This window comes from Octopus sinensis, linkage group LG1 (assembly GCF_006345805.1).
Source record: "Octopus sinensis linkage group LG1, ASM634580v1, whole genome shotgun sequence".
NCBI lineage: Eukaryota > Metazoa > Mollusca > Cephalopoda > Octopoda > Octopodidae > Octopus > Octopus sinensis.
Window position 1 is genome coordinate 139,724,152 of NC_042997.1, and position 116,894 is coordinate 139,841,045.

Consider the following 116,894-nt stretch of genomic DNA (forward strand, 5'->3'; position numbering starts at 1 on the left):
CCACCGTAAGTGGTTGACACTTCTTTATGCAGCTGTCCTCATCCATATGCATCACATGACCAAACTAGTGCAGTCTTCTCTCTTGAACAGATCTGATTCCTCTTATGCATAGTTTCTCTCTCAGCACATTAGCACTGTCATACACGCACATAGATATTACACATTCAACAGTCTCTAGTCTTCACATGTCCTCAAGACCCATGTCTCACTACCATGTAGTTTTTTTTTGCTTGTACACATGCATCATACAATTTGCCTTTCACTCAGATACATTTATATGATGTACTTTCATGCAGTTTCCATCAACCAAATTCACTCCCAAAGCATTGGTTGACCTAAGGCTATAAAAGAAGACACTTGCCCAAGGAACTGTGCAGTAGAACTGAACCTGAATAAAATGGTTGCAAAGCAAACTTCTTAACCACACAACCATGTCTGCATTGAAATATTTTTGGATAATTTTGTTTAATTGGATGACAGAACCATGTAACTAGTTCATTTTTTTATATATGTAAGTAAAATCAAAGGATAAAAATAAAGATATTTATAATTCAAAAATTTGATTTATCAAATTATATACATGTGAAATAAATAAAAAGTTATGTAACTGTTTTCTTCACCATTCATAATAATGGTTTCATATTTTGGCACAAGGCCAGCAGTTTTGGGGAAAGGGGTACATCAGTTACATTGACCCCAGAGCTGAGTACTTAGATGTGTGAGAATAGATACATGTGAATCTTCTCAACATATATGTACACACACACACAAACATGTATACACACACATGTACACAAACATACATATATGTAGGCACGTGTATATCATAGTTCTCAATAGAGTGGTTATATCAATCAAAGTATACAGTATTATAGATCCATTTCAGACAAGCTAACCAGTAGGTTTTTCACTGGCAATAAATAACCAGATAAGTAACACCACATACTGTTATCTAATATCTGATTATTTAATACCCAGTGCAAAACTAATTATTTGTTAGATCAACTCACAAGTATCTTTTGTTCAGTCTGTCTCATTCTCCTCACTATGTTCCCTCATGTACTGATCAACAGTATATTCTGAATGTTTTTTGTCACTAGTATTTTTTTGCCTGAGGAGGTCCTTTAGAAATTTTTCATCTGGAATCTTAGCCTTTTTGATGTCATTTTCAACAAAAGCAAATTTTGAAGGTTCAGTTTGACCTTTCACCTTGTTGATGAGTCTAGTATAATTCAAGTCATAGACTTGATATGTAAATTGAGTTGTAATGCTAGAAGAAATTTCATCAGAGTCTTCACTGGAATCTGACACAGGAGTCTTTTCTGTAGTAGCTGTATTTGAGTCATATTTAACTTCTAAATCATTGTCATCAATTTGATTTTGCAAAGGCTTCTGTGTATCTTTGAGTATCACTTTTGGTTCAGACTTGAGGAAATCACAGTCTGAAGTTGATTTAAAATCAGTACCCATATCGGCCTCTTTTAACAGTTTCAGTATCTTTTCGTAGTTTACACTGGACGTATCAGGCACAAATACAATTGGTGGGACGGTACCAACTAAATGGTAATCAATCAGACGTTGTCTGTAATAATACAAAGAGTTTTGGAATTGTTATATGATATGAAACCAAACATTCAAATTGTTTTAAAGAAAAGCATGGGAAAATGTCTTTTACTCTAGCTTTGTGGGTGAAATTGGAGAGAGAGCAACATATTACAAAATATAGCCAATGAAATGTACCAGTTCTTAGATGAACATCACTACCTGGCTCTTAGGTGCCACTATGTTCAAAGCATTCATACTAAGTCCCTGTTTTGAGGATAATCATCATCATCATCATCGTTTAGCATCCGCTTTCCATGCTAGCATGGGTTGGACGATTTTGACTGAGGGCTGGCAAACCAGATGGCTGCACCAGGCTCCAATCTTGATCTGGCAGAGTTTCTACAGCTGGATGCCCTTCCTAACGCCAACCACTCCGAGAGTGTAGTGGGTGCTTTTTACGTACCACTGGCACGGGGGCCAGTCAGGCGGTACTGGCAATGACCGCACTCGAATCTTTTTGTAGGTGCAGTTTTTTTTACTTGCTTCAATCATTGGACAATGTCCATGCTGTAACACTCCTTCATGAATTTAGTTAAACAAATTGACTCCAGTACTTATATTTTTTTAAAGCCTGGTACCTGTTTTGACGGCCTTTTTTGCTGAAACGTTATGTTACAGGGATGTAAGCAAACCAACAAAGATTGTCAAGTCATGATGGGAGACACACACAAAGGCATACATGTGTGTGTGTGTGTGTGTGTATATATATATAAATATACACATGCACACACATGTAATGGGCTTCCACACATTCCCCATCTGCTAAATTCACTCACAAGACACTTACTCGAAGTGCTGTAACTTAAAACTACATGGTTGCAAAGTGAGTTTCTTAAACACATAGCAACACCTGCACCTTAAAGTGTATTTTTTCCCCCCACTTCTTCCAATAGTCTCAAAGGCCCTGCCAAAAGGTACGACTACTATCCTTTCCTTCTCTAAGACAAAAAAAATATCCCTAAAAATCAACCATCCAGAACCTATGTCCAGATAGCGAAACACATCTACATATCTCTTATGACAAAGAATGTGGAAGAAATGAGAGAGAAGAACTCAGTGATGGAGCAGGGAACTATATTTTGAGTGATGTCAACCATTTAAGATTTTGATTTTATTGACTCAATAAAAGAATCATGACTCATTTAAATGAATCTATGTGGCTCAGATATTTTCAATATTTCTTTCACTAACCTCTAGCTGCCAAACTTGCATTTTAATGTCTTAAAGGTTATAAAGAATGGCTTTGAATTTCAGGGAAGAAGTTTAATATAATAAACTAAACTCATACTTGAATCTGTCTATCTTTCAACTTCTCAAAGATAAAAGGGAAATTTATCAGTATTTGAAGTTTCATTGTTAAAAACTTTGACTTAGAGAAATTCAACTATTTAGATAATGATTATTTTCTCCTCACAAAGGGTGTAATTTTAATTAATTAAAATTTGTTGCCTCACTACATTAAGTGTGTTAGCAACCATTTTACTATCTAACTCCTTTCATCCAATTACAATTGGAAAAACATTTCACTGGTTAAGTACCTTCCACTGTCAGTTGGTATAACTTTTATACCAAAGATACATACATACTATCACCACCACTCTTACTCCCAGCAGCAGCAGTAGCTGGTCTGCTTTGGTAAAACATCATAAACAATAAAAGAGCAGTAAAAGGTTACATGTTTTGCTTACCTTATGGAATAAGATTTCTTGGTCAGCATATCCTGAATAATATCATCTTTTTCTGTTCCTGTTGCCACCCAGTAAACAGTCACAGCTGTAAAGTCATTATCAATCTTCACCTGTAAACAAATATTGATTTATTATTATTATTTTTTTTTTGATTTGGCATAAGGTTATGTTTTCTAAGGTTCTAAGTCAATTTAATAAAATCAATGGTAATTATTCTTACTTATTTTACTGTAATTTCTAGCATACATAGCAACATGATATATAGTGTAAGCATTCAAACTTCATCACTATCTTACCAAATCTTGCTGCATTTCACATGGAATTTTTGGTCCTGCAAATTCTTCCTGATGTATAAATAGACCTACCTTTTATTAGCTGTAAATTTTGACATGTTACCAGAAAATACAATTTTAACTTGGAGGAAGACCTATGTAGAACTATGCCAGTAAAAGAACAATATCCTCAGCCTTGTCTGAAAATCAATATCAAATCTTTACTTTGAACATGATATATTTGCCATGTGTTGCAAGAAGAAACTATCAACACTTTTACAAAGCATAAGAGATTATTTTCTTGTTTTTCCACCTGAGCTAAGTAACCAGTTAAAAAATCTCACAGATTCATAAGGCTAATATTGACATCCAGTTCCTGGAGCATAAAGTAAAATAAGACAAATTTCCTATTGGGTAGGAACAAACTACATTGCAGGAAATTTTCCCAAAGCAGACATAATTAAATGTGCTCTTTTTACAATGACACAGTAAAAAAATGATTCTGAATGATCTTTGTTGTTTGCTTCCAGGCTTTTTGAAAAATATTACCTTGCTTGGAAACAAGAGATAGTTGGCAACAGAAAGGGCATCTAGCCATAAAACAAATCTGCCTCAACAAATTCTGGCTGACCCATGCAAGCATGTAAAAGTAGGCATTAAATGATGATGATAAATTTTAAGTTTTACACTTCAGTAAAACACACCCTATTTAACAAATGACATTGAAAAAGTTATTCAGTGCATTTCAGTAATAAAGAAAAGAATTTAGTTAAGAAAAATGAACTAACTTTAGAGATTTCAACATTTTCATTGATATTTTCATGGTCAAATTCAATAAGATCTGAAATATAGTGATAAAACACTTTGCTGATCTGTTCCAATCGTTTCTGCCTGACAGGATTAATTTTTTTCTTAGCAGGCCCAAAAACGTTTGGAATGTTCTGGAATGAAGAAAAAGCAAACATGTTTATATATATATAAAACGGAGTTTGTGTGTGTGTGTATGTTCCTTATGGATTTGAAAACTGGGTTGCTAATTTTGTCGTATGTGGTATCAAAGATTCAGTAAACTTTTGGCTACCAAATAAAGTATGTTTTTTGCACAACCACTCTTTTTTACTACAAAAATAACCTCGGAAACGAGATTGGGTCACAAAATTTTGAGGTCTTTAGCTAAGGGAAGCAACTCTGCCTGAACAATCTTTACATCTTAGAGTATGATGAGAAAATGTTTAAAATACATGGAGTTTTAGCAGGGAATGAAACTTTAAAGATATACAATCAACTTTATTAGTATTATTTAGTAGATAATCTTTTAATGTGAAGTATGTTTGTCTGTGTTTTGTTTAGCCTAGAGTTGCCTCTGATGTAGCAGACCCATCGCATAGTCTTTTTTTTTTGTTTTGTTTCTTCCTGAAATACTGTAAATCTACGTTTTTCTTTTCATGGAAGGGTATTGTTTTAAGAGAGATTTGGCTGCTATTTGTAGTAGCTCAAGTTACTGTAGAGACACCTGTGTGTGTGAGTGTGTATGTGAGTGTGTGTGTGTGTGTGTGTATGTGTTTTGTTGTGAAAAAAATACTTTTTCTCAGAATGTTTTGCACAATAATTTAAGAAATTTAGACATCTTTCTTACTGCTAACCACTCAACTTCAAATTACAATTGTTAATTGTTAGAAATCAAGTAGACTGAGATGTACATAGAGTGTTATTGTATAGATTGGAAGTTCAATAAGAAGTTTTGAACTCATTATCTTGTGGTTAGTAATCCATTGCCTTAAATTTGAAGCCATTAAGTCTTTAAAACATTATTTTACTGGGTTTAGTCTTTCGACTGTCACCATGACGAGTATCACCTTCAAAAATTTAATTGATCATACTGACCTCAGTACATATTTCATTCTGGCATTTATTTTATAGATCTCTGTTTGATGAACTGCTAACTTTGAGACATAGTGGGACACAATACTCGATTTAACAACAAATGTAAATACATACACACACACATATTAGGTGCAAGAATGACTGTGTGGTTGAGAAGTTTGCTTCCCAACCACATGGTTCCACATTCAGTCTCTCTGCATGGTATCTTGGGCAAGTGTTGTCTACTATAGCCCTAGGCCAACAACAGACTTGTGATTGAATTTGGTAGATGGAAACTACAGTGCTGTTCATCAGAAAATGACCAAAAAACATTCTTTGCTTCATACTCCTTGTGTGCCAATTCTGCCCATAAGAAAGGAACAGATAATACAATGTGGCTGTAAGTCATAACACCTAGGTAATGTCGGGATGCATTACTAGTAGAATATATTCCAATATTCAAAACTTTTATTTAGTAAACACCAAGTATTTTATTATATTTGAAAATTCAAACTAACAGTGGTCAAAAATAGATCATTAAGTTTGTTCATATTTTTTATTTCAATCTCTGAAGAGATAAAATTATTTGCTTTCAATCAGAATAGATACCACTAACCCTAATCCAATCTTTGGGAACATGCTACAGTATATGATTCATGCCACAAAAGAGTAATCCATCTGACCCTGTCAGCTAAGTCCTTATCACTCAAAATCTAAGACATGGAAACAATTGTTCAATCCGGTCAGAGCCAATCTCTAACACCTGCCAAACAATATCATTCTAAAAATAAATAGTCACATCATTGAAATTTGAAAGCTGAGACAATGCATGATTAATTCAAAACAATCTTCTATGTTCAATCTGGTACTTATTTTATCAACCCCAAAAGGAGATGAAAAGCAAAGTCAACCTCGGTGGAATTTAAATTCAGAACATAAAGACAGGCAAGATGCCACTAAGCATTTCACTTGACTTGCTAACAATTCAGCCAACTTGCTGCCTTGATCCAGTCAAATAAGAACCCAATAAATTTCAGTTAGGATTCAGGACTGAGTAAAGTATATCTATAACTTTAGTAGGGATGGTAAATAGTAATAATCAACAGAAACTTACCATTGAATAATGAATGGTTTTCTTTCTGAAATTAAAAGGAAAATCATATTTGTAAGAAGAAATAAAATATGAAAGCAGAAAAAAACGAAAATACACCTGTTTGATAGTCAAACTAAACAGCTATCTATACAAGCTGTTTCATGTCATGAAGTATTCTGTCAAGGTTTGTTGTTCCTCTTGGTATATATTTTGGCAATTGAGCCCATTGCTGTGGAGATTGGACATGTTCAATACCACCTAGAGACATACTTTAACAAAAACTGAGGGATGCCTCACTCCCAGTGGTCTTCCAACACTGAAGACATGAACCTAGAATTTCTGAAGGCCTGTGCTATTACTAGATAGTAGTTGACCCTACACTAGGTTCATCTGTCCCTTTGATAGGTCTTGTTTTTTTGTCCTGTTTGGTTTCTAGCAACCCTCCTCACCAGGCAATCCTAGTGGGGGTGCCAATTGTGTGTGTGAGCTACACACTTTGTCCATTCATAATAGAATGCACATTCTTTTGAGAAATCAAAGTGGGGCTTAGGACAAAAAATGGTCGGCATGTATTGCTCTCCAGCAAAGATCACAGTGAGTACCAGCAGTAACCATCACAGACCTTGACTTCACAGATGATATAGTACTCATATCTAATGAAACAGATCAAGTACAACAGCTGCTCAGCAGAGTAGAAACATCAGCTGTTAAAACAGAAATATACACAAATGTCAAGAAAATGGAATACATGTCTTTCAACCAACAAGTGATGCTGAACTGTTTGCTTTGAGTGGTTCCAAATTGAATATTGCTGAAGATTTCAAGTACTTAGGTGGTTGGGTGAGCAGTTTGTAAGCAGACATCAAGATCAGAAAGACACAAGCATGGACAGCCTGTTACAAACTAAAGAAGGTCTGGAACTCCAAATTGCCCAGGTAAATCATAATCAAGCTGTTTATTGCAACTGTCAAACCAGTGCTATTATATGGCTGTGAAACATGGACACTGTCAAAGAAATTATCAAACAGGCTAAAAGGATGCTATGAATTGCCCTAAATATGAAATGGCAGCAACATATGACAAATGAATGCCTTTATGGACACTTGTCAAAAGTTAGTAAGAAAATCAGGCAATGATGGCTGTGACTATCTGATTACTGCATGTGCAACCCTGAATTAGAGACATCCAAATTAGTCTTGTGGAACCCACTTCATGGTGATATAAGAAGAGGAAAACATTGTCACATTTACATTGACAACTTAATTACAGACACTGGCCTGGAATGTATCTAGGACTTCAAGGCAGTGAAAATGGACTGAAAAGTGTGGCAGGTAGACTTTGTTGCTGCAGCCCATGTTGGAACCTGGCCATAATAAACAAGATATCACTACCCAATCTTCCTCAAATGCTACACTGCTGCATCTTAAAAATCCTTTATAGGAGCAGAACCAGAGAGATGATATGTTAGAATCTTTCCCAGGGTTATTAGAGAAAATAAAAGTTGGAACTACCTGGAGTCGAAACATGTTTGGTTCCTCCAGCAGCATTACAGGTGCATCTTTTTCTAGCGAATAAAGTGCTGCTGGCCTTAACTCATAAGAGAGTATGATATGGTAACATATATCATACTTTCGTTAATTGTGCTGGGTGCATATGTGGTCGTGTGCAGATATAGACAACCCACTCTCCATTGTCACAGGGGTACATCCAGCAAGTGACAGCTGGAAGGAGGGTGAGCTGCACCAGCACACATCTAGTATTCATTTACAAGTGAGTAAACTGGAGCAATGTGAAACGAAGTGCTTTGCACAGGGACACAACACGCCACCTCATGCGGGAATTGAATTTACGACTTTCCCGAACACCTTTACCACAAGGCAGTGCGCTTTCACTGTTGAATTAAGGAGTCTAGTCTTTAATTCGTGATTCTAGAAGTCTTTTTGATGTCTACGGCAGTACTAAAATAGTTTAAGGTCCCTGAAAATAAATTACTTAAAATATAGATTTTTCAAATAACTAGATTTGTCTGACAGTTTTATATTGGGAATAAAAGTATTCTTTTTATGAGAAACAACAATTTTTGTTATATTTTAGTGAGTTATATATTACATTTTAGTTCGTATTCCAAACGAACAAAATTATAAGAGGAGTATAGTAAAAGAGCCATTACAATTCGCGTGGTACATTTTTACGGATGGCTATCTCTATCCCGGTCAAAGTGAGTAGGGAAAGGGTTCACAGCCAAGGTCGCAGAAAGCTTACATTTTAATTGGTTTGAAAAGAAACACCTTGTAGTTTGTTAGCCTGCAATTCTACTCCTGTTAGCATACAAAGCCTAGATCTGATAACAATTCCACCAAGTTGCCATTGGAAAAGTACCGCTGTAGTTCTCAGTCCAGATAAGGGAACTACCACCTCGGAATGAAAAGACTGGGATACCGTTCTCTAGGTCTAAGGTCGACACTTCATTCAATGCGGTAACCAACTGCTGTTGATCAGTCGTCTACAGCAACAAAGATATAACGATGTAACTTTCCTTACCGTTTCCCTCCTTTGTTAATCATCTTCTGCAGGGTTTTTGATTTCATTAAATCTCTGTGGACACAAGAAAAATGAATTCCTTTGGATGTTTGAACTGAAATTCTCCTTATACAACTACGGACGAAGAAAGACATGCTTACAGTTGGTAGTAAGTCGCTTAAGCCCTTACATCAAACTGCAAAAGGAAATTATGGATTCGTTTCAACAATAAAAACAAACAAAGAAATAAAATCAATAATTAAAATATATACAGTAAAAACAAATTATTTCATTTCAGTATATTTTTATATGATATATTCAGAAAAATAAGGCCCCTACCCTCACTTCAATTTAGACTATTTTACAGGAATAAGGTTTAATGAGTAAGAATTAGTGATATTTTGGTCCTATAAACAGTTGACTCAATCAGTAATATTTAGAACTTATTCTAATGAAGAAATCCTGGGAAGGCATGGATAGTTGTGGTCAGGTGGGAAGGAAAAGCATAGTATTTTTTTAGCTTATGTTTACAATCTAAGCGAAGACTAATTTTTGAAGAGACGTATGTCAATGGGGAACACCGTTAGGTAATTGAGAGTTACCTCCCTTCATTAGTAAGTGCCAACAAACTTATTACGTTCGAAACAGGACAGTGTGATGTCTAGTCGTGCTCTTCGTCGACTTCAAAAGGACAATATCCCTGTTCTTATCAATGACAGTGGCGACGAGAACAATTACAGTAACAGTGAGAAGGAGTTAAACAATGAGGATTATCTTCTGAAACCACGCGCACGCAATAAAAACAAGAAAAAGAAAGAATTCGTTGGTAATCGTTTCGATTTGGTAAAGTATCCAATATGTTGACTTTAATTTTGCTCTTTGATGATAACTAGAATACTGTAGATTTTCTTTTTTGTGGAGAATAAGGAAGTTGTACCAGGCTACACGAAGTTTATTTTCTTATACTATCCTTTTTTTTTAATAAGGTTATGCATCGTTAAATAAAAACCTGCAAACTCTTCATATCTATGAAGAAACGTATGATCGTTGTTCTATGGCTTGCTTGAGAAAAAAATTTAATTGTTTACAAAACTGGTTTTTGCCGAGATTAGGAGTAAGACCTTCTTGAACATTTCGCGTCAACCAGTTGCATTGATTTACATTTTTTTAAACCAGCGGTTCTCAAACGGTACGCTGTAGTTTTTTTTTTTTTTTTTTTTCTAGTTATAATTTAAGCCTTCAGAAAATCTATACTAATGCTTGAATGTCTTGAAAAACGTATTATTTGTAATTTTGACAGCTACTACTAGTGAACAGTGGTCCCGGTGCGCGCATCCGCTCTAGCTAGTCGTAAGTAGTCGATCCGACAACGACTTGCACGTATATTTGTATTTCAAGGCTGAATACATATCAAGGAAAATTAAATAGTATTTTTCGAAAAAAGTAAATAAAACGCAAAGTAAATAATTTTTTAAACTAAGTAAATAAATTATTTTTTAAAACAATGTATATATTTTTCAAACAAAGTAAATAAAACGCAAAGTAAATAATTTTTTAAACTAAGTAAATAAATTATTTTTATAAACAAACTAAGGTTAGGGTTAGGGTTAAAAACTCGTAGGATCGACTACTTACGAGTAGCTAGCGTGGATGCGCGAGTGCGCGCACCGGGACCACTGTTCGCTAGTAGTACCATTTTGACATACATGGTATGCTAAATGAAACAAAATAAGTAGTAAATGGATGCCGGAAATTTATTTTAAATTTTTATGACGTGCGCCAGTAATTTTATATTTGAGCTCCATGATGTTATGAAGTTAAAAGGATTGATTACACTAATTAAAAAAGTATATCTGCCAGATAATTTTTTCAATTTATTTCGTCCAGATTAAAATATCTTTAACTTACATGATTCAATAAATTTTATAATTTTTATTGTTAAATAATAACAATACCATCATCCGATTTTAGCGTAGTTTCTGTATTCTTTTATACAATATAGTTACTTGATATGGTGCAATTGTTTGATAAAAGTTATAGTGATATAATAGCTGATTGCTTCTCATCAGAAGCTCTGGGAACACAAAGTCTATTTCCTCCATACGTTGCTTTTAGGGTTTAAAGTTGTTGATCGTTAAATTAAAACTTGTAAAATCTGTTTATATATCTGGGTTGACTGTGAAAAAATGAAATTGTGAATTCTATGAAGCAATTTTTATTTTATTTTAATGCCTAGAAACAGTATGTTCCCTTTTCTGTTTTCTAGAAGATTAACTTCATTACAATTGATAAAAGTAACAAAAGAATGGATAGATGATGTGAATGAAGAAATAAGAATAGATTGCATTTTCCCCGACTCAGCTAAAAACATGTGGTTGTAATGTTTAAGCATATCAACTTGGATTGAAGGCTTTTTCAGTGACAGAAAACAAGTGATTGTGACAAATTAATCAACATGACACTCCATGACATCAGGAATACTTCAAGGATTCCAATCCTTTTTGTAATACAAATGAAAGACTTACTAGAAATGTTAACGCAAATCTATACTTTTTGGGGTATGGTGCCAAAGTTACCCACACAAAACAATTCAAGAGGAATGATTTCCTAAACTGTAAGAAGATATCCAGGGAATAGAAAACTAGGTGTTAGCTTCCCATCTAGATATGAACATCTTCACATAGGAAGAAAGATTTATGAACAAGAGAAATATAAGTTCTGCCAGACTGTAATCAGAAAGAGGGGGAGAGAAAAAAAATATAGGAAAAAGCTTATTGTGATAAGAGATAAAAAATAAGCAATAATAAATCTCTGAACGAGATGTAAACAGTAACTGCACAACAATGTAAGGTATACTAGCCATCTCAGCTGGAGACGATGATCTCCTGGGGCTACAAGCTACAGTAACACCCACCCTTAGTGGTTAGCCATATTGAGATGGCTCTTATACTTTACATAGATAAAAAATAGTAATTTTTAAATGCTTATCATAGAAATATATCCCTTTACAAATGTATTGTGAGATCCTATTGAGATTATGCTGATCCAGTCGGGAGTTCCTTCAATAAAGAACACAGGCAAAATTTGATTTGTATGAAAAAAGAGCTACTGAACGACTACTTTGATGAATAATCTGTTCTAACCATAGAGGTCAAAAAAATTCAAACAACCGAGAAGGTATTTTGGAAATATAGAAAATAGTAGTATGAAAAAAGAGCTACTGAACGACTACTTTAATGAATAATCTGTTCTAACCATAGAGGTCAAAAAAATTCAAACAACCGAGAAGGTATTTTTGAAATATAGAAAATAGTAAATGAATATTATGAATTAGATTTATATAACTTTTTACCCCTGACGTGAATGTAAAACAAAAAAAAAATATACTAGAGAACATAAAACAGAAACAAGAGGAAAGTGACATTCAGTTTGAGAACAGTAAAAATTTGGAAAAGTTTGATGAAAGGAGTGGTAGCAGTGAAAACAATAAATAAAATTGATTGAAAAAATATTGTGGACAAATCGAAATAAAATATGATAATTATAAAGACATACTTTGGGATACCTGGGGGAACAATCACTCCACCCATCTAACACCCGTGGACATATTTACAAAGTAAGAAAACAGCACAGCTCCCATGACTTCAGGAAACATTTTTTCACGCTGAGAGTTGCTGAAGCGTGGAACAAACTGCCGGCATCGGTTGTTAGTTGTCAGAGCACTGCATCCTTCAAAACTTCCATGCTTCCTGAGATTCGCCAACACTACACTTGATACACACACAAGCATGTTCACTTTCCAGACATTTCTACATTACTGCATGTACTTTATATGCACTTTCTGACAAGTTGTGGTGCACCTGAGCACTATACAATAATTTCATTATTAAAAAAAATATATCAATATAGTACTGGATAGCTACTTATTTTACTGAACATAGAAGGATGAAAAATAATAGCTTCAACATAGTTCAAATTTAGAGTATAAAAATGCCATTACTAGATACTGTAAAGCCCCTTCTTCAAAGCTCTAAAGATTCTACCAATTAACCCCGCTTCAGAAGAAACCTTTATGACACCGGCACATCATTTTGCTCCTGTTTATCTCCTTATTAAGATGTATATTGTTATATTTACAGTATTCTAAGTAATTAAGTATTTTGTTCTCTATTAATATATATGCATGCACTGTAAATAATGGCAATGAATAAAATGTGCTTGCTAATTCTATCTGAAAATAGTTTTGGCATACTATTTGGATAATGTTGGTGACCAATACACAGGCATTTAAGGATTTGAATGAACTTCTAATATTGGGTAGCCTACTCAGTGAAGATTTTAAATTTTAATAACCAGCTAACAAGATTTAATCTAATAAACACTTAAATATTGATAATGTTGATGAAATGGATGCATAAACCAACAGTTTAACTTGAAACTATTTATAGGTAACATTAAACTGGAACTAGTTAAGCTAAAATTCTTTGCATTATGTTGCATCAATGCAATCATTAAACTGAAAGATGTCTTATGTCTGACAACAATTCAAAATGACTTCATTGATGTTTTAAAGTGTGCTGTTAAGAAAGTAAAGAAAGACCTCTCTCAGATATTAAAATTTTTGGATATAAAACAAACCAAGAAGAACTTGCTAAGGCTCAATGTATATGTTTCTTTCTGTAAATTTTCTGCAATCGGAGATGACCATGGAGCTAAGCTTATAACATTGTTTTGTTTTGTTTTTTTTCATTTTAAAATCAGTTATGTTCAGACAAAAGTAAAGATTGTCAATTATCTAAGAACATAATCCTTTTGGTAGTAACCTGCTTAAGACTTCATTTGGTTTTATGATACAAACTTCTTATTTTAAAGTGATCTAAATAAAAGTCTTCCATTAAAATTTTCTTATTAATGTCCCAAATGTCAGCTTCCTTCTGACAAAGTTATTTTACTAAATTCTTTATTATTTTCAAAATTTACTGACAGAAAAGCAATGCATTTCAGCAATGCTAACAAAAGTGTTAACTATCTCTGACCTGGTTGTTATGCAGTCTGAACATTTGCTCTTAGATCAATAATGCAGACAAATTTTAACACAGAAGCATTTTACACCACATAAATGTTTTGGTACAATTTCCTCTACTTGGTTTTTTTTTTTTTTACATATATTCTCATATCTTTTGTGTCTTACATCTTGAACTTAGAATAGTATTTTTGTTACAATGTTGTCTACAACCAATATTAGACATTGTTCATATTTAGATATATGTTCAATGGTTTGTAGTAAGTTATATCTTAAGAGTGTTCAATGTCATCTGGCTAATTTAACAAGTCTACCCTGGTCTTATATATATGTGAGTATGTACAATAGTGTTATGTAAAAGATTGTCTTACACTGACTTTCTAACTGGAAGGTTTCTTTTTCCACTGATCACAATCTAAGTTGAGGAGTAATTTTTTCTTCAGGACTTATTTGTCTCAAATGTGACAAAATAAATTGAATCTGATTATCAGTCATTGTTCTTCCTTATAGCTGGAAAATGGGAACAAAGAAGATGAGTGTGATGAAGAGGAAAAAGAAAAGGATGATACTCAAGCAGAATTAACAGAAGAGTCAAATGAAGTTGTTCAGAAAGAAAGCAAAATTGTACCACAAAAAAAGAAAAAAAAGAAGAAATCTAAAGCTACTCATGGATTCTGTAAAAATGAAACAACTATTGCACAAAATGTAAGGAAGCTCTGATTTCAAATTGGTAAAAATTCTTTGCTATTAATATAGCTGAGTTGCCTTTAAAATTATGTTCTCTAAAACATACAAAGGCAATATGACAGTATATCTTTATTCATTGCTTTATTTATTTATTTATTTTTTTTTTTTTTTTTCAGAATAATGATGACATTGATGCAGAAATAGAAGAAGCAAATGCTATTTTGGGAGAATTTCCTGTTCAGGAAAGTAAGGTCTCAGATAAAGAAATAGCAGCAAGCAGCACACGTTCAATTTTTAATGTTGAGCACAGGTGATAAGCAGTGTTTCATTAACTTTATTCCTTTCAATTTTTGTGATAGAAAATATTTCATATTTCAATTGAATATTATTTAAAATACATTTGTTTTTTCTTTCTCTCTAGGCATTTAAACCCTGAGTATGAACTGAAAAGATTATTTGGCTCCCGAGTTATAAAAAGTGAACTAACGTAAGTTTTTATTTCTGCTGGCATGAAACTAAGGTTTTTTAATTAACTAATTAATTAATTCATTTATTCATCAGGGTACATATTACTCCAGCTGGAGAAACTCTCTCTCTCTCTCTCTCTCAATTACACCCAGCACCATCTATTAGGTTCTGATTTTTGTTATGAGAACTTACCTTATTTGGCCTGCTGGGCCTGTGGATTGGTGAGGGTGCTTTTTAGATACCTAGGTAGAATTCATCTCAAAATGCAGAGAGCTGGAACAAATACGATAAGACATTTTGCTCACTATCTTAAAGATCTGGCTAACCACTGCCCTAGATTGATACTGTTGAGTTCACTCCAAAAGGATGAAAGACAAAGTTGACCTCGACTTTTAATGCATATTAATACTTAATCATCATCATGGCAGCAAACTGGCAGAATCATTAGTACACCGGGAAGGATGTTTAGCGGCATTTCGTCTGTCTTTACATTCTGAGTACAAATTCCACTGAGGTCAACTTTGCTTTTCATCCTTTCAGGAACACTAGGGTTCATGTAGTTGACTTAATCCCTCCCCCAAAATTGCTGGCTTTGTGCCAAAATTTGAAGCCATTATTTCATTATCATCATCCTTTTAACGTCCATTTCTCCATGCTTGCATTGAGACACATTTTCTATGGTTCAATGCTTCTCTGTTGCTACCCCCTCTCCATCTATTTCCAAGCAAGGTAATATTTCTCCATGTTCAGATATGCTTTCACTGAGGACTGGAAATAAGGGATATCACTTATATGATGGCAATACTTGTTTGTCTCAACATTGCACCGTTGTATAATGTTGAGAATAGGAAACCCAAAAAACACACATCATCATCATCATTGTTGTTTAACGTCCGCTTTCCATGTTGGCGTGGGTTGGACAGTTTGACTGAGAGGTGGCAAGCCAGAAGGCTGCACCAGGCTCCAACCAATCTGATCTGGCAAAGTTTCTACAGCTGTATGCACTTCCTAACACCAACCACTCCGAGAGTGTAGTGGGTGCTTCTTACATGCCACCAGCATCAAGGCCAGTCAGGCAGTACTGGCATTGACCACTCTTGAATGGTGCTTTTTACATGCCACCAGCATGGGAGCCAGTCAGGCAGTACTGACATCAACCACACTCAATTGGTGCTCCTGCATGGGTCCAGTCAGCCAGCACTTGCATTGACCATGCTCAAATGGTGCTTTTTAGATGCCACCAGTCAGATGGTACTGACATCAACCACACTCAAATGGTGCTTTTTATGTGCCACCAGCACAGGTGCCGATCAGGCGGTACTGTCATCGGTCATGACAATGACTTCACTTGACTCAACAGTTCTTCCACGTGGGTCCCGCAGAAGGTAGTGGCGAACTTCTGCTGACTCTTTCGCCACAACTTTCTCTCACTCTTTCCTACTGCATCTTGCAGCTCACCTGTGATGGACCGGCGTCCCGTCCAGGTGGGAAACCTATACACCAAGGAAACCAGGAAACCGGCCCTTATGAGCCAGGCATGGCACGAGAAGGAACAAACAACAATATATATATATATAAGACCCACCTACCACAATAAAATTGAGATCCTAAAACCAAGGTACCATGTAAAAGCATTGGTGAGGGTGCCACAAACAAAGCACCCAGTATAATCTGTGGAGTAGTTTGTAATAAGAAGAGCATTCAGTCATATAGACCAAACCGAAACAGACTGTAGAAGCTGGTGGCCCCTCACCTTACTAGTTCCTGTCAAGCTATCCAGCCCATGCCAGCATGAAAAACATGTTCAGAGGGATCAGCTATATGAATTGACAGTACCTTGGTAGATAATGCAATTAAGGGTATGAAGACAGGGAAAGCCCCCAACCCATCAGGAGTCACTGCTGAGATGCTTAAAATATCTGACGGTGTTGGCTATAGTCTAGTCACCCATATAGTCAACTAGGTGATACATGAAGGAGTCATACCCAATGACTGGTGTAGCAGCACCATAGTCAACTGCTACAAAGTATATACATTAGATAGGAATAATTACAGAGGTATCAAATTGTTGGATCAGGTGATGAAAGTCACGGAGAGGGTCATAGCCCAACTAATTAGGGAGAGAGTTAGTTTAGACGAGATGCAATTTGGGTTTGTGCCAGGGAGAAGCACTATTGATGCTATATTTCTAGTAAGGCAGCTGCAGGAGAAATTCCTAGCCAAAGATAAACCTCTTTACTTGGCTTTCGTTGACATAGAGAAAGCCTTTGACAGGGTCCTCCGATCCCTTATCTGGTGGTCAGTGTGGAAACTAGGGATAGATGAGTGGTTGCTGTGAGCTGTATAAACATATACAGGAATGTTGTCAGTAAGATGAGGGTCGACAACAAGTATAGTGAAAAGTTCCTGGTAGAAGTAGGGGTTCACCAAGGATCAATCTAGCAAACACAAAAGTCTTTGTAAGTAGGAAGATGGACAAATCACAAATCCCTTCAGGTAGATAGCCCTGATTGATCGGTAGAAAAGGCGTAGGTAGAAACTCCATAAGATGTACCCAGTGTAAGCTATGGACACATAAGAGATACAGCAATATCAAAGGAAGGTTAACTGGGAAGATAGGTTTTGTGCATGTTAGATGCACAGGAGCAATAAACCCCAAAGATGTATAGAAAACAGATTCCATCATATGCCAGGGGGAAAACTAGAAGTAGTAGATAGCTTCCGTTACCTAGATGACCAAGTTAGTAGTGGAGGTGGGTGCTCTGAGAGTGTAGCTGCTAGAATAAGAATAGCCTGGGCAAAGTTCACAGAGCTCCTACCTCTGCTGGTAACAAAGGGCCTCTCACTCAGAGTGAAAGGTAGACTGTATGATGCATATGTACAAACAGCCATGCTACACAACAGTGAAACATGGGCTGAGGACATGCGTAGGCTTGAAAGAAATGAAGCTAGTATGCTCTGCTGGATGTGTGATGTCTGTGCATACCTGACAGAGTCTAAGTGCCCTGAGAGAAAAGTTGGACATAAGCAGCAGATGTGGTGTGCAAGAGAGACGACTGCACTGGTATGGTCATGTGTTGTGTATGGATGAGGATAGCTGTGTGAAGAAGTGTCACACCCTAACAGTGGAAGGAACCTGTGGAGAGGCAGACCCAAGAAGCCAAATGAGATCGTAGCTGTGGCCAATGCCAATGCATAACTGGCCTGTTTAAAAGTACCCTTCAATTGTCGGGCAATATGCTGTGCTTAAGAAAACCTGTTGAATCAAGTGAAATCATAGTTGTACCCAATGTTAGTGCTGCCTGACTGGCACCCGTGTCAGTGGCATGTAAAAAACACCATTCGAGTGTGTTCAATGCCAGTACTGCCTGTGTAGCCCCCTTGCTAATGGCACAGAATGGTTGATGTTAGGAAGGACATCCAGCTGTAGAAACCTTGCCAGATCAGACTGGAGCCTGGTGCAGCCTCCTGACTTGCCATCAAGGAAAGTGGATGTTAAACGACAATGATGATGATGATGATGAAAAGGTGCAAGCTTTTTATATATAAATTAGAATGCTGAACAAAATACTTAGCAGTATTTTGTCCATCTTTATGATAACTTGGCTTTTCATCCTTTTGGGGGAGTCAATGTAATTGACTGACCCTACTCCCCAAAAATTTCAAGCCTTTTACCTTTCATAGAAAGGAATCTTAATGTAAAAGTTCTTCATATAAAAAAATATTCAGTTTATAAAATGATTCAAGGTTCAAGACTTTGGTCTCTCCTTTTCACATAAATAAAATGCTTACAGACCCAAATTTGGATCAACAATTTAATATAACTGTATCCTCAGTGAAAGTGATAGTCAAAAACTGTTTGGAAAACTGAACAATGAATTAACCCTTTAACATTTTATCCAGCCCAAATATTTTACCTGGTTTATGTTAAAAACTGACCAGATCCAGTCTCTTGCACCTTCCCTACAATGTTATTCTAAAAATATACAAACACGCCATTGAAACCTTGAAGCTACGAGATATAATGCGTGATTAGCTCAAACCAATGTGAATAAATAAGCATTACATTTAACAGAGAAATCTGAATGCTAAAGAGTTAATCACTGAAGCAGACTAGCTTAATTCAAACACCAGCTAAAATATTACAAAACCAAATATTGCTTGCTTGACTCAAGCAGTAGTACTACTGATTCTACGTCATCATCAAGCATATAGAAAGAACAGTCTGTAAAATGTTTGTTTTCGAAAATTATAGAAAATAACTGAAATATAGATTGTGCAACATCAGTTCCATAATGTTTTATCAATGATAAGATGAAAAAATTTATTGTACACTGACTTTCTTCTCTTATTGTACAGATCAAGAAGAAACAGAAAAGGTCGACCAACACCATGGCTTAGCACACCTAAAGATAATTGGTCACCTTACGTAAAGACAGGTATATAATTCAGTATTTCTCTAATTATAAAACAGATGGGTATATGGGTATTTTGAAAATACCTCATGGAGTGACAATCATGCTCTGCATAGTTACGGGTTGCCCTTTGGCAAGACATAGCACCGTTTCAGCCACCCTGCCAGGGTACAGCGAAGTCATGGGACTGCAGCATGGCAGATTGTGAAGAGGTAGTGGAAAAGCTCAACTGAGCCAATGGTGCTACTTACATTGATGCTGAGTGGAGGAACCCTAGAAGGTCAATGTTCAGGATCACCAGGTTTTATCAAGAGAGTAACTGCAATGCATCCATAGGAGTGACATTCATGCTTGTGTATTCAGCTAATGAATGATTCACTCTGACTCAAGCTCCAGATTCAAATTCATAATAATAGAGTTCGATGGTGACTGAGAGTAAGGAATCTATAAAAGCAGCTTGACTGAATAAAATAGATACAGTCATAACATCAGTTTTTCAGAACCTTTGGTTCCAAAGCCTTTCTGAATTATTGATTTTTTTCCAAAGCAGGTGTGGTCACTTTGGTCAACACACTCTAAACTAAACAAATATTAAATAATTAAATAAAATACAGGTACCTGTATGTTAGTATAAATGATACATGTTTATTATTACTGTACTGTGCATGATACCAGTAAACTAGTTTGGTGGTTGTGGTAATTTGAAGTTCTTGCTCATAAATTAGTGCAGATTATAAGAGGTCTTGGATGACCAGTGTTTGGACGGCGATGTTGTAACTGTTTTTCAATCCTGTGATTGTAGTTCTTGATTAAAAAAACGATTTCTATAGTTCCAATGCTATATTTACAAAAATTAGTATACTAATAGATCTGACAAATTTTTTATAAAAAAGAAATGGGACACTATCTGTTCTAACATATTTTTGACAGCAAAATATGTTACCAGGAATCCTAACAATCTGATTATAGAAATATTAATACTTTTAATTCTATTAATCTGGGGTACTTGCAGCAATCCATTGCCAGGAAAACAAGATGGATTAAAAAGTCATTGAATCTATCAAAGAGTACTTTGAATTTATTTGGAATGTTCAGAAATAAATAGCCAAATTTTTTCTAATGCAATTTCTTGTAGAACCAAAAATGATTCTTGCACAATAGAGAAACTAGATGAAAGTAGATGAAACATCATCATAGATAGAGGAAATTTCCCAAATCAGTCTTTGCAGATCCACTTAACATTAGCTCCAAATGTAATTCAGAAGAAATTTTTTTGCAATGACTACGTTTTCTGATGCAAAATCATAAAATATATTGCATCAGAAAATGTACTTATTTTATATTTTATGCTTCATGCAAAACTAAACTTATGAGGAGTTACCTTTTTTCCTATATATTAATGTCCTCATAAATATTTTATGTAAAAACAAATATGTGCCCAAGAAATATGTTGATAAAAAATTTTAATTTGAAATTTCTTATTTTGCCTTATTAATTAAATAGTTTTGTGGTTAGAGTATTGTGCTATTAACCATGTATTTACAAATTCCAGCCTTGCTGCAACAGTCATTGTAAAAGTACTTTCTGATATTTAGTTACCTTCTGCATTAAAATTTTTATGCAGCTAAAATATGATTTCATCTTGTTGACATCAATAAAGCAAGTACTAGTCAATTCCTGGACTTGATAGACTCTTATCTGATAGACTCTTCAAGTGTGCTAGCATGGCTGCAGTCAATATCTGAAAGTAGTAAAAGAATATAATATTTAAAACTTGATGTACACATTAAATTAAAATTGCCACCTGAGTGTCATATTAAATGTATACAGACTGTTAGAAGACATGATGCTGTAGAATTGTCTGAGATAAAATCTCTTCAAACAATTTCACAGCATCATGATGTGTGTTCATTTAGTATGATGAGGTACAGATGACAATTTTAATTTAATGCTGTTTCAATTTTTTTACTACCATGCAAGCTTCTGCAGTACCAGTGAATGTTTTATTCAGGTTTTATTCCTATATATCAAGGCACAAATATTTTTTAAACAGATGACAAGTGCACAGCATATCAAACCTTGTGAGAGGCAAATGCATCTGTTATTGTCATTAATCACTACAGTGACAAAGTTTGTCTCATTGCAATATATATTGTATTTTTAACACAGCAAATCTATGAAGATGTTTTTATCTCAGACCAATCCACAGTATCATACCATCTAATGGTATATATACATTTTGTATGATAAGTAAATTTTAATTTTTAAACTCTCTTTTGTTTACTGTAACATTTTATTTTTATTCCTGGTGATGATACTTTTCTTATATACGGTATACAGGTTTATCAATGTCTTTGGTGAAGACAGCTGATGATGGTAGCCAGCAGATGTTTACATTTGAGCACAATCATCAATATCAAGAAATTCAGTTCAAATTCTATGATGCTGTTGAATCATTAAACACAAACACTATTGCTGTATGTATACCATTGTGTGTTTATATTTGTTTGTTTGATTAGCCCTGATTAAGGAGACCAAAATTGAAAGACATTCTAGTTAGTCTGTTTTGTCTTTTCAGACACAATCTATCTTATACTAAGGTGCTGAGTTCACTTAACTGTATAAGCTATTTATGTACTTTTTTTGTTCCTTTAAATGTTTTTCCATACTTGCATGAGTTGGATGAATATGTTTGTTGAAGCCTAGGTAATTTTTTTTTACAGCTGGATGCCTTGTATGAATAAGAAGGGAATTCCTGAAGGCTGATGTTCTGGAGGAATAATTTGGCATAGAGTATAGAAGTTAATATGGGTAACAAAAGGAGTAGAGTTGAATGAGCCTAGATAGTAGTTGTACAAAACTCATCAGATCTAAGGAGCAGTGGCTATTGTAGTTGCAGACCAGATGTTGGACTCTGTTGGAGAGCAATTCCTTGCCAATCAGTCAGATTTTTTTTATGCAGTCTACAATACTTGTATGTACAATAGCAACATGTTTTCAGTTGTGGCAGAATCTTTCACTTTGGGCTTAACTTGAGCTCTGTAGAGATTAACTGTTGAGAGTTGATGCATTTTCTAACTATAAAGTGGAAAGCCAGTCTTTGGGTTGCAGGATTTCTTTTGCAATACTGTTTATGTGAAATCACCAGAGAGCTCATGAATAATTGCAAGGTCTAGCAGTTTAGTTGCATATGTTTCTGATATATTTAGTACATGAGATGTGAGATAAATAGTATCACTGCTTGAACCAAGTAAGTGATGTTTATTTGAATCAAGATAGTCTGCTACATTCATTAATTCACTGTTCAGTTTTCTTTCAAAAAGTGTTTTATCATCCTTTTCACTGAGAATACATTTAGTTGTTGTGTTATCATTAAAGTGAAGTCGATGTACATTTGTAGTTGTATGCATTTCATCATCATTTTAATGCCTACTTTTCCATATTTGCATGGGTCAGCCAGACGGAATTTGTTGAGACAGGTTTTCTTTTGTCGGGTGCCCTTCTTGTTGCCAACCCTTACCTGTTTCCAAGTAGGGTAATATTTCCTTATGACCGGTCATGTTTTCATGGAATATTGAACATGAAGGACATCTTATTTACAACTATCACATATTGTCCAAGCAAAGAGACAGTAGTATACATACACACACACACAATGAGATTCTTTCAGTTACTGCTTACCAAATCCACTCATAAAGGTTTGGTTGGCCTGGGACCATAATAGAAGACACTTGTCCAAGGGACTTGCCCTTGGGACTGAACCTATAGTTGGGAAGCAAACTTCAACCAGCTAGCCACCCTTGCGCCTACCCACACAGCCATGCTGTACCTACTTTGTTTCTACAAATTGTAAATATGAACAACTTCATTATTGAAACCTGAAGGATACGTATTAGTTTCTAGATCTCTAACATTAACCAATTCTAGACACTGCATCTTATTCATTAATCAACTTTAAAATTACATACATACTTTGTATACTGGGGGGTCTAATTGTTATTTGATATCAAAAGCTTCTTTGTAGATCTAGAAATAAATATTGCAGAAGTAATTTGGGGTGGTGTTCTACTCCAATATTAATGGTTAGCTAGTAAAAGTATCTTTCCATGTCTTTAAAAACATTATGGTGTGGTTTGAGAGCGATTTCAGTGATATTTTGGAGCTTTGTTTTTGTGTATCTATGTATGTGTATGAGAGTTTCTCATATCCCATTTGTTTAAGGTTTGACTATATTATTCTAAGAATAATTTCATATAGAATGTATATACATACCTGTCTGTGTGCACACACATATCAGCCATTTTATCACTTAAAATATTGTATAAATTCTTTCCTTTATACCCTTTTGAAAACAATTTTTTTCCAAGTTGTGCAATATTATTTATTTAAACTAAGAAATAATCTTTTAAGGTTTGTGCTTGATTTGTTTAATAAAATTCAAGTAATGGCTCTTTTATGATATTAGCTTTTCCTTAACTGGTGGTATTTTTTTACCTAGTTAAGAATATTTTGCCTAAGTTTTTAGACTTGGACTTTCCAGTTTATCTTTAGATTGTGGTGGGACAACATTTAGAGTCCTTATTTCACATCAGGATGTATGGATATATAGATTCTAGATTCTTCTACCTATGCATGTAATATAAATGGATTGTGTCTATCTTCAATTTCACAAATTAAAGTTTTCAAATTTTGTTTTGATCTCAGGATATTCTCCAAGACCATCCGTATCATATTGACAGTCTTATTCAATTCAGTGAAATCTGTAAAAATGGAGAGGACCTCAACAGAGCTAAAGAATTAATAGGTATTTATTGATAAATTCTTTTTTTTTCCATTCTGTCAAATTCAACATAATTTTTAATTTTGCATTGAATTCCTTTCCATCTTGTTTTGAAACATTTAGAATTTTAATAAAACTTAAGTAAATTATATAATATTTACATACCAATTCTAGAAATGCATTTAATGTGTAAATTGGTATATCCAATAAATTAATACCTATTTCTTTACTACCCACAATGGGCTAAACACAGAGAGGACAAACAAGGACAGACAAGTGGATTAAGTCGATTATATCGACCCCAGTGCGTAACTGGTACTTAATTTATCGACCCCGAAAGGATGAAAGGCAAAGTCGACCTTGGCGGAATTTGAACTCAGAACGTAACGGCAGATGAAATACGGTTACGCATTTCGCCCGGCATGCTAACAATTCTGCCAGCTGTGTGCAGTGACTATATAAGAGATGTATTCGGAGGCGAAAATGGGTTAGATGGGTGCTGATGGAGGGGCAAAAACCCTGAAACATGGCATATACACTCATTACCAATTTTTGTCTTTGACCTCATTGTTTGTTTACATCTGACATCTCAGTATGAAACATTGTAGAAAAAAAATCAGTGCTGGCTATAATTTCTACCAAACATCTGTAGAAATAACCTTGACAAATTATATAAGATATATGCATGTGTGTGGTTATGTAGTCAAGTAATTCACTTCACAACCACATATGGTACTGGTTTTGATATAACTATAGAGCCTTAAGTAAGTTGCTTCTAAAATAGACCCAAGTAAACCAAGACTTGACAGTAAAAGCTGAAATTGTTTAGAAACATCAGATGTCTTGACATATCTGTGTGTGTGTGTGTATTATATGTTAAATAGATGTACAATTGCTACTGTTATGTTTAGAATTCCACAGAAATTTTCAAAATCCAGTTTGTGTTCTGTATAGTTGTTATAAACTGAAGAGAAAATATTGGTAAAATAGGGATAAACGCAAGTTTACATTAATGTTCCATTAAGTATATGAGTGCATGTATGTATATTCTTTTACTTGTTTCAGTCATTTGACTGTGGCCATGCTGGACCACTGCTTTTAGTCAAAGAAGTCGACCCCAGGACTTATTCTTTGTAAGCCTAGTACTTATTCTATTGGGCTCCTTTGCCGAACTGCTAAGTTTCAGGGAAGTGAAGACACCAACATCAGTTGTCAAGCAATGGTTGGGGGACAAACACAAATACACACACACAGATGTATGTATATATATATATATGTATATATATATATATATATATATTATATATGATGAGCTTCTTTCAGTTTCTGTCCACCAAATCCACTCACAAGGCTTTGGTCAGCCTGAGGCTATTGTAGAAGACACTGGTCCAAGGTGCCATGCAGTGGGACTGAACCCAGAACCATGTGGTTGGGAAGCAAGCTTCTTACCACATGGCCACACCTGCACCTATATATGTATTCAAATATATGTATATATTTTTCAAACCCTTTTAGAATAGGTTATTTATGATCATAAAAATATTTTCCAGTCTATATTTAATTTGGCTTCATAATTGTTTTCTTTTTACTTATTTTTCAGAAAGAGCTCTCTTTTCTTTTGAGATGTCATTTCACCCACTGTTCAGCCTAACTAAAGGAAATTGCTTACTGGATTTTCGGCGCCAAGAGAACAGAGCATTTTATACTGCTCTTTTCAAGCACATTTTTTATCTTGGCAGTAAAGGTTGCAACAGAACTGCACTTGAATACTGTAAACTTCTACTTAGGTATAAAGATTCACTGTTATGTTTTTGGTACTTATTTACCAAAAAGATGAACATTCATCACTTACATGTTCATCTTATTTTGGTAGAAAAATAATTCAAATACCCAGTTTCATACAAGTAAATTCAAAGACTGAGTTTTGGAATTTACTTTTTTATTAGTATTGCTAGCTTGAGAATTTCCTATATTGGCACAAGTCCACTCATTTTTAATTAACTGAACATGGCTCAGAAGGTAGAGCATCAGACTCACAATCATGCAGTAGTGAGTTCAGTTCCTGGACTGGGCTGTGTGTCGTATTCTTAAGCAAGACACTTTATTTCATGTTGCTCCAGTTCACTCAGCTGTAGAAATGAGTTGCAACATCACTGGTGCCAAGCTGTATCGGCCTTTGCCTTTACCATGGATAACATCAGTAACATGGAGAGGGGCAGCTGTTATGGATGGGCAACTGCTGGTCTTCTATAAACAACCTTACCCAGACTTGTGCCTTGGAGGGAAAATTCTAAGTGCAATCCCATGGTCATGACTGAATGGGGTCTTTTTTTTTTTTTTTTTTTTTTGCTCCATTATATGTTTGGTATTTACTTTATCATCTATGGAAGGATGGAAAAAAATTGATCTCAGAGAGCTTTGAACTTAATGCAGAGGCTGAAACTAAATGCTTCATTCTTAATGATCTACTAGAGCTGGTTTTAGCAACTAGATCAGTGGTTCTTAACTGGGATCCATAAGACTCCTTGTGGTCCAAAGAAATTTATAAACAAGGGATGGCTATGCTGTCGTGTAAAGTAAAATAAGAATCAAAGGGGTCTATAGAACAAAAATGATTGAAAACCACTGAACTAGATCTACAACTGAGAGAGATTTAATCTTTTGCTTAATCAAAAGAAATCAATATTACTTTGTATTTAGCTTTGTCTGTACTGCAAGAAGTAAACCCCTAACTAATTGAGGCTACATCTCTGCCTCCAATATATAAATTCTTTGTGCCTTGTCAAAAAGAAATTTATATGTTTAATTAAACATCTCCGATGACAAAGACATCAAAATAATTACAACTGTAGCTGTAACTGTCACATGGCCAATAGACAGTGTTGTTTGAATGATAGATATAGTGGTTTGTGGATTATATTCCAAGTTAACCATTTCAAGTGTACAAGGATATAGGTCACAGCAGTGTCCTATATTTGAACATTTTGTTCAAATTTTTGTAGCTTTCTTTACCTATGGTTTGGTAAAATATATTACTCAACTAAACTAATCTATTCTCTTTCTCTCACTCACACTTGCACACACACACACACATCTATTCAAGTATACACATTTATTCTTATTTTAGAAGTAAATATTTACACTCCAAAAGATACACTCATATGTGCAGCTACAAAAGCCTATAAGAAGTACACTCATTTATATTGTATGAAAACTATATATAATGGACTCACTCGTTGGCGGTGTTGTATGAGTGTTCAGCTTTTACTGAATGACCTACACAAATGATTTGTTTATAGTGATCAAACATATGTGCCATACATTAGCTCATTCTCTCCATCAAATCGACATTGCCTGAGCAGGTGCACAGTGTACTATGCATCAGGTGTCAAAGTGATTGCAGAGCAACATGAAATGAAGTGGTGTTGTTCAAAAAGAAAATGCAACACCTGGCCTAGGAATTGAAACCATGATCTCGCAGTTGTGAGTGCAAAACCCTAACCACTAGGCCATATGTCCTCATGATACACACACACACACACACACATATGATGCACACACAATGCATGCACTCTCATATTAACATTTATATACACTCAGTAACACATAGACACATGCTCAAGATGATACATACGTACACATGGAGCCTGATCTATGTACACTCTTACAGGTGAATATATAAACAACAACACATCCTAGTCAAATCAAACTAAGCATTCTATATCTGCCCTAAATTTAAGCAGGTTTTGTCATAGTCTTGACATTCTTTTTTTCTATGTATTTTATTTCAGCCTTGACCCTGACAATGACCCTCTCTGTGTTTTACTCTTCATTGACTACTATGCACTCAGAGCTGAAGAGTTCTCATTTCTGATAAGGTTCTATGAAGAGCAAGAGGTCAGTTGGAATAAAATATTTTTTCTAGAAAACAAAAGAAAATTTTTAATAAACAAGATCTCAAAATTTTCTTCCCTGAAGTTAAAATGTTAAATGGATTTGCTCTTTTCATTGAAAACTTTTTATTGCTGTTTAGTTTTTTGTCTGTCGCACTGGGTTCCTTTAGTGGAGTAAATAAGTTTCTATGAAGAGCAAGAGCCTCTTCAGGTTTAATGCTAAATAGTACACAAGTCCAAATTCATAAATTATACCTCAAATCTAACAGAGTTATATTGTGCCTCTAAGCAAGGCATGTTACTCAGTTTTTTATATTTTCTATTTAATAACAATGTATCTATTTCGTTTTTGGATTTAGTTTGCAAGATTCTTTATATGAGTTCGTGGGTTGAAGCATATTCTGTTGTGTCTGGGGAGAGTCATTCTCTTTTAGTGCCTTATTATTTAACACACTCACTGGTAAAATTTTAGAAAATAAAAATAAGAAATAAGTGGAAATTTTACCAGTGAGTGTGTTAAATAATAAGGCACTAAAAGAGAATGACTCTCCCCAGAAACAATGTATCTACTTTACAGATAAATAATTGATATTAGAAAAGTCATCCAAGTGATATAAATGTTCTAAAATTGTACAACTCTGTGAAAACATATCTCATGTTATCATTGAGAAAAAAAACATGATTTGGCCTGTGTTGCACTGGTTATTCACTTAAATATTTTGTGCTAGGTGTTGCCTTTAATGACTGGCATAATTGTACCATCAGCTGTTATTTTTTTTTTTTTGTAATATGAGAGAGGAAAATTGTAAGAGTTTCAAGTTACGAAGGTTGTAGAAATAATTGTTATTTACATTTCTGTTATAAAGATGATTTTTAAAAAATTTTCTCTTTGAAATTTCAGCCTCACAAAAATTTGTCACAATTACCAAATTTTGCATTCTCAGTTCCACTAGCTATGTATCATCTGGCAATTCAAAATAATGAAAGTACAGAGAAAGCTGACAAAAGGGTTTGTTATAACCTTTTATTTAATTAGATTTTTACCTTTCATTTCAATGCACAATTTATTTATCATAAATGCAATGCTTTTCTTTATTTAAGAAGAAGTAAGATATTTTAATTATTAATTGCTTGGTCATGTGCTTTGTAAGGATGTATGCTAACGGTGTTCTAAATGTATATAAAACACAAAAGTCGTGAAAAGTTATTTTATTTAATATACATCATTACTGTCAATTAAGTGGCACTGACTTTTGCCTGTGTCTCCATCCATCTACACCCACTTTTCCTGGGAGGGCCATTGGAATAGAGTCCTTAGCTCAACCTGGAGAGACTCCTTGATCTCTGAGTAATACACTGTGCCAAGATCCTTCAGAAGAATCCCATTTCAGCTGCTTGTATTCACCATGTGTTTCATCTGATTTATTGCTTGTTTGACAGTTTGCTTCTGATGTCTCAGAAGTTAGGAAATTCATTTTTTATTAGAATCAATCATTACTAATCAAAATGTTCAAAAAATAATTCTCTTTTAAAATTTATACACATGCGTGTATGTATGTATTAAGAATTTTACAAATAGAAAGCTCAGCTTTATTCAACAAATATGCTGGATTAAATATGGTTTATATTATTAAAACAAAGTAAATAGCAAGACAATTTCTTTTAGATGTTGTTGGTGTGATATTGATCATAATATTTAGTACTGCAATATGACTAAAAACTGTTGAAAAGAAATAAGTTCAAATACAAATGCAGAGAGAAATAATTTAACTTTTTATCTTACCATCATCATTTAATGTCTACTTTTTTATATTTGCATGGGTCACTTGGAATTTATTGAAACCAGATACTCTTCCTGTTGCCTTATATTGGGGAAATATTTCTTCTGATTATGTGACAGAATAAGAATGATTACTCATTGAGCACAAACGTACTCATTGTGAGTTTTATTTATGTAAAAACAAAAAACACTATTCGCTATTTCTGAAGGCAGAAATAGTCAAAGGCTAATTTATTGCTTAAAGGCATTTAGTTCCACCTTGGTAATATCACTTATTCTTTCATTCTTCCAGTATTGACAAAGAAATGAACCTGGTATCTTCTAGGAATAATTCAGTTTATTTACTTCAATCATTCCCTACAAAGTTGGCTACAACTGGCCTTGTCTCAATAAAAGAAACATTAATTTGTTATAAATTATTTATTAGCAATTTATGTATCACTTAGCATCAGCATCCATCTATGTACTTATACACACACATACATAGTCTTTCTCTAACAGAAATTGATTTAATATCTATTTTATTCAGTTACAAGAAAGCCTTCGTATGTTTCCTGCACTGCTGTTCTTTCTTCTGGATAAATGTAGTGTCAACCCTGCAGGAGTAGTCACCAGTTGCCACTTGTTCACTGAAGCTCAAGTGGGGTAAGTAGTTTTGAGTCATTTTCTTAGTATTGGTCATGGGTCCAAATCTGCTGCAGATGTTTTGTTGTGTTCATTGATAGAATATTTTACGTTACATTTTCCTACTTTACTTAGATGTCAGAAACAGGTACTAAATCACCTGGGAATATTGTCTATGACAGAATAGTAAGCTAGCCAAGAGTAGTTGTCTTTCATCTGCTTCTCACAATTGATCATTAGATGTGAGCATTTACAATACATTTATGTATGTGTGCACATCCATATGTGCATACAAACACAGACAAAATACTTCAAATACTATATCATACTCTTTAACTTCTTGCAGATTGCCAAGTGGTTTACGCCAACTGATTGGTCTTTATACTGGGCAAGTCTGGCCTTGTTGGAAAGTTATGCAAAATGTCCAGTGGCTTGAGAAAAATGTTGAAGTAGTTGTACAAAACTTCCAAGCTGAAAATGATGATAAAAAGGAATATTATCGAAGGTAACTAACCCAAAGTTTTGATTTCTTATTTCTTGTATAATTTACAGTTTTTTTTTATTTATTGAACTGTTTTCCACTACCTTTTATATACTTTTTTGGAACATTTATTTTTACATCTTGATACTCTCCCTCTTTGCCTTTGATACTCAATTAAATTGATTTTATCATATTTCAAATTAAAACATACGTAAATAGTGTATTTTGGTTAAAATCATTTCATTTAACATCTTTTTTTTCATGGCTGGGACAGGAGTAAATTGCAGGAGTAAAAATCCTGCCTCAATTTATTTCTGTCTCAGCCCTGCTAGCATGGAAAAAAAAACTGCAGATGTTTGAAACAAAGCTATTTCAAATAAAATGCACTGCCGTGTGTCTCAATTTTTACAATAATAAAAATTTTCAATAATTGGTTTCCATTAAGATGATGTTTAGAATGGAATTTAACAGTAAAGTTTTTGCATGAAATTATGATAGGTGGTTTGAATTTAAACACTGAACACTTTGAAATGGGTAGTTTTCTAACAAAGAACCAAAGGTGATTTTAGGTGTGTTGCTATTTAAAAGTTTTAAAGTGAGTATAATTGGCAAATCATTAAACTTAAGTCCATAAATTACTTTATCAATTTTGTTTTCATTGTTATTTTACTAGATTTCACCGACGATATCAAGGCACACCTAGAAATATTTGTCGATATATACTTCTGTCTGAGATCAAAGAAGCTATGTCAGATCTTCCACCGGTAAAAAGCAATAACTAAACATTTCGGTTTTCTATTTTTATGACTAACTTATTTTGAAATTCTCCCTATTGATCTGTAGCTTATTTCTTAATCAAATTATGTGTGTTGTTTATAACCCTATTATCTCCCCTAATTTCGCTCTTGCATCTCACGTTTGATCTTTGACTTCTGGCCGAAATCAGATTGCCATGTTAATTCGCTAGCCTCTGCACGCATTTTTTTTTTTTCTCTCCTTCTTTCTGTGTTTTTTCTCTGTGTATCTTTCTGTTGAAGAGCGTAGGCTCGAAACGTAAAAGACTTGTTTTATTTATATTTCCTGAGCGCCATACTAATACAATTGTTTGTTTGTATTCCACCTGCCTTCGTCTTTGTTTATTTCCGTAAACCTGCCTTCGTCTTTTGTCTATTTTCATAAAGCTTCCCGTTATATATATATATATATATATATATATATTATATACATATAATTTGTTTACATCCCCATAACTTTGCAGTTTGTAAAAAGAGACCGATTGAATAAATAATAAGCTTAAAAAAATAAGTTCTGAGGTTGATTTGTTTAACTAAAACCTTTCGAGGCAGTGCTCCAGCAAACGACTGAAACAAGCAAAAGAATACACACACACACACAGCTGTATCAACCGGACTGTTGGAGGTTGTTGTACACCACTGATCACAATGTGCATCCTCACATTGTTGTAGATTTCATATGGTGTCGCCCCAGTGGTTAGTAGGACAGGCCAGTATTCCCCTGAATGGACTGCCTGTCTGTAACAAGGTTATCCATTTACAGCTGAGTGGACTGGAACAATATGAGATAAAGTGTTTTGCACAAGAATACAATGTGCAGCCAGCCAGGGAGTTGAAACCACAATCTTGCATTTGTGAGTGCAACACCCTACCCACAAGGCCATGCACCTTCACTATATTTTATACATACTTGTGTGTGTGTGTTGTGAAAATTGTGATGATATTTGGTTGAGTATATCTGTGTTTGTTATGTGTGTTTTTTGCCTTGCTTTTCTATGTTTTGTTGTTGTTCCCCTGTGTCACATTTTCAATATATGTATTTGCTCCAGCAAATGACTGAAACAAGTAAAAGAATAAATGAATACACACATACACAGCTGTATCAACCAGATTATTGGAGGTTGTTATATGCTGTTGATCACAATGTGTATCCTCGCATTGTTGTAGCTTTCAAATGATGTCACCCCAGTGGTTAGGCGGACAGACCAGTATTCCTCTGAATATATATACATACATACATATATATGATGAGGCCTATGGATATATATATAAATACCCCATTTTTAACTGCCTACACCCTCAATATAACTGACAAGTATAGGCACAAAAAATTACTTTTTTCCATAGGCTGAAACAGCTGTAAGTGATTTTAATGATTCTTACACTTTATATTAATGTTTTTTTTAATAACTACTTGTATTATTATCTTAAATGTATTGAATTGTATACTGTATATATGTATGTTATTATGGTTGTAGTTTTGATAATTAATTAATTAAATAAGGTAACATTCTAATATCCTAAAGCTGATAAACCAAGTAATGTGTTTCTCTATTTTCTTATTTGTTATATATATATATAATGTATTTGTACACTTTTGAGAGAACATGAAATATATCTGTTTTGGAACAGTGGCTCTCAAAATCCACATAAAGCTATAACTGATAACATTTAAATGTTGGGTTGAAAAACACTTTTTGGATATTATTTATAGGTTTGTGTGTGTTGCAGCATTCACTGTTTCAAAAGAGATACACACAAAAACACACATCTATTATATATTAATTTGTTGAATTTATTAAAAGTGCTAAAATTAGTTTAGTTGACAAGATTTCTATTTCATTGCAGGACATTACAAACTCAGTTATTCTAAGTTATGATATTTTACCACCAAGGGACAATATAGAGACGTACAAACGGCCACAGAGGTGAATATGAAAGCATTCTTTCTGTTCATTTTCATTGTTATAGATTTTTACTGTTTAGTCTATTATATTCTCTAGTATAATAACCATGTTATGATTTGAATTCATGTCAGTATTTCCTTTGCCTTTTAACACTCTGAGCTCAAAAGAATAAGTACCACTTATAAAACTGATACCAGTTCAGTCAACTATCTCTACATCCCTCAAAAGCCAAATTTTTTATTATTAAGTATCATTGTTATAGTGAGTAAGAGGGTGCTGTTTCTGTAATTTCAAAACACCCAGTCCTTCAATCTTTGGCACATATGATTGCTCATTTGTTATATGCATAACATTGTCTACTCCATGTTTGCAATGGTTTACTTAATAAAGTATTTCTTTCTTCTTTTTATATTCTTTTTTTTTTTTAGTGTGTGTGTTTGTGGTGGAGGCTGAATCCCCTTCCTACCACTAATTACTCAGCTGTAAATCAGGAGTTTATTTATCCATTTATTTTTTTTCTTTTTGTATTCTAATGAATAATTGTTATGTACCATATCGTTACCAGCATCGCCTTACTGGCACTCGAGCCCTGTGCTAGTAGGGTAGTAAGAGCACCATCCAAGCGTGATCATTGCCAGAGCGGCTATCTGGCCTCCGTGCCGGTGGTACGTAAAAGACACCATTCGAGCATGATCGTTATCAGCATTGCCTTACTGGCACCTGTGCCAGTGGCATGTGTAAAAGATTCGAGCGAGGTCGTTGCCAGTACTGCCTGACTGGCCCTCATGCCGGTGGCACGTAAAAGCACCCACTACACTCTCAGAGTGGTTGGCGTTAGGAAGGGCATCCAGCTGTAGAAACTCTGCCAGATCAAGATTGAAGCCTGGTGCAGCCATCTGGTTCGCCAGCCCTCAGTCAAATCGTCTAACCCATGCAAGCATGGAAAGCAGACATTAAACGATGATGATGATGTCCAGGGACATAACTCAATGGCCATAGTAAGATTAGAACTTACAACATTGTAGTCAGAAGTCCTGAGCCTTAACTTCACCGCCATTATGCCTTTTCTATAGAACCCTGTACATTCCACCATGGCAACCCTCAACCTCTAACCCTCAACTTAGCCATGATTAAGTAGACCTAAGATGTTCTAGCCATAACCATCATATTTTTTGCAGGCATAGTTTACATAGAACTTCATTATCTTATGTGTCCTAGAATTTTTTTTTCCAAGATATTAAAGTGATAAACTATGTTGAAGCCTGTCAGATGAGCTTGAACCATAAATCTCTGGTCCAGCCTTGTCACGGTGTCAGTCTGATTGTATCTGACAATTATGATAGAGATACAACTATCGATGGAAAACCCATTCACTTACACTACAACTCAATGGATAGATTGTTGTTTTGTTTAGCCTCTGGTCAGCTCTTATAGACCAGATCTATGTTTAAAGAGATTGCAACTTTTTAATTTTTTTTCTCCACATATTGTTGCTAAACTATATTATCCAATGTGTATTTTCTTTTTTAAAACAGTATAAGGTGGAAGGGTATTTTGAGGGAAATTTGGCTACTTTTTCTAACATGTTGAGCAACCACATAGTGATTCTTTTGTTAAGAAATTTGTTCCCTTGATCAAATAACCAGAAAATTTATTAGAGAAAAAGTTTGTAAATAAGGTGTAATTCAAAAAGAGCATACATTAATAAACTTCTCGGTTAGATTAGAAAAAGACTTTCAGAAAATTTTTCATATCTAATACTTTGCTCCTCTAATATTTCACTTAGGTGTTTTCACTGTGCATTCTAATAGACTTTGTTGTTTTTCTATGTGTTTTCAGACCTAGAAGAGTGTCTTCCACCAGCGGAGGAGTTACTACATTCCTTAGGTCCTTACTGCCAGACTTTTCTATTGATGTAAGTCAGTTTCTTTAACGTAAAATTTAGATGACTTTTATTTTTTCCAAAAGTAATTGTTGGATCTGATTTTTTCTTTGATTGCTGAACATATGCATACACACATGTTCCCATGCGTGTACGGGTATGTATATATTATACACATGTGAGCATGCACACACACACACATACACACACACACACAATGATAGTGTGATCCGAGAAGATCTTGGTATATGAAGATAATCAGCACTGAAGCATGCAGATGGCTAGTATAGATGGCCAAAAGAAGGTTATACACAGTCAGCAAAGTTTATTAACTGGCATATTTATATACTTTGTCCCATATTGAAACAGATGGAAGTTTCTATAAGGTGACTGCCTCTATACAACTCATGGTTTTGCAACAAAAATTGTTAATTGTGTGAATATAAATTGAAGAGTGTCAGGAATAGAAAAGGTAAATGTAACATGTAATGCATAAAAATATTGTTTAGCTTTTCTGTGGGTTTAATTATCAGCAGTTTGTTTGCATCATTGCCCCTTGGAATGATGCAAACAACTGCTGGTAATTAGACCTGAAGAAAAGCTAAACGATGTTTGTATGTGTTGCATAAAACATATTAAGTATAGCTTGAAAACATATTTAGTTTTGATTTACCTTTTCTGATGATGATGATGTTCCTTACACTCTTTGATATATATGCACACACATACACATAACAGGCTGAGTAAAAAGTAAGCTGCATTTTGAAACATGAAATTCATCACAATATATTTCAACAATGCGGAAATTTTATTCATTAAAGTAAGTACCATTACAATCAACACATTTTTGCCAACGAGTTACAAGTTTATCATCATCATTCAAACTATTATTGGAAATGGACTTTAGGAAATAGAGGCTATGCTAAGATCCAAAAACTGATGTTGAGAAGGAGTGGACTTAGGTGTTACAAGTCTCTCTATTTATAAGCTGAAAAGTAGAGGAATGCTGCCCCCTGCCTTTATCACTGCTCTCCAGTTCTTTTAATAACCTGTTTGAAATACCTCTTTTATTAAAGGAACCACTTGAAGAAGAACATGGTGCCACAGGAGGAGGCCATGGTGCCCAACTGACCAATAGCATAGAAACTTTATTGGAAGTGATGCGAGATTTAATGGGTAATATTCGGCCTGTACCACCTCCAATTGAGAATCCTCAGAATCAAGCTGATCCACCAGAAGAACATAATGAAGAATGGGGTTAACCCAAACAGATTCAGAAAGGGAATTATTTGAAAATAAAATTGTTTCTATTTTTCTTTTGTTAATATTCTCAGATTCTAAAAGGATTCTTAATTTAATAGGCTAATTACAAAATAACCCATATTGTATCTTTTTGCTATTTAATATTTTTAAAGAAGCTGTGAATAAAATCATGCTAATCTTGAATTTTGGAATAATGTTATGAAATTTTCAAATATTTTGGAATAAATGGCTGTAAACATTGTTGTTAAGAGGATTTCATCTATATTTCTCAAAACATTGCTGTCAAAAGTATTCCATCTGTATTCTGTGCCTTTTACTATTTTTGTAGTTTCTAACCAAAACAACCTGCAGTTGAGTTTACACATCACATATGTTTATATAAAAGTTATACACTTTCAAAAATATAGTTTGGATAAATTCCGTTCTCACTCAATAGCATATACATACATAATATATATCTATATCTATACCTACCTACCTCTCTATTTGTCTGTCTGTCTGAATACTGTATATGAAAGATAACTGTTCATCTAAGACATATTTACCAAAATAGATCTGAGAATTTAAAAATTTTTTATTTCTTAAATTATCTCACACCCTTTTTTTTCTGTGCATGTCATGTAAAAAGCATCTAGTACACTCTATAAAATGGTTGTTGTTAAGAAGGGCATCCAGCTGTAGTAACCATGCCAGACAATAGAGCTTTGTGCAGTCTTCTGACTTGCCAGCTCCTGTCAAACTGTCTAACCCATACCAGCATGGAAAAGAGACATTAAATGATGATGATGTGTTAGCAGATTATTTTCTTTATCTAGGAAATTTGGATACTTCTGTATTTTCAGAACAACAGTATTTACAGCTAAGTGATTGCATCACACATCAATGGAATGAGTGTGAAATCATTCAATTTGACTATCAACAGAAGTTAGTGACTGTGACAAGGATTGATATCATGACCTTGTGATTAGTAACTTGTTCTTCAACTTCATATCAGAAAGTGAATAGACAATAATGATTTCTTTTAAGTAGCCATGGTGCTAGTTTTGCACCATCAATTAAGTAGATTTTATTAACAAATATCTAGCCCACCTTTATAGTATCAACAATGATACCATTGGCTTAAAGAAGCAATCCAGATACTCTATACAGCTGAAATATTAAGTTTATTTAAGCAAATCTAAGCTATTGTTTTTAGTTATTATTTTCAAGTTGAAATTACGATGTATTCGTGAATTAGTGTTTTAGTATTCACATGTAAATTTATATTCCCAGCCATCATGTATTCTCTGAAATTTGAACTGGTTAGTAAAGTGTTCTGTATTGTTAACTACTCGTACAAGAAGTAATGAATTGGTAATGTTACTGCATCAGACACAACAAGCGTTACTGTTATTTCTTTCTCACAGCTCACATTCTTGGCATGATCCTGTGGTACTACTCTCTATTAAGGTCAAACAACTAACACTTCACCTGAGTATATGAGTCATTTCAAAGATAACACCCCAATGTCTCAGCCATTACTTGGTAATAAATTTCTTGACATCCTCAAGTCAGATATACATTCCTTCAAGTGGTTAATCTTGTGCCAAAGAAATCAATAATTCAGAGCTACAAATGGTGTATGATTAGTAGGTGAATTGTCTGTAGCAAACTCTAGTGAACTTCCTGTTTATTATATATACATACATATGAATGTAGCAGATAACAGCTAACCTTTGACCCGTGGTTGGTATTGACGCAATTTGTCTCTTACTCTATTGCATGCAACCCAACCAATCGCAGCCTCCAAATAAATCATGTGAGATAGTCTGTTCTAAACAGCATTTGAGCCTACCATTAGCTATAAAAACTCACCTCCTCCTAGACTCGAGATCTGTTGGTTCCAGACCTTCTAAGGTCTACCCACTGACCACATTACAGCGACCTCCATCTTCATCACCACCATCATGTCTCTCACTAGTGTCGTCAACAACATCTACACAGCACCAACACAATGAATGGTTCTAACATATCGCTGTTCGTGAGCTTTCCTCACCACGGTTAACAGCTAACATACAACACACGCAGATGCATGTAGATATATGGATAAATGTCCATCAACCACTTCCATTTGTCATTCAGTTTGTGTATATATGTGTGGCCACATTAAACGTATTTAAAGTTACAATCTTGTTTATATATTCTTCATCTGGGTTTCCTACCAAATATTACAGCCTTCTGAGTAGAGTCACATTAGATGGAATACAACCTAAACCATCTAAAATGGTGATCCTGACAAAACAACAACTTATCCTTCTATAATGGTGACCCCCAACGCAACATGGACACTTACCCATCCATAATGGTGACTCACGATGTTCCAGACCACTAAACTAACTAAAATGGTGACAGCTATTCTTTTCAACAAGGAAAAGAGGGCATCTTTTTTCTGCGTAGTAGCCATGCTGAAAGAAACGGTATGGACGACACGAGTGAAAGGGATTGGGACAGGTCACTTCATCTCCGGATACGGCTTGGTAAGTTATTTCAACTTTCACCTGTCGAGAAAGATCCGTCTGGAGAAAAGGCGCCTGTCACAAAGTACGTTCAGAAAAAGATGTATGTCTGTAGTAAGGAAGCTGGGGATGAATGGGGCCATGCTAGCATAGACAGTCAAGGCGAAAAGAAGGGAAAAAAAGAAAAAAAACCGGCGGGTTAACCATAAAAAATAACCCGGAACATTATTTTATAAATTTTTAACTATATAATATGTATACCTTTATAGGTAAATGAAGAAATTCTGTTGGTTCCAGACCTTCTAAGGTCTAAACACTGACCACATTACAGCGACCTCCATCTTCGTCGTCAACAACATCTACACAGCACAAACACTCTGACTGGTTCTAACACATCGCTGTTCGTGAGCTTTCTTCACCACGGTTAACAGCTAACATACAACCCACGCAGATGTATGTAGATATATAGATAAATGCCTATCAACCACTTACGTTTATCATTCAGTCTGTGTATGTACGCGTGGTCACAAAAGGTACATGGCGATCTTTCCGTCGATTTCCGTAAAAAACTTTTATTTTTTTACATATGGGCTTGCGGGAACTTTTGAAGTAATGAGAGCGAAAGAGACTAAGAGAAAGCGATTTTATGACGAGGGAAGATCTTTTGAAGTTACCGTGCATGGGACGCATTGATGTACATGTGTGTGTGTGATGGGGTGTGGGAGACAGAAAGTATGTTGTGTAAGTGAAGTGCTTCTGTTAGTGTGTGTTTAGAGACAGAGAGAGTAATGTGTGAAAGAGAGAGATAACTGAAATTTTTTACTCGGTGTGTATGTATCTATGTATGTGTATGTATGTATGGCCGATTCTTTTTCTTACCATTTCACCATCGTCACATCAACAGAGACATTAAGGCTGCACAGTAGCAGTCGACAAGGCATGTATAACGATTAAAAAAAAAAATTTTGTCTATATCTTCGATCACTGTCATTATTCCATTGAGTCAACCTCATTATTTTCTACATAGCAGACCGTTACATAAACAGGCAAAGGTAATCTTTCGTTTTAACTCGAAATAATGTAAACACTGAATCGGCCATACATACATACATACACACACACATATATAGATACATACACACACACACACATACATGCATACATATACACATACACCGAGTAAAAAATTTCAGTTATCTCTCTCTTTCACACATTACTCTCTCTCTGTCTCTTAACACACACTAACAGAAGCACTTCACTTACACAACATACTTTCTGTCTCCCACACCCCATCAAACACACACATGTACATCAATGCGTTCCATGCACGGTAACTTCAAAAGAACTTCCCTCGTCATACAATCGCTTTCTCTTAGTCTCTTTCGCTCTCATTACTTCAAAAGTTCCCGCAAGCCCATATGTAAAAAAATAAAAGTTTTTTACGGAAATCGACGGAAAGGTCTACTAAAGACGAAAGATTGCCCAAAAGTCTGTAAAGTTGACAAACGAGGAAGTGTTGAATAAAATGCCATGCAGGATCTATTTTTAATCAGCTAGATTTCGAATTCAAATCCCGTATGGATATACATTACGTTTCGTCTCTCTGCGGTCAATTAAATAATTGCTAGTAACATACAAGCCACTATCAATTCAGCTCATTGACTCTCTTGATTTTATTTTGCCTAAGAAATCCTTCCACGATGTTTGTTTACGTTGTGGTGAGAGAAATGAAACATTTGCAACCTTCTGTTTAGAGTTATCTCCCTTCATTATTGCTGCTACAGACTCCAAAGAAATATTTTATATTTGTAAATTACTTCGAATAAATGACGTCTGAGAATGACTTTTCCTTTGCTGATAGAGTGACCAAATGTGTATTGGGTCACTATGAAAAGTGCATTTCGCGACGCGGTAAACCTCGAATGGAAAGAGAATGGACATTATTAGCAGCTGTCGTTATGGTAAAACGATCAGGTTCTGTCCGTTTTTTTTTTCATGTCTTCAATTAATTTTTATTATTTACGTTTGCAATGCAATTCCTTAATCTCTAATCTCTGACTTCATAAAAACTGTAGCTCCTATCTATAATCGTACCATTACACTCCTCTTATGCATAATCGATAGATCACATGTGTTTTCAAAAACGAAGTTATTTTGGTTAATGTTTAACCGTTATTTTTATCAGTCTTTCGAAAATAATTTATCTTCTCTGAAATTATCATCGTTTAATACAGAAATTCTGTATAAAGTTTTTAGCTAGGTAGAAAAACCCTAAAGTTTAGATACGTAGGGAAACTGGGTTGTGAGACTGGAGTCTTTCGTATCAGACATGTGAAAATAAGTTCGTGCGGGGATCGAAACCGAGTTGTAAATTTGGCTTATGGAGGACGGAGGCTTACTTTTATACTTCGTCGTGTACCACTCGGCAGATCGTTCTTTCGGGATAGTGAGGTACAAGCGAGAGCTATTAAATACATATAATATTGACCCGCGATTTTAACAACCCGAAAGATATTGGAAACGAGGTCAGATTTTACTTCGAGACGTCTATCTGGAATGGAAATATTTGGAAATACCAAACTGAATCCATTCATGTGTGAACAAACAGCAAGTTAGCATGTCGACATGTTGTTTACAATTATAATATTATGGTATATCCATCATATGTTCCACCACGTTACAACACTCGCTACTAAGCCGTATGTAATGTTTATAATGGAACGGAAGGTTTATGATACATGTGGAGTATCTCCTCACTATAATTATTTTTGTAATTTCAAGGAGCTGGAACGGGTCACCAATTTGTAATGTCCATGCGGTGCGAGGTGACGAGAATGGCTCCTTAGTACATCACACGGTCGATACAATAAATATAAATAGAATAATGCATATATGTGCCAAAGAGAAAAAAGAAACACAAACGGGTAGGATGTTTAAGAGAAGATTTGTTAACATGTGTGATTATGTGTGCGTCGTATATACAAAATAATAGACAGGCCGTCGTAAGACGTATGCGTGTTAAGGATGGTGATGCAGAAGAGACAGTGAAAGAGTCTATAGCCATCGAAGTGAGGAGTAAGTTCATAGACGCAAGAATGATAAATACCAGTTCGTAGTCAATTGTGTAGCGTACACTTGAGGGAAATTCCTCTCTCCCTGTTATATATACATAAATACGGACATAGCAGATAACAGCTAGCCTTCGGCCGCCCTTTTGGTCCCTGTTGTGTCCACTACTCTGATTGGTTGGTATTGGCGCAATTTGTCTCTTGCTCTATTGTGTACCAATATGCAACCTAACCAATCGCAGTCTTCAAATAAGATCACGTAAGACAGTCTCTTCTAAACCTCAGTTTGAGCTGACTGCTCACTATAAAATTCCAGCTTCACACCGTCTCAAAGTCTTTCGGTTCCAGACCTTTTGAGGTCTAGCCACTGACCAACAAGACACAGCGAGTTCCAGTGACAACACAACAGCAGCCACATGGAAACCCTTCAACTTCGTCCAACAGCATTTGACGACCTTCATCTCTGTCATCACCATTTGTCCTAACATCAACATCATCTCTCTACATACACAGCAACCAACAACACACACACAAGTTCTAACACAACACTGTTTGTGAATTACTTCACCATGGTTAGCAGCAAATACAACCTACAAGAACTCCTGTACCAAGTGACCGGCAGTAGCATCCAGTCACAACTTCACGTACAACATGTACCTCAACAAGCTCTGCTTCTTCACTGCAACTTCTGAATACCGATTTCCAACTATTGTGTACAATTGACTACAAACTGATATTTCTCATTCTTGTGTCTACACTCTTTCAAGCTCTGCTGGCCACAGCATTTGCTCCATTCTGCTGATGCTCTCACCCGTCTCCTCCACATTTTTCTAAACATCTTTCTTAAATTATCTTCCCGCCTGACTGGAGGTCTTCTGAGTGGTCTTTTCACATCACTCTAAATTCTGTCTTATCTCATAACTTCAAAATTACAGTGACATGATAATATATTTTTGGAATGACATTGTAGGGTTGGTGTAAGAGGCCAGTTCCAGCAAGTTTGAACATAAAACAGATAGAATATTTGGGCCAGATACAGCAGGTTTAAATGCTAAAGGGTTAATAAGAGATTATCAATCTGGAAAAAATACTTGAGCTCTCTGCTAATTGCAAACATCAGGCTAACAAAAGATTTTTTTGATTGATATAGAACTCTTGGAAAGCCTAAGATGAGATCTGAAGTTGAAGCCCATTACCAAGTTAATATAGTATGTTTTCACAGAATGATATACAAGAAAAGGCATAAATAATGTGCTTTATACATTTATTTATTTGTGCATTATAGACGTACAGCTGTTTCTCATGTGTTTTTTAGGTGCGTTCATGGTTCTCTTTACTCAATTGGTTGATTGATCAATTGAAAAAAGTGAACAGCCATTAAAGACACTATTGTCTTCGGTGTCTGCATATCAAGTGCCAAAGTAAATGAAAACAAAAGTAATAAAGGTATGGAAAGAGGAGGAAAGAAGAAACTAGGAAGGAGAGGGGTGGGAAGCTGGTCACTGTTGTATCTATATGGAGCTAGGTCATTCTTTTCTAGCCATCAGTCTTAGTCTATTGTAGTCTCTTATTATGGTTGAATAGTATCACCATAAGGTATTGAAGTTTAATACCCATCAACTCCTCTTGTGGTCATCTTTTGGTGAAATTTTATATGTAGGTCATTGCTTTTGGATTACTACAATAGTGAGTAAACAAAATTATGAACACACCTTATATATATATATATATATATATATATATATACACGGTAATTCAAAAGTCCCTTTATTATTAATATAAACTAACAGCCACGATCATTTGAGTTTCTTAATGTATGTCTTGTCTCTATTCCTCCCCCACCTCCAGTCTCTTCACTACAGCATTCATCAACCTTCTCACTGCATTTATTAACCATCCTTGATCACAGCAACATTTGATGCTATGGCTCAAAGATACCAGGGTAGCTAATCTCACTGCCCTATAGCTGATCTATTCACTATAAATTAGCAAAAGTAGTGTCAGGAGCATATGCAAACAAAATTGTTGCAAAATAAAAAATATATTTTGTATATCATTTAAATGTCAACAAAATATTATTCCTCACGAAAGGGAAAAATATCTTGTAATAATTGCAACATCTAACAGTATTAGAAAAAGTATTCACAATATCTTTAATAATGTCATTAACTTGTGCAATAACTATTTTTGGATTGGTTTCAATTTTCAGATGGAGAACTAAATCTCAAAACTGTTGCTTTAGGAACCGGAACCAAATGTATTGGGCAATCCAAAATGAGTAAAAATGGTAAATATCAATCTATGAAAATATTTTACTTTTAATCTCTTACAGGCAAAGTTACATATATCTTTTTCCTTCTATCTTTCACTTGTTTCAGTCATTGAACTGCAGCCATGCTGGAGCACCACTTTGAAGAGTTTAGACAAGAAAATCACTGCCCACAGTGCCTATTTTTAAATCTGGTACTTATTCTATCACTCCCTTGTTCTGAACCACTAAGTTTTAGAGGGACGTAAACAAATCAACACCAGTTTTCAAATGGTTGTGGGGACAAACACAATGACACACACAAATACACTTACACACACACACACACACACGTGTATATATATTATTTAATAAACACCAAGTGCTGCCTGAAACTAACAGTAACACATAAAAGCATATATTGTCTATTAAATAATATTTATCTCACACAGGTGGGGTACTTTTTTGTTGATTTTCCCATCACAGAACAGTACACTATATATATACACACACACACACACACACACACACACACACACACACACACACCACACACACACACACACACATACATACATACATACATACATATATATACATATACATCACACATTCACACTTGTGTCTGTGCTTATTAAAATTTTTTCTTTTTACTGCCTTATGACTGTTTTGCTGTATTAATAGAGGCAGGGTGGCATTTTGGTGAATTTTGTAAATTCACATGTTGTTGGAGCAAATTACAATTAACTACAGAACTTAGTAGTAGCAGCAGATGAATGTTTCTTAGTTAACCAAACAGGTGTCTTTCTTTAGACTTTAATAATGGAAGGCAAGGTTTACAATATCGGAAGAATATTGTCTCCTTCCATCATCCTTTTGTTCTTCAAGAAGTTCAGGCTTTCGGCAGGCGAAGAGAGAAAAGACTTCAAGTACAACTGCTATATACAACTGGTTTATTTACAAGAAAGGTGAAGTGTACTGCTCTCAGCTACTATCTTAAGCTCCGTTAGTGTGGGTGCATTGCCTCTGGAGATAGACAGGCAGAAAGCCACAGCCAGTGGTGGTGTCCACAAAGTGGCACCAAAAAGAGGCAGGTCTGAACCAGTTTTCCATTTATATAGTTTCCATCGCGAGCCTCGTTGTGATCTCGTGCATGGCAAATGGATGTAGGTGAGGTCTCGCTCCAGTCTCGGAGATGGCAATGGCTGCTGCGAGCTCTCATCCAATATGGAACTGGCTGCTTGTGCCGCTTCAAGACCATACCAGCACTATAAGCTGTAAAATGATTTGGACCCATGACCATGTATTCAGATGATTATTTATGTTATGGTGTGGCCACTAGCATAGCTAGAGTGCATGCTGCCCAGGGTGGCCCTTCTGTTTGGGCCTCCGGACCCCACAAAAAACACATATTGCCTACAGCAGACCCAAAAGTGCCGCCCTCACCCCAGCTATGCTAGTGGATATGGCTGTGTGGTTAAGAAGCAAGCTTGCTTTTCAATTCCATGTGGTTTTGGGTTCAGTTCTACTGTGTAGCATCTTAGGTAAATGTGTTCTACTATAGCCCCAGGTCAACCAATGTCTTGTGAGTGAATTTGAGGGATGGAAAGTACGTGGAAGCTTGTCATGTGTGTGTGTGTTTGTGTCTGTCCCTGTCCCACCACTTAACAACTGGTGTTGGTTTGTTTATGTCCCCATAACTTAGCAGTTCAGTAAAAGAGACCAATAAAAGCACCAGACTTAAAAAATGTGATCAATCTGTTTGACTAGAACCATTCAAGGCAGTGCCCCCAGCTTAGCCACACCCCAATGATGCAAATAAGTAAAAAGCCAAAGATAAAAGATATAATAAAATTGTCATAAAATATGTAACACCTGGTTTGATTTATTAAAATTAATTCAGCTGCTAGCTTAATATATATTTTCTAGGTGATGTCCTTTATGACAGCCATGCTGAAGTTATAGCAAGGAGAGCATTTCTTCGGTAATTATTTGTTTTAGTTACTCTTGATCAATTTTATAACTCTGTCTTACAAATTACTCAGTGACACTAATAAATGACAATGTGATTACTATATGATAGCATTGATTGTTCTAGATACAGGGAAGTAGCAAAGTGTAAGGGTAATTTTCTGGCAAACTGAGTTCCCTAACTGGTTTTAATCCTTTACTGGAGCTATTTTGCCACCTTCTCCTCCCTAATACAACCCCACTTATTTAGTTGTAGGGTCTTTTTCTTTTTCTGTCTTACAACTTACTTGATCTCACTAGTGCATGAAAAAGCACCTAGTACATGGTGTAAGGTGGCTGGCATTAGGAAGGGCATCCAGCTGTAGAAACCATCCCAAAGTTAACAATGGAGCTTGGTGCAATCTGCAGCTTGCTGGATCCTATCAAACTGTCCAACCCATGGGAAACAGACTTTAAATGATGATGATAATGATGCTAATATCCTCAAGAAAGACATGAACATCACAGCCTCTCATTTCTCCTAAACACTAAAGCTTTGCGCAGATGTAATAAATTGATACTTCTAGCTTCAGGGTTGAAGAATATCACAAATACCTAAGATTCTCATCTGTGTTCCTCTTTACTAGGGACTGAATACTCATTTATTATCATGCGTTTAGAAACCATTATAAATAAACTCATAATATTGCATAAACTTCATAATGTTAATGTTTTCTTTAAATCAATAATGATGTGATATTTAGAGAAAATAAGCTTCATAACAATTCTGTGATGTTACCTTGTTTATGATAACACTTTCACTTTTTTTTTTGTTTTATTCCAGAAACTTTGTTGTTGTTTAATCTTGATTCAGTTCTCACCAACTTGTCTTTTTGTATATTAGTAACTACATTGTTCAATGTGTTCTTTTTTTAAAGACAGTAACTTTGTTGCTATTTCTGACATATTGATGTTTTAAAACATTTGTGATAATTAGTTCACCTCTTATGAAGTATCTCTGTAGGTTTGTTAATTCCTGACTGCATTTGCAAATTTTATCTCTGATTGTAAACCATTAGACAGATATTAACCCATATCTTTTCAGTTTATTGGTGGAATAAGACAAACAGAATTAAGTCCTTGCATAATGATAGAATACAGTATCAGTGATTGTATATGAACAAAGCACCCACACTCTGAGAGTGTGAATGCTTTGCTATCTTTGACAGTGTGGAAAATTGTCATGTCTTTTCTATACTGGACCTTTTGAGACTGCCCCTGGTTCTATGATATAAACTCCCTGTTTTAAAGAAATCCAAATTAAAAGGTTCCATTAAAATGTCATGTAAATTTATGTTCCAACACCAACTGAATTATGACAAAGTTATTTTACTGAATTCTTCATTGCTTTCAAAATTTATTGAAATAAACACAGTGTATTTCAACAGAAATATGGTAACAAAAAAGTAAATAAAAGACGATTTTAAACTTTAAATGAGTTTAACTCCATAGTAAAGAAAGAAGAATTGTACAGGTCAGGCCAGACATGGGGACATGCACTTTTGCAGCATGTTGCTGCATTCACCATTCGTTGGTATATTCCTGGGGCCTCCCAGGTAACCCATCAAGTAGAATCCCAGTCAGTCTCTGTCTCCATAACATTACCTCCACATCTACTGTGACCATGTGGCATGTGATCAACAACATGAGCTGTCAATCCAGCTGGATCCAAAGGGAAGAGACCACAGCAAGCAGGGTCTAACTTGGAAAATTGAGCAACATGGCTAAACAGTCTGAACTGACACTCCTAAATCAGGACATGTCTCAGTTTCTGAGTAAAGTCATTAAATGGATACAAAATCCAACCAACTGTAACCCATAACCCTGCAAAGGGTCCTGAGACCAAAGGTCTTTAAACTTCTACAGCAGTGTCCAAGCCTTGCACCTATAGAGCAGTATAGGGAGGATCAGAGACCTAAAACTCTAAACCTTTGTCCTTCTGCGCAGATATCAGCAGCACCAAACACCCTTGTCCATGAGTACACAACTGCACCACCTTGTCCAAGTCTTTTTAGGACTTTAGACTCAGCTAATGCTGCTATGAATCTCACTGCTGAAATGGTCAACAATTTTGACCATTTTCACCTGCAACAGAGACAGATGTAGTGGAGTCCTCCAAGAAGCCAACAAAGGACTGGAGTTTCGTCTTGACCCAAGAGACTCTAAGGCCAAATGGTTCTGTTTCCTCATTTAGTGAAAGGAGAGCACTCCTTAAGACATCCAAAGACTCAGTAAGAATAAGTACATCGTTAGCAAATCTAGGTCTATAATCCTAGTTTCACCTATCAGTGCACCACAACTTGCTTGAGCCACCATTCAGCCAAGTATCCAGCCTATGCAGGCATTGAACAGATGCAAAATATCCTATCATCTTTTTACTAAAGAGATAGGAACAACAGAGGTAAAAAGTTTAACTAATATTTTATGATGGATGGCAGGGCTGAATACGTATCAGTTTGAGAGCCCCTGCTCATTGATGTCTTTTTAAAATTCATATCTAACCTAAAAATGCACTGTCTAACACACAACAAACTAAACACATTTAATCAACTAAATACTTTTCCAAATTATATCATAACATTCTGAAACTTTTACTCTTGTGCTCTCACCAATAACTAATCTCAAATTATTTAAACTGAATCATAACAATTTTAGCATCATATCCACAATCAGAGAAGGCTGAAATGGTTATGGGCACACTTTCTTCTCTCTTCATCCTTCCTCTTTGTCCAGACCTTTTATCCTTATTTCTTTGTATTCTTTTTATCTCTTCACTTCTTCTTATTCCTCATTCTCCCATTTCTTCCTCTTCTGTACTGCACCTCCTTCTGTTTCTCATCTCCCTCTTTTTACCCTTTTCCTACTTCAGTTCTTCCTCTTTCTCCTCCTCATTTTAACCCCCACTCCACTGTACTTCTTCCTTATCTTTTATCTCTCCCACAACTAATTCTAAACCCCTTAGGTAACCAATGAATATAGGCTTTACATACTATGAGTATTGTATATCTATATTACTTAAACAATTTCCTCACTTGCAGGTTCCTTTATCATGAGATATCATTGGTTTATAATGGGGAAGAGAGTGAAGTGTTTGTGTTGCCAGCTTCAAAAGCACACAATCAATGTCTACTTAAAAATAATGTTGAATTTCAATTTTTCATGAGCAGTACACCATGTAAGTATTATGTATCTTCACTATCATCAATACCATCACAATTGTCAAAACCACCACCATCACCATCATCATCATCATCATCATTTTGACCTGTTTTTTATACTTGCATGGGTTGGGTAGGTCTTCTCCAGCACAGTATCTCACCAATAGTTGAAGCCCCTTCTTTGACTGTAACTCATATCAGTTCTCAGTAAACTGAGACTTGTTTGGTGAAATTTATATTCCTTGGATGTCTTATTGTTCTACAAACATAATTCTTCTTGATCCTGAATTTTGTTATAGGTTAGGGATGGTATACCTCTCAGGGTCTGTGGCAGTCACTGCTGAGTATGAATGGCAATTTTAGGAATGATTTGTCATTGCTCTTACTAATGAAATGGGTTGATCATTTCAAATTGATGAAGAAGTAAGGAATGGTGTGGGGTTTGCTAAATTGATACAGTCAGTTGTGGCTTTGCTTTCTTTAGCTGTGTAAATGGTATTGGTGGATTCCTATGTGCTGGTGATGGTGCACTGAGTTGAAGTGTTGTAGGTGTCAGTGGACGTGGGGCATGGATGGTAGTTGGAGGATTTTAAGCTGAGTCAGATTTGTTGTTCAGTTGCTGTAGCAATTTATTTGAAGACTATTTATTTAAAGGGTTTTGTATGCAGGTAAGATGAAATGTTTCCTGCTTTTTATCAAGAACATTTGTTATTAGCTTCTTCATAACTCATAGATTACATCTGTTACCTCAGCTGTTGTACTTTTTAGACTTAGATGCTTCATCTTATGGAAGAATCCTTTAGTCACCAGAGAAATTTAGACAGTGGATGAGTGACCAAGACCTTTGGCATTATGCCGTGCTTGAGAAGAAGACCGATCAAGCCAAGTAAAATCATAGTCCTGGCAGATATTGATGTCATGCAAATGGCAACTGTGCCAGTGGCATGTAAAAGTACCCATTACACTCTCGGAATGGTTCGTGTTAGGAAGGGCATCCAACTATAGAAACCATGCCAGATCAGACTGGAGTTTGGTGCAGCCTTCCAGCTTACCAGCCCTGGTCAAACTACCCAACTCATACCAGCATGGACAATGGACAGTAAATGGAGGAGGAGGAGGAGAAGAAGAAGAAGAAGACGCCGCCACCGATGACGACCAAGAAGAAGTCATCATCATCGTCATCAAATTGTTTTTTTCTGTTTGTGAGCAAGGCGATATATTACATATACCTGGATTGAAGGTGTTTCTGGTGAAGCACATGTGTAATTTCAGGGCTTCATCAGTGTCTGTGACATCATTTCTGCATACCAGTTAATTCTCATGACATCTGTTGTTTATGCAACAGTTGGTTGAGCATCTTAAGTTACAAAGGTGTTTGAGTGATGCAGTGGTTAAAAGTTTGTAATCTTATGTTACCTAGATAACTGTAGTTAACTTTCACTATATTTCAATAAAAATCTTTTAGTATCTATGGCATCAACATCATAAGAGATTTAATTGATATCTTGAATGCTACATTTCCTTAAACAGGTGGTGATGCTTCCATATTCCCAATGATGCCTGAAGATACATTCTCTAGGATTGGAGAGATCTGTGTAAATATTCCAAGCCAAACAAACTCTTTAGAGGAGGAGCAAATCAAACAAACAGCTGAAGAACCAGTTGCTAAAAAATTTAAAACTGATGATGGCATTTGTGAAAGCTCATGTGAAAGACTTCAGTTTCCTGAAAAAGATAATGTGAGTTACATTTACAGATCTATTAATCCTGAATACTCCATGTCAACAATGCAAGAGCATTTTAAACAAAGCCCAGATTGGGAGTAAAAGAAATTTAGTGTGCAAAGAGGAAAACACTCAGGCTCTATCATCATTTTTCCTATGTCTGCTTTCTCTTGATGGGATGGGATCTGGGCAAGATGTTTTCACATAATGTTTTGTGGTTGGATTCACTCCCACATTCTAACCCTTTTAGTCACTGTTTATGACATATAGAAATACATTGTACTTATTGTTAAAACAGAGAGATATACTTCATTAATTGATGATACCCTGGTTCTTATAATTAATTGATGATAACCTAGTGTATCTATCAAAGATATACATGGAGTGTAGAATGTTACAATCAAACAATATCAAAAGATAAATTTAGTCAAAGTTGAAGTATAGTTAGGAGTAAACATTTAAAAATTTCTGTCTCATCTGTGAAATGGTATTATATATTATACAAGAAAAAGATCTTTAGATGCATAATAGTTGGTTTACTAAAACTGGAGATTATACTACACAGATTCTTGAAGATGTAGACAGGTTCTGCCATTTAGTTGAAATAATTATTACCAGAGGTGAATTTCATTAAAAAAAAAAATTGTAACTTGGGTAAGAATTATATGGAAAAAGCTTAAGGGACTGTTACCTTAGCTGGCAAGAAATATCTTATTTTGCTATGTGAAAAGTACAATCTGAAGCATGCATAAGAAGCATAATGCTATATAATAGTGAAGCTTGGACAATCAGCATAGAAACCTGTAGTGGCTGGAAAGAAATGAACTGAAGGTAATCCATTGTATGTACTATGTCAATTTACAAGAAGAGTTGAGTGAAGTGAATTGAGAAACTGGCTTGGTATCAGTGCTAGAGGAACTATATAGGCAAGTAAAATCTATTGAATCTAGTTTATGATCAAGTACTTGGCTCTTTAAAACTTATATACATAAGTCTGTTTCCTTATTGTCTTTAGTTATAAGGTGTTGTCTTTTTTCATTAAGTTTCATCTCTTCAAATGAACCCTCAGTTTCAGCAATTTCAACTGAAATATTCCAGCTTTCTACAAGGAAGCACTAATTTCTTATGTATGATATAAAATACCTCTTCTGAAGAAAGTAATTCACTTAAATGAAAAACTTTCTTTTTCATAAAAAAAACTTACACTGTTTTGGCCAGTGCTTATATCGTATTAATTTGCTGTTCATGCTACAAATTCTGTTCATTGCAAGATTTGTCTACTTTCATGTCACTTAAAATTACTTTAACATTCTAGAATTAATAATATTGTATTTCAGGTGAAACATTTGACAGATTCATCATTTGCTTTGGCTGAAGACATTTTTCGAACAGGTGCCAAGTGTGTGCCCTTTGGGAAACAAGATACCTACGAACCAGGAATTAACTATCATTGTATAAATGCTCTCAGGATTAAGCCAGGCCGAGGCGACCGTACACTTAGCATGTCTTGCAGTGATAAAATTGCCAGATGGAATTTTCTGGGATGTCAAGGTGCTTTGTTGAGCCACTTCCTTTTCGAACCAATTTACTTTAAGTCTTTTATTATTGCAAAGTAGGTGCTATGTATTTTATTCACTTGTTTTTACTGTTTTGCATCCATTTTCCAATGGGATGGTTTTTGTAAATTTGAGCGCTGTTGGAGCAGTTGTTTTTACAGTTGGACCATCTTCCGATCCTCATTGCTCTCTGGGGCACAAATCTCTCATCCATTATCATATATTTTATTCCTTTCGGAACCGTAAATCTATTATCTATAACCTATCTTTGCTAAACTAGACACTATATTCCAGCATTGTTCTAAAAGGAGACGTCTGCATGTGCATGGAATCCATTCATATCTCTTCCCTAAATATTAATAAAGGTATCCCCTTAGTCTGGTTTAAAGTTTCTCTTCATCATTTCTATAAGTTAATCTTATGTCTATACATCTATTCTACTCTTCAAGCTCCTCCAACCACCACTTGTTATTTTATTTTCTTTCATCTTTGAAGACATCTATCAGACTTCATTTCTGTTTAAAATCATCGTCTTCAATAATTTCAAAGTATACAACTCATATTCATGTTCACTTTGACATATATCCAAAACATACATCTCTGGCACAGAGGTTGAAATATTTCCAGATGTTAGTTGTGACTTCTTTCTTATCTTCTTTCAGCATTTATCTTTCACCTAGCCAGCACCATTTCTGCACACACATTTTCCAACTGTACAGCATACTCTTTCTCCCAACAAAACAGACTCAGAAGAGCAATAACCATTGTAATAATGATGGGAGAACACAGATAAGATAAAGCATATTTTTAAGCTAGTGATTGCAACATTTTAATGATTTATGTAGTTTAGAATGTTTGTGTTAGACATAAAGTTGCACAAGCTACATATCTCATAGCACACTGCAGCTATGACCTGTGCATCTCTAAGTGGTTTTAGAATTTTGGTAATTTATAAAGATGGTTATTATTCTTCCTGGTTAATACCAGTTCAAGCCTAATCAAATAGACCTATAGTTAAAGACCTTTCAATCACCCTGTGTTTTATTTGCCTATTGTGTGATTTTAATTTATTGATATGGGATATTAAGGAGATTTGGTTGCTATTTCTACCAGATTAAGCAATCATGTAAAATCTCTCCTGCTCAGGTACATATGATTTATAGATGTGATGTATGTAGGCTGTTATGGTCAGACAGCATTGACTCTATTGACAGTAGTCTGTTAATCATGCATTTCTCTAGGGCATTACTGATATAAGTGAAATGGATTTTACAATGTGTAAACTTGCCTTGCAATGTGTGTGTGTGTGTGTGTGTGTGTGTGGTGTGTGTGTGTGTGTGTGTGTGTGTGTGTGTAGAAAGAAGGGGTGTATTTCCATGCAGGAAAAAATATAGGAGAATTTGTTTTTGAAATGCACCTGAATTTGAAAAACTTGTGACTGTTTTTAAATAAATTTATTTACATACATACCAAACTACTTTCAACAATTTTTTGTTTATCAATGGTATAAACATTTATTAAACAATGGGATTTTATAAATTGTAAATTGCAAAGTAAAAAACATGTTTAAATGATTAAATGTTCACAAAATTCAATGACAAGGGTAGATAATATCAAAAATGATCGGCAAAGAATATGAAAAATGTGGATTATTAAAAGTTTGGTCATGTTGAGTTAAGAGAGAGAAATAAGAAAAAAAGGGGGTGGGGTTACAGCTTCTGTCATCTTGTGTTTGATTCTGTCGTGTACAAGGCTTTTTGCTCGTAATGGAGTGTTTTGGAATCAGTGTATTTATAAGTTTTTCTGTGAACAAATCTAATTTTTGATTCGTTATAATTCTGATGACGTTTTATTCTTTCTGGTGGTCAAGTTTGGCGTTCTGCCTGGTTGACTCCTCCTGTAGAGAATGGTCATCAACCCTTCCAGTTGGTTGATTCTCTTAAAGGGTCAGTGTTTTTTTTCCTGAGTGTCTGGTTCTGATCAGAGGTAAAATTTAATTGGTTTAGAGATAGATGATGTCAGCAACTGGTGTTATTGTGTAGTGATTTGAAGTTGCAGTTTCAAAATCCAAGGTGCATTGATAGAGAGGGAAGATTTAATATTTAGGTTTATGTTTGTGGGGCATTGGTCTAGATGTTTGCTTACGGAAATTTTCTTGGTTGTGGGGTCCGGGATTTGTTGCCTGTGTACCATCAGTCTGTCCCTCAAGGTCAAACTAGTTCGACCTGGGTAGTCTCCATGACACCCACCATGTTTGAGGACACAGATTAAGTTCTTCAATGCACAGATGCAGTGATTTTTATGGTGAAAGTTTGACCTGACTTAAATTTATATGTTGAGCCATCTAAGAGGTAGATGCAAGTCCTGCAGTTAGAGCAGTAGCATTTTTTGACTAGTGGGTTGTATTTTTGGTGGGTAATTTAGTGCTGGTGAGTAACCTTTTTAGGGATTGCAGTTGTCTCTTGCTTTTAATAATCATATGTGTTTCCAGTGCTTTTTTACACTTAGATCAACGCCTCGCAAACATAAACCCGAAATACCAAATCTTCCCTCTCTATCAATGCATCAGAAACAATTCAACCCAATTCTGATTGAATAAAGAAAGCATACTCATTAAAAAATATAGACCACAGCTAAATATCCTTTAGAAAGAAGAAAAAACACTAAAAATAAGAAAAACTCAGTTTCTCTACGAAAAAACAACCAGATACAACAGACATAATTTAGTAACAGTCTTCCCCTTGGCTTTTGAAACCACAACTCCAAATCACTATACAATAACACCATACACTTTCTCAAATGCCAGTTGCTGATGTCACCTATCTCTAAACCAATGAAATTTTACCTCCGATCAGAACCAGACCCTCAGGAAAAAAAAACACTGACCCTTTAAGAGAATCAGCCAACTGGAAGGGTTGATGACCATTTCCTACAGGGAAGTCAACCAGCGGAACAAAAAAAATTGACCACTAGAAAGAATAAAACGTCATCAGAATTATGGCGAATCAAAAATTAGATCTGTTCACAGAAAAACTTATAAATACACTGATTTCAAAACACTCCATTACAAGCAAAAATCCTTGTACACAACAGAATAAAATACAATTAGACACAAGATGATAGAAACTGTAAAAAGAGAAAAAACCCTTTTTACTTTGTTCTTTTCTTATTTCTCTCTCTTAACTCAGCATGGCCAAACTTTTAATAATCCACATTTTTTATATTCTTCACCGATCATTTTTGGTTTAATCTACCCCTGTCATTGAATTTTGTGAACATTTAATAATTTAAACATGTTTTTTACTTTGCAATTTAAAAATTTTTTAAATCTCATTGTTTAATAAATGTTTATACCATTGATAAATAAAAAATTGTTGAAAGTAGTTTGGTATGTATGTAAATAAATTTATTTAAAAACAATTACAATTTTTTCAAATTCAGGTGCATCTTCAAAAAAAAATTCTCCTACACACACATTTCCAGCTGTTTATATGTTCCTACTCAATGTTATGTCTATTTTCCCACTCAGTGCCTCCACTTAGTGTTGTGTGTTAGTCCCAGTTTGATATTATGTATTTCTCCATTCATTATTGTACATATGTTCCAATTTAATTTTGAATATTTTCTGGTTATCTTGATTACGTTTTAGCTGTCCATTCAGTGTTGATGCTGCCCACAGAGCTCTTATGGGAAGATTTGAAACACAAGCTGAATCACTTCATTTACCTGACGGTTATTTCATGAACAAACCAAATATTTTACAGTCCTCTCTCTCATTTGCTGACAATAAAAACAACTCCAAGACTGGTAATTTGAAAGAAAATGTCATTCCATGCAGTACAAGTAAGTAAATGATAAAGCAAACAAAATACAAAATCAAACTGCAAACAAATGAAAGAAATTGACTAATATCAGGTATCTGTATTTTCTGTTTGACTATTTATTATCAGCAGTATCAATCATGGGATTTTAGCTTTTGGTATTAGCAATGTAAAGAGAAATAACTACTATTGGGTGTAGATGGCTCAGCCAAAAAATGATAAATTCAGAACTGATTCTTATTAGTAACAAGTTAGACAAATATCTTCTACCATTGCCTCAGGGTTTCCAATACTATGTGAGTAGAATTTGGGAAACAGAAACTGTCAAGCTCATCATAAATGAATGAGTGTGTGTGTGTGTGTGTGTGTGTGTGTGTGTATGCGTGCACACACACCTGTATGTGCATGTGTGTATGTATGTAAGTATCTGTGTGAATCATCACTGTTTAATGTCTGTCTTAAACATGATGATGATGATCTATGTATATATACATACACAAGTGGGTACTGAAAAAGTTCCTGGTTTTGGTATAAATAAAATACAGGAGGACCAGTTAATTATAATTTTATTCAATATATTCCTCTCTCAGATTCACAACACTTATTGCAATAGTCCTTCAGTTTTTCTAAGCCCTGTAAGAGAACTTAGAAGGTTGGGCCTCAAACTAAGCCTTACGCAATACCCTTAAAGCCAGGAACATTTCAGCACTCGCCTCATATATATACACGTGTGTGATATAATTATCTGTAACCTAATGCTATAAAGTGTTCTCTGACGATCCATTGTTGTTGAGCATCTGATAAATGTACTTAAAATAACGGTGAAATGTATGTAGGAACTATAATATAAACCAGTTTTTATCCTTATTTCTTCTAAACATGTGCGTGTGTAATGTATGTCTTGTGCTAATATATATCATCAGCAAAAGATGTAATCATCATTGGGAAATCTGAAAAACACCTCTTCATTTGAAATCCTATGCAATATTTGTGCTGTACTGAATGACAGATACTCCCTTGCAAATAACTATCAGAAATGCTGTGAATTCACTACTGACCCATTAGAAATCTAACTAACAATGCTATTGTTCACAAATTATGAAATAAGCTAAATAAATGCTAAATCAACAACATCAACAACAACAAAAATGAACAACTTTGCTGTAGAGTATTAAAACTGATTAAATATTTGATGTTAACAGCTAGGTTTTTCAGAAATATAAGTTGAAACCCTTTTGAAATTTGGCCCTGGGTTAAGGTGTTATTTTACTTGGCCCACAGTCATAAATTTAAACACTACAGTACTTTGTTATAGTATGTCCTTAAGTACTACTTGTTTCAGTTGATTTAACAGGAACAAGGTACCATTTTTATTTTTAAAAAATTGGTATTTACACAACCAACTCTAGGATGGCTAAAAATTTATAAAAATAAGAAGGAAAAATAAAATAAATAAATTAAAGAATGATATTGCTGGCTACATGGTTTCGGGTTCAGTCCCACTGCGTGGCACTTTGGGTAGGTGTCTTTCACTATAGCCCCGAGCTGACCGGAGCTTTGTGATTGAATTCGGTAGGTGGAAGTTACTGCCGTGTGTGTATATGTGCGTGTAGGTGCTTGTGCCTCTCCCAAAGAGAGAGAGGGATATTGATTTCTACCATGTTTAAGAATTTATCTTCTTTTTGCAGCAATAATTTGGTATAAGAAAGGTGAAAATGCAACTGAAGAAATTGCAGTGAATGGCAGAAAGCAAGGTGCAACATTGAAATCGATAAATAACTGCTCAGCCCAGTTAGTAATTAAATGTACTCAATATATAAATCAATGTTTCTTACAATCCCAAATGGCGAGTCAGTAACATGGTCATCATTGTTTTATCATTTTAATATCCACTTTTACATGTTCATATTGGGTGGTCAGAATTTACTGAAGCAGATTTTCTATGGCTAGATGCCTCTCCTGTCACCAACTCTTATCTATTTCCAAGCAAAGGGATATTTAAAAATGACCAGGCATGTATTCATGGAAGGTAGTCCATGAAGAACTACTTGTGTAATGGTGACATTCATTTGCAACTATCACATGAAGTCAGGGCAAGGAGACAGTAGTACATACATAAATGCATGCACACTCACACACACACACACACACATACACACAGATGCTCAGGGCTATAGTAAAAGACCCTTTCCCAAAGTGCCACACGGTGAATCTAAGATCACACGGTTAAGAAAGAAACATCTCATTATAACATCATCATCATCTAACTTCCATCCTGGCATGGGTTGGACCGTTTGACAGGAGCTGGCAAGCCAGAGGACTGTACCAACCTCCAGTTTGTTTTGGCATGGTTTTTGCAGCTGGAACCTCTTCCTAATGCCAACCACTGCAATAAATGTAACATATGCAACTGTTATATTATATTGCCTGGTCTGCTCTTAATGTTGCAATTCAATAATGCATTCAAAATGGCAAAGCATTTAATAAGAAATTGTTCAATTGTTAACCTTTTATTCTTGTTGTTCCCATTATTCTTTTTGTATCTGTGATGCTGTTGACCTGCTTCTTCCTCCAGCTTGCTTATATCTCAAGTTATATTCACTAACACAAAACTCAGCTTTGAATTATATCTTTCTTTACTCTCTATTTTATTGATATTGATATTTCTATTGCTACTAAGGTGGTGAGCTGGTATAATTATTAACAGGTAAGGCAAAATGCTTAGTGGTATTTTGCCTGCCGTTACGTTCTGAGTTCAAATTCCGCCAAGGTTGATTTTGCCTTTCATCCTTTCGGGGTCGATAAATTAAGTACCAGTTATGCACTTGGGTCGATGTAATCGACTTAATTCGTTTGTCTCCTCTGTGTTTAGCCCTTGTGGGTAGTAAAGAAATAGGTATTTTGTCCATCTTTATGTTTGGAGTTCCAATTCTACTAAGGTCCACTTTGCCTTTCATCCTTTTGGGGCTGATAAAAGAAGTGCCTGTTGAACACTGGGGACAATGTAATTGACTTACTCCATTCTCCGAACTTGCTGGTCTTGTGCCAAAATTTGAAACCAATACTTCTATTGCTACTTCTACCATGACTTTTTCACCTATTGCACCATCTAAATGCCTCTAATGCCCCCCTATTTATCCCCTTTTACTCCAACCGTGTCTCACACCCAGCCCCAAATGTCTAACCGAATGATTCATCTAATTCAGTAGTTCTCAACCATTTTTTGCCTATGGACCCCTTTTATTCCTATTTTACTCAGATGGACCCTCATAAACAGTTGTTGTTTAAAAAATCCTGTTATATTTTTATAATTGAATATTATTAAGAATTGCATAAAAAAAATTGTTAAAATACTGTGTGTACTGTAGAAGTATAACCGTTTTCATTGCACATGAATTTCAACAACCAAATCTTATATGGACCCTGGTTGAGAACCACTGATCTAATTCTCTATCCCAGTACTGCTTCTTTACATCAACCATTAACTTTCAAAGGTTCAAACTAAACATTAGCTGTATTTACTTTTTACACAACTAGCCCCTTAACAGTTTAAGAAGAGCCTGGAAACACTATGGGGTATTTGTACCTCACATCTTCTAGACTACATTAACCCTTTAGCATTTAAACTGGTCATATCTGGCCAGAAGTATTCTGCCTGTTTTATGTTCAAACTGGCCAGATCTGGTCTCTCACACTAATCCTACAATATCATTTTAAAAATTAACAGCTACCTCATCATAATCTCATAGCTACAAGATAATGCATGATTAGTTCAAAGCAATGTGGATAAAATAGGATTAATTTTGGCAGAATAATGCGAACACTAAAGGGTTAAATTAAAAGAAAATACAATTTGAAGATCTCTTTCGGAGCATATTTTCTCTCCAACAAATAACCTGCTCCAGTTCAAGCTGAACATCAACATCACTAACCTCACATTGTTATGACTATCCCACTCAATAATAACACTATAAACATTACTCTCTTCCTTGTCAACCTAACACATTTTTTAAACCAAGACAAATAGCCAAACATTAAATGGTTTACAGACCATCATTTGAAGTAGAAGCCTTTAACAAACTCTCATACTTGGCAGAATCATTAGCTTACCAGACAAAATGCTTAGCAGCTTTCTTTCCAGCTCTTTACATTTAAAGTTCAAATGTCAGAGATCAACTTTACTTTTCATCTTTTAGGGCGGTTGATAAGATAAAGTATTAGTCAAGTATTGGGTTCAATGTAATTGACTAATCCCCTTCTCCTACAGTTGTTGGCCTTATACCAAAAATTTGAAACTATTATTTCATCCATATCATCCGTTATTTCATTTATGTTACGTCATTTTCCTAGTTCTGACCTCATCCCTTAACATCAAGTCTTTTTCAACTGATCTTTCTATATTAGTTGCTATCTTCTAAAAAATTCTTATTTTCTAAGATATAATCTGATCTGGTTTCACTATGTCATATCACAGATTTTCCATTGTCCAAAAGTTTCTATTGTATATAATTGTACTTAATTTCCTTTCAGTTTAAGTATTTCCTGCAAAGCTCTATATTCTGAGTTCAAGCGTGTTAAAGAGATTGCATCAAAAGTTAACAAGTTACCACTCACTTTAAAGAGGTAAGAATCTGATTGTTGCATATGTTTTCTTTGTAACCAGTTCTCTTATGAATTTAAAAGGACAGACTAGTTCTTAGCTTCTATTTTAAAAGTAATTTGCACCTTTTCATGTTATTGTCATTTACTTCATTAAGGAGACCTATGATCTCAGACAATATCATTCAATGTATCCCTCCCCTAGGATGGTAGGGTGTAATATGAATGACTTGGCTGCTGTTTCAAGCATGTCAAGTGACTACATAGAGGTTCCCTTGACTTGTTCACATATGAGACTCAGTAAGTAGAAACACTTGTCATATAATGTCTTACAGACTAAATGCTATTTGTTAATTTACTGCATTCTCTATAAATCTTTATTTAACCAACAATCATTGGCTTTTAGTTGATCATCAGCAGCTAGAATATTATTATGACTTCTATATGTCATACTTAATATCTGTGTAGAAGAGTGTGTGTGCTAGTTTCAAACGGTGCTCGAGTGGTTGTCTATAATCCTTAGTGAATATTATTAAGACTCATAGATATCTGCTTTAATACACAGGTAGTGTTTGTCTAATAATGTATTATGATGCACATACACGAGGCTATACTCATAAAATCTTAAGCATACACATGTAAATAGATTGATTCGTGTTCACTGAGGATTTCGGACACCTACCTGATATTATGTATTTCAAAGTTTACAAACTTTCTACATGTGTATATAATTTAAAGTTTTCATTTTGTTTTCACATGTAATACTCCAAATTCACTCACATTTGATAGATATACAAACAAGCAAACATTTATCCATGAACACTCAGGCATGGCTCTAGGCACATGTGTGGCTATGTAGTAAGAAACTCGCTTCCCAACTACATGGTTTGGGGGGAGGGGGGTTGTATACCACTTAACAGAATAATTTCAAAAAGATAATGTGTAATTGTATTTATTATAGCCTTGAAGATGATTCATCCAGCGGCCAAACCTATTACTCGCATAAAATAGCTGCTATGAAATACCAAGATATTTGGAACCAATTGCTGAAGGGAACCTTAAAGACATGGGTTAAAAAGCCAAAAGAATTTATGCAATTCTTATGATATTTAATAAAAAAATATTTTCTTTAATAGATATATTTTGATATAAGTAAAACTTTAAAATAAATTTTAAAAAACCTTTGTGTAAATTAAATCTTTATTTAAAAAAAAGCTTGGTTTCAGGTGCAGTTTCTCTTGAGCAAGTGTCTTCTACTATATCTCCAGGCTGACCAAAGCATGAGTGAATTTGAAAGAGGGAAACTGTGTGGAAGCATCATATATATATATATATATATATATATGTGTGTGTGTGTGTGTGTGTGCCAGCAATATAAACAAGAATGTATTTTGCACTGAAAGCCAATATGAGTCTAGCAGAACATCCATGTTTAAGTGGGGATAAATATTACCTCTCAGTATTTAATACTGACTCTGTCACTAATATATATTTTATAAATATTATGATATACACATATAATGTGTGTTTAGATCATCATCATGACCATCATTTTATGTCTGCTTTCCATGCTGGTATATGTTAGATGGCTTGATAGGTTGGATCCTTCCTCTGATATCTCACTTTTAGCATAGTTTTTTTTTTCAATTAGATGCTCTTCCTAACACCAATGTCTCCACAGAGTACTAGATGCATTTTTCATGGTACCAGTATCATAAATGTTGTCTTACTCTCAGCAAGACCAAATAGTCCTCTCAAACCAATGTCAGTACTTGATCTACCAACAACTTTACAGATTGTGCATTTATCATGGCACCAGCACTTGCACAGTTGTATTGTAATTCACCAGAATAAAGAGCATCCACAACTAAAAGACAGAATATGAGAGAGAGGGGTGAGTTTGGACAAGATATTCAGAAGTTAAAAGTATGAAGGAAAGAATAAGTTTGTTTTGAGAGGGTGGTAAGGGAGAGACTAACAGACATGACAGTGTTAGGGAAAAAAGTAATTGAAGAGAAAGGGAAAGAGTAGTGTTAGGGGTTAGTGTGAAAGAGAGAGAGGAACAGAATATAATTAATGGGGTGGGTATTGGTGAGGTTACTCAGAGCTATCCAACATTGTATATCATCACCATTTTATATCTATATTCCATGATGGCAGTGTAGGACAGTTTGACAAGATCCAGTGAGTTGAGGAACCACATCGTCGCTAAGTTTCTACAACCAGAAGCCTTTCCTAGTACTAACCATTCCAATGTACACTGGGTGCATCTTTTGTGGCACCAGTGTCAGAAAGGCTTACCATGCCCCCAACAAGACAAAATGTTCCTCTCAACCCCACATAAAAACTGCTTGATTTCCCATCCACTTTACAGAGTGTACTGAGTGCATTTATCATGGCACAAGCAATTGTGTGGTTGCTTTGTAACTCAGGCTAAATAGACCCTGATGACTAAGAAGTAGAATATAAGTGAAGATAATTACTTTAGGCAAGGAACTGAGAATTTAAAGTATGATGAGAGAACAGGTATATTTTTGTAAGAGAGTACTATGGGAAAGACTATCACAGACGAGAAAAGAGTAGTAGTCAGGCAGGAGACAGAAGAATAAAGGGGGAAAAGCGATGGGGTGAGCTCAATAGAGGTGGATCCAGTGCTATCCTAGATAGCACAGGATCATTTTATGTCTGCTCTCCCTGCTGACATGAGTTATATGGTTCATCAAGATCTGAGTTACAGCTCTTAGGTTGTAGGATCATGCATACGCATACTGTCAAAATTTATTAATAGAAAATGTGCAATAAAACAGCATATTGATTTTATACATTATCATTATGACCAAGACAGATATTTGGAGAATTATTTTAAACTAGCAGTATCGCTCGGGTTTGTAAGGGAAATAACTATATAAGCATTTTTAGAGAGTTATAGCAAAAAAAATGCATTAAAAATTGAAAAAAAATTAAGGTAAATTTTTTTTAAAATCGTTAACACATCGTAGATATTTTTAGAGAGTTACTTCCCTTATATAATAGCGAAAAAAATGCATTAAAATGGAAAAATATGATGGTAAATTTTTTTTAAATCGTAGACTCATTGTAGACGCGCGCTAATACCCAGAAGGGCTCGATATGAATCACGACTATAAGATACCCGCTTTTGGTTAAACTGCACCGCAAAATGTGGGAGTAGTTACAAATCTAAATCGTAGGAGACAGACACACAACTTCACTCTTATATATAAAGATATAAGCCACGTAGTTATATACACATACTTTGTTATATAAACATTCTTAAAAGAAAATGTTATTTTGAACACAACATTTATAAAGAATAAAATATTTTTTGGTTTTTCTTAACCCTTTCGTTACTATATTTCTGACCAAAATACACCCCTTATGTGTTTCAATTAATTTCTAACGTAATCATAAATTTAGTCTGGTTTCATTAAACAACTATAACTTTTTTATTTATCAATATATTAACATGAATTTTGGAAGATAATTTAATGAAATGTTCTCAACCAATTCTATACTATAATTTTTGTCACAAAGTGACTCTAATTGTAGGTAGATACAGGTAAATTCAACAATATATAAAATTATTAAAATTTTGTTCAAACATCGCTATAGAAAATGGGTTATTAGCTAATATTCAATTGGGTATACAACAAAATTTTACGATAGAATTTGTTATTCTGGGTAACTTTCTGATACCCATAATAATATTTATGGCAAAATAAGCCTTAATTTCATTTAAGGTTGTGGGAAATAACAAACTATCCTTTCTTTCGCTTTGTTTACGTTTAGCGTAACAGTTCGTTTCCGCCGTAATGATTTAAAATGGGCTCATTCGAAAAAGTAAAAAGAAATAGTCTAAGGCTTTACTCTTCTGGGAAAGTCTGTGGCTTGGTCCAGTTTCTTCAGAAAAATCACCGAAAGAAACAGTTTTTAAATTTTCACTCCATTCAGGTGCCAATTCATTTTCTTTATCGCTGTCGGAGCTCTCGGATTCACTGTTTTCACTTTCGGAAAATGAAACATCAGATTCATTATCAAATACCACATGCTTTTTTTTATGAAGGTCTTCAGTAGAAAATCCTTCGAATTCTGACTCACTGCTTGATATAATGAAATTTGTATCCATTTTTTGTCAGAATTACAAATTTTGAAAACACAATAGGAACAAATTTCGGAAAAAAATCTCCCATAATTCACGGAATTAAAATTACACTTCGATTTTTGTACAAAACTGTAGTTGAACTGTTTACGAAGTATAATACGTGTTTTCACGAATGTACTAAAGAGATTTACTCTGATATTCTCATTTAAATATGAATAGGTATATTCGGGCGGTTTGGGGTGGCTTGGTCACATTAACCAAAATTTTTTTCGGGCGGTTTGGTAATGAAAGGGTTAAACGGATGCATACATTTATTAATAACTATATATAAGTGTCGTCTGTTTATACATAAACACTGTTTCATACTGCAATTATATATACATATATCTATATATAATATTATATAATAAAATATATACAGAATATGTGTATATATTTATGTATGTGTAAATATATACTGAAAGAAGCTCGGCTCGCCAATTGATACTAGCAAAATTTAACGACAGAAAGTAAAATAAAAACCAATTTACCTTTTCTGTATTGTTATAGCAATTCGACCGTCCGTGTGTCTTTGCAAATGTGTTGGAATGAGAAGTGAGTTGTGTTTGTATGTAGTTGTTTGAAACGTTTGTGTTTGTCACTGTCATATATGTATGTGTATGCGTGTGTGTGAGGAATGACACACACACACTCACGCACGCACACATGTACATCAATGCTTTCGGAGTGAAATGTTAAAATATTGAGTTTTCTCGAATTTTGTCTTAATTGGGGGTAAAATTGAAAGAAATTTTGTATGGCATGACCCAATGGAAGTACTTTGAAAAATCATGGGTAAACTCTAATTGAAGAAATTGTGTGAGGAGTAAATCGTTATGTATTTATTTGTTTCTGTTTGCTGTGTTTTTTTTTTCTAGTAGTGGTTTAAGGTACACTTCTCTCGTGTTATAGAAATAGTTTCACTTTAATCGTTGCAAACTTGCAAAGAGAAAGTTGTAGAAATTAGAGTGATAGCGTGAGTGAATCAGATCGCTCCGTTTTTGTGTGTGTGTGTGTGTGTGCGTGTGCTATAGCCCACACTAAGAAAAGCACTTGACTCAGACACCACAATGTGAGTTTTCTCTAAATTTTGCTTAATTGGGGTTGAAATTTTAAAAACTGGACCTGGCACGACCCGATGCATTCTACTCTTAAAAATGCTAGGTAAATTGTAATTGAAGAAATCCAATATTGTAGATTTCTATAAGAGACAAAGGGAGGCAGATAAAATCTGCCTTTTATAATAAGAGATATGTTAAGAAAGAAACATGAATATTAAAAGCCATTCAAATTAAAGTACCAAAACTGTTTATTACATAACTACATTGGAAACATTACTGGATGTAAATAACAAAAAGAATTTTTTTAATATGAAACATTCATCACGTGGAAACAAGACAGATTTAATCAGCATTTATTTTATGCTCATCTCATTTGAACCAAACATAAAAAACACATCCTTGTCAAAATAGCTGCAATGTCAGTTATCTCATTTATTTTGTTATTTTGCACTTTTAGCTGTCTTGTTATGACATATCTTGTGATTAGTGTTCAGAGATTTTAAATTCAACCTCTGTCTTTTTTGCTAAACATTTCTAATAAATGGCCCGCCTGGACCGTTATCAGAGCATTTGATCCTATATGAACTAATTGGACGGCAAAATGAATACAAATGCTCTGACTGCCATACTGCACTTCATGCAACAAATTGTAAAATGACAAAGTCAACATTATGGTCCCTGATATGACAAGATTGCTGAATTTGTGGACCATATCCAAAGTATTGATCAACTGTATCTGTAATACTCGTCTACTCAAGTAGAGCTGACTGTGAGTATTCGTGAACGACAAGACACTATTCTCTTGCTATGAAACTGACAAGGAAACCTAATTGTTATATCACAGGTAAATGTTTTAAAAAGAGATATTCCAACGATTGATGGAAGTATTCAAATTTTTAGAATGCTGTTATGTAAATATGGAACAGTGACAATGGTAAGTTTTACAATCTACTGAGTCATAACTAAAAACTTATATTCATGTAAAAGCTCTGAGACATCTCTCTACTCTTTACACCTATAGGATTTGATCTGTATTGCAAACTAATGGAGCAGCTATCTATTAGTTCTTCACCCTGCTTCATACAGCAATAAGCCATGCCTTTTCGTGAGATCTATTTACAGCAAGGTGGATGGACTAAACCACTAGTTCATGTTCTTATTAATAGTACTGATCGAGATAGGAACCCAAAGCTCTTTGTTGGATGGGCTGGCAGTTAAGTCAATCAGCTATGACCTATGCAAGCATGGTACATCTTTTGTAAAAATATTAAAAAATAGAGAACTCCAAGACAGGTAGTAGAGCCCTAATTTGAGTTCCGATAATTGATGAAAAATTTGGTCTACGCATCATAGATCATAAAGTACTAGACACTGGGTATAAAATGTAGGCTGTAAGACTGTAAAATTGTAAATAGACCTGTCTTCAGGTTTGCTAGTATAGAAATTTTTAATCATTGTACAATTATAATGTTCCTTGTTATTCATCTTACAATGTGACTCTCCTAGTTAATTTTCTTTCAGAACCTTCAGAAGTTTACTTTATTTTATTAATGTTCTGAGGCAGTGTTGTAAAACTGATACTCTTGCAGTACTTCTGCTACTACTACAGAAATTTGAGGTTGCTGTAGTAAGACAATTAAGGAAAAAATCACTGGTGTAGAATGATGCAAATTAAAAATATATTTGTGTTCTGATACACAGAAATAATTGCAGTATGTATATGATGTTTGCTGCATTTGCTTCAATGATATTATTTAAAATATTTAAATAAAAACCAAGGATATATTTGAAATATTTCTTTCATTTCAGCAAATATTCCTTATTTTCTCTCGATTTTAACTCTGAATCAGAACACAAACTCCGTCATGCACAACTCACATGTGTCCACATGTAAAGCTCTTACCAACAGACAAAACAAGATGAAAATTTATAAATATTAATTTATTTTAGAGTTTATTTCTTCCCAGTTTAGATCGTCACCCCAGCCGTCTATGTTTACCTGAAAAGAAAAATATTTATATATTTCAACTATTTACATTAAACAGTAATATTTAAATTCATTAAATTATGATTTTAAATAATATTCAAGAGAAAAAAAATTCAAAAGAGGTATGATTTAATATTATAAACTCTGAGTGGATATTTATACAAATTTTTTTCCTCTATTTATCTTTTCATGCAAGTATAATTAGGAATGCAAACTAAGTTAATTAGAACTTTTGCATATTGCTGGAACAGCTATTTCTACAGTTTGGCAGTCAGGCAAACTGAGACAAGTAATACTATGTGGTTTGCTCTGTGGCCCTGCTGGGACACCACATTGAAGAATTTTTAGTTGAATGAATCAACCCAGTACATCTTTTTTAAAGCCTGGTACTTATTCTATCGGTCTCTGTTGTCCAACTGCTAAGTTATGGGGATACAAACACACCAACACTGGTTGATAAGTGTAGTGGGACAAACACATACATACACACATATGGGCTTCTTTTAGTTTCCGTCAACCAAATCCACTCACAGGGCTTGGTCAGCCCAAGGCTATAGTAGAAGACACTTGCCCAAGGTGCAACACAGTGGAACTGAACCTGGAACCATGTGGTTGGGAAACATGTTTCTTACCATACATCTACAACTGCATCTATTTGTACAAGGAAAACTTTAATTAAGATAATAATGTTTATGAACATTTTTTTTAAGCAATTAAGAAAATAGACTTACCTCAGCAGCATCTTCTGAAATAGCAAAAGACAATGAACTCTTCAAAATTTGTTCCTCTTTAAAATTTGAGTCATCAGAATGACTAGTAGAAAGAGCTATTTCAGACAGTTCTGCTTTGGAAGAACTGGATATCACAGGCTGCATATCAGCAAAATAGTCAATTTCTTGGGACTTCTTAGGTACCTTAATATTCATGATGTCAAATTCTTCACCAAGTTGTTTGGCAGAAATGTTTTTAGACACATTGGCAGAATAATGTAGGCTATTAGGTGAAATTTCTTGTCTAGAGTGTGTTTTAATGACAGTCAGTGCATGGAGGTTTGAATCTATTGAGGGCTGGTCTCCTGCCCATGAACTATTAAAGTCAGCTGTTGAAGACCAAGTTTCATCTAATTTAGAGTTGGTATTATTAACTGAAGTTACATCTGCTGAGTTCAAATGGATATCATTGACAGCGTTTCTTAGAATTTCATTGTCTAGTTGCTTCTTATTTCTAACAGAATCACCTACTGAACTCATCTGAGCTAGCTCAGCTTCAATTTCACGTTCAAAATACTGATTTTTTTCATCATCATCCCATTCTTCAGGGTTGTCCCAATCTACCCAGTTATCGGGATCATCTGGTTTATATTTTTCATATATCACTTCTGCTGAAGGGTCAGTAATTTTCACTTCTACAGAATTATCTTCAATAATAAAATCTGGGGAAAAAAAGAGAAAAAAAATGAATAACAAAACCCAAGATATTTAGATGTTTTGCATAAGAATGAATCTGAACCATTACTACTTCCACTTTAGAATATAAATTACTTAGATATAATATTGTGAAAAAAATACTATATGGACTCTGAATTTGTTTCATGTCCAATATAACTGAAATAATGTTCAAAGATTATCGGACAATTGTTGCATCCAGTAAAGAATGCAACCATTTTCTGAATAAGTTATTTACTGTTGTTTTAAGGAAACAGTAAGAAACAATTTTACCAAATATATACAGTGGCTTACCAATATTTTTAGCTCAGATTTATATTTAATACATTCCTTAAATACATAGGTATTTACATGTAAGTGCAAGAATGGTTAAGAAATTTGATTCCCATGGTTTTAGGTTCAGTCCACTGCATGGCATCTTAAGCAAATGTCTTTTACTAGCACCCCAGGCTGAGACAGAAGCAGAAAGAAACCCATTATGTGTGTGTAAATGCATGTGTGTGTGTGTGTGTGAGAGAGAGAGTGTGTTTGTGTGTTTGTGTCTCCTTGTCTTGACATCACGTTATTGCTGTAAATGAATGTCATTCATTTCCATTATTCTATGAAAATACATCTAGCCATGAGGTAATATTACCTTGCTTGGAAACAGGTAAGTGTTGGCAATAAGAAGGGCACCTGGCCAATGAAAATCTGCCTCAATGTACTCTGTTCAACTCATGTAAGCATAGAAAAGTGGATGTTAAAATGATGATGCAGAGGAGGAAGAGGAAGAAGGGTTAGCTGAGACTTTAAAATGATACTATAAATTTTATTCACATCTCATGGAAATAACTGCAAGCTTAACATATATCAGAAACAACTCACCTTTCTTGGGTACGCTGTCAATCACTTTAGCTGCCTTGTCATTATTTTCAAGAATTACTTTACAATGTTTTTTATCTGTTTCTTCATCTGTATGTTTATTAGATTTCCTCAAAGGACTTCTTCTGTAAAAGTAAATGCAACACAGTAAATATGAATTTCTGCTGTAAGAGTAAAAATTACAATGCACATTTTGTACTTAGACCAAGCAAAAAAAAAAAAGAAAAACCCAATTGTGCTATGGACCTTTGCCAATTTATGTCCATGGTACATCACCTATGATCTGAAGTAAGCATTAACTATAACAATGCATCAAATATCAAATAACATAAGAAAATAATAGATGATTACTGTTTACTTATTATCGTTTCCTGAGAGAAGATTCTAAAATAGCACTAAAACAGTACTAAAATTAACAATTGCAACATGGAAGATGCTTATAAACCACTTAAGAACACACAAAAAAACGTTAGATAACTTCAACATTTAAATGTAACTTGTGTCAAAATATTTTTGTCGTTTTGAAATCACGACCTGTTCACTGACAAAACTTTATGCTGAAGTTTTGTCAGTGAACAGGTCACGGTTTCAAAGTGACAAAAATATTTTGACACAAATTAGATTTAAATGTTGAAGTGAATCTAACAGTGTTTTGTGGGTTCTTAAATGGCTTATACACCTTCCACACTGCAATTGTTTTTGTTTCAACACATGATCTCAGATCAAGTCACTTTCTATACAAATACATCTCTGTAAGTACTAAAATTGTTTAGCTTAATGGTACAGAGTGCTCAGCTGGAATTTGTGAAGTACAGGGTTTGATTCTCTGTAGTGGCTGCATACTGGAAGTTATGAGGCAACAAAATCAGTGGGGTACACATCTGTAATTACGCCAACAAAACTATCCAGTGTTCACAGTAAAGGGTATTAACTCCAGGTTTTACGACTTAAATTTGTGGAAACAAACCCCCCCAAAAACACCTATCTTGAGAATCCATGGTCCAATTTATGTGAAACTTGTTTTATTCCACTTTTATTCACATTTCAGGAGTACTTTACTTTTGGAGTATTTTCCCATTATGTACGAGTTTGGCTGTATTAAATGACAGACAAGAAAGCAAGCATGCAATAAAAGAATTTTAGTAGTATGTAGATAGATCGATAAAATGTCTGATAAATAGAAACATTCTCTGTGAGGTTCATTCTCATCTAGTTTATAAATTAAACAAAAAGCATATAAAAATAATTACAATCTTTACTATGACATCAATATTAAAGAAATACTAGTCTATAGAAATAGTCAGTCTTACATTGAGGCTGCGAGATCTTTCAACAACGGCTTTTTAAGTGCTTGCTTTACTGAAGTTAATTTTTCTTCTTTTATTACACTTTGAACATTCTAAAATGAAGAAAACAATATAAGCAAACATAAGGTAACTTTTATACATAATAGAGAGCATGTAATAGTTGAATTAGTACAAAAAAATGTAATACAAGTGGTAAGCTCCCAGTGAACTGAATTTAAAATTAGAATATTTCACTTATTCTCCTAACACACGAGAAAAATATGAATGTCAAAGTTTTCAGTCTTCTATTTTTCAGAAAGGAGATGACAAGATAAAATTAACTCTTTAATTTGATGGGAACAACCTCTCTTGCACTGGTAGCATGATAAAATGCACCCAGTTCATGCTATTAAGTGACAGGAGATAAAAAGGGTATCTGTGAAAAAGAAAAAAAAAGCCAAAAACATGAAATGAATAGAGATGTGGAGACTGTAAAATCTGTGAAGGCAACTTGTCTATGAACAAAGGTAACTTTTAATTAAAAACATTGATGCAGAACAGAGGAGACTGCTACAGACGTCCCTGCTCATACTGGTGATGGTAATATGATAAAATTTACTCAGTTCATGTTATTGATTCATAACAGGAAGGGGATCCAGCCACAAAAACCAGATACAACCAATAAAGGCCTTAATCTCTTTTACTGTCATATCATACCATTTTTTGCAGCATAGTTATTGGGCTTAGCAGCCTTGACAGGTGTGGCACTCTTATTACTTTCTCTAACCAAAATGTCCCAAAGTACACCATCCCAGAACAGGGAAAGGAAATCCAGTGGGCCACTTTCTCCATTTATATGAGGTGGAATATCCTTTGGGCCGTAGGGTGGTTAGGACTAAAATGTCTTGCTGTAAAACCAGCTGTATCTCATCTCCAGGGACCAGGAATATTCATGTTTACAAGCCTCTGCCAAGCCCACTACAACACACCCCATTCCTATTAGCCTGGGGTATTTGGGCATGCACTGCAGCATTGTCTACATTGTGTACAAGTTCACTTTGATCACTGTCAGAATCGCTGGGCAATTCTTCACTAGTTTCTTGCTCAAAATCTCTTTTGTTATCGTAATCAGACTTGTTTAAATCCTCATAATCATCACTGAGATTCTGAGCTAGTGCTTCTTCAGCACTGACAGACATTCTTGGCAAAATTCAAGCACAAAATAAGGAATCCACGATAGAACATGTATGCTGAAGACCCGAAATAACACGCTCGCTGACTGGTTGCGAAGTAGTTCAAGTGGCTATTTTTATAGTGTGTAACAAAATGAAGACACGTGGAGTGTCAGTAGACCAGCATTTCGGAAATATGCAGCCTTGGCGTAGTGCTGGTGCACTGGCATTTCAGGTTCTAAGGGTTAATGTGTTGAAAGCTACAGAATGATGATGAATCAAAACCGCTTACTATTTATCATAGCTATATATTACGTTGTCAACATTTGTGCACAATATATTTATTTATATTATAGTGAGAATAGATACTAACGATCTTAATTTCGGAAAGCATTAATGTTAACAAATCAAAATAATAAAAAAATTAAAATCATTATTGTAATGATTGTATGCCTGACACTCTAACCACAGAGCCTTGCGTCTTCATGAGAGAAACAACAAAAAAGGAAATACATCCCCAACAAAATCAATAAACCATTGCCTGAATGCTTACTGAAATTCTTTTTCTCCTACATAAACAATAATATACCCATATCCATCAATGCGAAGCTAGCATCTTTAGTTTTCCACTGATACACTGGATAAAACCAGGGAACTTGGATGCTGACATCCCTTTAAAAGAATTAACATCGTCTGTTTTTCTGTCCTTGTTTTCATATACATTCGATGCTTTTTTCCAAGGAATCTAATGCTCTTAGCTTAGTTTTTCCTTGGGGCTGGCCAGATTGGAGCAATCTCAAGATTAATCAGCCGAAATTGCGAGGATGATCCAGTTCTTGATTGATGATAAAAGGCTTCGAATGACCAGTCCTTGTTTTTTTGTATCGTCTATTTGGATGTTTTGTTGTCCCTTTTCGTATCATCTAGTTGTCTGGATGTTTTGCGTTCTTGTCCCATTTTGTATTTTATTTTATATATCTATGATGGAATCTCCTGTCAAAGATGAATATGAATGTTCAGTTTTTGCTGAACAACCTGCACAAATGATTTGCTTTACAGTGGTCAAATGTATGTGCTGTACATTAGCTCCCTCCCTCCCTCAACATGGCCTGTTCAGGTGCACAAGTGTGCTACAAGTCAGATGTCAAGATGATTGCAGAGTAACATGATATGAAGTGTTTTTCGCTCAAGAACACTACACAGCGCCCAGATATATCATTACATATGTTATTATCATCATTATTTAACATCCACTCTCCATGCTGGCATGGGTTGGACGGTTTGACAGGAGCTGGTTAGGCAGAAGACTGCATCAGGCTTCAGTGTCTGTTTTGGAATGTATATATAAACACAAACATCAGACTTTCTGTAAAAAAAAGCAATCCTACTGTAATCACGAAAATCACCATCAAACAACACACTACTAACAACCATGATTATGTTTTTCTAGAGTTGCTACAGGTGTCTAATTATGAAAGTCAGATAACATATTTACATACTGATTTATATGTGTAAAAAGTAACTGAATAAACAGAGGAATCAATAAATGCTATGCTTAGAAACTGGACAATGTAACATACCTTGGGTTTACCTTCTTTGAAATATTGCTTCTGTGGTCCTCCAATAACAGTATCCCCTCCCAATATTGGAACAAGGTCTGCCACAGCATGTAAACTGGCAGACACTAGTTTGTCATTTACATCACGAAGTCCAAGAAGCAACTAAAAGAAAGAAGCAACATTCAGAACTTGTAAAACTGTAGTATTCAGAATGGGTATTTTTAAGAATGAACTTTAAAAGTATACTATATGTAACTATATGCAAAGAAATAAACCTGGAGTATTATTGCTAAAACCAACTAATACAGGGAATGGGGCACCAAATGTGAGCTTTGCACTACCAAAAAAACCAAACATCATCTAATCAAAAGCTAATAGTTTAAATATTGGGGATGAAACCTCCCCCTGCAAGCATAAGCAAAATTTTACACTCCAAAACTTCAAAGAGGATTCCACTTATTTTATAAACTGTACTGGAATTTTATAAACTGTACTGCATTACAGCAGTGAGTTCTTAATAAAGTGGGTCAATAACAAGTATGTCATTTCTCTGTTGGGCTTTTTGGGCAAGTATGAAAGTATGAATATCATATATCTGAGGTTTTATGCATGCATAATTGTCATTATTTAAAAGAATTGCAATTGAAAATATTAAACTAAATCATGATACAAAATAAGAAAAGAAAATATTTATTTTACTAAGTTATATGTGTAATACATAATGAAACTAGCCCCAAGATCTCTAAGGTTACATTACTAATAGTAGACAGTTAATTTAAGTTACTTGGGACTCTATAAAACAATCTAAATATCTGCAATAAGCTTTATGACTAAAAACGCTAATATAAAAATGATGTAATGAAATTTTATCTTTAAAAAACATTCCTCGTTGAATTAATAACAAGAAATGAAAGCAAGATATAAACTTAAGTTGAAAATTAAAATCTCATTAGGAAGAAATACAGAAGTTTTGTACAACTGTCCATAACCTTATAAGGTAAATCTATGCTTTAGAATTGTATACATATGACTAGACCCAATGTTATAATAATATATATTAAGACACAATAACTTTACTTGCCTCACCCTAACTGACTGAATACCGAGGAAAGAAAATTGCACAAATAAATGAAAGGCAAATGATTGCAAAATACAATAGTCACCTGTGGGAAAATTACTTCCTCAATTTCTTCTTTTTCAAATAACTCAACATAATAACGGAAATATTTCAAAAGAAGTAGACGGATATGAACTTCACGGACTTTGAAAATGTTTACCAATTCTGGAATGACGTACTTTTTAAATACGGGTTTACTGAAGATTGACAATGAACAAGGAGTGCTGCTTGACTTCTCACTGGAATCGTTATTCTGAGCTGTGAAAATAATGCAAAAATATGCTGTTGCTTTAGCTTATGAATTTGAATATAGTTTCCATTCAGTAAATTCAATTCAAATTGAATTAAAATTATTTAATTCATTAAGAATATTCAGAGCATCCATATGCTTCTGCACTTGGAAAGGTCCACTCCAAGGAGTAACACTCAACAAGATATTTTATCAAAGATCAGCAGTTATCCATACATGCAAATCTCTTCTTTCCATGCCTTGACCTCATTCAAAGGTAAAGGCAGAACTGACACACTTCTGTAGCAGTGGTATTGCAGGTGTTGCCACCATAACACAAAGAGCAAAATACCCAGAACAGACACTCTAACAATTCTGCCAGTCAAGTGTCCTGGCCAAGTATGCTACTTACTGACTTTGGAAAGATGAAACACAAAGTTGACCTTTGATGGGAGTCAGTTTTAGAAGAGAAAGTTGGAGGAAGAAATATGGCAAGTCACCCTATCCAATGCTCTAACAACTCAGCCAACAATCCACTTTTTGCCAGTGCCACATAAAAAGCACTTGTGCAGTATCATGTTAAAAGCACCCAGCACACATTGTATAGTGGTTGATGTTAGGAAGGGCATCCAGCCATAGAAACCAAGCCAAATCATATTGAAATCTGGTGTAGCTCTCCAGCTTGCCAACTCTAGACAAACTATCCAACTCATGCAAGCATGGAAAACAGGCATTAAACGATGATGATGATGATGATGATAAACATATTCATCTGCAACATATAATGTCCATTTTGCCATGCTTGCATGGGTAAATGGAGTTTACCGAGGTAAATTTTCTACGGCCAAATGCCCTTCTTGTCATCAACCCTCACATGTTCCCAAGCAAGGTAATACTTTCTCATGGCCAGATATATTTTTGCAATATACTGGAAATGAATGAAATTCATTAACAACAATCACACAACCCCAAGATAAAAAGACACACACAGCAGGCTTTTTTCAATTTCTGTCCTCCAAATCTCATCATAAGCCTTTGGTTGGGGCTGGGTCTTGCCCAAGATGCAACAGAGAAGGACTGATCCAAACACTATGTGGTTGAGAAGCAAACTTTTTAATCACACAACCACACTTGTGCCTATTAATATATTTGTCAAATATATTACAATAAACATATCATTTATCATATCCAGCATACAAATTTGTTCAGCAAGATTTCACAAGATCCCAACTCCCACTAAACTCAGTAACTTGAGAAAGATGAAAGACAGGCTCGTCCGCTGCAACCCTAATCTTGTGGGCTTGTAGGTGCTGGTGCCACATAAAAAGCACCCAGTATATTCTGTAAAGTGGTTGGCATTAGGAAGGGTATCTAGCCATAGAAACCATGCAGACAGGGAGCCAGAACAGCCCTTTAGCTGGTCAGCTCCTGTCAAACTATCCAACCCATGCCAGCATGGTAAACGGATGTTAAATTATGATGATGATGATGATGATGATACAAACACACACAAACAGGTTTCTTTCAGTTTCTGATTAGCAAATTCACTCATAAGAATTTGGTTGTCCCAGGACTATAGTAGGAGACACTTGCCCAAAGTGTCATGAAGTGGGACTGAACCTAAAAACCATGTAGTTGGAAAGCAAGCTTATTACCACACCAACACACCATAAAATACTATTCAGCTAAAGTGTTACTTCACTGGAATAAAGAAAAAATGTAATCAAAGAAAAAATATAGTTGATATAGCACAAACCTTGTTGAGGAATAAGAAGACTTGGAAGCAAGAACTCTTCAGCATCTTTGTTCAAGACAACAAACCGAGAAAGCAATAAATGAATCAACTGACTCCCAACCAGTTCTTCAGAATATTCCTGCAGCATTGAAACAACTTGGCTGCAAAAATAAACAAATAAGTAAGCAAACAAAGCAGCAGTAGCCTCTCCACCAAATTTCAAGCCTTGCGCCTATAATAGAAAGGATTATCTATATATTTAAAACTGAGAATGTGTGTGCGTGTCTGTCTGTATGTGTGCATCACTAAAACTCAAGAACTACCCAACCAATTTCATTCAAATTTTACACATGCCTTACTTGGGGTACATGGAGTGTCATGGGCCAAAAACGTAAGATAGCATTTGCTAAAATATTAGTTTCAAATTTTGGTACAAGGCCAGCAATTTCAGTGGAAGGAGTAAGTCGATTACATTGACCCCAGTGCTCAACTGGTACTTATTTTATTGACCCCAAAAGAATGAAAGGCAAAGTTGATCTTAATGGAATTTGAGCTCAGAACACAAAGACAGCCAAAATGCTGCTAAGCATTTTGCCAGTGTGCTAATGATTCTGTCAGCTTGCCACCTTAACATTTGCTAAAATGTTGACATCTGAAATCAGTAAAACATTGCAAAAGTGTTTGTCTTTCTTTCTCTTTTGGTGTAACATGTATCTCTGAAAGGGATTTTTCTAAGTTAAAGAAATAAACTGGGACACACCTGAAGAAATCTGTTTTCTCTTCGCTAGATTTTAATGTGATGTTTTTGAGGAAAAGTTTAACTTCAAGAAAATGGTTTCTGAAAGAAAAAAAAAATTAAATAAAATTAATGCAAGTTATATCCTTTCTCTTACTCTTTTTTTTACGTCTACCACCACACATTAAAAAAAATTCTTGAATTTAACTGACTTAACTAACAATAGGGGTTCATACAACCAGTACCTAGCTCTAGATTCTGTAATGTTAAAGGGATGAGATAAATCACCCCTCTGAAAAGGACATCAGTCTCTCTTAAATGACTTACATATTTTCAATAATAAAGTGAAATGAAGCATGTAAAAATAAATGCTTTGCCTAAACATACAAACCTTAACAACCTATACTAAATATATAGTCACACATACATAAATTTCATCACACATACAGAGAGAGATTGTGTGTGTGTGTGAGAGAGAGAGAGAGAATGTATGTGAGAGTGAGAGAGAAAGAGTGAGACAATGTGTTTGTACGTGGTCTGATCAATAAGTATCTGGACTGTTGACATAGTAATGAAACTAAAGCATGCAGAGTGAAGCTGCTTGGCACAGATTGGCCTTGAATTCTACTGTGCATGCACACTAAGTTTTAATATTCTAGCTCGTTTTCACTGTTTACAACAGTGCTTGGAAGGAAGGTGTGTAGCATGTGATCATCACATTGATCATGACAGAGAAAGTTGAGCAGAGAATCTGCATCAAATTTTGCCAAAAGCTTGGTGATACCTGCTCAGAGGTCTACACAAAGTTTTCAAAAAGTTTTCATTCTTCTCAACACAATCAAGGATATCTTGTGCAACTGAAACTTGAATGTCTTAGGCACAAACTTGGCAGACATATGTCTCATACTGAAATCTTCAATGATAATGGACTGAATTGAACCGTAACTAATCTGCACATCCTCTAATAACTCATGAATGGTGACTCAATGTTCTCCCCTCACAGTTGCACACACATTTGTGATGTTTTTCTCAGTTCCCAGAACATTCGTCAATACCGATATTTTTTCAGCTATCTTGGAGATGTCTGAACTCATATACTTGTGTGCAGTTTATACACTCCTCTCGATACATTTTTTGCAACTTTGCACAGGCCTCTGAGCAACTATCGCCATGGCAACTTTCTCTGTCATGGTCAATGCGATGATCACATGCTACACACCTTCCTTCCAAGCACTGTTGTAAACAGCAAAGTGAGCTAGGATATTAAAACTTAGTGCGCATGCACAGCAGAATTCAAGGTCAATCTTTGCCAAGCAGCTTTAGTTTTGCCTTCATGCTTTAGTTTCGTTACTATGGCAACAGTCCAGAACTTATTGATCAGACCTCATATATGTATATAACTGGATAGATGTCTGTCCATCCCTGGCAGTAGCTCTTTTTGAAGCATGTATATTGAAACATGACACTAGCATAAGCTTTCAAACACACACTACAACTAAGAGATTTAGTCTTTTATTTCAGCATAATTCTTGTCCATATTTCAAATTTCAACTATTTCATCAAATTTTGAAAATGAATGAATCAAAATTATACCATAACATCCTCTAAGATTTCAATATAAAAATGACAACCCACTGACACGATTTAAGAAAAGGTGGGGGGAAAATAGATGTAAAAATAAATATAAATTCCTGCATTGCACTTTTCTAACAAGTGGATTGATGTTGGGATTAAAACAAAAGTAGCATCGCAGAACCATTACAGCTATTAAAAATGCCCTTACACTTTATTAATTTTTTTTTTATATAGATAATATATATTTTTAGCTATCTAAATGCTAAGTTAAGTTATTATTTTAAAGCTAATCTGAGAATAACAACAGAACTTTTACTGATGGAGTGACTCAATACAGAGAGACGAGTCAACTCATATTCTTAAGTGTCAAAACTTTCATTGTACATTTAAGATCTTGTTTACTGAGACTCAATCAGTGAACAGGTTGTAGATGTACAAACAGAGTTTTGAGGAATAAACTAAGTTTAGATGAAAGACTTTGATACCTAATGATTACAATAACTCTACTGTAAGTAAGTAACTAAATTTAGTTACATTCTATTAACTAAAATGACGAGAGGCTGAGTGTAAGTGAATTAAGAAAGCAGTTTAGCATCAAAGACATTTGTTGGAAAGGTGAATGTGGTATTAATTGAAGGAAGTGGAGAAGTGAAAGCTGAAAATGCAAGGAATCAGTGATAAAATGAAGATATGATATGTACATATTTGGTACATAGATAAAATGAAGATGTGGTACATACATAATGCAAAAAATTAATTAAACAATGAAGATAATGATGATCATAACTATCAAAAATTCTCTAGCATTTGCCCACAAGTGACTGGTCAAGTTGACAAAGAAACAAAAAAAATATCTGACTCACTCGTATTTAAAAAGGCGATCAGTCAACAAACATTTTAATGGTGGTCTTTGTTTTGGGTCTCGACTGAGATACTCATCTTGAATTCGCAATTCAAATGTTTTAAAAAGGTCTCCTAAGAAAACAAATAATAATAATAAATAGACAAAAAGTGGTAATATATTTACTTTTAAACATTACTTTTGATTATCACATGGAATTGTGATTGAAAAACGGTGTAAACATGAAAACCCTGTACAAAACAACATGATGGTGTAAACCAACAAGAATATAACCTAATTACTGACACAGACCAAATCAGGCACTAAGTACATTTCATATATATATACACATTATACACATCTCATCATACACAAAGTGCCCATTACGTATTAAATGCAAACTCAAACAAAAATTATAGGCATGATATTGTATCAACAAAGCCAGTCCTACTATACAAAACTCTCATTGTCAATGTTGTTTTTTTTCTTATCTGTACAGAACTTTTACTATCTCTCTTTGTGTATGGATTACTTTGAAAAAACTGGTAAAGCAACACTTATTTTATGTATTATATCTAATTATCATGTAAAATTAGTGGTTGAAATATCGCATGTGTAAATGTGAAGCCCATATACAAAACAACAGCATTTGGGCATATACCACTGAGAATATAGCCAAACTACCAACATGAAAAATCAAGCAAAGTGTTTGGAAAAAGTAACAATTTTGAATTACAACACTTCTTTCAACCTCATCACTTCTAGCACTGCCATTACCTTAGTGGTTACTAGAACAGACAGCCGCAACAACAACAATAATAGTAATAACAATAGTAGTAATGGTGGTAATAATAATGATAGTAATAAAAATAATAGGGTAAGGAATACCAAGTTGAAACCTAGCATGGGATAGCCTCTCTAGATGAAGGTAGATAGATTGACAGGGATAGTGTCATGATAAAAACACTGGTAGTTGCATGACCTGACAAATTGTTACCTCATATGAATGACAATGACAAATCAAAATTTTGAGAACAAATGTGTTAATGGGACTGAAATCTATGATGGTGAAGGTGTTATGCCTAGCATGCTTGGAGCAACTGGTCTGGCTTCAGTAGGTTGTAACCCAGTGATAGATCAGCAAACATGGTGAAGGTGGAGTAAACAAATAAATATTGTGATCATGGAGTGTTAATACCTGAGCAATCCTGTAGACAAAAATGGTTCTCCTGTTATGGGCTACAAGCAATGTAGACAACAGAGAGAAAGCAGTTTGTTTCAACTCACTGAACAGAAATTATGTGACTAAGCTAGAGCAATAATAAAAAAAATTGCTGATTGCCAGAAGTGGAGCATGAAGTTATCAAAAGACAGGTATTAGAAAACAACAGCAAAAGAAATGAGGGAAATACAGATCTTTGTGAGAAAAAGGAAATTACAGTAGAGGACAGGGGTGAGATTTCTGGTAACCAACTGGAAAAGGACAGTGATAGTTTGTTTGTCCAGTGAGAGACATATAGATGGTCTGGAAGACAATGAAATTAATGAAGACATGAACAGAAGGCAATATATGACAGAATAAAAGCATGGTTACAGGAGGACAATAGCAACATTATTTGCAACCTTAAAAAGGTTGACTGATGGAAGCTGAACCAAGAAACAAAAAGGGTGAATGAAATTCTGAAATACATCAAGGCAGAAAAACATTACAGAAACAATTAATTTGATCAAGTCAGCAAGCATTTTTGCAGCACAAAATATGGGTGTAGGTGTCAAGAAAAAGAAAAAGACAATACAAAAGACCAGAGAAAAGAACATAATCATTATCATTTAACATCCGTTGACCAGGACTGGCAAATTGAAAGGCTACACATGTCCTTGGCTGATACAGCCCATGTTTCACTGCATAGCTGTTTGCACACAGGCATCATACTCTGAGAGAGAGGCCCTTTGTTGCCAGCAGAGGTTGGAGCTCTCTGAACTATTCTTATTCTTATAGCTACACTCACAGAGCATCCATCTCTGCTACTAACTTGGTCACCTAGGTAACGGAAGCTACTACATCTAGCTTACCCCTCTTGTAGTTGATAGAGAATATTTTCTGTACATTTTTAATGTTTATTGTACCTGGGCATCTTCCACATACAAAAGCTATTTTCCCTGTTAATCTTCCTCTCATATTTTCCAAGGTGGAAAAGAATACAAGCCAGTATAGATACGCTCTTGGAGGACATTTCTGCTTTAAATCAAAAAGAGAAGAGAGAACTAAGAAATGAACAAAAATATAAAGCATTGAAAGAAAAGGCCAAAAAATAGTAATGGAAGAACTCAAGCAACATCATATTGCAAATAAAACAAAGATGGCAAGATATGGCCAAAGAATGAAGAAATATTAATAAAAGAAATTATTCAGGGTAGACCAGAAGAGATTTTACCAAGAAAGAAATGGAGTGTACAGATGAAGTGATGGTACTAGATAGTAATAGAAGTTAAAGATTTTGGAGTGACATTTGGAGTAAAGATAAGAATAAGAAGGATATTGAATGGTTACAACAGTTTGCCCACAGCAGGCAGAACTACACATTTCAGTTAGGGATGTGAAGAAAGTCAGAAAAAAGATCAGTAATTGGAAGGATCCAGGACCAGATGTAGTTCAAGGCTACTGGATCAAAAGATTTAGTGAATGTCATGCACAAATAGCAGAACTCAACACATTGTTACATGCTGAGTTAAATGCCCAGTGACACCAAAGTGAGCTGACTAGGGGCAAAACTGTTTTACACTTGAAAGGCATTACAAAAGGGAATGCAGTAGATAATTACAGATTGATATTATGCTCATCACCTACAATGTACATCTTAAAGAAAATAGTGTTTTACTAGATAAGCAGAAAGAGTACAAGCATAAGTGCAGAGGTACCAAGGATCAACTTCTGATAGACAAAACAGCATTTAGAGATTGATTACCACAAAGCCTACGATATGATCCCACACATTCTTGTATCATGGAATATGGATTGCATGAAATGTCAAATGGTTTCTTGGAAAAACTATGGAGAAGTGGAAGACAGAACTGACAGCAAATGGAAGAAGCTCAAGGAAAATAGAAATCAAGAGAAGTATATTTCAGGGAGATTGTCTGTCACCACTGACTTTTGAATTGTGCATGATACCACTAACAATGATTTTGAGGAAAGCTAAGGCTAGGTATGAATTAAATGGTCACCAACAAAAGGTTGACCACTTGTTGTTCATGAATGACCTCAAGCTTTACAGTAAGGATGAATCCCCGGTCAGTTCCCTCATTGATATGGGGTGCAATAGGTGTATACATTTTTGTAGTCACATCAGAATGCAGTTTGGATTATAAAAGTGTGGTGTATTAGTCTTGAATAAAGACAAAATTAAACACATGGATTGGTTGGTGATGCCATCAGGAGAGGTTATGAAGCAAATAGAAGAGGTGGGTTATAAGTAATTGGAAATATTGAAAATGAACAAAGTAATGGAAAAAGAAATGAAACATTTAAGGAGGAATACTTGCACAGACTAAGACTAGTTCTCAAATCAAAATTGAAGGAACAGAATAAGATTGAAGCTGTCAACAATGGATTGTCTCACTCCTTAGATAAGGAGCAGGGATAATTGCATGGACAGTAGAAGAGGCAAACGGCTTAAACAGAAAGACAAGAAAGCTGTTGACTAGATATAAGGTATTTCATACAAAGAGTGACACAAACTTTATGTATCAAGAAAAAGAGGAGGAAGAATGTATGAACCAAGAAATAGAGAAGCCAGCTTGGGTGCAAACACAGCATTATAGCAGAAGAAAACATAGCAGGCTACATAAAAAATGCCACAGAAACACTATTGTTGGAAATAAGAAGGCCAGGCTTGTGGAAAATTGAAGATTGCAAAGATAAACACAGTACAAATATTTGAAGATGGATGAAACTGAAATTAGGTGTCTAGAGAAAAGAACGCATGGACTATTCCATAGAGATGTAGAATATAAAACAAAGATAAAAAGTGGTAATATATAGCTAAGAGTGATTTAAATTTGGGAACAGGGGCCCTAATCTCTGTTGCTCAAGAGCAACTATTAAGAACTGATTACATTAAACAGAATAGACTACACAGCAGAAATGATAAGTACAAATTCCAAACTCACTACCATGAAATAACAGATGTTACTAGAGATTATCTGTGTGTGTGTGTGTGTGTGTGTGTGTGTGTGTGTGTTTTATATAATCTGTAAGTTGAGTCAGTAACTGATGAATACAAACCTAATTCTTTGAGTTGGTCAAAGAATTCTTCAGCAAGTTTCCCAAAAGAGTAAGCATCCAATACATGCATTGCTTTTGAACTAATACATAGATTATCAGCCTGTAAGAGACAAAGATCAGAGGAGATCTAAGTGGAATTGTTTGATTTTGAGTTCTTTCTAAATTTATTTTTAACTTCTTATTTTTAAAACATTACTTTATATATATATTTTTTAGATTCATACAACAAATTAAGAAAAAGAGTAAATTAGAAAGAAAAGAAATGCAAAGAAAGAAATGAAAACAAATTACCTTTTCCTCAGGTGAGATTGCACTTTGACTACGAAGAGCTCGACAATTTTCCAAAAACTTGGGTGTCAGCTGTTCAAAATGGCATGCATGTTCAAATCCACCCAATTTCCAGGTACCATCTTTTGTCACAAAAATTGAAGACTGGCAAATATTGTTATGTGAGATTTCAACCTTAAAAAATAATTATAAAGTTTTGTTAGAGATTTCTTTGTTCTGTTTCTCATAAATTAAATCTGTAAGTTAATACCATAGTATATTTTGACCTACTTTTGTGTTATGCTCAGAGAAGTAGCTCAATTAATTAAAAAAAGAAAGAAATAGAGGGTAGTTGTGACAGTAGTGATGGAAGAAGCACTGGTGGTGATGTTGGTACTCATAAAGATGATTGAAAAGAGAGAGAAAGAGGAAGAGAAAAATAGAGAAGCAGAAATAACAGAATTAATAAAAAGAAAGAGAAAACATGAAAGAAACAGAGAGAAGGAGGAAAGTAATAAAGAGGATTCTAAGAAGTGAGAGACTGAGTAAAAATGAGAGTTAAACTAGACATGCAAGAGAAAGAGGGTGAATGGGATATGGAGAAGAATATACAGACAAAGCAAAGCTTGTGACATCACTGTATCCTTAGTTATCTCATTCTCTTATTTCCCTCCATTATCTCACATATCTTACATTTGAAATATTTCTGAATTGCATGCCCTAGTACACTACCGTCAGAAATTAATTAGCACCCTTGATTTGCTCTTCACTCAAGGTATGTGCTGTCACCTAGTGGCCATATCTCGAACTATTGCTTTGTTGCGAGTTCACTGTTGCGCAGAACGATGACGTAACTTTGTTTGCAGAGCAGTTTGAGAGTCTACAGCCTTATGATGTTGACATAGCAGTGCAACAACAACTTGGAGTGCGGATGCAGACAAATCTTCCTTTGTTTAATAGATATAGGTAGCGCCTCGCAAGGACCGAAATCACACCATACTAAGTTTTCTCATCGCGTAAGACGTTTTGAACAGCTCATAGGTTAATTGATTTAACCTATTTAATGTAGAAATTTGAGAAGTGCTAATTAATTTTGATGCAAGTGTATGTAATATAATGGCATCTTAAGTTGAAGGTATTATTTTGCTGCAAGAATAGAAACAATGTTAAGATCTCCCATATGTATGCACATATATATTTACATATCAGATTGAATATGTCAAAATCGAAATCGATCAACGTCAATGGAAATTGTAGCTGTGATACCAGTGCCGGTGGTACGTAAGAAAACCATCCAAACGTGGTCGTTGATCAGGAGCTAAAAACAACAACAACATAAATAAAAACAGGCAGTAGAAAACAGAAAGAAGAAAAATGACAAAAGTTATATCTGTAAAAATATAGAAATAAAAAAAAAAGCACTTAAGATACTTACTGTTTCATGAAGGAAAACCAAAGCATCAATAATGTTATAAAAGCCTGAACATATTTCCACAGGAGACAAGTCTTTAGTCACTGTTTCTAGAGGTTTTACAAACTCAGTGACCAGATAGGAGCCATCAGCTGAGTGACCTGACAAAATATATCGGACGATTGCTGGATGACGCAGTACTTTCAGTTGCTACGGAATAGAGAAACATGTACATATATATATATATATGATATATATATATATATGATATATATATATGATATATATATATATATGATATATATATATATATATGATATATTATATATATGATATATATATATATATATGATATATATATATATGATATATTATATATATGATATATATATATGATATATATATATGATATATATATATGATATATATATGATATATATATATGATATATATATATATGATATATATATATATGATATATATATATATGATATATATATGATATATATATATGATATATATATATATATATGATATATATATATATGATATATATATATGATATATATATATATGATATATATATATATGATATATTATATATATATATATTATATATATATATATATAATATATATATATATATTATATGCATACATATATCATCACATCATTTAACATTTTCTTTTTCATGCTGGCATATATACACACACACACACTGGATCAGCCAAAAAGTTCAGTTAGTTTTATCAATGCTAAACTTCAAGCACTCTAATAAGTAGCTAACTTCAGTTTGTCTCTTGCACATGTGCATCCATGAGATGCTTGACAGGTTGTATTTTGTGTACTTGGAATCACTCTGAAAATGGAGTACCAAAGCAAACATTATCGACACCTTATAGTTTTTTTTTAATTTTAAAAAAGACAAGAAATCAGTGGAAAGCTGCAAGGAGTTATGCACTGTGTATGGAGAGAATGCTGTTATGAAACATGCCAGTAATGGGTTTCAAGATTTCAATCAGGAAATTTTTGATTGAAAATGCACCTCACTCTGGTCAGTGAACTGAGATAAATAGTAACACCAACCCCTGCTATACAACCAGGATAATTGCAGATATTCTACAAATATTCAAACTGAGTGTTGAAAAACCCATCTGCATCAGCTTGGTTATGACAGCAGGCTTGATGCTTCGGTCCCACATCAATTGAATAAGGCTAACCTGACTCAATGGATTTCCATCTGTGATTTATTGCAGAAACATGAAGAAAGTTACCCTTTCCTGAAGAGAATGATAAGGGATGAAAAATGGATTGTCTGTAACAATGTGAAGCACAGCAAACCAATCAATTGTCAAAGCAGGACTTCACCTGAGAAAGGTTATGCTTTCAGTTTGGTGGGACTGGAAGGATGTTGCCTTTTATGAGCTTATTCCCAAGGTCAGGACCATCAATTCAGATGTGCACTATGACCAGCTGGACACTAAAAGCATCCAGTACTTGCTAATAAGGATCTTTCATCATGACAGTGCCAGACTGCACAGTTTTTGTAAACGTGGAAGAAGATACTGAGACCTATCTGGGAAGTTTTGCCACACCCTTCATATTCACCCAACCTTGCACTTTCTGATTTTCACCTGTTTCAGTCTCCTCGAAATTCATTGAATGGACCTTCAACACTGAAGAATATGTAAAATTTCACCTGGAAGGGTATTTTGCCAGTAAAGACAGGAAATTCTTTGAGCAGGAAATAATGAGTCTACTCATAAGATGACAAAAGATACTGGAACAAAACAGTAATTATATCATTGATTAAATAAATTGCTTTGTGTTTAAAATTTGTCTTACTGTTGCTTGGAAAAAGCAAATGGATTTTTTGGCCATATATATATTGGCGTCTGTGTCGGTGACACGTAAAAAGCACCCACTACACTCACGGAGTGGTTGGCGTTAGGAAGGGCATCCAGCCATAGAAACACTGCCAGATCAGACTGGAGCCTGGTGCAGCCTCCTGGTTTCCCAGACCCTCGGTCAAACCATCCAACCCATACTAGCATGGAAAATGGATGTTAAACGATGATGATGATGATGATGTATTTATATACACCTTAAAATTTCAAACAAATTTATTTTAATATGGGGTAGCACTGCCCTTGGCAGTAATTACAGCTTGAATTATATGAGGTATGGACTCATACAAAGTTTGAATTGTTTCCAAAGGAATTTTTGTCCAATCTTTAGCTAAAACTGTCTCCAGTTCTTGTAGTGATGATGGTGGAAGACATCGACTCCTTACTTGTTTTTCTAAAATGAACCATAAATTATAAATAATATTGAGATCTGGGGACTGTGGCGGCTAGATAAAATGTTCAAATTCACTAGAATGTTCCTCATGCCATTCAGTAACAACTTTAGCTGTGTGAATTGGTGCATTATCATCCTGAAAGATTGTGTTTCCTTTCAGAAACAGTTCTGCAACCATAGGATGAATTTGATCAGATAAAATGCTTAAATAGTCTTGACTGTTAGTTCTGCCATGAAGGGAAACCATTGAGCCAGCGAATTTCCAAGATATAGCCCCACCAGATGATCACAGATCCTCCTCCATGTTTAACAGTTGGAAGAAGGCAGTCTGGGTCAAATGCTTCTTTTGGCTGTCTCCACACGTATACTTGGCCAGTGGTCGGAAATAAGGTAAAGGATGACTCATCCAAGAAAATAACGTTCTTCAACTGCTCTAGGGACTAATTCTGTAGGCTTTTACATCACTCTAAACGCTTTGCATTGTTTGTGTTTGAAAGTAGTGGTTTTCTGATTGTAGCCCCACCATGAAATCCGGCTTTGTACAGCTCCAGCGAACAGTTTTTGGGGAAACTGTGGAAACAGTTTCTGTGGAAAACGCGGTGGTCATTAAGCTCTGCAGTAATTTTGGGAGCTGCACTTTTGTGATCCTTTCTAACAATTTGCATAAGAGTCTGACGGTTCCTATCTGAAACTTTTGGTTTTCTTCCGGAGTTCTGTTTGACAAGGAGGTTTTTTCCCTCTTTCTCAAAGGCTGTCATTACTTTCAAGACAGTACTTCTTGATACACCAAACATTTCAGCTGTTTACGTTACGCTAGCGCCTGCCATATGAGCACCAACAACTTGACCTCCTTCAAAGTCCGATAGATCAGTCATTTTAATGAATTTTTATTACCTTTTTCTGATGATATCTGAAAAGAAACAGCAATTTTAGCAAAACATATTAAGCAACACTAATAATAAATCAAAATACATAAAAATGAACAAGCTTTTGACAGTTTTATAGATATTTCAAAATTATGATGCTAAATATTTCCATTATTTTGTCCAACCCCTGTATACATATATATATATATATATATATATACACACACACACCTTCCATGTCACCAAAATCATGGAACACCTCAGGAGGAAGCTGATTGCTTGTTTCCTTGAAGATAATGACTTGCTCCCTGACACCCAGCATGGCTTCCACTATATATATAGTTTATGAGGTTTACTTTTCAACATCGTCCCCCTTGTGGTTGACACTTCTTCTATTGATGTTGCAGTGCTTGGCTCCCAATCGTAAAGAAGCTTTCATCCTGTTAGTCAAAAAAGTCATCAAAAGCAGATATATCATTTACCACCAGCAAAATTTCCTATTAATTTACATGTTTATTCTTTAGAATAAACACTGACTGTCATTAAGTTGTGACAAGTTTTACTCAATAAGTATTTATTGTTTACACATTCAGTCTGTCCTGATGCTAACACAACAAAAAACTATTTTATAAATAAACCAATCATTGCAATTGTTAGTCAAATGAAAGCCATTCATTTGATCTTCTCTAATTGAAAATATTCAATATTTTGTAGTCTTACAGTTATTGTCTCTCTGTTCTTTCTACTGTTACTTTTTTATGACCTACAAGCACACCTCACTGCCCATGAAATCTTCTGGCTCTTGCTGTCTGAAATTCATTCAATTCTCTAAATGCTCTATCAAACATTATATGCATTTCTTCATTCCCAAAACTGTTGCCTAACAGAATTCCTTTTCCTTCCATGCACACCCATAAGACAAACTTTTAAATTTTAAAGGTTTATTCAAATAGCAACTACCTAACAATGGACCTGAAAAGCTCTCACAAGCAATATGAAGTGCACTCCACCCTTGCTTTAAAAAAACGTATATGTACAGACATATGTATTGAATCCCTGCAAATGGTTAAACCTATAACGTAAGACACAATAGGGATAATAGAGGAAAGATGGGTGTGACCATTTTATAGTAACAGAATAAGCAGAGAGAAGAGGCAGAATGTCCATGGGCCAGAGTTTGAAGTCAGTTAGTGAATCTGTATCAGTTAGTTGCATGACCTTTCTGGATGCTGTCTAATGTTGTGCATAACAGTATCAACATTCCTGCAGGTTTTTTTGGCCCCAAAAACGATGCAGTTTTAGCTAGACACTATGTAAAGTTCATAAGAAAAGATAATCAGAGATTGCAAGGACTAACATTGGTAACAACTTCATTGCATGAAAGGACAATATAGAAGACTATATGACCCAAAATAGTTATTATATTGTTGAAAGAGGCTAAGTTGTCATGTCTCCATTGCAGGATGCTTTTGAGTTCTCTGTTCATGGAAGAAATCTAAGCTTGGCATAAAATGTTTATCAACATGTGGATGATGCCTCTGGGTATAAGGTTAAGGAAAAGTGAAGAGCTGAGCATTGTTAAGAGTTGACAGCAAGCAGATTAATAATGTACACAAAATTGTGGAATACACAAACTAAACCTTGGAGTAAAGCTTCCAATCCAAATAATAATAAGAGGATGAAGACAATATGTGAGCAATTTAACTGAGACATTCCTATGAGAGAAATGGTCAAAATCCCTTGTTGATGACAATTCAATGGCATTATTTTCGCCAAATATGTCTAAGGCAAGAAATGAAAAGTGAATGACGCGTCTTGTCGTTTTAGGGGTAACTAGAACGATCTTATCCAATGCCCTTCCATGTATTATACGGTGATGTTCATTTGAAAGCAATTTGTCTGATATTTTAATTAATCAAACAACTATGTAGATGGCCCCACTGTAGAATCAAAATACGCGTCCCGTCCCCCTCTGCTGGAGATTCACTGAGAGGAAAACGTTCAAATAATCGATTGTTGATAAATGAAAATGAAACACCTGCTAGGAGTGGAAAGAATAATGGGTTAATATAGGGCGGCCTCTCCCCCACCCCCCTTTCGCGTGCGCGAATTTTTTTTTTCATATTCGTTCATAGGAAGTTGTTTTACACCTATTACACACATTTTTTTTTTGATTTTCTGATATTTGTTACGCCCTATATTAACCGAATAATGTCTTCTGCTTTCATCGACCACGTATGCCAGTACTCAGTGAACCTTTACATAATATACACACATGTAGATATGACACGTGCACTTATCACGATCTTATAATTTCCTATGTTCATTAACGAAACAATTTTAAAGTGTTACAACACCATTTTATGCTGTTTAAATATTTTAGTTGAAAAACATCCTCAAATTTGTTTATTCTCAATTTCATTTTAAAACACGAAAACCCGACGTAAATCATTCTAGATAAAATCTTTCGCGAAAAGGAATTTAAATTTTCAATTTACAAAAAAGTTTTTTAATTTTTAGCCAAAAAAAGAAAGGTTTAAATTTTGATATTTTACACGTTTCTATAAAAAAAAAACATCGATCTCGAATGTTTGAAAGGCAGTATGAAGACATACACAAAGTTCAACATAGAGAAATTAAATGTACACGTACTTTAGCATTAAGTGCAATTATATCCACTTCTCTTTTGCAGTCCTTCTTTTTTTTAGTGAAGATAGCCAGACGGGGTAAATTGGGATTTTTCTGAACAGCTTCCTGGACAACCCAATCAACATCGGCTTTTAGAGGAAGCTTAGCTCCGATCTCACAGTTTTCCAGAATGCTAGTTTCAGCACCCATTTTGTATCACTCTACCATAAACTACGAAATAACAACAGAGTGTGTCATCTTAAAAATGACATTATATAAAAGAAGGAATAAGACTTCCTAAACAATAATGAACCTAATGATGATACTTCAACGAAATGAAGCCAGTGAAATTGTTGCATCCAAACTGTAATGGACTGCCAAGGGAGGTAATAATGGAAACTGCAACCGGAAATGTAAATTTCATAAAATAAATACTCTTTTTGTTTATTCTTCTTTTATTTATGTATTTATTCCAAGAAATCATTATTTCACAACTGATCGCCTGCCATACCACTAAATTTACAACTAAGTGTTATTTAATGACAGGTATGTTATCCAAAACTTTCCTTTATTTATTACATTCATTGAATATTTCATACAATCAAGAGTTACATAATTTTTTTTTTAATCACCTTATTTTACAAATCGATTGCAGTTAACTCCTGTCAACGAGAGTGCCATTATGCAACCGCTTGAAATGTTATAAAAAACACTTTTCGAAACAATAACAAACAAACAAACAAAAAAGCGCTGCTTGAAAAAAGATGGAATGGTCAGGGTTGGAACGTTTTTCATGTCTGATGGATCAGATCTCACCTGAGGCTTAACAACATTATTAGGATCTTTTATGTTGCAAACTTTAAAAGCTAATAACTTTTTTATTTATTAATTTACGGCAAAAATGAATTTTATTTTCATAACTAGTATACAAAACTAAATAGGTACGCCAAACTTTAAAACAATTGGAATAAAATTAAAAAGAAAAAAGAAAACTGTGACAGCAACAGAAAAGATCCAGATCCTGTTATTATCACAAATTTTAGGAACATATTTCCAAACTTCGTTGGGTGATAGGCCGAACACGCCCACTAATACAACGAGAAAACTCTTGTGTAGCTCCTCGACGTGCTAAGAAATAGTAGCTAAGGCATTCCTACACATTTGTGCCCCACCGACTTCGTGCCTCATAACTTTCAGAAAAATGGATATCTTTTATGAAAGTTTCTACAAATACGCTTCATATTACGTAAACTCAGATTATATCGGAATATGTGGCGAAAAAAAACTTTTTTATAATCGTATTCTATGCTCTTTGAAAGGTGTTTCTGTAAGGTTTCCTTAAAAGATATCCATTTTCCTGAAAGTTATGAAACAGATCGTGGGGTCGAGGAGTTTCGAAAAATTCGCATGAGTTGGTTTTGTTTCCTCAAACATTAACCGTAGAAAGTTTGAGACCCGTTAGCGAAAACAAGAAAATACCAGACTACGAGGTGTTAAAAACTGTAGAAAAGGAATATGGAAAAAAAAAAATCTGCGCAAACGAACGTGGGGAGAGGACTTACGGAAAATTCCACAAGATCGGAATTTTTCTCTAATAACTTCAAGAAAATGGATATATATCGATGAAATTTTATAGAAATACCGTTCAAAAGGCACAAATTACGACTATAAAGACATTTCTGGGAAAAAAATTTTTCTGAAGGGCTAGGGAGAGGACTGTCGGAAAATTCACACGATCTGTACTTTTCGTATTATAACTTTCAAGAAAATGGATATCTTTTAAAGAAACTTTACAGAAATACCTTTCAAACAGCATAGATTATGATTATAAAAAAAAGTGTGGTAAAAATGTTTTCTGAAGGGGTGGAGAGAGGACTATCAAAAAGTTCACACGATCCCTTTTTTCCCCCTCATAACTTTCAGGATCTAGTTTAGCGCCCGGTTACCTAAACTTTTTTTTTTTTATGCACCGGATTCTTATGTTTTTGATAACGAATATTCCGAATATGCAAAAAACCCAGCCTCAATTTTTAATTTTCAACTTCTTTCCGATTTTTTTTTTCAGTCTACGGGAATACGGAGATTAAGAATATGGAATATATTTGTAGGGAACGGACGTGAAACCCAAGGCAATCCCATAAATCGGCCTTATCTAACTTTAATATATACTGTTCTATAACTTAGAGTGGGCTTCTTTTTTCGGATTTATGTTTACGGGCGATTATATATATATATAAAAGGTGAAAGTAAAGAATACTTACACCTGGTGTTTGGGGTTAGGGTTTAGGATTAGGATTTTTGTTACGCTGAAAAAAGGTGGTGGGATACACACTGTTGCATAATTCTTGTGTACTTTGCATTTGCATCACAAATTGTAATATCCTGCATTAAATTTAATTTACTCTTTATTTGGTTTTGTTTCTGTTTTTAGTGTGCACGCCTTGTTATGGTATGTTTAGTGTTAGAGCTATGATCTAGAATTGGCAACAGATAGCATACTAAATTGTAAATGGCCACGTTTACTGTATGCTAAACTGGCACTAGAGATTTAATGAAACAGTTTACCTATAGAATTTAAGTCATGAAAGGGTTAGTTAGCATTGTCAACACACTTCACATTTCTCTGTTTCTGTGGGCAATGAAATAAAACACTAGATAAGGAGTGGGTCAATATAGTTGACATTATTTCCTCCTATAAAATTTTTGGCTATGTACCTTTCTAAGAAATTCTTATTTGTATTAATATAAAGTGCGAGCAAGAGAACATCTGCAGGCTTTCCTAAACTGTTAATGTGAATGTAGATGATGTCTTTTTTCAACTTGTGTAAATTAATGTCTGATGAGAATGTGATTCCATGTGTAGAAGCTGCCATTCTGGAGATAAATGATTGGCTAAAATATTTAGTAAAAGGGTTCTAGCTGTGAGACATGTTAAAGATGATGATGTGGGCTCAGTTTGATATAGTTTACAGCTTACTAATTCACAGGAATAGTAGTGGGTGTTAGGGTTTTTTTCCCCATGTTTTATTGAACAATTTGGCTGGATAAAGGGGGCTGTATCCTTGCCTTTTGCATTCCTTCTGAGACAAGAGGTGTGCCTTCAAAATGGTAAGATTGACGTAGTTGATCTTGAATAAAATGTGTGGATGGCTGCAGAGGAAATAACATGGACAAGGGAATTTCAGAAGACTGACAATCTGGTAAGAAAGAATTTAATGCTTAGTTTGCAGGTGAATTACATGCTACGTGATCTTCAAGCCTTTTGTCGCCAGATGCTGTAACATGGTTTGTATCAATATAGTAGTACCACCACTATTGCGATAATGGCCTGAAATATGTGGTACCAGTGTGATAAAATAAGATAATGCAGCAGCAATAACAACATAACTATCTCTCAAGAACCAACAAATATTCCAAATGAACAAACCAACCCACACTCTAGAACTTCACTATGAAATAACACAAACTATATACACTCTCGGTCAGTCCATTCCTCACAAGAGGGTACCTTGGCTCTCATCAACACTGAGAGTGTAAGGGTTTACTAACTTTGTTCTGCCGACAAATTTCCATTTATTTATTCTTAAGCTTCTCTTACTGCTAGAAACCACCTCTGCCTGGTACTGGCATTTATGTGAACAATGTAGACAATTGACAAGTATCAAATGCCACAATACATAAATTCATTATTTATTAAAATTATCTTCAATTGTAGAAGTATCATAATTACTAAATGGTAATCGATTAGCATATTCAGGGCCATTTAGTCACCTACCAATCTGGTAGACACACTAGTCAAATTGACTACATCCTCACTAGGAAACAGAAAGGAGACTACTTGTAAATGCCCAAACCTTCCCAGGTGAAGAATGTACCCCACAATATAGATTAGTAGTTAGCGACTTCAGGATCAGGGCTAAATGGATGCCCAGAAGATGACTAGAATGGCGGAGAAGGGTCTGGAAGCTTAAGGATCCTGCAAAAAGAGATTGAGAGACATATTACTCAAAGCTGTGGAGACAACTGGAGTTTTCTACAGGACAACCTTTTGAGGGCTAGTGACCAGATCTGTGGATGGTGCAAAGTCTCCTCTCACCCAAGGTAACATGGTGGTGGAACAATGTTGTTGACAGGGCTACTAAGGAAAAGAAACAGGCTTTGAAAGACTGGAAGACCGGTGATAGCAGGGAATTGTATCAGACTGCCAAAAGGGAAGCTAGGAGATAGGTTTATTTGGCAGAGGGGAAGCAGATAAGGAAAAATTTGTCAATGTTCTGTGCCGTGATGACCAAAGACTTGAAGTATTTTCCTGTTGCCAAACAGTGTGTGAGAGAATCACGATGTCCTAGGAGAGAAATGTGTCCTCATGGGTGACGGTTCACTTGCTTCAAACGAAGCTGCAAAGAGACAGGTTTGGAGACGCCATTATGAAAGTTTGCTAAATAAAGTGAATGAATGTGAGAAAGAGAGTCTGCCGAATGCCGGCCCAACAGAGGGACCAGCTATCTATCTAAATTGACAGTGCCTTGGTAGGTAAAGCAATTAAGGGTATGAAGACAGGGAAAGCACCCGGACAATCAGGAATCACCACAGAGATGCTCAAACTATCTAGCCGGTGTCGGCTATAGCCTAGTCAACCAGGTGATACATGAAGGAGTCATACCCAATGACTGGTGTAGCAGCACCATAGTCAACTGCTAACAAAGGTAAAGGTGACGCATTAGATACAAATAATTACAGAGGTATCAAGTTGTTGGATCAGGTAATGAAGGTCACGGAGAGGGTCATAGCCCACGTAATTAGGGAGAGAGGTAGTCTAGATGTGATGCAGTTTCGGTTCGTGCCAGGGGAAAGCACCACTGATGCTATATTTCTGATAAGACAGATGCAGGAGAAATAGCTAGTCCAAGATAAAACTCTGTACCTGGCTTTCATTGACAGTGTCCTCCGATCCCCTATCTGGTGGTCAATGAGGAGACTAGAGATGGATGAATGTTTATTGAGAGCTGTACAAGCCATGTACAGTAAGGTGACGGTTGGCAACGAGTACAGTGAAGAATATCGGGTAGGGGTAAGGGTCAACCTAAGATCAGTCCTCAGCCCCCTCTTATTCATTATAGTCCTCCAGGCAATAACAGAGGAATTCAAGACAGGGCTCCTCTATGCTGATGACCTTGCACTAATAGCAGAGTCACTGTCGGAACTGGAGCCAAAGGTAAGGGCGTGGAAGCAAAGTCTAGAATTGAATGGCCTTAGGGCTAACCTAGCCAAACCAAAGTTTTAGTTAGTGTGCAGGCTGTCAAATCACAAACTCCTCTGTAGAAAAGGCATTGGTAGAAACTCCATACGATGCACCCCGTTGTAAGCTATGGACACATAAAAGGTGCAGCAATATCAAAGGAAGGTTAACTGGGAAATTATTTCTTGTGTGTGACAGATGCAGTGGGGCAATAAACACTGAAGGTGTTCAGAAAACAGCTTCCATTACATGCCTGGGGAAGAAACTAGAAGTAGTAAATACTTTCTACTACCTAGGCGACCAAGTATGTAGTGGGAGTGATTGTTCTGCGAGTGTAGCAACTAGAGTAATAATAGCCTGAGCAAATTCAGGGAGCTCCTACCTCTGCTGGCAGCTAAATGCCCCTCACTCAGGGGAAAGGTGGACTGTATGATGCATGTGTGTGAACTGCCATGCTATACAGTAGTGAAACATGGGCCATGAATGCCGAGGACATGCGTAAGCTTGCAGTATGCTTGAGTCAAGTAAAACCAATACCGTAGCTGGGGGCCGGTGACCCGCTAGCTGGCTCCTGTGCTGATGAGACATAAAGAACACCCACTACACTCTCAGAATAGTTGGCGTTAGGAAGGCATTTAGATGTAGAAATTATGCTAGACTAGATTGGAGCCTGTTGCAGCAGCTGGCTCTCCAAGACTTCAGTCAAACTGTCCAACCCATGCCATCATGGAAAACGGACGTTAATCGATGATGATGATGACAACGACGACAATTATATTAGTAATAAGTGGGTGCAGACAAGAGCGATTTGTAGTAGAGAGCAATAGCGTTTGGAGCGAGCAAAGAGTTGGCGGCCGGCGATGCGATCGATCGAAAAGCTGTCATCTCGGCGGCGATATCGCCCGTGAGTGTGTGTCCGGTAGCGTACGTAACACACGGACGCATCGCGTTTATGCACGCGGCTAAGGCAGCTATTGCTCTCTAATAATCGCTTGCTTTTTATTAACTTAATGCATTCTTCACTTCGGCATACTGGGCAGAGATAGCATCGCATTCATGCACGCATTAGCTGTCTATCACCACCTTAGCTATCATAAACAAACACAAGTTCATGTATGATATTAATCTTTCTTCTACTTCAATTATTACATGGTTTTTCTTATAAAAATTCACACATACAGGAGAAGTAAATTATACATATAATACTATAAATGTGGCTCTCGATAAACAGTCAAAGTAATTACCTGATCAACAATGGGTTTTACTGCTAGTATATGTATACTAGCAGTATACAGGTGACCAAATCTGATTTTTACCTTGCAGTTAAGCAGATTCACTGTTTTAAAAATATCACTCAAGTATAATATTTTTTTTAAACTCAGAAAGTCTTTCCAAAATTTATTAGCTGTATCAGTTTGTCTTGGAGTTGTAATGAGTCAGCTGACTCTTGAACATGAAAAAGTGGATTAATGGCTCCTACAAATTCACTAGTCTTTCAAGGCTCATGCCTTTTGACCCATCTTACTTCTGTGTGAAGCAATAGGGTTTTAAAATTCATCTTCACAGAATTGCATAAAAAATCTATTATTCACAGAGTTTGATTTGACAATGTTATTTGTATGTATGGAAGTGTTGAGTGCATTTTCCATGTGTCCTCCAATATTCTTACAACCACATGCTGTCTGTGGATAATGCAACATATATTTAAAATGTGAGGAGCAACCGATTTCATTCTAGAAACAAAGCCTTTCACTTTTCAGTCATGGCTGCAGCTCCATATGATGCAGTGTTGATCAAATTAGTCGATGGAATATTTTTATCATTAAAATACTGCATTACTTCATTGAATATATCTTCTCCATTAGTTGTTTCAAAAAAAACTTTTAATGAATAACATTTCTTCCCTTATATCATCTTCATGGTTGAATCTGGCATAGACCAGAAGGATAACTTGGTTATGAATTGTGCTATCATCAACCTGGATAGAAAAATTGGTCGTTCGGAGAATTTCCACAATCTTCTTTCTCCTCACACAAATTAGACATTTCATCCTGTCTTCTTGTAATTGTGTTATTTGAAAGTGGAATTGTACTCAGAGTAGGTTCAGCATCTTTTCCCAGAACCTCATTTGCTCAAGCTATCATAGCAGGCTTGACAAGATTCTCACCTTAAATCTGAGGTGCTGCAACCTTGGCAATAATTTCAGAACCAAATAACTTGGTTTGAGTATCTTTACTTTTTCAATTTATCTTCTTTACAAAGTCAGGTAGTTTGATTAGCTGTATTTCTTTTTATTCTCAAAATATTCCCGACCTTTACCAACAGATGATGGATGCCTTAATTTCTGGTGCTGCTCCAGCTTAACTTTCTTCATGGAATAATTTGTCATGATGGCATTATATTCAAGATACATAGGTTTTGAGTCTACAGATACAAAACAAACATGATAAAATCTTCTTTGCATTTCTTCAGTTTTGCCTTTTTAGCAGTTGGTTCAGTTATTACAACTGATCATAAAAAAATAAAATAATAAATATTTTATTTCTATAAATTAAAGTATCAAATTTATTATTAACAATATTATGTAGTGATCTATAAAAATATCGAATTTATTATGAAACTGTTGTGATTATAAAATTTAAATTATGTAGTTCTTGATTGTAATATATCATTGATTATATATTATACATCATTGATTCTTATGGAATAATTATTGAATTTTGTTTTCTTATTATTATTCTGTCTTCATATAAATTATTATTAACTAACAGTGTCTTTATTATCGAAATATTGTGTAGATCTGAAATGGCTTCAATTTTTTACGGCTACGAATTCTCTGGGGACCACTGGTAGGTTCCAGGGACCACATTGGGAATCACTGCTTTAAACAATACTGATGAATTTTGTTAGTACATGAACATGTTATAATTTACAAGTTCCAGTAGAATATGTGACAAAGATAATATTCCTAGCTGAACTTATCCCTTTAATTTTCTTGTACCAGAAACTTCCAACCCCAGCCAATATTAACGCCAGATACTTACGCAGGACATTTTCATAATAAAGAAGAAGAAAAAATTAAAAGGCTTTCATCTTTTTCTTTTAAACAAAAGAATTTTTATAAAGATATATAAAGGATAGCTTTATGGTTGAAAAAATTGCTTCACACCCATGGGTTTCTGGGTTCAATTATGCTGTATGGTATATTGGGTAAGTGTCTTTTACTGTAGTCTTAGGTTGATCAATGTCATGTGAGTCAAATTGGGAGATGATTCTATGAAGAAGCCCGCAAGATGTGTTTTGTGTGTATGTGTGTGTGTTCATTTACATGTTTACTACTCTAGTATACTAGGCTATCAAAGGTTACTTTCAATGAACAGGCATCGTTAAAATGGGACCCTGCCCTATGTTTGGAATTATCTCTAATATTGATAGGGTCAATGAAAGACACCCAAGACAGTGCCTGAGCATGGTCATAGCACACTGACTGAAATTATAAAAGAAGAAACAATTCTAGTTTCAAAACATTTTTTAATGATAAACATCCAAATAAAGACAATGTTAAATGACTTTTCCAGGTGTAAATGTATGCATACATGCATAAATGGAATTTCCTTCTAAGTAGAAGTTCACCGAAACAAAGTCATGGAAATTATTAGGATGAATATTCTTTGGGTGGGAGATCAGAATAAATAAAGAATGCAAGTGAATGTGCCATGTAAAGTGGGATGGGTGGGTTGGTGAGGTGCACAGCTGCCTTCAGAAACAACAGTAAAAAATCTCTGGTTTCATAATGGTTGAATCATTCGCCCAAAACAATGAGATTTTTTGTTTCTTTTTTAAGACATGTAATAGTAACATGTAGTGGGGGAATACTTATATTGATAGGAATCATTAATTAACAAGAAAATAATTATACATACACACATACATATATATATATACAAAATGAGAAAATGGAGAAATAATCCAAATCAATCATCAACCATCAGATAATATCGAATCAATACTTTATTAAACCACTACACAATAGCAATGATATTATACATTAATATAGTGCAATATAACAAGACATAGAAATACATTTACATTGTAGCTGACAGCTGTTTCGGCCGTGAAGACAGGTATGTCCCATTTAACCTATTAGCCATATAAAGCAGGTATAAATGAGACATTAACAAGAATATCTCACGGCCTCTTCAGAGAATTTAATGCAAGTATGAAAAAATTTACATATAAATATAAATATGTGTGCATACACACTCATATTCTTACATATATATATATACACAATAATACAATATAAACAATATAGATCAATATACATCAACAAAACAATATGTTCCATATTGAACTCCACAGTTCCATAACCAACATCAAGAAACCACATGTACACTCACACTCAAAGCAGGCATATATTGAACAGTCCAATATATTAAAATGTGCCATTTCACAAAAAGTCAATAAAATTAATATCACCACGACTGATACATATATATTTCAATCATATATATATACATATATCATATGTATATATACATATAAATATCATCAAATGCATGTATGTATCTGAATATGTCTTGTTTGATTTACATGTTTTTCGAGTCAAGTATGTTTTAAATTAAAAAATGATTGAAGTATTCTTTCACAACCAGATGCCTTTCCTGTCATTAACACTTGACTGTGTTTTAAATAAGGAATCTCTTAATTACACATGTCTTGAAAGGCTTGAAGTAAGCAGACAATTTGTCAACCAGAGAAATGACACAGCAAACCTTGTAGCTTGCAACTTTTATAGAGCACAAACATAAACAGATATACACACATATTATATAGATAGATTTCTTGCAGGTTCCATCTATCAAATTCACTCACAAGGATTTGGTCAATCTTGGCTATCATAAGTGATACTTGGCGAAGTTTGCCATGCACTGGGACTGAGCTCAAAACCATATGATTAAGAAGGGAACTACGTGCCTGTGCCTTCTATCAGTCTTTCTGTACATATGTATGCGTGCATACATATATATATTATATATATATACACACACTATAGTATGTAGATAGGCTTGTTATCGAAGCCGTGTCCTCGTGAAGCACACCAAGCTGTATATTCCAGTATGCCAATATTGTATGTAGATGTTATAATTGTGTGAGGTATGTATAAGAGTAGAAAAATATTGGAAAATAATATTTGCAGAGTAATTACGCATCAAAACAGTAGAGTGGAAAATATTTTTAGTATTATTTATTCACCATTGCACATGTTTCATTTGCTAGTACGAGTTAGAATATTATACATGTAAGAGAAAATTATAAAATATCTCTTATTAAAAACTCCTCAGACAGCAAATCAATTATCAGATTGAATAAAAATAAGCAACGTTTGAACCATGAAGAATTTGTACCAGATTTTTGCAGGGTTTTGAATTTTTGTTAAACATTTTTTTGCAGTTGTCTGATAATACAGATATAAACTTACCCAAATGCATCAATAAATTAACATTTATATTTTTTTTTTTCCCATTCATACAATCATCTGAAAGGGAACTGTGAAAGTGCGATATTTGAGCAGTTTTGCAATTCAACTTCAAAAAAGATGTAAAGCAGCTAAAACTGTTCATGATATCAATGAAACATTTGGTGGGGAAATGACCAGTGAGAGGTCAGCTTGAAAATGGTTTAATGATTTTGCAGATTGTGAGCATTATGGACGCCCATCTGTCATCGATGACAGTCAAGTAGAGACTGTCATTGAGAAAGATCCATATAAAACCACTTGAGAACTGACAAAAGAACTTCAAGTTAGTCAGAAAACTGCCTGCAACCATTTTCATGCAATCAGAAAATCAAAAAAGCTCGACAAATTTGAATGAAAATCAGAAAATGCTTATTGCTTCTTCTCCGCAACCAGACCATCCATTTCTTGACCATATTGTAACTTGCAATGAAAAGTGGATTCTGTACAATAAAAAACGTTCTTTGCAGTGGTTGGAGCAAAATGAAGCACCAAAAACCTTCCCTAAACCCAAGCTCTTCAAAAAGGTTATGGTGACTGCTTGGTGGTGTACTTTTGGAATCATCCATTATAACTTTTTAAAATCTGGAAAAAACATTACTGCAGAAACATATTGTCATGAAATTGCCAAAATGAAAGAAAAACCGCTAATCCTCTGTCCCAGACTGGTCAACAGAAGAGGGCCAACCATTCTTCATAACAATGCTCGACCATAAATTTCACTAATGATGCTCCAAAAGTTGAAGGAACTTGGCTATGAATTTCTTCCCCACCCAGCTTATTCCCCAGACCTTTCTCCTACCGACTACCACTTTTTCAAGCACCTTGATGGTTTCCTGAAAGAGAAGGAGTTCAAAAATCAAACTGATGCTGAAACTGTGTTCAAGGAGTTCATCAGCTCCAGAACTCCAGATTTTTATGTTACCAGAATAAACAAACTTGTAACTCATTGGCACAAATGTGTTGATTGTAATGGTACTTACTTTGATGAATAAAATTTCCACATTGCTGAAATATATTGTGATGAATTTCATGTTTCAAAACGTTGCTTACTTTTTACTCAGCATGATAATACTCTCTAATTTTCTGTCAGAAGACTTTCTAACAGAAGATATCTTACATGTTTCTCTGTTAAATACAATTTTGTAACCCCTATTAGTAAATGAAACATGTGTAATGGTGAATAAATAATACCAAAAATTTTTTCTTATCTCCTGTTTTGATATATGTATATGTTATATTATATACAAGATATACTATATTATCATTAATTGATGGATGCAAAGAAATAAGAAACTTGAAGTAGTCAACTCCAAAATATAGTTGGGGTAGGTAGAATGGGGAAGTAAATGTCAATAAGAACTAACTCAGTCTTGCCAAACAGATGCCAGGACCAAAAGTGATGATGATGATGATCAGGATATATATATATATATATATATATATATATAATATGGCGTAAAAAGAAGAAAATGGTAAATCTAGTTGAGTTGCTCATGAAGATAACATGGATGCCGCTCGAGCTCAAAAGATTGGCTGTTATGAAAACCTCCTAGAGAAATGTGAAGACACAGGCTGGAAAGCAGAGCATTTTTCAATCAAAGTTGGATGTAGAGAGTTTGTTAGACACAGTGTGAAGTGACTATTGCCATCATTGACTTAATTCATCGCAAAGCAAATACCACTAGGAGTAATATCCAAACTACACTGGAAAAGGCAAACCACTGGATTTGGTTAGAAAACAACAATGAGCAATGGCTAGAAGAATATTGAGTGAAACCTGATGACCAGTTGATCTAGCAAGCAGGGTCTCATTTCAGTGAGGGGTGCCCAATGATGCTGTCAAGAGATAGGTCCCGAAATGGCAGGTATTCTCTCCTAATGGCCCCATAAACTTGCTAGCATCTGGTATGCAGGGCTTCCAACAGGTAACACTTGCATCTGCATGTTGTTTGCAAAAAAATATTTAAAAATATATATTCGACCCTGTGCTTGAGGAAACCTATTGAGTCAAGTACATCAACATCAAAAATCAATGGAAATTGTAGTTGTGATCCCTGTGCCGGTGGCATGTCAAAAGCACTGTCCGGATGTGCCAATGCCAGCGCCGCCTTCATGGCTTCCATGCTGGTGGCATGTAAAAACCACCAATCCAATCGTGGCCATTGCCAGCCTCGCCTGGCACCTGTGCCAGTGGCACGTAAAAAGTACCCACTACACTCATGGAGTGGTTGGCATTATGAAGGGCATCCAGCTGTAGAAACACTGCCAGATGAGACTGGAGCCTGGTGCATCCTTCTGGCTTCCCAGATCCCGGTTGAACCGTCCAACCCATGCTAGCATGGAAAACGGACATTAAACGATGATGATGATATTCATGATCCGCATTATCATCACTTTTCTATGCTGGCATTAGTTGGGCAGAACTGAGCCAGTACCTCCACCTCCAATCCAACTGAGTTGCAGGACTACATTTTGTTCATACTTTCTCTTTGCAACATAAGTTTTTGTGTCTGGATTTAACACCAACCACCTTACAAAAAATGTATTTGTGTGTGTGAGGGTGTAGTTAGTATAACAAATAGGAGAAAACTATTCAATAATATAGTAGGGGGTAACATATTTTAGTTGATCCAGTAGCATCATAGACAATGTCTTTGTGTTTGTCCCTATCCCAAATTAACAATTGGTGTTGTTTTGTTTATGTCCTTACAACTTCACGGTTTAGCAAACGACACTGATAAATAACAAACTAAAAATATGTAGTGGGCGCAATTAGTTTCACTAAACCTTTCAATGTGGTGCCACAGTTCAATAACTGAAACAAGTAAAAGAGGTAATGTATGAATGTGTATATATAAGAACTACACATACAAACCTATCTGTAGATAGAATAACAAAAAGAGAGGAGAGACACAGGCAGTAATAGAGAAGCTAGTTATATTAGTCAGCAATTGTTAGACTTTTTGAGAAAATCTAAAATATATAAGTTTACTTGTATGTCTGTATCCAACAATGTATATTATTCTCAGACTTGCACGTTATTTGAAATACAAAAAGGTCACAAATTTCCAGAACTTTCACATATATTGCTCAGATGAAACTTGGCTGAGTGACCCAAGTGTCTTATGTTCAGTAATCTTCTATTTATTAGACAAGACAAACATGTAAGCACTGAGGTGCGACTGGCACCTTTATTTATGATACTGAGAATGATGGATTTTAGTTCAAATAAGAATGCAATTATTTTGTTTAACATTGTTACAGTAGTTTGTTTTAATATTAAAAGTGATGTAATTCAATTTAAAAGATCTCTGATATCACCGTTAAAAACCAGTGTTCAATTCTTGTTTCATCTTAACTCCTTAACATTCAGATTGTTTATTCACATTGCTTTGAATTAATCATGCATTACCTGTAGCCTTGAGATTTAATTGATCTGATTGCTTATTTTTAGATTGACTTTCTAGAGGCCAGGCCTGACCGGTTTGAACATAAAACAGGTAGAATATTTGGGCCAGATATGGCCGGTTTAAATGCTAAAAGGAGAAACATATCAATTAAAATCTTCCTTGCTACATGGAGAGGAAGCCACTCTGTCATGTGTTAACATCATCAGATGATCTAGTTCTTATTCCCAATGTTTCAATAATGTGAAGTGTCATCATGTAGTCAACATCATTTAACATCCATGTTTCATGCTGGCATGGGTTGGACAGTTTGACGATGAAGAATTAATTGTTATGTCCAAATATACAATGAAACATCAATGCTTCATTGCATATATAAGCAGATAAAAAAATCATAGTGACTGCCTGCAAGCGAGTATGACTTAGTAATGTATATCATGCTTCACTCATTATTTTAAGTGTCTACATAGTTACAAGCAGATAGACACTCTACTGACCTTCTCACCTTTATCTCATAATTTTGTTGATCCAACACACCTGATTAATAATTCAAGAAAGTAGTTATTTTACTCAGACTGTTCAAATTGATTATGTTTATTTACTTGGGAACATGACTATAAAAGAATTTAGCATCAAATTTGATTTCAACTTACATTTTCCACAGCTATTCTAACAACAGTGTAATAATACTTCTGTAACCTCTCGGAGGAAACATGACTCCTCCTTCACTCCTCTCCACCCTTCATTTATGGTTTGAGAATAATTCTATAATTGTTGTAAACTGGAATAGAACTTACTCTCTTTCTGCTCACATCCATTCTCCATTTAATGCTACTTGGTTTGCATCTTTTAGAGAGATAGATTAGATAAAATGGACTCAAAGACCAACTAGAAAGTGAAAGTAGTATCTAACTTAGGATGTCTCATAGATAGTGTGTTCAATGGTGTTGGAGGTGGTAGATGTGGTTATCATGGCAGTGGTGGTGGTGGTGTAGTGTTGACAGTGGATGTGTATGATGGCAGCAATTATAGTGTTGGTGTTTTTGCAGAGGTGGTGGTGTGGCGTGAGTGGGATGATGATGATAATGATGATGATGATAGAAGTAGTGGCATTGATTATGTTGGATGTCTCAGTAGTGGTTGTGAAGATGATTCTGATATTGATAGTCTTTGCATTGAGGTGGTGGCAGAGTCAGAGTAAATAATAAGAGCCCAGTTAACACAAGATTCTTAAATTTTGGAGATCTAAGATAGAGAGCAAGAAGTTAAAAGTTCTAATACTGTCCCAATTCCTACACCCCAGATTCTTCAACTATTTTATAAGAAAGGGGTTAATGGCAGGTTGTATACCAAAAAATACATAAATAAATTACTGTTTTATTCTTTGGCAACACGTGTTTCATGAGGTACATCCTCGGTTTCCTAAACCACACCTTGTTTCCCTGGAACCCCTCTCAAGATGCCAACACAATCATCAAGCCTGTTAGTGTGTGTGAAGAGACAGAGAGAGTAATGTGTGAAAGAGAGAGATAACTGAAATTTTTTACTCGGTGTATCATCATCATCATCATCATCATCGTTTAACGTCCGTTTTCCATGCTAGCATGGGTGGACGGTTCAACCGGGATCTGGGAAGCCAGAAGGCTGCACCAGGCTCCAGTCTGATCTGGCAGTGTTTCTATAGCTGGATGCCCTTCATAATGCCAACCACTCCGTGAGTGTAGTGGGTACTTTTTATGTGCCAGTGGCACAGGTGCCAGAGGGGTCTGGCATCGGCCACGTTCGGATGGTGCTTTTTATGTGTCACCGGCACAGGTATCACAACTACTGTTTCCATTGATATTTGGTTTGATGTTCATGTACATGCACTTGACTCAACAGGTCTCCTCAAGCACAGTGAGATGTTCCGGGATCCAAGGTTTTGAATGGGCAGGGGGTATGCGGAACTGGTGCTGGAAGCATCACGGGTCTTAGTAGTCACAGTACATCTCCAGAGATCTCAGTCCTTCGCCATTGCCTCAGTGAGGCCCAACGCTCTGAGGTCATGCTTGCCTACCTCATCCCATGTCTTCCTGGGTCTACCTCTCCCCCTGATTCCTTCAACTGTTCGGGAGTGGCACTTCTTCACACATCTCTCCTCATCCATCCGCAGTACATGACCATACCATCGCAAGCGCTCTTGCACACCGCATCTGATGCTTCTTATAATAATAATAATGAATTATTGTATACAGTGCTCAGGTGCACCACAACTTGTCAGAAAGTGCATATAAAGTACATGCAGCAATGTAGAAATGTCTGGAAAGTGAACATGCTTGTGTGTGTATGGAGGGGAGAAAATCAAGTGTAGTGTTGGCGAATCTCAGGAAGCATGGAAGTTTTGAAGGATGCAGTGCTCCGACAACTAACAACAACCTGCCGGCAGTTTGTTCCACGCTTCAGCAACTCTCAGCGTGAAAAAATGTTTCCTGAAGTCATGGGAGCTGTGCTGTTTTCTTACTTTGTAAATATGTCCACGGGTGTTAGATGGGTGGAGTTTGAAGAGGTGCTCAGAGTTATTGTTTGTGCGATGGTTGATAATTTTATGGGTGTCTGCCAAACGTCGGAGTTTTAATGGTCCATGCCCAGGGAAGTAAGGCGTTCAGGATATGGCAAATGCCTGATGAGGGTATTCTTTTGGTTGCACGTCGCTGAACAGCTTCTAGACGATTGATGGTCCTGGGCAAGATAAGGTTCCAGACCGGTGATGCAAATTCCAGGTGAGGTCTTACCATAGCTTATAAAAGCCGCAGATAGATAGCCGGAGAGCGGCTCACAAAGGATTTGGTGAGTGATGCCAAGACACCCTCAGCCTTCTTGACAATTTTAGCGATGTGTTTTGTCCAACGCAAATTGCTGTCGACAATAACACCCAGGTCACGTTCACTTGAAGACTTTTTGAGACTAGTGTTGTGGAGGGAGTAGGTGGACGCTGGGTTTCTCCTCCCAAAATGCATGGTGGTACATTTGTCCACAGCCAGCTTCAGTTGCCAGTCCATGATCCACTGCTGCATTGTGTCCAGGTCTGCTTGCAATAGAGATCCATAGTGTACAGGATTTGACCTCTTTATTTGGAGGTACAGCTTGATGTCATCTGCATATTTCAGCACTGTGGCATTCTTTAAGTTGGCATCTATGTCATTAACATATGCAACAAAATAAAAAGGGCCAAGAACAGATCCCTGCGGCACACCAGATGTCATCTCATAGGGCGAAGAGTGCTGTCCTAGAACTGTGACAACCTCTTTTCGGCCGAAAATAAAGGACTTTAACCAGTTATAGAGTTCGTCTCTTACACCCAACGCAGAAAGCTTCACCATAAGTCTTTTGTGTGGCACAGAGTTAAAAGCCTTAGCAAAGTCCAGGTAAACAACATCCACCCAGGATCCGCGATCAGTGATTTGGGTAACGTCCTCAAGAACTCGATGAGTTGATTACAGCAGCTGGTTTAGGAATAAATCCGAATTGTGACGGCTGGCTGAGGCTGTGAGACTTCCAGAAGTTCCAGAGGTTTCTCTGATACAGGATTCCATCAGTTTGGCGATGCAGCTAGTAAGACTGATGGGGCGATAGTTGACAGGCGATGTGCGGTCGCCTTTTTTTAACAGAGGGATGACACTGGCAGTTTTCCACTGTTCTGGAGTAACACCATTGTCGAGACAGAATTGGAAGAATAGAGAAAGTTGGCATAGAAGAAAGTACCCACTGCGTTTGAGAAGTAGGTATGTAACACCATTGAGACCAGGAGAGGCATAATTGCGTTTATTCTTTAGGTGGCGTTGCAGCATTGCTGGTGTAAATTGCATAGAAGATATAGAGTCCGATGTCAGTGGTGATGATGATGGAACATTTTGGTCTTCGACAGTAAAGATGCCGGCATAGCATCCAGCAATGATTTCTGCACATTCTTCGGGATTGCCAGTAATCTGTCCTGTGTGGGGATTGCGAAGGGGACCAACAGGAGAGTGGGGTCTCTGCTTTGAGTGCACATACTTCCAGAACCCTTTGCTGTCAGGGTTAGCTGCAATGCGTTGTTCAAATTCAAGCACTGCCTTTTTTGTCACCTGCTTGAGGTGGTTGGCTGACCTATTGCGCTTTTTCCTGTTGCTCTCTGATTTATGCAATTTGTATTCCCGTTCAGCATTACGGCGTTCTTTCCTGGCAAGTCGGACTGCTGCAGTCTCCCAAATTGCACTATTGGGTGGTTTTTTGTGCTTGCGTGGTACTGATGCTGCACATGCTGCCCATATTGAATTCAGAATGTTCTGGAGTATAGTGTCCACATCTCCAGAGGCATAAAATTCGCGCCAGTTTGGGCGTTGCAGCTCAGTACAATAAGAGCTCCAGTTTGCTTTATTCCAGTCAAAGCGGGCAATCTGAAGATGGTTGTGTTTTTTGTTACAACCAATCAGAGACAAGTCGGCCATGATCATGGAATGATCAGAGTCACCCAAAGGTTCTTCGGTAGCGACACTAATGATTGTTTTAGGAGAAGCGGTTAGTAGCAGATCCAAAGTGTTGTTACCTCTTGTGGGGGAGGTAACAACTTGGGACCAATTCGAATTCAGCACCAGTTCAAGAAAATCGTCTGCACTTTGCGGCCAACGGAAAGCCTCCCAGTCAATCTCAGGGAAATTGAAGTCCCCCGCAACATACACATATGTGGCTGTTTTCATGGCAGCCGCCCTGAGGAGATCAAAAAGCTGTGCGTCTTGGCGATAATTTGGAGGACGGTAAACGACTCCGAGCAGAAGTGTTGACATGGTCATGTGTACATTGCAGAAAAATACCTCCTGCTGAGATTGGTTCAAATCATCACAGGGGATTGCCGAAAGACTTGATCGAACATAAATCATCACACCCCCTCCACGGCGATTAATGCGGTCTTTGCGGAACAGGTTGTAGCCGGCTATGCTGAAAACTCCATCACAGAGTGCAGAGTGTGCCCACGTTTCCGTGACTGTGATGAAATCTGGGTTGATACTTTTGACGTAGGAGACAAAAAGATGCACCTTGTTGCATAAACTACGGGCATTCAAGGACAGCAGTTTATATCTGGATTTCAGATGATGATATACAGGGGATGGCTGATTGTTCTTGGTTAGTTTCCCCAAGATTTTTGCATTGCCAGTTGTTGTTGTGGGTGTAGTCTGCTCAGTCCAACTGGCATCCCTTATCCACGACTCACCAGACTTGACGAATGTCCAGATCTGCCCATCATCGCGGAGGCTAAAACTCTCCCGTGGCACAGAGTTGCGATTTAGGGAAGCCACGGATTCTTATGCCTAGCATTTCTCTCAGGGTGCTTACACTCTGTCGTGCATTCACACTGACATTACACATCCAGCGGATCATGCTAGCTTCATTTCTTTCAAGTCTACGCATGTCCTCTGCAGTCACGGCCCATGTTTCACTGCCGTGAAGCATGGCAGTTCGCACACATGCATCATACAATCTACCTTTCACTCTGAGTGAGAGACCCTTTGTCGCCAGTAGGGGTAGCAGCTTTCTAAACTTTGCCCAGGCTATTCGTGTTCTAGTGGTGACACTCTCTGAGCATCCACCCCACTACTAACTTGGTCACCCAGGTAGCGGAAACTATCAACTACTTCTAGTTTCTCTCCCTGGAGTGTGATGGAATCTGTTTTCTGAGTGTCTGTGGTGTCTATTGTCCCTGTGCATCTGCCGCACATGAAAGCTATCTTATCTGTTAATTTCCCTTTAATGTTGCTGCACCTCTTGTGCGTCCATAGCTTACATTGGGTGCATCTTATGGAGTTTCTACCTACACCTTTCCTACAGCTCGAGCAGGGCCACCTGCCCGATGGGGTGTGTGCTGAGTTCGCCTTTCTGCATACTATAACTTTGTTCTTCGCTACATTTACTCTAAGGCCCTTTGATTCCAACCCTTGTTTCCACACCCGAAATTTCTTTTTTAGTTCCGGTAGCGATTCTGCTATGAGGGCCAGGTCATCAGCATAGAGGAGCTCCCAGGGGCAACCTGTTTTGAATTCCTCTGTTATTGCCTGGAGGACTATGATGAATAAAAGGGGACTGAGGGCTGAGCCCTGGTGTACACCTACTTCTACCCGGAATTCTTCACTATATTCATTGCCAATCCTAACCTTGCTGACAGCCTCTCTGTATAGAGCCTGTACAGCCCTTATTAGCCATTCGTGAATCAACAGTTTCCGCATCGACCACCAGATAAGGGATCAGGGAACCCTGTCAAAGGCTTTCTCCAAGTCCACAAAAGCTATGTAGAGGGGTTTATCTTTAGCTAGGTATTTCTCCAGCAGTTGTCGGACCAGGAATCTAGCATCAGTGGTGCTTCTACCCGACACAAAACCGAACTGCATCTCATCTAAGCAAATTCTCTCCCTAATGAGATGGGTTATGACCCTCTCTGTGGCCTTCATCACCTGATCCAACAGTTTAATACCCCTGTAGTTATTTCTATCTAGAGCATCACCCTTACCCTTGTAGTAGTTGACTATAGTGCTGCTACGCCAGTCATTGGGTATGACTCCATTATGAACTACCTGGTTAACAATACGGGTGACTAGGCCATAGCCCGCATAACCAGCTGTTTTAAGCATCTCAGCAGTGATTCCTGATGGGCCGGGGGCTTTACCTGGTTTCATATCCTTAATTGCCTTAACTACAAGGGAGCTGTCTATTTGGATAGCTGGTCCCTCTACTGGGTCAACATTTGGCAGGCTCTCCTCCTCTCATTCATTCTCCACATTCAACAGTCTTTCATAATGGCTTCTCCAAGCCTCTTTCTTTTCACCAACAATAAAAGCAAGTGCCCCATCATCCATGCGGACACATTTCTCCCCTGTAACATCACTATTTTCTCTGACACACTGTCTAGCAATACGAAATACCTCAGTTCTTTGGTCCTCACGTCGCTGGACATTGGCAAACTTCTTTTCTGCTATGTGTGTGTGTGTGTGTGTGTGTGTGTGTGTGTGTGTGGTGTGGTGTGTGTGTGTGTGTGATGAAAGGCAAAATCGACCTCGGCGGAATTTGAACTCAGAACGTAACGGCAGACGAAATACGGCTACGCATTTCGCCCGGCGTGCTAACGTTTCTGCCAGCTCTTTGCTTTTTTAATATTAAATTTCTTGCCTTTTGCACAAATAAATACAATAAGTGAAATGAAACGCATTAGCTTAGAAACGAAATCTTGTTAGAAGCCTCGTCACTGAGATGCCACTTCTTAATAGCAAACGAAAGCAAGTACTAACAGAATGGAAACATTTTCAATTTAATACATGTGGCGGATCTTTTCATTTTTGAAGCCAGGACCACAGATCTTTCTACTTAACTAAATAATTTGAAACTTCGTATGCTGATAGAGTCTAGCAAAACAAGACACAGGTTGGAACTAGTTTATTTGAGAAAAATCTATTTTATGACTTTAATCGTAGATTAAAACTGCGAATTTTAACCAATCAGATTGTTTGTTTTCATGTGTAAAACTTGACTGCATTCTATTAATGTGACGTAGAAAGCGCTTTTGTGACGTACTAACGTTCGTTTGAAAACTGTAAACAATGTGGGTAACGAACGTATATGCAACACGAAATAACTAAACTGATGTGAATATTGTTTTATTTTCTTCGCATGTATCCACATGTTCTTAATATTTTATACACGTGGACTCGTATCATTTACTTTGATAAAATTTTATTCGTGCACATCCGAATCATTTGCTTTGTAAACAAACAGGATAATTGAGTGCACTGCACTAGCACCGTAATTATATTAACATTGGTTCATTATTCTTCTGGCATAGGCCAATTCCTGTTGTTGTAGATTTCCAGCTCATAACTTGTACTCGTTTTATCGACCCACCTGTAACTGGCATATTTTGAACTTGATAAACATATATATGTAAACCTGAAAACATCTCGAGTATGTTATATATTTGGGATCTTTTCAATTCTGAAGCCAGTTTTTTCAAATTTTTCCTACTGAACCAAACAATTTGAAACTTCGTATACTGGTCAAAAATGAAAAGATCCAAGAAACATTTTGATTTCAAATCTTTTATGAAAAACTCCAAAATTGATCAAAATCGCGCCACCGCATCTCGCTGTCTAAAAGTGAAAATAAACGGTTGTTTTGTTCGTTTCCGCATGCGTAGATTTATAGTGATACAGCAAAAGGATCACGGTATGTGAAGCCCTCACCACAAAACTCGATATGCTAAAACTAACAGTTAAATGTCTGGAGAATTTTTGTGCTTGTGTGTGCGTGCAACAATTTCTACAGCTTATCCGAATGAACAGAGAAAGAAGGGATCTTTTCGGTTTGACCGGCAGTTTTTTTTAATAATTTCTACGTAACTAAACACTTTTAAACTTCGAATACTGGTTGTAATTCATTTCTAATTCATTTATCTCTTTATCAACTACTAAATTTAAGACTCGAAGACTGTGTCTATCTATATATATAAAACTGTAGTTGTGTGAGTGTCTGTCCCCTTCGATTTAGATTCCTAACTACTCCCACATTTTGCGGTGCAGTTTAACCAAATTCGGGTATCTTATAGTCGTGATTCATATCGAACCCGTCTGGCTATTAGCGCGCGTCTACGATGAGTCTACGATTTTAAAAATAATTTAACATCATTTTTTATTCCATTTTAATGCATAATTTTTCGTGTGTCGATGGCGGCGGAGTTGGCGTCCATGGTCACACCTGCACCTGTTTGCTTCTCCCCCTTCTTCCCTCCCTCGTGAAGCTGTGGGGAAGGGAGTGTAAGGAAATCAACGTCGTAAAGCGTTGTCAAGGAGACCAGCGTTCTTTTAGAACAACGACTTCATGGCTTGAAGACACCAAAACAGAAATGGCTAAGAAAGCCCGAATTGGCATCTATAAGGGAAGTAACTCTCTAAAAATGCTTATATAGTTATTTCCCTTACAAACCCGAGCAACGCCGGGCGATACTGCTAGTTTTGAATAAAGGACAAGAGTGAGTTGACAGCTCATGGCTAGGTATGGTCATAAATATTATCATATGTACCCCTTTTCCCCTGGGGGGAAATAAGACATGAGGAATACTCAGTTGGATATAAGTAACTGTCTATAAAAAGAGGCAGGGAGGGGTAGACTTTAAATCATAATGTTAATTACCAGTTAAAGGGGTAAGATGCTAAGAAATCGAAGATATTAATACATAGGAAATTTTATTTCGGGGCACTATGAGGGAATGTTTATAAACAATATCGTTATGTTGTATAAAAATAAAATTTAAGAATTTCAAATATGTGTGTATATATATATATATATAATTTTAATCCAAACAGGAAAACAAAAAAACAACAACACGTGGAACAATTACAGTATTATTATTAATAGGCGCTCAGGAAATATGGAAGCAGGAAGGTATGACGTTTCGAGCGGAGCTCTTCGTCGGAAACATAAAGAAGGAAGAGA

General features: G+C 35.5%; 5 protein-coding genes across 10 annotated transcripts in view; 3 read left to right on the forward strand and 2 right to left on the reverse strand.

Moving 5' to 3' along the window:
* Positions 1-489: 489 nt before the first annotated feature.
* Positions 490-9,528, reverse strand: LOC115214927. 2 transcript variants are annotated; one of them, XM_029784004.2, is made up of 6 exons: positions 9,387-9,528; positions 9,063-9,237; positions 6,543-6,567; positions 4,354-4,506; positions 3,294-3,403; positions 490-1,582 (listed from the first exon to the last, which is right to left on the reverse strand). In XM_029784004.2, the coding sequence occupies exons 2-6, from the start codon at positions 9,194-9,196 to the stop codon at positions 1,024-1,026; spliced, it is 981 nt and encodes a 326-aa protein (XP_029639864.1). In that variant the 5' UTR covers positions 9,197-9,237; positions 9,387-9,528; the 3' UTR covers positions 490-1,023. The 2 variants fall into 2 exon arrangements, with proteins under 2 accessions (XP_029639864.1, XP_036361206.1); XM_036505313.1 differs by having other exon boundaries at positions 9,381-9,518.
* A 141-nt stretch (positions 9,529-9,669) lies between these two features.
* Positions 9,670-37,221, forward strand: LOC115216374 (transcription factor 25). Its single transcript, XM_029785669.2, has 16 exons — positions 9,670-9,884; positions 14,575-14,769; positions 14,928-15,061; positions 15,173-15,238; positions 19,579-19,658; positions 21,975-22,111; positions 24,339-24,438; positions 26,015-26,201; positions 28,206-28,311; positions 29,209-29,316; positions 30,617-30,732; positions 31,058-31,216; positions 31,866-31,956; positions 33,835-33,914; positions 35,733-35,808; positions 36,852-37,221. The coding sequence occupies exons 1-16, from the start codon at positions 9,699-9,701 to the stop codon at positions 37,035-37,037; spliced, it is 2,007 nt and encodes a 668-aa protein (XP_029641529.1). The 5' UTR covers positions 9,670-9,698; the 3' UTR covers positions 37,038-37,221.
* A 1,626-nt stretch (positions 37,222-38,847) lies between these two features.
* LOC115215829 (tRNA-specific adenosine deaminase 1) lies at positions 38,848-62,852 on the forward strand. 5 transcript variants are annotated; one of them, XM_029785166.2, is made up of 10 exons: positions 38,848-39,554; positions 44,811-44,888; positions 46,779-46,833; positions 49,898-50,034; positions 51,548-51,756; positions 53,079-53,353; positions 56,947-57,140; positions 58,807-58,909; positions 61,649-61,741; positions 62,679-62,852. In XM_029785166.2, the coding sequence occupies exons 1-10, from the start codon at positions 39,497-39,499 to the stop codon at positions 62,821-62,823; spliced, it is 1,347 nt and encodes a 448-aa protein (XP_029641026.1). In that variant the 5' UTR covers positions 38,848-39,496; the 3' UTR covers positions 62,824-62,852. The 5 variants fall into 5 exon arrangements, with proteins under 5 accessions (XP_029641026.1, XP_036361171.1, XP_029641018.1 ...); XM_029785158.2 differs by lacking the exon at positions 38,848-39,554 and adding an exon at positions 41,030-41,507; XM_029785174.2 differs by lacking the exon at positions 38,848-39,554 and adding an exon at positions 41,323-41,494.
* A 6,005-nt stretch (positions 62,853-68,857) lies between these two features.
* Positions 68,858-93,628, reverse strand: LOC115213240 (protein-associating with the carboxyl-terminal domain of ezrin). Its single transcript, XM_029782177.2, has 13 exons — positions 93,263-93,628; positions 87,468-87,653; positions 86,057-86,227; positions 85,766-85,865; positions 81,503-81,614; positions 79,089-79,166; positions 78,350-78,489; positions 76,411-76,622; positions 75,269-75,409; positions 72,541-72,629; positions 71,234-71,355; positions 69,656-70,356; positions 68,858-68,936 (listed from the first exon to the last, which is right to left on the reverse strand). The coding sequence occupies exons 1-13, from the start codon at positions 93,446-93,448 to the stop codon at positions 68,874-68,876; spliced, it is 2,301 nt and encodes a 766-aa protein (XP_029638037.1). The 5' UTR covers positions 93,449-93,628; the 3' UTR covers positions 68,858-68,873.
* A 67-nt stretch (positions 93,629-93,695) lies between these two features.
* Positions 93,696-116,894, forward strand: part of LOC115216346 (phytanoyl-CoA dioxygenase, peroxisomal) — a 66,560-nt gene continuing 43,361 nt past the window's right edge. The window contains exon 1 of the mRNA XM_029785595.2: positions 93,696-93,784. The gene's annotated coding sequence lies outside the window, so the exon portion shown is untranslated. The remainder of the gene's footprint in view (positions 93,785-116,894) is intronic.

Coding starts and splice junctions, on each gene's coding strand:
- LOC115214927 (XM_029784004.2), bottom strand. CDS start 9,196: ATGTCTTTCTTCGTCCGTAGTTGTATAAGGAGAATTTCAGTTCAAACA. Junction 6,568..9,062: donor ATTAACAAAGGAGGGAAACG/GTAAGGAAAGTT, acceptor TTTTAATTTCAG/AAAGAAAACCATTCATTATT. Junction 1,583..3,293: donor AAGAAATCTTATTCCATAAG/GTAAGCAAAACA, acceptor GTATTATTACAG/ACAACGTCTGATTGATTACC.
- LOC115216374 (XM_029785669.2), top strand. CDS start 9,699: ATGTCTAGTCGTGCTCTTCGTCGACTTCAAAAGGACAATATCCCTGTT. Junction 31,217..31,865: donor AAAAAGGAATATTATCGAAG/GTAACTAACCCA, acceptor TTATTTTACTAG/ATTTCACCGACGATATCAAG. Junction 35,809..36,851: donor TGCCAGACTTTTCTATTGAT/GTAAGTCAGTTT, acceptor CTTTTATTAAAG/GAACCACTTGAAGAAGAACA.
- LOC115215829 (XM_029785158.2), top strand. CDS start 41,360: ATGACGTCTGAGAATGACTTTTCCTTTGCTGATAGAGTGACCAAATGT. Junction 58,910..61,648: donor ATAAATAACTGCTCAGCCCA/GTTAGTAATTAA, acceptor ATTTCCTTTCAG/TTTAAGTATTTCCTGCAAAG. Junction 61,742..62,678: donor TTACCACTCACTTTAAAGAG/GTAAGAATCTGA, acceptor TATTTATTATAG/CCTTGAAGATGATTCATCCA.
- LOC115213240 (XM_029782177.2), bottom strand. CDS start 93,448: ATGGGTGCTGAAACTAGCATTCTGGAAAACTGTGAGATCGGAGCTAAG. Junction 81,615..85,765: donor TGACCAACTCAAAGAATTAG/GTTTGTATTCAT, acceptor TTGTTTTCTTAG/GAGACCTTTTTAAAACATTT. Junction 75,410..76,410: donor AGGAAGTAATTTTCCCACAG/GTGACTATTGTA, acceptor TCTTTCTTTTAG/TTGCTTCTTGGACTTCGTGA.